This window comes from Siniperca chuatsi, linkage group LG18 (assembly GCF_020085105.1).
Source record: "Siniperca chuatsi isolate FFG_IHB_CAS linkage group LG18, ASM2008510v1, whole genome shotgun sequence".
Taxonomy (NCBI): Eukaryota; Metazoa; Chordata; class Actinopteri; order Centrarchiformes; family Sinipercidae; genus Siniperca; species Siniperca chuatsi.
In genome coordinates this window covers 16404272-16521652 of record NC_058059.1, presented here as the reverse complement: position 1 = coordinate 16521652, position 117381 = coordinate 16404272, and the positions used below count along the sequence as shown (strand labels likewise).

Sequence of the window (117381 nt, the reverse complement as noted above, 5' to 3'; positions counted from 1 at the left end):
CAAAACGTGACAAAAATTTACATTTGTATATAAAATACTACAGAGATATTTAGCAGTACGGTTTTCATGTGTTTCAGGCAGTCTTGACATTTTTCACTATAGCTACTGCTTTCCAGGAATCCCTGTAAAAGAGACAATTGAAACAAAACGTTTCAAAAAATGTCTGAAGTTTGTGGAATTTGTCCCACAAAATGAATCAAATGAATCTTCTTTTATAATAGGAGGAGGGAATATTAATAATCGTTTAATTGGTGACCTCACAATTTATTTTTATTAAACTCACCACTAGGCGGAGAGAAGGACTATCATCATCATCATCATCATCATCATCATCATCATAATCATCATTATCATCATGATTATCATCATCGTCATCATCATGGGCTGTGGAGGGGGAGCTTTCAACACCAGGTGATAATCAACGTTATTTTTTGTATGTAGGAGTGTCAACTTTGCATAATTATTGTACAGTTTGTCTTGTTGTGTGTGTGTGTGTGTGGGGGGGTGCACGGAAAGGCAGAGGAGCAGAAGAAGTCTGCTGTGGAAGAGACATGCAGGCCCACATGGAGAATGGTGACCATCTGAAGAACCAGAATGATGGTCTCACTATAATCTGTTAAAAACATGCCAGATGCAATCAAGGAAAAACTCACAAGAGGCAGACTTAACCTTCAGTAGAGTTTTTATTTATTTATTTGTGTACTAGGCCAGGATGGAAATAGTTTATTGTATGTATAATTTCTATTGCTTCCATAAGTGTAAAATATTAAGACATCTGTCGTTACAGTACTTTGTTCCTTTTTACTTGTCCCTTTGTATTGACCGTAGACACATTGACCTACTTTGGATTTCTTTCCCATTTGACCCAGTAGCATCAACTTTTCCTCATTTAGGATGTCAGCAGTAATGTCAGTTGGTTTTGAACTGAATCATAACCAAATTATTACTAGTTTCATGCCTGCAACATCACTGTTTATGTTACAGTAATACGAACAACTCAGATCACCTGCTTAGCTGTCCTTCAATCCAATTATCAATGCAGAACACTCCATTAACTGTATGGGTCTCTCAAGAATTAAACATGCGCAATTTAATGAGAGGCTAAATCTAAGGTATATTTTTTGCTATTTGTGTGGATGAGCTGATGCATTTCTGACAAATACAGATGACTTAATTATCATATATTGTCCTTGAGAGGAAAATCTTTCCACAAGCAGGTGCAGATGGTAAATGTGCCCATAATTTGACACTACAACAATAGCAAAAAGAATGTGATACGAATTCATAACACAAACTTCACAAAAAAATACCCACATTCATTATATTATAGTACCAGAGGAGGGCAGTAGAGGACTGTAAAAAAGTGCATGTTAATGGTACTGTCATCACGTTGTTCACCGTTTTTAAGCACTTGCATGAAAATATCATGGAAACAAAAAAGTTCAAAAAGTAATTATCTTACGTCATTATGCCATTTTGTCATTTCATTTATTTCAGTCTGACAATATTCACTCTCTTGAAATATCTTGTCATCCGTGTCATGAAACAAAGTATATCTGGAAACATTGTCTGAAGAACCCCCATCTTTTAAGAAGTTGACTTGTAGTGGAAATCACATTGTCAAATATCAATTATTCAAAGGAAGACGACCTTTTGGCACACAGTGGAACGGCCAGTAAGATCACCTTGAAACATCCCACTCTCAGCCCACTCTCACTGGCAATCTGATATCAACGCGTATTGTATCTTAGCTGGTATCAAGTGAGATGGCTGCCAGTTATTATATAATGCTGGTGCAGTATTGTCCAACAACACTGGTGCATGCTATCATGAATGAAGTGGTTTTCCTAAGCCAAGAATAAGGCTACATTCACAGTGCTGTGCAGGTCTGCACAATGATAACAGGCTGCAGTTAGCCTGATGCTGTGATGTGTTCATGTACGTAAAAAAAAAAAAAGTTAAGTCAATTTTTACCCTGCTACTCTTCAGTGTCACCATGTCAGAAAGTTTGGCTATACGGGACAGTTGATGTATTTTGCTGTAAGCGGCCAACCAGCCACCATCACAGGTGTCCACTCTGCAGGGGTTTGCTCAGGGTTTTGAATATTTTAGCTGCTCTGTGGTTCCCTCAGAATGATTGATTGGTTCTCCCTCTGCTGGTGACAGTTGATGCAAAGGCCTTCAGGTGTTCAACCTGGTTAGAGAAGAGACTCCACAGCCAGCACTGTCTCAATATACTTGCACACTGCATACGGACTTAATGTAATTTGTCTGTTAAATTACAGTTTAAATGGAATATTATAACACACAATATATAGCACATTATCTGCAACTTCTGTATCAGACTGACATTCACGCATACTAACACACATACACACACACACACACACACACACACACTGTATATGTCATGTTTACCCATACTAATGATCACTCAAGGACAACTGTGCATGTGGAAAAGCACATACGCTTACTTACACATTTAGTTTAGCTTAGAAATGCCCAACCAACATTCTTTGACTCCTTGTTCTACCTATATTTCTTAATCTTTAATGTATCATATTTGGCTCTATATCAGTATATTCCGTATCTGGAATAAGGGTCCATTTTTGTGTGTGTGTGTGTGTGTGTGTGTGTGTGTGCATGCTTTGTGCGGGACGTTTTACATTACGGGGACTTACCTTCCTTCTGGGGACAAAACATGGTCCCCACAAGGTGAGGTCAACCATTTAGGTTAAGATTTGTTTTTTCAATTACATTTAGAATGGGATATGGTTAGGGTTTCAATGAGGCAAGGGTTTGGTACAGTAAGGATAAGCCCCCATGCAAAGAATGACAGTCAATACAATTCCTGACAATTGAGAGAAACAAGTGTGTGTGTGTGAATGTGTGTGTGTGTGTGTGTGCATTTTCACAATGACTACTTCATCTTGTTGTTTCATGCAGCATTCATTTTAAGCCAGCTGAGCAAACTTTCTCAAATATCTCCTAAATTGATCTCTGGCGCAAGTAATGTTTTTGATGTAGCTGAATGCTGTCATATTAGAACGAATGTCAGTTTTCTTTTTCTTTTGCAGGCAAAATACAAAATTTCACAAATAGTTAATGCACAAACACTTGTTTTTTTTCTTCTTGTTTCTTTATGCTTATTTCTCCTCGTTGTAAACCACTTTGAACTACGTGCTGTACCTTGTGCATTATAAATCATGTTTATTATAAAGAACTGTACCACCTTGACCGAGGGCTAGAGGGCAGCCACCTCCTCCAAGCCCACTCGTCACTTAACATCAAGTGTTGTGGCATTGTGCTCTGCTCATCTCGTCAGCCTGACATCAAGCCTTAGGCAACCCACTAGGTTTTTCACCTAGTGGGTTGCACAACTGAATAATCAACTTTTTCGTGTAGATGGAAAGCTACGAATCTTGCCATGAAGGTCACTGCTTTTTCAAACCCATCTCTGCACTGAAATGAACTTTAGGACTTGATCAGCATAATAGCTTTGTCTGCATGCTGCATTGCTATGCTCAAGTGTGTGATCCCCGCCAGTAGGTCATGCCAGATAATTAAACTGTGAAGCTGAGGGAAATTCAATACACTCGATTACAACTGAGGGAGGCTTAGACTCAGGGGACACTGGTATTCATAGACTGGATATAAAGCCTTTCTAAAGCATCAAGTAGCTCTAACTCCCGTTGGAAACACAAGTTGCTAGGTGGTGTCACATTACAGATCAGTAAAATATTGCAGTAGCTGTGTGAAGGAACACCCCGATAAATGCTTTCAGAACTGCTGATCATTATCCGCAACCTTAACCTTCTGTATCCTCAATGACTGTGAAGCTAGCAGGTGACTCCTTTCATTTGTATTTGTCTTCATTTTTAACCAGCTACTTACGTCATGCTCAACAGTATATAGGTGTTAGGAGCTCTGTTAAATATTCTCAATAACACAATAGAAAATTCATTTTAAGGGCTCTAAGTGCTTGCTTGCCTGTCACATTTACTGATTCATGATGGACAGTTTAAAAAAAAGGATCAAAAGCGATGTAGCAGAACCAGATATATCTTTTTTATTCCACATATTCTTCTTCCTTGTCTAAACCTGCCGCCTACGTTACCCGCAACGCAACTCGACTGGTCTGAGATTTTGGTGCTAGTAGCGGCTCATGTAGCATCAAGCAGAGATGAGGAGCGGGCTACACAGTAGCCTCACTTCTTTCTAACTTCACAGTCTGATTTTTTTCATTATCAAACTTTTACTCTTCAGCCCCTACCGATGCTGCCCCAAATTTATCAGATTTTGTGCAGCTCCCTCTGGAGCCACAAAAGCTTTATACAACTTTTTACACATATAGTATTCTCCAAGACCTGTAAACAGACTTTGATGTGTAAAATCAGTGAAGTTCCCCTTAAGAGCTTCAGATATAACAAATTGAAATGGCTGCCAATTATTATAATCTCAAATTGTAGCAATTGGTATCTACATGCTTGCACACCTTGTTTGTTTTGAGTGCATTAATGAGTCACGTTCAACTTGTTACATGTTGGATAATAAATGAGAACAGTAAGCTTTAGAAAGTCACGTGTTGCTATTTTATCTCGACTGGATTAAGGGCCTCAGGGGTATTTTCGCAGTCATCACCTGATAAAATGTGTCAGTTTGTTCACCAGAGAAAGGACAGACTGAAAGTCCAGTGAGCTCAGGAGTGTCTCTGCCCTCATCAACTGCCTTGTATTTCACTTTTTTTTAGAATTCTGCTCACTTTACCTCTGTGTCATAATAACATCAACCTGAATGTCATCTCTGCTCTCCTCTATAGTGTGACTGTGGCAGAATAATGATGAAATTACTGACATTTGGTGTAAGCCAACAAAATTTTGAAAAACATGAAAATGGAAAAAAATCACAATATACTGTATAATCTGACAGTCTTGCTTCTATACTTACTTACATTTTTTATTTGTGCTTTGAGTACCCACATGACATTGTGGCTTCATACGTTGCTTGTACCCTGTGTCTATTTTTGCAACACTAGTCCACACATGTTCCATCAAGGTGAACCTTCCCGTGTCCAGCACTGTCACTTTGTCACACCAGGCGTCAAGAGTGGAGGCGATGCTGCTGCTCAAACTTTGGACTAGAGTAGAAAAGAACGGATGTACCCTTCCTTTCCTGCCGAATCCCCCTGCTTGTGTGGGCAAGAGCCGAATTCCATGTGACCTTTTGAGGAATGTGAAGGCAGAGGGCTGCCAGAGCCCAGTCTGACAAGTCTGCCAAATGAGTCTCTCACTATGCAAGCTTGAACCAGCTCCTTCTGCAGAGCCTCCCCTCAACCTCACTGTCATGCATCAACTCGGAGCCGGGCTCTTGACAGCATCACTTCTCCACAGTGCAGTGACTGTGGGAACAGTCGTACTTTGGTGTGTGCACACGTGCAATTACATATACATTTAACAAAGGACTCCACGGGTCAATTCAGGCTATTGGCATTGCATTCCAACTTCACTGAGATACTCAGACGTCAGACGAAAGTTGCTGTTGAGTGTTTATTGTTGTAAAAACTTTCCCTTTTTCTATTTTCTAATTTCTCCAGATGTTAGCCATAACAGTCCAAATGTGTTTGCATCCGTCTGTCTGTGTGCCCATTTGTCTTTCATTTCTTTGTCTGTTTTTTCATTTTTCTGTATGCCCCCCCCGCTAAAACCCAAACCTCATCATCAGCGCTGCATCAGTGGTTTCACTGAGCGTTCCATCCAGATGTTTATTACATAACATGATGATTATGATTCCTTTTTTAAGAAGTTCTTATGAAATGTACCAGGATAAAAGTAAAACATATCACGGCTAATATATTATTTGTATATTTTGTGTGTGTCTTTGTAATGTCATCAGCTCTGATTATGCTGTCACGAAACAGTCACAGTTCAGGCCGTCAGGAGACAGAGAAGTCTTAATTTTAATGATGCAAACCTGCCCGGCTGGAAATATTTCACACAGTTGTTAGACAGCAGTGCCAATCAAGTCCAAGTCAGGTTGTGATGTATTAATTAAATACAGTGAATCTGGAAGTGCTGATAAAAAAAAAAATGCAAGGATATTTTGAAAAAGCAATAACTTAAATTCAACAGTTTCATTAAACAATACAATTTGACATAATATTCAATACACCTCCCTGATCAAGCTGTTAACAAATACCTGCAAACTGTAAAATTTTTAATTTTAACAATTAGTTTTGGTTAAAGTAACAGCTAAAATAGGATAAGTTGGACAGACGGCTGAAAAGTGACCAATCCTGCTGCATTTGCCCGTGGGAGCAGGTGCTGTCCTGAGCCACGGCAGTTAATTAACACCACTCAAGTGTGTCAAGAGGAGGGAAGAAAAATTGCTGCTCTTAGTGGCGTCACACCCCGGCCTGCAAGGCGTGACAAAGGGGAGATGCAGTGGGAATAACAATGGATTCATTATAAACTAACATGATAATAAACAGTGAGAATTCGAAAAAAGTACATTGAAAAGCATAACAGAAGTACAACCTATTATAACAAAACACAATGGCAAGTGTGTTTGTGCATGTAATCTTGGGATGCAGAATGCAAAACAGAATTGTAAACAGAATAATAAACAATCAAGCAGGAGGGTCATTACAGCAGAAATAATGATGCTTTTAAACTTATTTGACCTCAAAACAGAATGAAGTTTGGTTGTGCATATTCTGGTAGAGGTAATCTGTGGCCTCTTAGTTAATTTAATTGCTGTGATTTTGAAGTGAGGTTTAAGTCTGTGACTGACATGGGGTTCTTGTGGTACGCAATGTTCCTAAGCACTTGTCTTAGTTGTTTGCCACCCACAGTTCACTTTGATCTCCAACTAAGCAGTATCTGAGCTGCTGAATATTTTTTGGATCAGGTAACATTACTTCTCTGTGCGAGTATACATACTATATAATTCTCTGCCAGCAAATCTGTTCATAAAGTCACTCAGTGTGATTGACATGATGTGGTTTGCATTCCTGATGAACAGTGGTGACCATTACAAGAGAAAACACACTTTGGAACATCAGAGTGATGGAGAGTGGCTCCCAGTTGGTGTCTGCAAGCTGTCATGTTACCTTCATCTGTGTTCAAGGCCGGGCTCCTTTTCAATGACACTAAATAATTACACGCTCGCACAGCCGCAGCACACTCGATACAAATTCAGGTGACCACAGTTAGCCAATAAAGTCATTCATATATTTTTTTAATTTTTCTACAAAAATATTTTACATTAGAAAACACACCTTGAAATATACACAGTCCACGTGGTTTTGCAGTAACCAAGGAACATCTCAGCTCAAATATATCTGTGTCTGTATTTAAATTGTAAGTAAATATATCAGCGAGAATAAATCCGGTTGCTATCTTGTGAAGTCTGCTAACGACGTCTTTTGATGATGAAGGAAATTGTCCGCCAGTGAGGAAAAAGGCTCTGTGAACTTTAGTCTGATCAAAGCAATCTATCCATATTTGTTACAAAAAAATACAACAAAACCAATACTGCCTCTGATAATGGCAGGGAATGCTTCTGTATCAGGGTTGAAAATGATGAGTTTATGGAAATACATAAGCAGCAGTTCCTCAAAGAGCGTGGGAGTACAGGGAAGGGTTTTAAGCTAGGATAATGGCATTGAGCGACAATCAGAAACTCTCTCAATTAATTTGTCTCACTTCCCACCGCCCAGGGTCCCCTTTTCTTCATGTACTGGATGTTATTCGACTGTCTACCTGTTTACAGTCCTGGATGCCATTCATCTACCTGTCGACATCCCAGCATGCCATTCATTTGTCTTTCTGTCAACATCCCATGGGGCCATTCATCTGTAAACCTAACTATCTATCTACACTTCGTCCCAAGGTACTTTTCACCTGTCTTCCTAGATACATGCCGGGGTGTCAGTCACCTGTCTAACTACTGTATCTATATCCCAGATGTCATTCTTTGCCCTGCTTTAAGTCTTTCAGGCAGCTCTTCCTGTCAGGCTGAGTTAACATACTATCTCTTGTCTCTGGTGGACCCAGACCCCAATCATGGTCATAGCTGTAACAAACCTAAACTTAAACATAACCATTTAGGGGCAGTAAACAGCCTGGCAGGAAGTTCTACTTAACAGGCACTATCTAAAGCAATAGTTCGACAATTTGGGAAATATGCTTTTTTGCAAAGAGTTAGATGAGAGAATTGATACCATTCTCATATCTGTATGATAAATATAAGACTACAGCCAGGACCTGGTTAGCTTAGCTTAGCATTAAGACAGGAAACTGTTAGCCTGGCTCAATCCAAAGGTAACAAAATCCCCCTACCAGCAAATAACTACCTGTAAAACCACAATGTGCCGTTTTTACCCTGGACAGAGCCTGGTTTGCTGTTTCCCTGTTTCCAGTCTTTATGCTAAGCAAAGCTAACCGGCTGCTAGCTGTATCTTCATTTTTAAGGCAGACATGAGAGTAGTATTGAGCCATTTACCCACTGACCTGCCTAAATCCCAGGATGCCAGTAATTATTGCTGTAAACTTGTTGTACTTGAAAAAAGTAATTATTATGGGTATTGTTGAAATACTGTTGTATTTCATGGCAACATATTTCTGAACAGTGCCACTCAATTAGCTTCCTTGCAAAGATGAGACAGTTTAACTATTCAAGAAGAAACTAAGAGACAGAACTTGTGGTTCTGTGTAACTCAATTTGTAAAGCACTAGAGCATTGTCATTGTCTCTGGATTGATGCCTACTAGATATACCCTAGTATGATAATATGATAATGTATGTATGTACCACCCATACTGCAAGGCGCTTTAGATGACCATCAAATGGCATGTGAAATAAATAACAGCAAAGTAATAGCATAAAACATACCCATTGATATTTATATTAACAAAAATGTCCAGTTTGTATTTGGACTGAGTGTCCACTGGCCCGCCACCAAAAGAGTCTCTTTCTTGCACCCTGCTTGAGAGCTTTGTCCCGTGCTTTGGCATCATAGCAGTTCAGAGCGGAGAGCCAGCGAGAGCGTCCAGAGTGGTGGCAGCAGCCACATGGGAGATGGGGAGGGGCGGGCGCCCAAAGGCGAGGCGGTGTCAGAGGTGCAGGAGCACACCTCGTATCCATTCTCTGCGTGGTCTGGGTGATGGTGCGCGTTGCCTCTCGTCTCCGTGCTTTTGGGCTCTATGTCTGGAGAGTCCGACTGCATCTCGGTGCACAGCAGCCAGTCTTTAGCGATGAGGCGGGGGTATCCTGCCTCCGCCTCCATGTCACTGCCAGGCACTCGCCAGTACTCCTTCCCCCTGAAGAAATAGGACGAGCCTTCGGAGCGAGAGAGGGCACAGGGTTATATTAGTGTGTGTTTTGAAATACAGTAAAATACTAGAACAGAACAACATAGAACAGAATAAAATACTAACTTCACTTTGTCTTAGCCCTTAAGGCAGATGAAAGCACAACAAGGATGCAAATTAAGTATTAAAATACAGCAAACATAAATATATTAGCAGGATTACTGAGAAAGACAAATGTATAACTAACAACACGGTTGCTCTTTTGCTGCTTCTTATAACTTATTTTTGCCCCCCCCCAGCATTGTTCTCATCATACCATCTCTCTCCTCCTTTCAGCATATTTCTTATTCAGCTCTAAAACCTCGCGTTTTCTCACTCACTGTTTGCCATGACTTGTCACCACATCTTCTTCATTTTTCTCCCCTCCTCCCTCTGTCTCACTGCTCTCTCTTTATCCTAGGCTTGTGGAAGCAGCCTAAAGGCAGATAAACGCTTTGATGTGGCTCCAGTTCCCTGGCCCAAAGGTGTGCAGATATGTGAATGTGTGTGTTCTTGTATATATACATACAAGCATTTTTAGAATTGGGGATTTTGTTACATTTGCCCCCCCCCCCAAATACACACACACACACACACACATACACACACACACATCAAAGAGCTTGGAGCAGGACCTCTGAAGCTGGCAAAAGCTCAGACACAACACAGACCTCTAAACACCCGACAGGGAAAAGAGCTTCCACACATTCTGCCGGGAGTTGCTGCAGGGGAGAGAGGTGGTTGCTTGCTCCTATTGAGAATGGCCTGAAATAAGGACTGAGCACCTCCTGCTAATTAGTTGTTTTTGTGCCAGTTTTGAACACCTACAAGTGCTTTATCAAAGCCTAATCTGTACAGCCAACTGGTGGAGGCATTCCTTAAAGGGGATTTGCTTGGTAAAGGCTGCAAAATAGTGCAAGTGCAATAAAGCAAACATTATTAATCCCTATGGGAAGATAATGTGTCCTCAGCATTGCTTAGGAACAGCAGGCAACCTTTCTCCAGCACCTGGGGACCAACTCCAGATCTAAGGCCTTGTCTAGCCAAAGGAAATGTCAGTACCAAGCCGAAATAATAATTTTAAAGTGTCATTTTCTTTTCTACAAAATTAGCTCAATATATCTCTGAAACTGTTCAGTCAATAAGTTAATTACCCCTTAAACTAAGATTCATATCACAACATCTTCTTTTCCAGGCCAAAAACTTTAATCTTATGTGCCTTTATGTGCTTATTGCTTTTCCAGGCTATTTGAAAATTAGGAAGTATTTAATGTGGAATATTGCATTGAAGATTTCTGATGGAATTTAAGTTTGCCTTGAAACAATTTGTTACAAAATGCATTTATGAGAATTCTGAAGGTGTCAAACATGATAGGTCATTACAGAACAGTAGCACAGCTAACAAGTGACATCTATGAGGTATATTTTTGGCATAATCGACAGCAACTACGAGCTCATAAAGTCAACGAGTCAACACCTATAATGTGAATAGTTCACTAAAGCATCTAGCCAGTCTAATAACATCTGCAACTATTTAGTGAACTCTTTACATCCTCTTACTTATTAAGGAGAATGGGAAACAACCAAACTGTGATGTGCACATGTTGCTTGGATTGTCATAACAACATGCAAGGAGCGGTTACAACCAAGCATGATGGCTTATTTTGCTCATTAGGACCAGAGCTATGATATGTTGATATGTTGACTGACAGCGAGATCAACACCAACACCAATCGGTTCATGCGCACGTCTCACTTAAACAGTGGACACAATGCTAAACTGTTTTTTAAATAAATGTAAATGTTTTGGCCTGTTTTAAAAGGTCAGTTCACACAAATCAATACCCCATATGATGAAGCTGAATGTTTTTTACATTCTCTAAGGACTGAAAAAAAAAATGTCTTTGGTGTGAAAATGACCTTAGTGTTCATTACTGTTAATATTATTCATGGCTTAGATTGACAGTATGACAGCTGCCTTATTGATTTATTCCATATTCTGTGACTCAAGTCTTATACTATTATTATCCTCCACATCCTCCTACATTGCACACTCATTAAATCAACTTATGAAACAGGCTCTCGGTTTCAATCTATTTAGCCAGTGAGTCTAAATCTCAGTGAGCTTATTAATTAACTTCTAAAAAAAGTTGTGAGAGAAACATTAAAACAAATAAGCTTTAGACAAAAAGTGTACATGGTATGTACACTATCAAAATACATTCTAAAGGGAAAACACGAAGCATCAAACTGTCAAACATTTTGTAATAGAACTATTCAGTAAAAGTCAACAACTTCTACAGTATTTACCTTAACATCCATCAAAACATTCAACCTCTTGTACAAAACTGTGCCCATACAGTTCTGAGTGGTACATTTTTCGGAACACACTATTAATGACTCCTCATAATGGGTAATGTCATGCTAATGCCACACATAATTACACAGGGCCAGCTGTGAGCTCTCACACACACACATTTTCGCTCTCACGTACAGTATATGTGTGGGTTTTATAGAAGGCACTAGACATTTCATAGGAGATAAAAGACCAGAATGTTTTACAGGCACAGATGCACATGGTGTGTAAAGATTACTGACATGGCAGATTCAGGCGTGACATGCTCCAATAATGATCACATTACCCCACCTCCTACTATAAAGCTAACCACATTCGGAGAACGAAGAGGAGTAAAAAAAAAGAGGGAGGTTGGGAGAGGGTTTAAAGGGGAGGTGAAGGAGAGAGATAGGAAGGGAGAGAGGAACATGCCTGCATCATCACACACACTGATTGAATAATATAAACTATATATGCCTTTGAACTAATGCATTTTATTGGTAGTTGTTAATTCAAATTGTTGTGTGTGAATATCACCTTGGGCTTTCTTTAATGATTGGTCCAATTTATATTGACAAAACTATTTTACTGAGTTGTACACTCTAGTAAATGGCTGCTAGCATTCTTAAATATAAAGTAAATATTTTTTTTTAAGAGCGTATGTTCAGAACTCTGCTCCTGTGAATGTTCATCTTGATCATTATATCGACATTTAGGAATATTCTATGAGTGTTTCTTGTACTAGATTAAACTGCTTCCTTCCAACCACCTCGGCTTGTTCATTAGAAACATTCAATGAAGGCAGGTAGAACATGTATCATAGCTCTGAGACCTGATATTAATATCTGCTCTGTGTGTCATACACAGCATAGGAAATCTGTCTAGATCTTTAACAGCATTGCAAATGTATTGCTTATGTCACAGTGTCTAACAAACCCCAAATAATGTGAACATGTTTTCCTTTGTCATGGAAGGTTTGTGCTTCCTCTGCATATAGAACTCTCACCTCTGACTCTTACTCTTACATTTTCAAGTAACTGTCAATTCAAGTCAGCGGTTGACCATATGTCATAAAAACTATGAGCCATTTTTTGGCACGTGGCAGAGAACAATATTTGTGTCGTCCATCTGGCACAGACATGTTTTCCCTGATATATTTCAGACATTTCACAGACATGTTTAATTATCTATGTACAGAAGGCAGTGCCCATGCTGCCACAATGAAACATTTCTCGTGCGCGACCACTCTCTTGACAACAGATGAGTTGTGCACTCAAAAAGAAAGACGTCTTGGCTGTGGTCACTGAGAGGCACAATCAGCTCAAATACTGCAGGCTGCAGTCTGCATGAGGATGGTACTCACACATCGAAGTTTAACAAAACAGTTCAGGCTGAAAAATGGAGATGAGCAGAGACAACTTGGGAGCCTGATAAAATACCTGTTATTCCCAGCGTGGCTGCTGCTGCTGCTGCTGCGGCGTGAATGCCTAAGTTGAGGGCAGCATAGTGAGGAGAAAAGTGTTCAACTAAAACAGTGATTTTAAATACTGTCAAAGGTTAATGCTCCTGTGAGAAATATCTACATCTTTAGCAGCAAAATGCTCCATTATGTTCACCAGCTAGTCGCTAACTTTGTCTATCTGCCATCTGGTGCTGGGCAGGTAGTGTTGAGGATTTGTAGAGTTTTAGTAGTCATTTCATCCATTGTCGATATAAAAATATTGATTCGTGCAGCTATAAATCTGGCAAATACAAATATATATTTGCTCAGTCATGGGATAGTTACACAATTCAAGACTGGCATGAGAAGTGCGAGTCAAATGCGAGTAATTCAGGAGAGAAGTACAACTAAACTAACTAAACACAAACATAAAAGAATGCAGATATGTTACTAGTCAATAGCTCAAATTAGGCCCCATTTGCAAATTTGAAAGGTTCAGTTTACGGTGTGCGTACTGGTGTGTGTGTGTGTGTGTGTGTGTTTGTGTGTGCGTGTGTAAGAGCCACTGTGATGATGGGATGATCTGATAGGAGAGCTGGCTGATGGCTGCAGGGAAGTAACTGATGCTGATGCAGATAGTGTGAGGACTGATACACTGAAGCTGTACGCCAGAGGGCAGTCTGTAAAATGCATGGCTGCCCAAAAGGGGCAAAATCAGCAGTTTCTTTCATTGGCTTTTTTCTTGCTCTGGTGCCATTTGGGTCTTTTACGGAAGATAACTGCAAGCTGACTGACTGCTCAACTGTTCAAATGACAAACTTCAGTTTTATCTCAGAGCAGTCATTTCAGAAGATGGATCTATAGAGGTTAACGCAGGAGGAACATAATCTGTTAGACCTTCTTGATTAGATTAGCGATCTTGTCATTCCATTTTAGTGTTTTTCAAATACTGTGCCCCCCATGAATCTGACCGCCTCTGCTGAGCTCACAGTGGCAGCATGGATTAATAAGGGGAGACCGGCTTGTGGATTCATAACACTCAACAGGCACTCCATTGTGTTTGCAGTGTAAAGGTCAAGGCTGTTGTTGGCAAGCCGAGATTCCAGTCTTACAACCTCTTTCTGATAGACTGACTCAGCGATTGTAATCTAAAAGGTTTGTTGTCTGGAAACCTGAGCAGCTTACATCCAAAAGGTCCCTAAAGGCAAACATACAGCTGTACAGTTCATTTTCCATAACCACAGTTCACTTTTTATGGGTCACTGATTATTTGTTATTGCGTATGCACACATCATACTTGCCAAAAGCCTATATATTTATATGAGTTTCCTGTGGACATTGTGTGTGTGTGCAGTTAGTGTATAGTGTTCACTTGCATGATAAAATACTTCACTCATGCTGTTATTTGTTGAGAATGATGAAAAAAATGATCATTAGCTTAAAAAAAGCTTCCAAGCTGCAGGTATTAATACTGAGTGCTCACATAGGCTAAGTTAATTGTTTGTAGCCTTGCAGAGCTGCCAGTTACTGCTGCAGGCAGGCCTAAATAATGTCCCCTTCTGCCAAATTCCACAGTAACAGTTTGAGCGTATTTTTCACATAAAATTTGTTGTTTCCAACTCCAAGTTAAGATTACCTAGGCAATTTACCCTGACTTTTCACAGCTCCCTTTAGAGCCACATAAGGCTTTATAAAGCTGTCTTCACATTTTGGGTAGTTTTCCACTCCAGTGTCTGTGATTGTGTTTAAGTGTTGGCTTTTTTTTAAAACTTATGTAACAATATAGGTATAGAGCATAAAGATGAAAATGTTGTTTTTGTTAACTCTCTGTGGCATTCAGTGCCATTCTTCTACTGAATCTTCTCATGAATTTTACACCCAGCACACGACCAACCAAGTCATTTAAGCTTAAGTAAAATGACAAGTATTGAACAAGTGTTGATTTTTATTGCCACTCACCATCAGACCACCTCATGGCGTCGTCCAGGTTTGGTGGCAGCCCCTTCCAAAGCGTGCTGTCTTTAGGGTAGCCCAGGTCCATGCGCCTCAGGTGGTCATCGTAGCGCCAGTAGTGGTTGTCCTTGAAGAAGTAGGTTTTGTCGTTGTGTAGCCAAACGAAGGCTGCATCCACGCCCTCCAAGGGTAGGCCAAAGTCACTGATTGGGCGAGGGTAACCCTCTTCCACGTTATTGTCTTTAAATACCCAGTACTTTAGACCTGAAGAGGGTGGGCACAGAGGACACAATTAAAGGGAGAAATAACACCTTCATAGTTTGGAATGTATACACCCAATTACTACAAAAACATTTAAGAGATATATTTACCTTTAAAAAAAACAATTTTATGGTCCCCAGGCCTCTCATACACAGCATCCACGCTGTCCAGATTGGGTGGAAGGCCCCTCCAGAAGCGATGGATCTGGGCCGGACGAAGAGACACCAAGTGCTTCTCTCGAGTTAGTCGCCAAAAGTACTTCCCTATAACAGAGAGGAAGTGGTTAGAGCTTAGAGCCCTGGGAGCCACACATGACTTGGCTTTCTGTTGATCACCACTCTGTCCTGTGCCCAGCCCCTGTACCTTACTCTTTCACTTCATCTCCTCTCCATTCATCTCTTTTTCTCTCTTCCCTCTCACTGTCACTGTCTATCTCTCTGTCTGTCCGTCTGTCTCTCTTGCTCGCTTACCTTTGAAAAAGAAGGCCTCCCCTCGTATTTGGGCCACGGCATCAAAGTGACTGGTGCATCTGTCTGGGGCGTCTCGCGCCAGCCTGAGAGAGGAAAGTTGGAGGAATCAGGAAAGAAAAGTTGAAGAGAATAGAATATAGAAAGGAAGAAAAGTTTTATTTGTTTGAAAAAACAAGGAAGACACTACACTGAAATTCTCAATAGTTTGAGGCTATATACATAACTAATTTTATATAAAACATAAAACAACCTCACTTATTGCAAGGTATGCAGTTCATGAAAAAAGACCCAAACCAGTTAAACCCATTTGCATACAAAAAACCCCAACTATGTGATATTTGTAGCCACATACTGAACGTGTCTGAGAGAACTGTGTGCATGCATGTGCATGTGTTTCCTTCAATTAAATAGGCTAAACATTAGGTGAAATGCTATCACGCTGACATGGTGAGGTCCCCCAGTGCATTTATCCCAGAGGCTAATAAGTGATTTAAAGCACTGACGTGGTCGGCCTGCCAATGATGAAGCCATTAGCATTACAGGGCTGCCACTGTGAGTGAGAGGCCGCCCTAGTATTATCAACAAAGATCTCCATTCAGAGCTCTATTAACACGACACCTCAGCCTAGTGGTCAGCATTTGTGACCTCTGTCAAGCATAATCCATCTTTTCCACACATCATGACCAGATGGAGGTGGTGAAAAACAAGTAATGAGGACAGTGAAAGGCTGATACTAGTGAGGAAAAGACTTTTACTTAAAAGGCTTTTATTTGGCTGTTCAGTTTAGAACTGCTGCATACTCTTTGTATGTCAGTGTGAGGTCAGCACGCACTGGGTTTTGTTGTCAGTGTAGTTTGAAACACAGTTTGATCACTTCCTGAGCAAGCCGCCCCTCTTGATCCTATTAATTCAAGAGACAATCAGAGTACAGTTGACTCACTTGCAAAGCAACCAGGCTCTGTTTATGTTTGATAATAATTAACATATCAAAAAGGTTAGTACTATGGCAAGCTGACAAAAATACAAAGGTGTTGTTATTCAGTGCATAAATGTTCAATCTGCTGTGCTGAATAGGGATAAATAAGACATATACGAGCTGCAGTCCCAGCAATATAAAGATAATACTAATAAGACATTTCCTTGTGGGGAGGAGAGGTACTGTAGCACGACAGCCTGGCTACTGAGGAATCAAGTGAAAAAGCAGACTTAAGACTCCTGAATCCAGGTCATCACTCAAAATTCACTTATGGTTCATGTGCTGTGTAGTCTGACTGACACGCTGCACTGCTGCGCCTGTAGGGTGGTTCTGTTAGTCTCTCCAAGTCTTTGGTCCAGAGTAAGACAGCTACTGAACAGATTGTAATGAAATATTCATGGTCTTCAAATGATGATTCCTAATGATTTTTATGTCCTCATCACCTTTCCTGTACCACCCTTATGTGGTTTGGACCATTTTTTAAGAGGATGAACCATGTGGTGAGCTTCCCTTAATACCACTACCACTCTTCGACCAAAATATCCACCTGCACATATCCACTAATCATATGTTCCATCAACTATTTCTGAAAATTTTGACTATTACATTACCTCTCTCTTTAAAACCCCCCTAAGGCCAAATGATCAGTAAATGCCCAGACGGTCATGAAATTTGTGGTAACGGTGGCCGGAGGATGAAACCTACTTATTGTGGTGATCCATCAGCCTTTAGCACCAGCACATTGCCATGACACTGAGCACACTCATGCTCCTGAGATGAAGAGCCAGTGACCTGTGTGTCTGGAACATTTAAGCCAATCTTTATATGTTTTTAGTTCTCCTGGAGCTGCGATTCCCTACCGGGAGTACTTGTACCCCAGGGGGGTACTTCTGCAGATGCCAGGTTGAAAGATTGTAGAGTTGCTCAATTAATTTGATAAAATAGAAATTGTGTTTTAATTAAAAAAAAGAGTAATGACTAAATGCTTTAAATACATTGCTAAAAGTAATGGATAAATGGTTAAAATAGTAATAAACTGTTGAAATAGATAGCTAGTAGTAATGGATGTATAGTTTAAATTGTTAGCTTCAAAGTGATGGATAAACAGTTGAACTAGCTAGCTAAAAGTAATGACTAAATGGTTGAAACGTCCAGCTTCTGCCACTCCAAGTGTGAAAGCAAACTTAACCAACTGACCTAAACATTGTTTCATACAATTCTTTTCTATTGTATAAAAAAATGATTGCAACATCCACAATTAGATCCACTTATATATCATTAATAGTTAAAAACTATGGAGTTTAAAATCAATTCAAATGAACATATTTGGAACAGGACAGGTTGTGTCGACTGGCAGGGCTGTGGGGGTACGTCTAACAAAAAAGGTTGGGAACCTTATCCTAGAGGGTCTGCACTGCAGTTTATAGGGCTGTTAATGGGTCTTTTTACTTTCAACTGCCTTTCTGTGTTCATCTACAAGGGGACATTTATTACAGCCTCTGCTCCACCATCTTCACCAAGGCAATGGGCAGAGAGAAGAGGGGCCTGGGGGAGCTCGGAAAGGAATGAGCCACAAGTGTGTGTGTTTAAGAGAGCCAGGAAAGGAGGGAAATAAAAAAAGGAGTGGATGAAGCATTATCACTGAAGAGGCTGAAGTGGATATTATTTCATGTGTTTGAGAAGCAGAATAGTTGAGTTCTTTGTACTGCACTAAAAGAACACCAGATCGTCTACTTACAGGAGAGTAGATCTGTTTTCAGGAAGGTCCAGCAAGACAGGCGGTTCAGCTGTCTGGGAGGGGTTGCCTGGTCGGTTTGTGTGGGACACAGAGTCTCTGACACCTAGGGAGGATATGTCATTAAAGATCAAATGAACACACAAAAGACAAGGCAATTTGCTGCTTTTGTTTGTTTTATATCATTGTCAATTTGATTCCATTGTACTGTTTATCAGACAAAACAAGAAAAAGGCATAAACTTGGGCTCTGTGAACTTGTGTGGGATATTTTTTTATATTTTTTGTCATTCCAATTAATCTAATAATCAAAAAACTAAGACAGACATTCTGCTGATTTAAAATTTGTTAGCTCAGTTTGCATTATTTGCACTTATTTTATTGTTCCACAATGTAACATGAAATATACAACATGAAATGCTTTTGTCTTAGTGTTTGTGCTCTTTTTTAATTCTTTTCACCTCTCTCCTTCACAGTCCTGTCCTTTACTGTTCTTTCCTGCACTCATCTTCATAATCATTAGTCTCTCCCCCGCATACTGCTACTCTCTATATCAGTGAATGGTGTGATAAGGTCATATGCCATAAAGAGGTCCAATTAACTTAATCCATGTTTTCGTAATCAATAACCTTGCTCTACAGAGCTCATCAACTTCTCTCTCTCTGTCCCACTCACGCACACACACACACACACAAACAGTGGATGATGTTCCCTCGTACCGTAGAGTTGCCAGACGCGGACCTTGTCTTCATAGGGTAGGTCGTATTTCAGAGGGTCTCCTACAGGACCCTGGTAGTACGGTCTCATGATGGACTCCATGGCTGAGGTGTGGACCAGGCCGATGGCATGACCAAACTCATGGACTGCAACCGCAAACAGATCCATCCCATGAGAGTCTGAAGGAGACGGAGAGAGAGAACGAGAGCGAGAGAGTGAGATGGAAACCATCATCATGCTTTTTTACCATATTTTTATTTAAATCTTCTTCTATCGATATGTGGAACTCATTAACAACACAAAATGGATCATGAATGGGGCCATTTTAAACTCAAGTTAAAACTGTTTTGACATTGACAGGATTTGACATAGTCATGGGTGATCGGGTACCTTTCATTAGGGGGTTTATGGTGTCTTTATTTTATTATTGTTTGTGTTGTTTCGTATGTGTTTTCCTGTTCAGCTATATGTAAACGTAATGGTATGTGGCATTAGTTGATATATTATAAAAAGCATCAGACATCAACTAACATCAAATAAATGTTATGCACTTGCATTTGTAACAATGCACATTTGAACTTGGAACTGGAACAGAACAGGAAGACACACGCCTTCCAATTTTGAAAATTGCAAATTTGCTCCCCTAATTTAGATGTGCAGTCAATTCAATCAAAGAAGCAGTGACAGAATGATGCACACAGCATATTGTTCTTCCCTACAATCGTTGCTGTCCAGCATAGTAGCAAATTACTTGACAAGAAAATCGCACACTGAAAATCTTAGACACAGTTTCTCTTTCCTCGATCTCAACATTTTAAAATTAATCTGCAACCTTTTGGGGCTGTAAGAGGAAACAACAGACACAGAAACAAGCAATTGTTGTTGTTAAAGGAGTCATAATGAGACATGATAACAAAGGTTTTCACTATGAAATCAGTACCTTTTATAAAACATGAATTACTTTTAGTTTAACCGCTACTATCTTAGCTTCAGCTTTGACGGAGATCACCGGGCTGCTTAAAGTTTGTGACTTTTGTAGAACCAACACAACCCATTTCTGCATGTTTATCCCTTTTATGAGTGAACTCTATAGGTTGCAAGTTAAGAGGCGTGACAGACAGCTCTGGTGGCTGTGAGTGCTGTTAGGCATGTGGTGTAGTGAGATAACTAATACTGCCTGAGCCCCTGGGCTGCCAATCAAAACCTGAGTGCGGAAAGACACCTAAAGAGGCTGCAGGCTATTAAAGCACATTTCCCTCGATGTTCAACTAAAAAAGAAAAGGCAAAGCCTCCAAAAACTTCTTGTCTGGCTCTGCTAAGCAAGACAAAACCTGGGGTTTAGAGATTTAGATTTGCAAAAATGTGAGTGCTAGCGTGTCGAGCTAAGCTAGCTTAGAGTTCCTTGGTGGCTAGGCTGAAGTCTGCATTCTGTTAACCTTATGTTGGCCTTGACATGGGAACATCTCAGTGCTGCGCTCTGTCAAAAGACAAAGGACAGCTGGAGACATGCACTTGTGCTTACAACACCTGGGATGTTCAGAAGCCAAATGCCAACTCTAATCTACAGGAGCACATGGTGCAGAGAGGAAAGATGGATAAAAGGAGGGATCGAAGGGGAGAGAACAGGGATTCAGAACAAAGTAGGTACCATGTCATCGTATTTACAGTCCATCAGAGGTTGACAGAAAAAAATCCTAATGCCTGCGGACAAAGTCAGAGCTGAGAGATTTGGGTGGATGAACGAGACTCATTGAGTCAGACACTCCAGCAGAAAGACAGAGAGAGAAAGACTTAGAGATTTAGAGTAAACAAACAGAAGCAAAATGATATTACTGCATGCTAGAGGTAGAGATTAGTAACAAACTAACTGAACTGTTTTCAGGGTATCATAAGACCCTGTATTAAAAAATGATGCACAGTAAATACAATCTATTAAGGGGTACTTCTACCTTGGATATAGCATGATGTATCCAGAATGCTACAGACATAGCCTGCAGCATTTTGCTAAAGGTTTAATAAGGATGGCGCACCGTACGGTAGATGCAGTGGTGGCATAAAGGTTAGAGAAGAGAACTTGTGCGGTTGTTGATTCAATCCCAGACCGGCAGGATAAATCTAGGTGGGGAAAGTGAAAAAGCAGCGCCTGCACTCATTACCACCACTGAGGTGCCCTTGAGCAAGGCCCTTAACCCCACCTGCTCCAGTGGAGCTGCTTAGTGGCCAGCAGATCAGACTGTAGTTGTACTGGACAGCTTCCAGGTGTGAATGCGTGTAACTGTGCGAATGTGATCGGGACGTTCCTGCAAAAGAGAGCTTTGCTCTCAGTGAAACTTCCCTGTATACATTTTTGTAAAGAAGCAGAAGCACAACTAGCTGGAGGCTATCCTTTTCATTTGATGTGAATCCTTGTAGTATTGTGACCCTGCATTACCTTGTGCCATAATGACTCTAGAATCAATATTTTTTATCAGGATATTTGAGGTAAATAATTGTTTTTACAATGTTTAGAGCAGGTAAAACCATTTTAAAGTGCTGGGATGAAACAGCACATTCACTTCATTTATTCATAAGCATGTAGGTGAAATTAACAGAGGATGATGATACAGCAATTCCAGCAGCCACCCCCTGCAGTTTACATCACAGGTCTGGAAATATGTTGGACTTCATAATTTAACAGATGAAACAAAGCTTAATATGAGTAAAGTTGCTTGCAGACACAGTCACGGCACAGTCAAGTGCTGTGCGCTCCTCATTTCGCAGTGACACGAAATGAGAGATGGCAGCTTTAACTGACAATACTTTAGTATTCATTAAACCTAAGACAAACATTGATTCTGAGAGTTTAACATAGTGCAAATGGCCAAGAATAAACATTAAGGGTCTGTTTTTATGGAAGAATTGTTCAAGCAGAAGAACTGATGTATTGGTTGATCTGAAATAATTTCATGAGCTCTGTAAAAATCCATTCTGGTGATATCTGCAGCCACAGTTGACCCACATATTTTGTTCCTGCATTTTTACCCTTAGAGTGAGGATGCCATTACCCATATTTACTAGATTATTGGAAAGTACAGTGAAGGCTTAATTTTATTCCATGCTCTAGTACAACTCATACCCTAACCCTTTTCCACAAAAACTCAAATGGAAAGCTGATCATGAATATTAATATTCCTGAGGAGGAATGGACTTGAATCCTTGGAAAATATGAAAAAGGTATCCAGAGAAATGAAAATTAGACCTCTGCACTTTGAAATATTTATCAAAGTTTACTGAACACCATCTAAGCTCCAAAGAGTGAAACTAAAACTGAAGTCAGATTCTTGAACTCTCATTCATATGTTATGGAGTTACGGTACCTTAAATTTGGAAATCCGAGAATGTTGATCAAAACTGTACTGAGTGGGACATTTTATAGCTGAAAAATACACTTGTCAGTGCTCTCTGGTGCACAAACTATGTAATGGCAACACTGTTTCCAAATTACCTTTATCATAACTTCGGCATCACTGTACTGCAATTTCTTGTTACTTAACTGCCATGATGTAGGCAGATAATCGGCCAGTGTATTGGTTAGGCTCTGGTATTGTTATTAAATAAGTAACTTTCCCTTTTCAGCTAGTCTGTGTTTGGAGACACTGATTTTGGCCTGCGCAAGGAAGTGGATTCTAGGAGCTATTATGGCTATAATGTAATGTCAAAAATTAATTGAGAGGAATGGAAGTCTGCATCCTTTTGTGAATATTTATTGTGTTAAATTAGGCAAGTTGGCAGCTCTAGAAAAATTATCCTTTAAGCTACTCAACAGACTGGATGGCTGCTATACAAAACAGGAGATGTGGGACTGTCACATCAATGGTCCAAATTTAATTAATACATTTTCACTTTGCAACAATGAACATATAAGCACATCTGGCTTTAAACCATCAATGGGTAAACGCTGAGGAAGAAGAAAGGCTGCAACCTGTTGCTTTTCCTGGCCAACAGATCCTGGAAACATGCCTGTAAGGTACAGCATGGTCTGATTAAGAGAAAAGCTAAAGCCAACACATAAAATGACGACAAAATAATGCTTCAATAGTCAAAAAACACTTTTAGGGGTGTTTAGAATTGAATATTAATCAACTGTTCTTCATGGTCCAGTATTATAAAAGTAACCATAATTCACCAAAACTATTTCAATATGAAATTACAATTGTAATGTGTTAAATCATCTCTTTAAAGCTGCTATAATCAATATTTTGATATTAAAGGTGCCCTGTGTTGTTTTCTTGTTAACAAACAAAGGTTATGTTTACATTGGGTATTTCTCACCAAAACGAGTGTATCCTTGAGGTCTAACAAAAGTGTTGAAAGCATTTCCTTCCTCATAAAACATCTGTAAAGCCGATTTTATGAAAAATTTAAACCCTGTATTGTTTACATTCATGTTACTAGCTAGCAGTCTTCTTCTTTCCTGGCTTTGTTGGGGCATTGCTGCCACCTGTAGATCAGTGGAGTGGTGTAACTCCATTGGTAGGAATTTCTATCACATCACCCGTGTGCACGCCCAATCCATAGCACTACTATAGGTCAAAAACTCCACAGGGACTCTAACAATGGATCATACGTCTACTTGTAATCCACAAATCTACAGAGAATTATCACACAACTCTGCAGTTCCACTCCAGCGTTTCAGTGCCTGTTAGCATTGTTTTAGTTTTACGGGCCGCAACTTTACTGTTTTGGTTCATTCTCGCTGCTCTCACCAGTATTGTATTGCAGCCAACTGTTTTCAGTGTAAAAGCTCTAAAAATTCCCTGTACACTACCTGCCCAGCCCTGAAAGCAAACTGACAAAGTTAGCGACAATCATAATGGAGAAGTCAGCAGCTAAGACCCACATATTTCCCTCAGGAGTTGTTGGAGACCAAAAATAAAGCTAAAAGGGACTATTGGACTTACAGTCATCAGATGGCCAGAAACTTGAATTCCAGAGAATGCTAACATTGTTCTGTGTTTGCTGGATGTGTAAATAGGCAACTGTTTCCTAACATGTTCGCCATATCAACTTTCATAATGTCAATGTTGTGTTTACAGCTTATTTCTGCGCTGCCACCAAGTGGCCAAAAAAATCAGTTAATGTACGTTTAAGAAACACAAAAATGCTAAATAGAAGTATACTGTGACAGAATCATAGGCTACACTCAAATGAAGTAGAACTACAACTCAGTTAGAATCGTAAGTGCTGCATGCAGTAGGTAATTTATTACTAAAAGGGCATTGTTAGTGCTGTGAAATGACCCAAATGTCAGGCTGAAACATTTGAATACCACATTGCTTTAGAGTTACACAGTTAATTGGGTAGCTATTATCTTTTCCAGTGCATTATAAAGAAAGAGAAGATTTAAAATTCTATAATTACCAAGGACCTTGGCCTAGAGGTAAGTCCCAAATTGCTCAAGGCATTTGAGTAGACAGTCTAGAAGTAAGAGTGTGAGAAAGCATGCAAGGGCAATATCTTGTTTTTAAAGCATACAAATAATGTTGTCTCTGGTATACTATCTATGTCTAAAATCACTTAAACCCTAATTCTGTTCCAAAAGAATGTCACAAAATCAAAGGCAGCAGTATATAGTACAGAGTTGTTTTTATTGGCATGAATTGGCCATAAGAAACATAGGGCTTTAGCGCCTTTGCAGGGTACACCCGAAGAGCAAGAGGCAGGTGCCTGATTTACAAATGAAAAAGTATGATGTGTTTTATTTGTGTACATTTCCTTCATTGTTGCAAGTGAAAGAAGTAACCTTGAATGCAGGAACATCTATCAAAGTAAGATGATTCACAACCAGCGTCTTTTCACTCTCGCTCACAGTAAAGGCTGTGTTTTAAATACTGTTTGTCTTCCATCAGGCCACCACTGTTCAGTAATTTATGGCTGGAAAAATAATTCTTTGCACAGATCATTTTCTTAGTTTTATTTCTCTGTTCAAATCATTGTTTGTCATTATGTTTAAAATTTTGATTTTGAAGAGAGAAATAGACCCCCATCTATGCGGATGATTCTAAAAACTATCACAGCATCATGCCATCATGTCCTGCCACTGCTGCGGCCTGCTGGGAGGTCTAATTGGAGCAGACTGAGCTACTATAACATATGGCTCACAGCTTTAACAGGGAAAGAGCAAAGAATGGAAATGAACACAGGTCCTGGCTGCATCATTGACTCACCAGCTGGTACAGTCAGTGTCATCTAAGCTTTAAGTTCCATCCCTAGGCAGTAGGACAGCATAGTGGGCCTGTGACTCTTGGTACATGGGGTGCGGGCTCTACCAGGTGAGCTACTGGAGCACCCCCGCATCATTTTTCTTGACATGCAAACTGTAGAAATAAGTGCTTGATCTGCATGGGCTATTACTAAGTGATACCTCACCAGTGGTGGAAGAAGTATTCATGTCCTTTATATAAAGGAAAAGTTTGACATTTTGGGAAATAAGCTCATTAGCTTTCTTGCTAAGAGTTAGATTGAAACCACTGTGCTACAGCCAGCAGCCAGCTAAATTAGCTTAGCATAAAGACTGGAAACAGGTGTAAACAGTAAGCCTAGCTCCATCCCATGGTCACAAAATAACATGTTGTATCTCGTTTATTTAATCCATAGAAAAAGGGGGATTTTGTTTGTAACAAAACCAGGCTAGCTGTTTCCCCCCTGTTTCCAGTCTTTTATGCTAAACTAAGTTAGCCAGCTGCTGGTGGTATTTTCTGTAAAAGCATGAGAGTGGTATCAATCTTCTCATCTACCTCTCGGCAAGAAAGAGAACTTAGAAGTTAATAAGTAAAAGTAGCAATACTACAGTGTAAAATTACTCCATTACAAGTTGAAGTCTTGTATGTTAAAAATGCCTTTAATAAAGTAAGTACAGAAGTATTAGTAATATTTCTCTCTGAAATGTAGGAGTATAAAGTACAATATAATACTCAAGATGAGTACAAGTACTTCAAATGTGTACTTGAGCACAGTACCAGATGAACTTTCAAGCACTGTTCCTCACGATAAAGACAGACTTATATTTCTGGACCAGTCCACAACCCTGGAAATCTCATCACTGTGTCATTGCGTCCAAATCACACTTTTATTGATTGTCGTTGGAGCAGCTGTTAGCTGACATCACAGATTATAGTGTTGCTTCAGGGTCTGGTAGAGACATATTCCTTTCAGCTTTTTACTGCCATAAATCAAAGGAAACATTTTTGTGTCAGGTAAAAATGCTTTTATCACTCTAAATATGGTGCTTGGGTCTCTTTTTGTACTGCCCAATCATCTGTTAAGTAATTTAAAACACTCAATTCTTGTGAAAACCCTATAGCATAATTTAACAATCAAGTGGGATCAATATATGTCAAGAGTAAACAACACTTTTGCTGATTGCTAAAAGAATTCATGGGTATTAGTGGCTTATAAGAGTAGATTTTTTATGGCAGTTGGAGGAAATAAAAGAATGCCTTTTATGCCTCCTAATAAGCTTATGATAACAATCACCACAGCTTTAGTCACTACTCCGAGTCCTGTATCTGAAGCCATTGTATGTTATATTTATAGTTCTAACATATTAAATATTAATTATATAATCTGGAACATGAACAAAGGGTAGAAGCACAGCTTGGCTCCAAAATACAGTCAGTGATCTAGTTTTGGATATAGAAGTCTTGGCGAGCATGGAAGTTCAAAACAGTTTTCCGGCTCTTTTTCTTTAAGTTTCCTAGACACTGACTGTTATAATCTCCTCATTTTATAGCGCTCTGGGAGTCTCTAAAACAGGTTTTGGTGAGATGTTTCCCACAATATCACTCCATATCCATTCTCCCTCATCATCCCTCCATCTTCCACCCTTCTTTTGATTCAGACACACACGGTCTTTCACTAATTCATGTAATATATGCATATTCAAGCACATGTGTACAACACTTGGAACTTAAAAGCAACGTTCATCACCTGGAGATCTGAAGGTCCAGGCCTCGTCATCATCAAAGTGTGTATCCCCAGCTGTGAACCTCTCTCCGGGGAAAAATGCGTGCGCCACGGTGCCCCCTGGTCCGTCAAAGGGATATCCATCATTGTGGTCGGCCTTAGTGAAGTCGATTTGAATGTCTGCATCACTTCCTGCCACCTCGTGGAAGTTCAGTGGTGCAATGTCACTCCAGACCTTTAATGCGTAGTACATCAGGGCTCGAACAGTGTCCCTGCCCAGCAAGGCCGAATCCTTTGGGAAGGTCCTCACTCTGAGAGAGGAAAGGAAGAAGACAGATATGTTACATAAGAGATGAAAGAAAGAAAAGAAGTAGGGATTATTAGGTGCCAGATTTCACTCTCAGGTGTGTGATGTTTACCTCCTCAAAAAGCCCTGTAGCAGTTTTCAGCAAATTCACCTTTCGGAACAGACACCATTTTACACATATCCTGAGCAAAATTCACAAAACTGTCCTCTAGTAATAAAGTAATATACCTATCCTAACCCCCTTTAAGTTACATTGTCCAACATTTGCTAGAAATATAATAATGTAATAAATGACTAAAAACATCCTGAATCCTCACACTCGATCTTTAAACTGCCATTTTTAGCCAAGCTACCAAAAAAATGGTCTCCTTTCAGATAATGTCTTATGATTTATAGCAACATTTTTTTGGTTATATTGTTGAGACTTTGGTGCCCTTTGTAGTACTGCATTAATAAGTCACAGAATTAAAACAAATAGTCTGTTTTTGCTGCCAATAAAGGTGTCTCTGGTGATTTTTAGTGCAGCTAAAAGTTGATTACAACAATTTGCCTGGAAAACTGACTCAGGCTCACTCACGCAGCTCTTAACCAGAATAAATTGTTCCTTCTAAGACGAACTTTTTCTTTTGTGTTTGAAAAGTCTAACACAGTCTGTTAGAGAAATGTGAGTGTTAAATGAGACACACAATTTATCAGATTTCAGTATGCATTTAAAAAAATTAAATTTACTTTGAAAATGACATTGATAGTTATTTTGCTTTCTGCTTTACCACCTAAGGGGGATACACATTTAATTTACTTTTACTTTATTCATTTATTTAACATAAATATGAAATGGTGTCAGAGATTTACCCCCAAAGCTTATTGTCGTCTGCAGTCCATGGGTAGGTTGATGTTATACATCCAGGTTAAGGTTATACATGTCCAGAGATGTTTTGTTTTTACAATGAATGGACAGTGTTTGGATTATATTGTTAATGTTCTGTTTAGTTTTCACCTCAAAAATTGTGATCTGGATTCGAAGTTTAGACAGTTTAGAACATTAGCTCCTGGACCAAATATCAACTCATCATCTGTGTTAGAGCCAAAGCAGAAACTCAAAGACCTCTCTGGACTTTCCATTGCCTCAATATAAACATTAATTTGTTGCCAAAGGGATGTAGACTCTTGTACACAGTTGCACATAGGCATTTTAACACGGCTCTGATGTATCTAACTTTTTTCCCCTTGGGGTTAAATTACCCTACTGCTGCTGCCGATCATTCCAGATTTTCATAGTTATGCAGATGACACCACAGGCATCAACCAGTAATGAAACTAGGAGACGCTAGCATTCTCAGTAGCTTTACAGATTGCTCTTTATGTAGAAAGTGTTACATGTCCAAAACACAGGGATCATTCCATTCTAACATATCATAGTTAACGGCTGCCAACCTGACTTAACCACTTTTGTCAACACGCCCTTTTAAGTGGACAAGCCTACCTACTCCCGGGGAAACATCTACTGCATGTTCCAGGTCAGAAGTTACCTGCAGCTTGACTGGGTTTGCTCACCCATCTTAAAGCCTTTATCCTGATGACCTGCTGATGTTTTTTTTACAGCCAAGGATACCGGCTACATTTCAGAACTTTCACCCCCCACCTGAGCCAGAGCAACAGCTGTTTCAGTGACTCAGTTTGTAGCTGAGCTTGACCGGACCTTTACTGTCAAAGTCAAACTTCTGAACACCTGCCAGAGGAGCTCACACCAGCGAGATCTCTTTAATCTTTTAAATCACTTCTCAAGGCACACTTGTACAAGTAAGCAAGTTCTGTCTTATTTTATCTCTTGTTCTCAGTTTTGTTCTCATTCATCACTGCTTACTTTTTATCCACTCTTCAATGTTTGGTAATTTATCTTGTTATACATTTACACACACAAATATACATACAGCCAAGCAGAAAGACAGACAGTTATTTTTCTCTCCATCACCCTTCTCCATTTTTCTCTCTAGAATTTTGGTGTCTCCTTTTTCATGTTTAGTTAATCCTTTCTTTATTTCCCAATTTCACCTTGTGAGGCCATATGATGTGTGTGTGCAGCATATGATTGATTTTCTTTTAGGGGTCCACTATAAGTGTTTTGGAACGTTTTTTGGTCTTGTAAGCCTTCTTGTCCTCCTCCCTTTTCTGTTAAAACAAACTCTACTTCAGAGACGATGGGTCCTAAAACAAACAAATATGCCGTTTTCTTGAATTTTATGCAAAATGTACTTGTTTTTTCTTTCATCCAAGCTCAACAAATCTTTACCCTCAGTATATATGAGCATCCTTAGACTGTGGCTGATAACCAGAGTTCAAAATCCAAAATACTATTCTGCAAATTTGGAGATAGAGAAGGTATAATTTAGTGGGTACTTAAAGCAGCTATAATCAATATTTTCATATTAACAATGGATCACATGACTACTTGTATGTGAAAGGAGTCATTGATGAACCCACAGAGAATTCTCATCCAACTCAGCAGTTCCCCTCGGGTTTTCCAGCCTGCAACTTAACTGTTTTGGTTCACTCTCATCAACCTCATTTTCAGCCGCAGCAGGCAGCTGTTTTCAGCATAAAGGCTCTAAAAACCCACTCTACACTACCTGCCCAGCACCAAACAACAGACTCAGAGTTAGCGACTAGCTGGTGAACAAAGTGGAGCATTTAGCTGCTAAAGAGCCAGATATTTCCCTCAGGAGTTGGTAGCGAACAAAATAGAGCTAAAAGAAGAGAGAATATAGGACTTACATTTGCCAGGTGGACACAAACACGACTCCAAATGAATTTCTGCTGGATGTATATATAGGCAACTGTTTGCTAAAAGGTGATCTCAGTGTTGTGTTTATAGCTATTGCAGGTTTAAGTAAGACTATACTCAGTCGCACTCCATAGTACCACCATCGGGCTCTCATTCTTATAGTCATGACTACCGCTATACATAGCAGTAGTTCTACGAACACTCTTTCGTGATTCAGTATATAAATATATAGATATATTAATAATAATAATCAGCCCTTTATTATAAAAAGAAAATGTCACGTTTTACATCACGTCTTTCCAATTAAATCCTTTCAAGGTCATCTTGGTAGCTTGCTAACATCCTACATTAGCTGATATTTTCTCCTGCTGCTCACTGCAGTGAACACTTTAGCTTCCTGTTGTTCTGCTGTTACCAAAATGTCTTTAACACACCCAGTGATGCGAAAGAGCTCATTAGTGCAGCTAATTAATGTGTTAATTAGCAAATATGTCTATGTCAACATGTTGTCACAAAGCACATGGGCAACGTTACCTTAAAGCAATAAGGAAGTAGTAGTTTGAAAATGAGTTTTACCTCATTAAGATGCAAATGTATGCAGCTAGTCACTTCAAAATCTAATCACCTATTTTGTGGGGAGACCTGCGGTGTACAGTAAGTATGATGTTTTTTCTTGCGTTGATTTGCTCACAAAAATGTGCCTACACAGTCCCCTTATTCATACTGCCAGAGCGTCTGACCCTGACAGCAAACCACAGTTAGCCAAGGTCACTGCAAATGGCTCAACCTCCACAGACAATTCACTTGCTTATTAGTTCTAATTCAGACGGACGAGAGTGATTGTGTGCCTCTGTGTGTGTGTGTGTGTGTGTGTGTTTGGGAGAATGTTGATGAGAGAAAAAGATGGGAGATGCAGAGTGCATGGCTTTGTCAGTGTGTAAGTATGTATGTGCATCAAAATGTGTGTGTCAGCTTGTTAGTGTGTGTATATAATTGTAGGTATGTCAGCCAAGGTCAGAACATTCCTGCCCTGCATCTCAGATGAACTGAGCAGTCCTAGGAAACTGCTTGTGTTTACATAAGGAGCCTCTAGGTGCATACAAAATGAACCAGGTGTCAAAGAAGAACCCTGTGGTGCCTCTTTTAAATTTGGTTAACGTTACAGAGCATGGTAGGGATCTTGTCAGTTTGTCAATCTTACACCTTGATTTTAACAACCTCATTGATTATTGTTTTAATCAAGCAACCAACTGCGGTCGGATCTGATGTTTATTAAACAGCATGTCCTCATTTAGTCCACACTGGTATAGTTGTTTTATGTTCTAGTCTTCCTCCTAATTAATGACTATTTTTTTTCTCCATATATATAAATATAAATATATATATATACATATATATACACACACACACACACACACACATATATATACACACACACACACACACACACACACACACATATATATATATATATATATATATATATATATATATATATATATATATATATATATATATATACATATACATATACATATATATTTCTGATATAACCACTGTTGAAACAATTATTACAATTATTATTTGTTAGGAGAAATTTAGAACATGCTGAGCACTGGTTGACTATTTCATCCAATCAAAAACTTCAGTTGACCACTTCAGTTGTTTTTATTGTTTTGATCTTTTTTCATTATTTCTGCTTAACTCATTAAATAATTCAGTGTTTTTGAGCCAAAACATTTTCTATTTTATATTACACAATGGTACAATACAATGTCTGAAAATGTAAATACAAAAGTCATTACAAAAGTATTGGCAGTTCTTTGTATGCCACAGGTGAACTGACCCTATATCAATCTTAATGTATTATTTTACTTGACATAAATGATTAGCTATTTTTGCCAGTGAGTAACTGGCACTGAACTGAATTAATATGTCATGACTAAAATATGACAACACTTTTCCTGAAGGATATTCGTGACCAAGACAAGTCAAGACTAAGACTTTGATGAAATAAAAATGACCCCACAAATTAACACTATGAAATGATCCTTTAAATAATGACATATCTTTTACAGTCATATACTGTATGACCCATGTCAAAATTCTTCTCAGCTGCAGACATGAAGTACTAGAAATATACTGACTGCCAAAATGATTTGTTCCAATGAAAATTATCTCACCTACCTATTCTCACCTGTATTCCTAAATACAATGTGATTAATTCTCATGTCAATAAATGCATTTCAATTTTACATATGCAGTTGAACTTTTCAGTGTCTAATGAAGCGAAACCTGCGAGCTAGTTCAGGTAATCAACTCGAGTCCGCTGCTACACTCACTTACTCCTCTCACTGCAACATCTATCCAATGCACCCTTTCGATCATGACGGTGTACTTAATGGAATAGTTCGACATGTTGGGAAATACGCTTATTTGTTTTTTGACTTCCTGGAATCTACACTAGTTGTCTGGCAACCTCACTGTAATGCCTCCAGGAAGTCACTGCACACCTCAGTTTTTGTACAGTTTAAACAAACGAGATATAATTTGTGAATTAGTGAGCTTCAGAGATACTGGTAGACAGAGTTTCTTGACAGTCAGGCTCCCCTCCAGTCTTTATGCTAAGCTAAGCTAATCACATGCTTCATATTTAGCTTACAGACATAAGAGAGGTATTGATCCTCTCATCTAACTCTCGGCAAAAAACTCAATAAACATTTATCCCAACATGTCAAGCTATTCATTTAAGCCGCTAGTGGTCTGCTTACTTTTTTGCTGCATGCCTGCTGCCACACCCCTCACCTGACAGCTATGCTAACTCTTAACACACCACCGCTCATAAAGCATCTCCTCCACCCTAGCATCCACCTGTAATGAGTCTATGCTTCCCTAGGCTGGAATTATTATGATCACTCCCCACTCCCTGCTGTGCTGAGCTTAGTCTTACCATGTGGGGAGTGACAGGGTTAAAGCCTACACACCAAACATCAACACTGCACATATTCTGTATTCATAACAATCCATTCCATGTGAGTTGGCTGACTGAACTATATGAATATATTCTGTTTTTACATGAGTAACTTTTGTGGAACTTTTATTCATGGTACTGTTGTCACCTCAGTGGGAAACAAGTAAGAATGAAAAACGTGTTGATGATAGTCAAAAGTTGTGGTCAAGTTTTTGTGGGCAACATCATTGAATGTTTTTCTCAGCTCAGCTCTAAAAGAATAAACTTGCAGCTGATCAAGCTGATGGCTGTGTGATCATGTTTATTTTCTTGAAATTTCATGGCCGTGACTGATGAGCATTTAGAAAGCGATGAGCACATGAGCCAGCAGAGTTTGGAGAAAAAAAGTGCAGATGTAAGAGTTTTTGGCTGCAGCATAAAGCAGGAATCATCAGTGGCTCAGTGGCTGAGGGCTGTTTAGCAGCAACAGACCTCCTGAGCGTGCATCATTGACTCACAAATAAATATCTGAGAACAGAGTGTACTGTCAGACATTTCCACATCAATCAGATATAATACCTCTATAAAGAACTGCTTACATCAAAGAACACCCTGACACTACTGAGCAGGCAGTCCTGGGCAGACTGTTAATCCTTCGCTATGGTGCTTAACTGACAGAGGATGGAAGAGGCGGAAATAGCATGAGGAAGAAAGAGAGGAAAGAGAAAGGGGCATTGTTAGAGGCTGATGGGAATGAAGGAGGGATGAGAGAGTAAGCAAGCAAAGAGATGAAATATGCCACATATGTCACAGTATTATAGACGATTCTACACTCATCCATGCATTTAATAAAATAATAAAATAAATAATAATAATAACACAAAGTAGCAACATTGATATGGGTTTTATCTCACATAAATAATAGACCTGATACACATAAAAAAGGACCTATTTTTGACTGAAACCGAAATCAGCATTTCTGCAGATACCATGGCAACAGCGGTAATCAGAATGTGGATAATAACTAGTTTTTAATTAGATCAACTACTAACAAACTACTTGACTTGTTTTAAAGCAGGGTATGCTTGTCTTGGAGAACTTGGATTTGTGAAGGTGTTAGTCTCTCTTAATGTCCCTTGTTTAAAAAGGAAAGCTTCAATTTACCAAGTTGTAAGAAAAGAAAAGCTATTAACTGGATAGAAACACAGGTTTTGGTGACTGCTCAGATCTTTTTACCTTTAAATCAATAAGAGGAGGGCAACGTTTTGCAATGCATTTTAAGTGTAATGCATTATTTGGGCAAATTAACACCTGTCCACCATAACACAACCTATTCTTATTCCCCCTACAAAAAATCATGATGCTGAAGCAACAGTTCATGTAGGGGCAAATAAAGCCTTACATACACACATACAATAATACACAATACAATATATCCTTCCTATAGGCTGCTTTTCTACTGCACTGGAACAAAGTAAAATGAATTTCCCAACTGTCAAGATAATGGATGTACTGACAGGAAATGAGAAAGTATAACAAAATTATTGCAAGTTAACGTAATAAACCTTCTAGTTATCGTGTAAATGAAATGGCTGTGGGGAGTTGGGATCTTTTTCACAGTTGTAGAGTGACTGTGCTTATGTATAGGAGGTTTTACATCATATCTGACAGATGTAAAACGTCCTTTACCGAAAATGTCTATGAAGCCATCCTTGCAAGGTCTTTAGCCAAACTATGTTATAAATACGTAATAAGGAGGAAAAATAGCTTTTCCATTACAGACTCTATTACGCAATATTGTCTCAGAGTAATCCTGGTTGGTAAAAATGTGAGGGAAAACAACACTCCAATTACAATATGTTGCTTTTTTATATTGGGATACTGCTTCGACACACCTCTAGAAAATGTAACTGACATAAAAGTAGTTGAGAACAATTCAGTCCCTCTGTATTTCATCTATTGCAGACGGATATAAATGTTCTATGTGTGGTGTCGACAAAACAGGGACCTTGGGCCTGAATAAAGGCACAGGAAACCATAGCAGGCAAAAGATGTAAGATTACAGTGGATGTTTTTGAGTGTGTAAGTTTTGATTTTCCACCTCTGATTTTGAAGTTAAGCACAATAATATTACAGTAAATAAAGAAGTAAAGAAGTAAGCAAGCTGGTCCATAAAGAAGCAAGCAAGGAACCATACATTTTCCACGTTAAACAAAATATCTGGATACAAAAAATGCTTTAATTAAATTACACCTAAACACTACTGAAGCAGCAGTTCTGTATAGAATATCAATGCTTTACTATTTTGCTTTATTGATAAACCACACCATATGGAAACCTCTCAAAATGTGTCAGAATCTGAAATAAAAAAAGAATCCACAAGTGTTTATAATAAAAACACAGTAAATTTGCCATCTGTTTCTTGGCAGGAGCTCCAGGATGAAAAAAAAAATCTACAGAAGACACAAGGTCTATATATCTCAGTTTCCAGTAAAACGTGGTTGAGAGATGCGAGTAGAAAGGTGGCTTCACTGGACAGAAAAGACAGGCTGCCTTATTTCACAAAGCCGAGTGGGGCCGAGCTGAAGGCATCATAAGGCGTATGATTGGCAGTAGTAGGTTGGCAGTAGTAGGATGGAGGGAAGGAGAGAGAAAGAGAGAGCGAGTGATGAGAAAAAGCAAAATGTTCCAGTCGTAAAACAGCAGGTCTTCACAGCAAGTGTGCATGCTGGTCCCCTGAAGCAGATGTTGACTCTGTATAACAGTTTCGGTGCAGTGTGATGTTGGATTGCTGCCACCTGGTTTTCCAGGTCAGCTGAGAGCTCCCATGCAATCATGTCCTGACCCCAAAAACATTTCTGTATCTCTGACTGAAAGCCTCCGGTGGGTGGATGTGGGGGATTATTTCAACAAGGCAATGCCACAGGGACAAAGTCACCAGGTAATTTGTTATCAATAAGCCATAACCATCCTGCACCCAGTGGCAAGTGATTCATCCCTCTGAACTCATCCCTCTAGCAGTCTGATCTGTTACTTTTACTGCTGCAAACCAGTGTGGAGCAGGAAACTCAAAGCCTGATGTTGAAGAAGCTTATTCTCCCCAGCTGATTCTGGGTGGATGAACCAGCCCATCCCTGGGAAAATACGTTTATATTGGACGATCCTGCGCCTCACAATTTACGTCCATTGCCAATGTTCAGTGCCAATGGAGGGAGTAATGTTACCTTTATGTAGCGAGGAAGAAAGTTAGGATGTGGAAAAAGGGTGATTTTCATGCTCCTGAGCTGTCACAATCAATGTAAAGTAATACCTTTTTTTACCATAACCATGATCTTTCCTAAACCATAACTGAGTATTCTAGTTGCCTAGCCTTAATCCTGCGACGAACCGCTCATCATTACAAATGAATAACAATAGTAAAAAATAAATAAATAAAATAACAATTAGAGAGATTTCTTTGAGTGTTTTTCTTCTCACAGAATGTAAAGAATGTTAATCTGTGAACCAGACTGATTTTTAGAACTTTCTCTGGATCAGTAAAATAGCAGACAGATACTAGACATGTTTTCTCTTTATTTCTCTTAGAAAGGAGCTCAACTCAACATTATACAACGCTGCTTCATCCTGCTGCCTCATCATCTTCACCATTTTCTCTCAGTCCGAGCTAACTTCATTTCCTGTTCTGCTTTTACAGTAACTACCGCAGCCCCCTCACTCCCTTGTGCTCCCAGAGCCTTTCCATCATTCCTGCTTATCGACCTGTTTCTTCTATCCTCCAGTGCCCTGATGTCCTGTTTTCCATCTGCATCTCGCTTCATTCTGGTCTTCTTCTTTCTTACCTTAGATCTATTTGCCTCCTCAATTCATCATTCCACTGCAGGTTGCTTTGACCTATCCGGCCTGTGTGCTCACTTTCCTTAACTTGGGCTGGCCTGGCCGAAATAAAGACTTTCCTCAGGTACATAAATACTGGTTTAGCCAGTACTTTTCCACCAAACAGATGCTACCTTTTATTTGTGCTAAGAAAATCAGCTTGTCATGTTGTTAGTTTACAGTACCAGCATAATTTTCATCCCAACTGAAGCACTGTGAATACACTTGCAAACCAAACCTACTTTCTTGATAAACACTATTTCAGCATCACATATTCTGAAAGCATAGCCAAGATTTTCACAGCCTGCCTGTCTGTTTCAGTGTGTTCCTGCTGTCAGGTACACACTGCAGCTTTTGGCAAAGCAACACCACGCTAAACTGAGGTGCCCGTGCTGACCTGTCAGCTGTAAACACCCTGCTCCTCATCTACACAAAATCAATTTAACCACTTGCACTCGTGAAAAATGGCTCAACACTACAGTGTACAATGAGAGAAAAAGAAGAAAACTCTGTCTTGCAGAGCAGCATCGAATGTTGCTGTGGTTACTACATATAGTACTACACATGTTACACAAATTGACTTTACTGTTGGTTTCTTGTTTTTTCATGTTATTTTTGTGTGTGTGCCAAAATGTCTCATTAGCATGCCTAATTCTGCAGCTGTTAGCTCTCCTAAAGTGTAATCATAATATTTAGCAGTTTATTCCCTATGCGTAATTATAAACTTTGCAACTCCAAAACTTACATCCTATAATGTAACACTGACGTTCAGTACAAGCTAAAAGACCTGCGCTTGGTGTTGGAATAAACTAGGAGAGGGCAACTGATCAACTGTCACTTGATTTTCAACTAGACTAAGAGTCTAGCGTTTGCTAATTAGCATTAAACACAATGTACAGCTGAGGCTGATGTGAATGTCATTAGTTTTGCAGGTATTTGGTCATTAATCAAAGTATTTGATAAATTGAAATTTTGACCTGATGATGGCGCTAGATGGAAAGTGAAGGGATCACCAAAGTTATTACAGTTCATCTTGAGGGGGACATGAATGTGCGTACCAAATTTCATGGGAATCAATCGTAGAGGTATTTCACTCAAAACCACAAATGAGAACCTCATGGTGGCGCTACAGGAAAAGTCAGGGGATCACTGTCGTCAGTAGGCTACATTGTCTGGGAAGCATAAATGTCTGCACAAAATGTTGTGCCAATCCATCTGTTCGATGTTTAGATATTTCATTGTATAAGTTAAACCTTTGACCTGCTGAATGAAACATCAGGGGATCACTAAGGTCAGTAGGAGTTATCCTCTGGGGACCATGAATGTCTGCACAAATTTCATGGCAATTAATTTAATAGTTGTTGGGATATTTCCGTCTGGACCAAAGTGGTGAACCAACAAACTGACAGAAAATACACTGTTTTGTTTAAGGTTGGGCTGTGATTGGCTAGTTATGTCACCACAATGCAACACATGATTTTAAAAAAACAAAACAGGAAATGGTCCTATTTTTGAGCCGCAAAGAGCAATGCAACTCAAAGTGTCTGCAGTAAGGCACATACTAGCAGTGACTATACAATACATCATTTCAATTGGTAATAGGATAAGAATTGGTCAGACACGCCACTAAACAAGTTAGTTCAAGTCTGACTTCTCTCATCAGCAACAACACTGTTGGCTGAAATCTGGGAGAGGTCACTGCACATGAATGGGCAAAGAGAGCAGTGGGGAGATTTTATCAAAAGTTGGGGTAAGACGGTCATGCCTTGTGTCTGATGGCTGGCTGACTGAGAAGCACTGACCCTTTACAAACACCTCTCACCAGCAGGGAGAGGCAGAACATAGAGAGAAATCCAACCTCATGTGGGAGGGGACAGTGTGAGTGTATTTGTATCGCATTGTGTGCGTTCCTCTGCATGTGTGCATATGTACTATTCGTGTCTTGTTTGTACATGCTTGTGTGTGTGTGTGTGTGTGTGTTGTATCTACTGTATCAATGTGTAGTTTGTTGTCTTTTGCCACATGGGTACACAACACACATATCACACAAATTGGCCGACACACCAGCTTAGATCATGTTCTTGTTGAATCACCCTCGATAGCGTGTGTGAATCAGCACAGGCCAACCATATGTTTCACTGCTTCTTCCTCTGCTGTCTAACACTAAGCTGTATCCTTGACAGATGGTCCAGCTGCACTTAACAGCACCGTATTATTTTATCATGTACAGTATAAACTGCAGAATGACTCTGTGACGAAGCCTTTTATCTTTAGGATTCATAAATGACTTTGGTGTCTGAGTGGAACTGCATAGACCTGGAGATCAAATTATTGTGTGCAAAAACCATTCAGTGCAGTGCTCTTTCACAAGTATTTTAAATCCCTGCATATTTTATACACAACAGGAATTTGTTTCTTTGTATGTCATCTGAGAGGAGGGCAAGCCACTTTATCTTCCTCTGAGCCACGATTGATCCAGAAACCTAAAGATTTTCACCTTGAGGAAGAGTCACCTTATCTAATCTACCAAAGGATGCACAGATGGACAAAAATAGTGAAAATGAGATGGTTTATGACTCCTAGCTCCCTGTATTGCACTAATGTGATGTACTGAGTTGGACTGAACAGAATTGTGTTAGTCTTAGATAACTGGGTCTCATTTGACACAGACTGAACTATACTGAACACTGAAAGATTGTAGTATGTATTTGTACAATATCTTACTTATAAAATTGTAAGTAGTTAATTGTATCCTTAATTTTAGTGTGTTATTCCCCCCAGCCTAGTAGGATTCATTGGGCACATTTTCAGCAGTAGTTGGTGACTTCCTCTACTTGTTTCCAATGGGTTTAAACAGTTTTGCACACTGCTTATACACTCTGGGGGGCAGAAAACATAAATAAATAAAGAATATAACATTTTTGGAGGAGTGCTCTGAACACTTCAAGTTGAAAAATGTTCAAATCTGAGCTCAAAAACCCTGTAAAGCTTTCAAGAAAAGTTAGAAATTAGTTAGAAAACAACCTCTTTGATCTTACAGACAGATGTTATTACCATGGCTCAATTTTTATATTTCAGATTTGTTTGTTACTACAGTGCTTATGGTCTGGTTTATTGTTATGGCTAACATAGAGCACATAGTGACTAATGGCTTATTATGTGGTAGCCAAGCAACAGCAAGATGCCTCTCATTGCCAAAAACACACCATTGCGATGAGAACTCCTCATCCATTGATCCAAGTCCATTGTTTCAATGGTCTCACCTATGTGAAGTACCCTTCATCATTCAGCATTACTACAGATGTAGATGGTGAATCTTGACATTGATTTATGGATTTCTTTTTAGGTGTCCAGTAGATTGTGTATTTCATTTATCCCTACCTCCAGGATAGATGCCTCTTATTCCATTTGTTCTGAGGAATCAGGCTTCGTTTCCTGCGGCCCATTGTCACCTCTGCCTCAGAAACATCTGGCAGAGAACATCTGGGTGTTTTCATTAGACCCAGTGTCGCTTGGTCTAAAGAGGAGTGGAGAGGAGAGGTAATTGTGATACAGACTAATGGAGGTACATAAAAAAAACTAATATTAGTGTGACTCCATAAATATAACTTTATTACTTTAGTTTTATGACAGCTGGAAAACAAAGGTACTTAACACATGAATGCAGATTATATTTAACACAAACACACTGTATAAAGAATGTATAAAGTGGAAGACATTCTCCACTACGGTTCAACATCTGTTTGCAAATGAGTGTACTACTTGCAAATGTTTCAGTAACTCAAAATATATGTGCTCATATGCATACATATGTGCATGTACAGGAGATTATGAGTGGCAGAGTACGCCATAAATCAAAAAAGCTCTATTTGATGCCCTCTTACATGCACAGTCACACTACTATTCGGGCCATAAATAATACTTGCTCACACAACCACCCACCACTGTACTCTCTTAAAACCATTCACACAGACTATCATGCTTTCTACCCTCTGCAGTCGTGTATGTGAGATGGAGTAGTGGTGTGTACAAGAAAGAATGTTATTGTTTGTAGAAGAGAATTGTCGGGTGTGTGTGTGTGTGTGTGTGTGTGTGTGTGTGTGTGTGAGAGAGAGGCTGAAAACATGTAATATTATGTGAGAGAGAATAGTAGAGTGTATACCAGTCAATATACTATTATCCCTGTTGTACACACACCACTATTATAAATCACATAACATACTGTCATACTACTGTGTGTGTGTGTGTGTGTGTGTGTGTGTGACAGCAAGTATGATTTATGTTTACAAGATGTCTCAAGGTGTGTAGACATCTGCACAATCGGCATTATATTGCATTATATTGTACGGTATACCTTATATTTTCCTCCCCAGGTGCACTTTACATTAGAACACAGCTCACTCTCTCACTCTCATAAACTGTAGTCACAAAGTAAACACACAGAAACTCACACACCAAAGTACCAACATAATCCTCCCCTTTCAACACAATCACACACAGCCACATACCAAAGACTCCAGTCTCCTTCAGCCCTCCAAACTTCTGCATGGCTTTGATGGCTTTGGTCAGGGCCTCCTTGGTCTGAAGCTGACCAGTAACGGGGTCAGGGGGCGGGAGGTAGCCAAACTTGCTCAGCCAGTCCTGGAAGGGAAACAGTAGACACAGGGTTCAAGAGTCATCCCAGGCATTTCAAGGACTCCAAGTATCCCAAAGCAGCCGAGAACGTCTGACACCTGTTCATGTTTACTGTCTGTGGATACTGTGCGTCTATTGCTCATGTGCACAGTCAGGTTACGTGAGAGCTTTATGTCTGAATGCAACAGTTTGTACACACATTTCCTAAAATGGCACTCTGTTACTGTGAGCACAATCTAAAACCCCATAACTTCTTAACACAAAACGAACCATTAAAAAAGATCTTTTTCACAGCAGATATTTGAATATGTCACAGAAGGAAAAGGCAAAGCACATGTGCAACTGAATTCCATTTAGGTGTTCTAGTTCCAGGACCCTGGTATTGTGCATGTAGGCTCACTGCTCATGGCTTACTGGGACACTTACACTTAAATAGAACACAGCCATAATTAACATTATAACTAACACCTGTTCTTTTCCTGTAATGACAAGGCAAAAAGTCTGCTGTGAAGCCCTATAATGTTATCTAATATTGTATATAAATTAAACTATGCTTTCCAATGACACACATTTAACACATATACAGAAATAAAAGTTGGGGGAAAATGGAGGAAGAAACTCATATGTCTTTTTCACAGCAGACATGTTGACTTGTCATAGCAGGGGTGGACAGGTGTTACTAATAACATTAATGATGACCCAGTAAGACAATTTATTTTATTATTTATGTCTGTGCTTTTCCTTCTATAACATGACAAAATTACTTCTGTAAGAAAGGCCCTATTCATCTGCTTCCTCCCCATATTCTAATTACTGTTGGATTGGTTTTGCTTGTTTTTGCAACTTGCAAACTTTGTCTTGGACTGTTGAACACACATGTATGAACACATATTAAGTTTTGCTATAAAAAAAACAACTTGTGTGATTAGTGCATGAAGAGTCTTTCCTTTGGTTGCTATTGCGGTTGGGGATAGTGTATTCATGTTCAAGTTGTGTCAATTTGATAGTGAAAAGTATTCATTTCCTGAAAGATTCATTTTGATTTACAGTCAATCATGTCCTAAAATCTGCCATCTTTCTTGTTCTAACCGAATCTAGCCATTTCTCTTTGTATCAATCTCTCTCTTGCTGCCTCTTGTTCTCTCTGTCCTCCATCTATCTCAGCTCCACCCCTCCATGATCTGATAGCCAGTAAAGTCTGTTTTTTAATGGGTTTTTGATCAGCACTCATCAGAAATGAGTGACACAGATCGATAGCACGGTAACTGTTCTCTATTGAAAACACTGGGAAAATTCCATTAACTAAATAATTGACTTTAGTTCTTTCACAGCTGTCTGTTGACTGATATTTGCCCCCTCATCCTTGGCTTTGCTTAGCAGAAAGTTTACAGAATACAGATGACTCCAAGTATCATCTGGGATGATGAGAAAGAAAAAGAAGTTTGACAATTTATAGGAAGCAGAGGGCAAAAAAAGTGTGTCTGAATAACAAGTTAGACAGTAAGAAAGGTGAATTATTTTGGTTTTTATTTTTCATAAGAGACAATACAAAAATGTTTCTGGATTTATCTGATAAATAAGGAAATCAACAAAAATCTTCCTATTTTTTCTTCTTTGCTTTCTGTTACCAGAAGCCCTGCAAACTGTGGTGAACAGCATCTTCTTTGGGTGCCCTGGTAGCCTAATAGTTAAGGTACTGTACATATCACATAACCGCAAAAGCCACGGTTTGAATCCCGGCCAGTGGACCTTTATTGCATGTCGTACCCTTCTCTCCCCCCATGTTTCCTGTCTCTCTCTACTGACTGTGTGTGTATAAGAGTTAAGTTCTTGTTTACTGTAAGAACAATGCATGGAGACAGGCTTTTCATTTATAATAATAAAACTTAAGTAACTGTCTATGTGATGATGTGCTTTTAGTATCTGCGCTCTTGCCAGGTGGTTGAAACCTGGCTTAGATATAAAAGGCGGATGAGGGCAGGTGTATGATTGAGACATTCTGTAAGTATATTATCACATATCCAGCAGTTAAAAGGTTAGAAACATAAGGAAAAAAGAAAGAAAATTAAGAAAATGAATGATGAAATAAAATGTGGTAGTTGTAGGAAAACTGGAAAGATAAAAAGAAGTAGCTGATTCAGAAGTCTCAGCCTGATGCAGTTGACATGTAGTATACAGTATGTGTGGTCTTGGTCAAATGCATTGGGATTCTGGTGGAGGATATGCTGAGCAGGAGGTTCCAGCTAAGCACTTTAAGGTTCAAAAGCCACCCAGCCCGTTTTTCAGTGACTGAATGATATGTCAGCATGCTGAACATTTTGGCAGGATGTAGCGCCAGAAAATTAAATACAGTAAGGCTATACTGATCCCTGTTGTAAAATTTCCATGTCAGTTTCTTCCTGTCCACAGGGCACAGCTCAGGGTCAGCTACAGAATAACTGTGAGCTGTAGGTGAAACTCACTCACTCACAGGATGATTAGCTAGGCGTGCTCATTATGTTGTTTGCAGTCACGTGATTCCGATAACGCTCGAATTCAGAATGAGGCAGGAAGTGAAAGGCAGAATGGATGAGATGGACGGAAGCCCGTACTGTGCTAGTTATTGTTTACTCATTGTGTCGTCCCAGTCAACATGTGTGTGAATTCGGGAATCGCCCAATTCATTCTTAAATTATGGCTAAAAACCTATTTAGAGGTCACAATTAACTTTGACCTTTGAGTCAAAAGTGTCACCTATTCAGTGTCCAAACAACTGTGAAATATGGTCACAGTCTCCCCTTCTGGTCCTGGTTTTCCAGGACATTGTGATGTCACAATGAAGTTGACCTTTGACCCTTTGGGTAAAAAATGTCATCATTTCATCGTTGTATGCCATTAAACATCTATGTGAAATTTTGTCATAACTACCGCATCAATTCTTGAGTTATGGCTAAAAACGTGTTTGTCAAGGTCATTTTGAGCTCACAGTGACCTTTGACTTTTGAGTCAAAAGTGTCATTAATTCATTGTCCGACAAGCTGTGAAATATGGTCATCAATTCTTGAGTTATGGCCAAAAATGTGTTTTGTGAGGTCACAGTGACCATCACCTTTGACCAAATTCTAATCAGTTCATCCTTGAATCCAAGTGGACGTTTGTGCCAAATTTGAAGAAATTCCCTCAAGGATTTCCTGAGATTTCACGTTCACGAGAATGAGACAGACGGACAACCCGAAAACATAATTCCCCTGGTCATGGCTATTGCCGCTGCGGAGGCATAAAAACTGACTCTGTGCTTAACACAAATGCAAACGAAATACTATATATATACAACCACACTAGGCTTGTATGCCTCAGTGGAACAACTGAGCATTTTTTGCATACCAGTTGGTGTGAAAACCACAAAGAGATCATCAATCAAAAGTGCTGTCTGTTTTAAAGCAGCATAAGGTAAGGCAATATGTGTTGCACCTTTCAAATGCTGAGGCAATTCAAAGTGCATTACATAAAGCACAGAAATGCATTAGCACATCTGAAATGAAGTAAAACACAAAAAATAATGGGCAGTACAGTTTCAGTGCAGTAGCTGCATATAAACTAAAGAACATTGCTATTTTCTCATAAAAAGACAATACAGTCTAGACAGACAAAACAGGTGAAATTCAGCTGATCTGCTACTGAGTATAATTAAACTGGGTGTAATCCATGTGAAAAACTACTGAAAGGCAGTTTTTATTAGATATGTATTAGTACTGTATATAGTGGTAGCCTATATCTAAAACAATAGAGAGACATGCAATATACAGTATATAACAAGCCACATTGTAATATTCAGCAGCATGTGTAAACCACTGTGAGTGTGATCACAGAAGTGTTAGACACTGCTGATGCTCAGATGCCTTGGAGCAAATGTTCAGTAGTAAAATGCATGACACTAAAGGCCACGTTTGATTACACAGAGGCCAAACATCTCGCCCTCATGCAGAGGGAGAAAACGCTGTATGTGATGAAAGAACTGAAGCCGCCCATACAAGTTTATTCTCTCTAAATCTGTGATTAACTGTAGCACGACGTGTGCTTTTTTAATCATGCATTATTAAGACATGCAGACACAGAAAATGGTGCACAAATTGATGTCTAACACTCCAGTATTCCTATATTCTTGTGCCTCAAATGAGAGGAATGTATTCAGAAAACATACTCTGCCAAGCCCGCTGCCACTTCAGTGAGCTCTATTTCTGAACAATCAAAACCTCTCTTTGTAGTAAGCTGTCATGTTTCAGTTGCTGTGCTGTGGTCGGCATAAAAGTTTACATTCTTTATATTTCTTATCCAAGTTGTAGAGCCGAACATAAAAACAACTGATTCGACAAACAAGTAAACAACTGGCTCACGAAGTTAGAGCTGCTTGTCTCTTGATGTAAACGGAGGAATAATTGTTCTTGACACATTATCACTTGGTACATGAAATGTATAAAAACTACCCATTCTTACATATAACTACTTCTTGTATTTATTTATTTTTTTTGCTACATTAAGCAGAAAAAGGCTAATTCAGGAAAACACATTATTTCGAGACAGTAACACTATTTTTTGATTAGTTTGATACTGTTGGATATAGTTATCTCATTGTCTTATTGTCCTCCATGCTGTGTTGCAGACTAGCAGGTGCACATTTTCACTACGTTTACGTGAAATTGTCTCTGTATATATACAACGTGTGCATCATTGTGGGTCCCAAGTTGTTAATTATTAAATGTACCAATGCCTTGCTGGCTTTTTCCAGAAGGTAAAAGGTTGAACTCTTTATCGGAGGAGCTTTCTTGTTGAATTAGAGTTAGACAACAAGACTAAGAATCTACAGCCATGCTAGCGGCTCTGTGAGGCTGTACGAAATGCTAACATCAGCATGCTAATGTGCACATGAATACAATGCTAACATGTTGATGTTTAGCAGGTAATTTTTACTGTTTACCCTCTTAGTTTAGCATGTTAGCATGCTAACATTTGCTAATTAGCACTAAACACAAAGTACAGTTGAGACTGATGCAATGTCATTAGTTTTGCAGGTATCTGGTCATAAACCAAAGAAATTAACAAAGTGAAAACCTTGAACCTGATGGTGGCACTAAGTGAAAAGTTATTACACTTTGTCATGACTATGACTAAATGTCAACCTTATGGTGGTGCTAGAGGAAAGGTCAGGTTTCACCAAATATGATACAGGATTCATCCTCTGGGTGCCATGAATGTCTGCACCAAATTTCATGGCAATCCATTCATCGGTTGTTGAGATATTTCAGTCTGGACCAAAGCGGTGGACTGACAGACCAACATTGCCATCCCTAGAGCCATGGTACTAGCATAGCTAAAGATAAAGTAAGCTATGCTTGAGTAGGATATATGTCAGCCAAATGGATTTTTTAAGAACCTGGTAACCCAAATGTTGCCCTCCTTATTACTGATCTACAAAGCATTAATGAATACTTCACAAATAGTTAATTATTAATAAAGACATAGTTACAACTCATATACCTTTTGTATAGAATATTTTATCAGCAGTCCAGTACCCCTAGAAATGATCTTGATATTTAACATTTCTGCAGTGCAAAATTTACGCCCAATGCTAACGTTCAGTGCCAATGCAGAAACCAGTGTGACCTTTATTTAACAAGGCGGAAAATCAAGAGTGTGGTGGTTGAGACAAAAAAAGCTGGCCCTGAATGTTAAAAACTTTGTCATTGAACATAATCTGGAGTTTTGCAGAATCATCCAAAATGAACATTCTGTCTGGTGATAGGGTTGTTTATTAGAAAGTGGTATGTCATTGTGCTGTGTGTGGACCCAGTGCAAGGTTGTTGTTCTACACTGTCAAGAATCCCAAACTCTGTCATCTATCTAACTGTCAGGACTGCCTACTGTTCAGAAAGGTGACTGTACAGTGACTGTGACTGATTGTGTATGTGTGAGTTAGAGTGTGTGAAAGCAAAATGAAGTCAGAACTTAACCCCACAAAACACCTCACTCAGAATAGACACTCAGCAGGGAAAAACAGGTGAGAGAAGATGTGGGAGAAAATAGAAAAAGGGGAAGACAGAGAAAGATGCTGAGGAAGATGGGGGGAGACCTCGGATGAGAGGGGCTTCTTGAGTCTTAAGATCTATTCATCCTCAAGGGAGCCTTCTGTTGTACAGCCTTGTAAACATCAAACCAAACCACTGACTATGATTTCACACACCACAAGAGAGAGAGAGAGGGAGTGCGTAAATGTGAGTCATGCATGAGCTGCATGAATAACATCGACCAAAAAAAAAAAAAAACACACAGATGCAACACACATATAAAGTTCTTCCCATGATTCCTATTGGCCTTATTCCATCTGACCTTCCTAAAAATGGATATATGGTCTTTCAGAACAAGACTGGACAGTTGCATCACCTGGTGTGTGTTTTAATACCAACTTATATGGAGACTTTAATCAATAAAAGGGGAATATTGTAGGTAGAGTCTGTTTTATAGTTTTATAAGCTCCTGTGAAGACTTTACTACTTTATTTCCAGTGTAAAAACAAGTTTCCTATTCAACTGACACGAATTCAAGCTGACCACAACTTCTGTTTTCTATAAAGGACAAAACACCCAACTTTTTAACAGCCACTTTTCAAGCCAACAAAGGGGAGAGTATAAGTACTAAATAAACAGATTTAAGGTTTCATACTAAAAAAGATTCACCATATCTTAAATATAAATAGACCATTGTGGAATGCATTAAGGAGAAATAATTGAAAACTGAAGAAGTGTTTGAAGTTCATTCTGGATTGTGTCTATGTTAGAGAGTTTAATGATGGAAGTGCGGGCAGTATAATGGGTATTGATCAATAATGCCATACCATTTATTGCGCATGCACCAATAAAGACTGGCTTCTTTACACGGAATGAAAAGAGTCTTGGTAACGTGCAGGGAGCAATCATCTTAATAGGATATTTTAATCAAGTGATGGATGGATTCCTTGACATACGCAGATATAAGGGGTCATCTTGCAAAAGGATAGTGTGACAGCCCAGCTGAGGCTGACATACAGTAAGTGTGAGTGATATATTGAGAACAGCAAATGAGGAAAAATGTGCTTTTGTACACAGGATGAATTGTATAATGAAATAACTTGATCTCTGCCCCCCACCCCCACCCCCCTCACTGACTAAGTGCTGCTCCTGCTCATCCTGACATGAGGCCAGTAAGTGAACATGATTGGAATCAGTCTCTTACAAAACAGAGGCACGAAAGGGTGACAGAAAAGAAACAGAGTGGAAAAAGGGGTCGATTGAAGAGAAAAGAGCAGCAAGTTAGCGAGAGCAGTTGAGAGGCGGGCGGAAGCATAAAGCCGATCTTGTCAGCTGGTCCTCCTTATCGCTCGCAGGTCAAGGACTCAAATGGACAAAAGGGAGAGTAGAGCTCAAGACAAGAACAGAGACAGTGAGTGTCAGACAATCTGACACGGTAGGGATGGATGTGATGTGACAATGATGTAAAGATAGCAGACACAGAGACATACATCTTGTACTGGATAGAAGCAAGTAATGGAAGGTGGTTGAATTTACATCATAATTAGGATAACAGTAATAGACCTGTGTTAATAATAACTAGAATTATGCTTTCCAAACAATGCTTGTAAGCTACACAAATTTCTTTTCTTTTAAAATGTTGTTTATTTACATTATATATTACAAGAATTTGGTTGAAACTTACTCTGCATTCATTGTGCAATGTGTGTTGAAAGTGCTGTTGTCACTTGATCTCCCACAGTTGTTTTAATTTAGAAATGAAGCAGTCCGGAGGAACTTATGCGAAATACATAAATACACACTGAATCACTGTACTGAACAGAAATGTTTTAAAAATGTACATGTTCAAAAAGAAAGATATTTTAATATTGGTTTTTAATATAGAATGGTGTCACCGTTTCTATTCCTTTATGTCTCTCCATACATTCACTAATTTATCTTGTCCAGTAGTTCTTTCCAAATTTCCCATTTGCATTAATCATTACATTTGGTAATGTATGTGCCAACACATCAAACCACTTATTTCTCAGATTAGTAAGACAATAATTATGCAATGATACACAGAATTCACAAGGATTAGTAAAAGCAGTCAATGTAAACAGCTAGAATGAAAAAAATACAGCAAAGCGTTCACTGCACACTGTTCACTGCTTCACTAAGATAGTACACTTTTAATTATACACTGCTTTTCACAGGGTGGCTGTAAAACACCCTGCTACAATATTGCAGGGTGCTACACAGCTAACTGAGCACACAGCCACAAACTGTACAAATTCAAAAGCCCTAACATGTTAGGTCACAGCCATATAGCAGGCAACTGCTTATTAATCGTGCCTGCATTTTCAGTCTTTCAGGTCTATAAAAACAGCATGTACACTCACGACGGGCCGGGTTATGGTAGAAAAGAACTAGTTCGTACAATGTTTTCCAACCACATCAGAAGGCAAAAGTGTTTATAGTTGTTCCGAACGGCCACACTGGCACCGAACACAGCCCCCCGCCCAATCCGACATCAGAAAGGCGTGTGGGGAGGGGATTTCCGAAGCTATTTGGCCATCCGACAAGCAGTTCTGATGGAGTATACTGGCAGTAACTCCTGTAAACACTTACAGAGTGTACTGACCAAGGACACGTCTAACAGAAACAAGCTAAGACCTGTATGATCTGTCAAAACTAGAACTTTGCAGAAAATGTATGAAGAGTTAAAACATAGAAAAGGGTTGTAGAGTAAGTATCTTTCATTTAGACATGATGCCATTGCTTACAGAGTAAAAGCTACATGTAGAATGCTATATTTATTGTGTACAAATACACACTTTCATGAATTTAAATAATGGTTCACAACCCGAGCGTCAAGACCCCCAAGGGCTCGCAAGATACCCTGTAACTAATTTGTGTCAAGTCATGCCATTTAAGCGTCTGTCTTTGGAATTTACTTTGACACCCTGATGAAGACCTTTAGCCAAAATGTGTAGGTGCCAGGCTTTTTATTATACTCAGGACTCAGTACCTTGGAATCTTATTTTTGGGTTGCAAGATAAAAATGATGGGTCACAAGATTATTATCAAGATACAGTAAGAAATAAGAAAAAAACACTTTTTTGTTCGCTTTTATTTTGGAATACTGGATAGTTTCTCAAAAAAGCTATTCAAATGAGACAATCTGAGTAGGGAACATCACTAGACATTGTGATGAAGGGCTGTGAGTAGACATTGTTTTGCTTAAAAGTGGAAAGTCAAAAAGGTTAGGAACCACTGCATTAGAGGATATTGCCACTTAAGTTATCTACTTAGAAACATTACTGGAACTAATGTAGTTGTCAGTCTGGGTCTCATCCACTTAAACATCCCAGAAATGACGAAGCAACAAGTCACCAGAGTGTATAACACAATTCTGAAGTCTTTGATACAGCGCCAAAGCACTTAGTTCCAGTAAGCAACAAATCCAGTTTGTATTTTATCCACACTTCTTTATAATAGGAGTGGAAAATCAATCCATACAATATTCTCAGTTTTGTTCTGCTATAATTTAATAGTTCTCACACACACACACATGCTCTATGCTTCTCAGCCTCTCATACAAATTGACAATGGGTATTAAAGTAGGTATTAAATCATCTGCAGTTTTGTTTATTGTTCTATTTCGTGCTACATTATCTGTGAAATAAAATTTGTTTGCTCTGAAATGCTGAGCACTGGTCAGTATCATCCTATTACAGTAAGGAGTACAGCAGGTAAACGGCTACAGTAGCTATTTCTTGTTCTGTTTCATCTCTCCGTCTCTTCCTACGCTTCCCCTTTTCTTTGTCTACCACCGTTTTCTCATTTTTGCTTAGGTTTGTCTCCATGGACTCACGGCCTTGCTCCCTGCCTGTTTGGGCAATGCTTCATGTATTTACAAGCATGTTGTGATGAAAAACAAGAGTGATACTCACCATAAAGATGAGAGAATAGAAAGAGAGTGTAGACACTGAGACAGGAAGACACAGAAACCAGAGAGGTAGACAAAAACTGCCTATAAACAGCCTTTAAACAGAGCATTCTGTATTTAACTCAACTACATTCCCTCATCCTCCTGTTACAGATTGAAGTCATTCCAACATCATAGAACACATCCTGCCAGATGGGACGAACTCTCTTCCCGATTCACAAAAAGGTCAAAGTTCACCCTGCCATCCCTTCAGCCTCTACATAAAGCTCAATCTGTTTCATCCTGCTCCACTGTCTGACAAAACCTCACTCTGTTTCTCCCAATGAACAGCTGACCTCAGGCTTATTGACAAGAAATGAGTCACTGGGAGACGCTTAACCCCACGACCTCACTGTCTCTCAAAGTCCAATGAAGTAGCAGTGGCAACTTTAGCGTTTACATTGTTGTTTAAATGCCTCGGGAACAAGGGCAGACCTTTACTTTACCGTCCGTTAAAAGGTTATGAAGCTTTAAAGTGCTTCTACAAAGCAGACAGAAAAGGGTTCATATTGAGTAGAACTTTACAGAAAAGACTTGAAGTTGTGCTGGATGACTGCAGTCTTCATTCAGCAACAGTTTCCATGGCTCTTTTATACTAACATACAGAAGCTAATTTGAGAAATTCTCTAAAGATCCAACTAAGGAGTAACAAAGTTTTTGGAAATCTATCAAACGACACAGCAAAGGGTAGGAGTAACCTTTAAGAGTAGCTCGCAAGTAATCACATGTATGCTCAGAAAGGAAGGATTTGACTTCTGCTGCCATTTTTCCTTCTTTTAAAAACTTCATACATTTTTTCAGTGATTATTCTGCTAAAGCATTTAGGATTTTGAGTTTTTCATTTAATTTGTTTGAAATTTCTAATATCTTGGGGAGCAATTAAAGGTGCCCTGTGAAGATTTTTTGTAAACAAACTAAAGTTATGTTTACATTCAGTGTTTCTTAACAAAACCCATTGTGTGTACCCTTGAGGTCTTACAAATGTGTGTTTCCTTTGCAGAGCCGATTTTTTAAAGTATTTTAAATAAAAATGGTTTGTTTACATCAATCTTTGCTCGCTAGCAGTCTTCTTCCCCGATGCCTTTATTGGTGCATTGCTACATATATTCAACTGTCAATCAGTGGAATAGCAAGAAACCATCGGCAGGATGGTTAGGGATGAGACAGGGATTAAATGATAGAAAACTGACCAAAGGGGAATCTACTGTACTGTATCTAAATACTGTATGTAATGTGGTACAGTCTCACACATACAAGAGGGACTATTCAAAAAACATCTCCTAATCCACCAAAAAGTCTATTAAAAAATTCCTGCCCCATTCTGCGTCACATCAATCAACACAAAATCTCTCCTCTCAGCCAAGAAGATTTCTCCAAACCGTTTCTCTCCATAACACCCAGGGAGTGTATGAAATAACTGCAGCGATGCTATCATTCTCCAAAGCAGTTGGAGCAGCTTTCCGTTTTATATCACCGGCTTATTCTGAGAAATCGTTTACTTAAAGCATTACACTGGGATGATATAACAGGCAGGCAATGACAGCTTGTGTGTTTGACTAAGGAGCTCATAAAAACTGAAACCAGTGGCAGACTTTTAAAGCAAACACCATTTCCTGAAGAAATGAAGGATTTAGTCTCACCTGTGCAAACAGAGACGGTGAAAAAAACAGGATATAAGAAATAGCGGGAGAGAGAAATTGCAGGTGATATTCAGTACAGCCTTAGAAACATGTTTGATCACACCAAAACATTGCTGCAGGATTGACAGGCAGTAAAAAGTGACAACTGAGCCTATATATAATCTGTTTTCTGTGATACATTTCCCTCACCTGTTGTCTTGCTTCTCACAAACAGGACCTCTCTAGTCAAAGAAAGATGAACTAGACTTTCCGCCAACCAGAGAGCCAGACCCCATCTGTGATTTAACACCCTCCAGATGACTGGTCTGATCTACAACAAGGATGCTTACAGGCTGAAGTGAAGGACTTACAGTATCTCAGTGGTGTAAAGATAATCTCTTTCTCAGTGCTGACAAAACTAAAGAGATCATCACTGACTGTAAATAGAGTCACCCATATTCCAGTAAATCGCAATGTGCAGTGGAAATTACCACTTCCAAATTTGCCTTTCTGCTGATGAGTGCAATATACAGTATATCTCCTGTAATGAAACACAGGGCACAGTGGTTGTTTTAAGGTGGAATAAGCAGCATGAGAGTATAGGGGAAATCTCCATAGTCAAGCAAAAACATGATGGTCAATGGTTTTTCTATTTGTGCTTTTGTTCTGTTGGATGGATTACCATGAATTTGCTACACACATTATCCCGCTGTATCTTTAAATATCCTGAAGACTCTTAACAAAAATGATTTTTCTGGCTTTCAGAAAAATGTATAGCTTTCACACACACATATGCAGTATTTTTCTGCTGCAACAAGAGGGTGTGGGGCAACATAAAAAAAACATTCACATAGGCCATTATTTATTTACATTATCACTATTTGTAATCATAGTTTACACTCATTTTAGCTTTTCATTTGTCCACAGGCAGACTTAATAATAGCAAGCCAACAGGGTCACAGATATGAGTCACCACTAGTCAACTCTAAATAGACTATGGTGTTATTTTGATCTACTATATGCTGTGTATTTTTAACCACTACTTAGTATCTTTGAAATTAGCTTGCAAATGGATTGGGATGAGGTAGACTAGATATGGTGACTGTATTTTCTGTAGTCAATACGTCGTTGTGCATAGTTTTTATACTGTGCAAAACATCTTGTATTTTGCCCATGAGAGTAGTCAAGGCACAAGCTTTTCACTGGGTTGAAATGTGCTGCTATAATTGTAATGCAGTTGATAATAAATTGCCTAAACTTGAACTTAAACTCCCTCCACTCCATTTTTCTCTTACTCCCATTCCTCTGCTCAGAATTGAGGTCATTTTACTTTATGGTCTGGAAAAGTAAAGGTCAACAACTCACAGAGGCCCTTATGTCTTTAAGTGTACAGCAGAGGTACAGACTGTGTTTTTTTTATTAATTAACATACTTCACTTTATCCTCCATAATGATCTTTATAGTGATTTATTCCCTCTATAGTACCAACATTCTTTATTGTATGTTATCATATTCTAAATGTACAGTAAGAATATCTTCAATCTCAATAAAACAAATAAATGCCTAGAATGTAAATTAAATGTATTAGACCCAGAAGGCTCATGGATGCTTTGTGTGTAGCTGGTAAGAGTGTGTGATACAACGTGTTGAGTGAGAAGCTCAAACAGTAGTGCTGTGTGTGCATTACACTAACAGAATATGTTGACCCCCAGGTCATGCTTAATCTGAGATGTTCCTACAGTTCCTCTGTGTGTGTGTGTGTGTGTGCGTGTGTGTGTGTGTGTTTGTGACAGTCACACTTGTAAGCATGATGTCAGAGAGGGTAAGAAGGACAAGTTGAATGGAAACTTGGAGAGAGGAGCATCATTTCACTCTTCATGTACTGGTATGTGTACTTTAGAGGATAGAGATGCTGCACAAAGAGAATAACTGACGATGGTTGGAGGGACTGTACTGCACAGGCTGTTCACATCTTTGAACTACTGGATGAATATCATTGGGGTCTCTTGCATTGATTTAAATTTTTCTGCTATTATTCACCAGTAAGAACCAAAACGTAAAGCTTGAATTGTCAATATTTATATATTAACATGGGATTAAATGACTATGTGTAATGTGTTTTAGCCTCTTTCAGCTTACAAAAACAGATAAACCTACTGCATGCTATGTACGAGCCAGCAGCACATTAACAATGTTAGCAATTAGCTGGTAATCATAGTGAGCTGAAGCACCGAGCGAGCTAAAGTGCCATACTGTATATGTTTTCTAAGGAGTTGGTGGAGACCAAAGCAGAGGAGTAATATTTAGCAGGAGTGAACATTTGATTTATTATCATCATGTTGCTAGAAACATGACCCCAAATGAATGCTAATGTTTCCCTGTCTCCGCTGGATGTGTAAATAGGCTATATAATATAACTTTATAAAGTGATGATATTGCGGCTGTGTGTTCAACTTACTGCTGTTTACATTCAGCATATACCCTTTATTTTCCATTTCACTTATTTTGCTATCTTTCCAACCATCTTCTTCCACTGGTGAGGTGATTGTCCTGACACTGTGGCCCTCCCCGTGTCTAAAGATTCAAATTGAGTAAACACAGAGATAAAGAGGAAAGCCGTGAAGGTGAGAGGGAGCGGCAGAAGATTTAAACCCCACCTTCCATCCATTGTCTTGGGGAATATACATAAGGTCAACCAAGATGGCTAGCAAGATGGATGAGCTCCCCTTGGTCAGGGCCTAATGGGAATATTGGGAATGCAGATTTATCTGCTTCAGAGAAAAGGCTCCTGGGGAACGTCTATTGCGTGGATTGCCATGACATTTTCTACACATATTTAAGGTCCCTAGAGGATTAATTCTAACGACTTTGGTGAACCTCTGACTTTTCCTCTAGCACCACCAGCAGGTTAAAGTTTTCACTTGTGCAGTGATGTATCTCAACATCTACTTGATTGATTGGCATAATATTTTGTGCAGACATTCATGGTCCCCAGATGATGTATTTTAATGACTTTAGTAATCCCCCGATTTTTCCACTGGCGTCACCATGATGCTGCCAGTTGTGCTTACTTTTTCAAATATCTCGACAATTATTGGATGGGTTGCTGCAGAATTTGGTGCACATTCATGGTCCCCAGAGGATGAATTGTAATAACTTTGATTCCCTGACCTTTCATCTAGCGCCATCATCTGGTCAAAATTTGATTTCATAATTGGGTTTATGACCAAATACCTGCAAAACTCATGACATTCCCATCAGCCTCAGCTGTACTTTCTGTTTAGTGCTAAGCAGCAAATTTTAGCATGCTTACACGCTAAACTAACACAGTGAACATGGTAAACATTATGCCTATCAACATGCTATCATTATGAGCATGTTAGCATGCTGATATGAGCATTTATCTCAAGTACAGCCTCACAGAGCTACTAGCATGGCTGTAGACTCTTAGATTTGTTTATCTAACGAGGTGCTGCAGGTCACAGATTCCATTGCCTTCACAGTAATCTTAGGTCACTCAACCATGCTAAGCCTTCTTCATTCTGGCCAATCAACAGTGTCTGAAAAAATGATGACATGCAGCTGCTTCAGCACTTTAACCTCTATCTGACAGAGAGACAAAATGTCAGATTTAATTGCAGTAGTTCAAATGAAATATTGATTTATTTCATTTCTTTGCATAGTTGTAAAGAGTTTGTGGGAACAGTGCTTAAACAATTTATATATTGAATAGAACTCGATATTCCAATCCTGCAGATATAATGTCGACTGTTGTCAGGTATTAAAGGAGCAGAAGATGAGTATGGCTGTATACAATGAAAAACAAGTCATGCATCTGTCACACATTGCATTACTGTAGTGACTGCATATGAGCAGCACACAGTTCCAAATCAAAACAAAGGTATTTTGGACACAAACTGAGGAGAGTTCACGAAAGACACGAATGGGCATAATTTAATGTTTAAAAATGGGTTTGAAACATATATCTGTGTAAATATATTTAGTCAGATATGAGCTGAAGAATTAGAAGTTGATGAGTTGGTATCCACCTTCCCAGTCTGAAGAAAATAGCCTGGTCAGCTTGGTACATATACGGTATCCTATTACACAAAGTGTCATTTGTCAAATAGCTATAGGTAGTGTTCATAAAGGACATTTTGCATTTGTCACATTCAGAGAAACGAATGTTGTTGTGGGCAAAACTTTAAACCTTTTGTCTGTACAGATTTCATTGACACATGGATTCTATCAGCAAATACGTTTTACCTGAATTCTGTCAAAAGTTTCTGAATTTTAATCTTTTTTGAAAGAGTCGGTCACATTATTTTTGTGCACTGCACTCTGTCAATCCATGCCACCCATCAACATGTAGCTCTTATTGAAATACACGGAAAATTGTCTGTTTCTGACATCTGAAATAGCGATGTGAGTGCTGCCTTGGAGACACATTAAACTCGACATAAAACTGAAGCAGGCAACAAAAAGTGTTAATGCCTGTCTAGACATTATCTGTCTTTTGTGCCTTTCCATCATTCCTCTGCTCAAAAATAGTTAGTCTCTCTCTTGATGTCTCACAGGCCCATTTAAGGAAGGTGTATGACTGATAGCAGATTAAAATAGAATAAGAAACACTTTTGAAAGCATACTGTGTTTGTTGATGACAATGGAATGGTTCACCTTCCATCCATCCATCCATCCCAAGTTATTAGTGTCACATGGGCTACAGTGGGCTATAGTACAGTGCCGAGTCATCCAGTCTCAATAGTTTTGAAAAACTTATTTCCAAAGGGCAACATTAGGAACAGACAGATGTGCAAAAGCCCTTTTGTTTAAAGAACACTGAATGAACACTTGAGACATTTGCATTTGACATGATCACCCACTGATTCTCATTGACCAAACCTTTTATTAAATTCTACTTACGTTTGTTTTTGAGGAAAGTGTCACCAAAAACCCCACATGGGACTTTTTGTGGAACTGCATGGGCATTCAGGGAATAATTATGCTAAAGTACATGCAGCTCTTGACAAGGTATGCTGACTTCCACAGATTGTAGTTTAAATAGCTGTAAGTTACTTTTTCATAAGTGTTCCAGAAATAAAACACAGTGTGGTGACAAATTTGATATGCAGGAATGTGGTATCGCCAAAGGTCTGTAAAGGAGTTAAATAAAATAAAGTTTTATATGAAATAGCAAGGGGGATACAAAGAAGTGACACAGCCTGTGGGCCACAGATTGAGAGCAAGGCACTTCTGGCTCTGAAAGGGACAAACACAATGGAGGAATTATGGGTAATGGACTGCAATGTCAGGCATTCATTCAGGAAAGGATTTGAAATCTGGCCTGATTTCAACATCATCTTCATTTCACATAAATATTAAATCCGTTTATAACGTGCTTGATAATAATCACACTTAGAGACTAGACACTTTCAAGTTTTAATACAGACTGGACTTTTTTTACTTTTTCTTCCAAAATATAATTCAGCTGAGATCCAGTGAGATTCATGCTTCACGCAGGAGGCATTTAGCGTCCACGCAGAGCATGGCAATATTCAAATGAAGATTTCCCAAGACTGAGATATTGGATTCAATCAACATCAACATTATCTTTTTTTCCATTTGTTAGTAGGTAAAAACAGAATTTTAAAAATCTTCAGGACTACACCTATTTCAGCAAATATAAATCACATTCCACTCTCTGCCGTGGTATATGTAAGCAATGTTTTTTTAAAAGCTATACATTATGAAAGAACAAGACATTTGACTTGTTTCCTTCAATCTCTATTTTAAACAACACTCAAATCCTTTCAGTATGATATAAAATTAATAAACTAATTTCAAAAAGGCCATGTAAAGTGCAAAACAAGTGGGCAAGCCAACTTCATAGTTTAGATTGCATCTTGCAATCATTTTAAGTTTCTCATAACTTTTTCAGCATTATGTAGTCTGTGTAATGCGATAACTTCAATCCTGGGGGTAACTGGAGTTCACACACCATCAATGCAACCTCTCCAAATGTGCATCATTCATTTCTCATCTATTTCTACTGTGTTGACCTTCTCCTGTCCTCTCTTGGCTGCAAGACATACATAAAATATTAAATCAAACCATTTCTTTATTCATCAGTTCATTTCTTTGTGTAGTTTCCAGCTGATGCAGCATTAACAGCATGAGGATTTCTTTCCATGGTTTATGCTTATCTGGAGCTTTAATGCCGCTGCTTAAACGTTTTCTCTGGATCCAAACTTTAGATGATATGATCACTATCTCTGATGAAGCAAAGTTTTGTGGTTTTTTTTACTTAGGAGGCATCCTGTTGCAGGGACAGCGGTCTAGTTTTTGTCTCTTTTTGCCAAATAGAGAGGCCAGGTTTGTTGCATTCTACATGCTACAAACATCAGTTGCATCCTGTCTGCTATTGTGATGCTGTTCTTATCAGTAAAATATGCATAAAGTTCAAACTTCATAAAAATATATAAAGAAAAATAAAACATTACCTCCCATGTAGGCAGACTGCAACAATATCTATTTCATTACTATATTTCTGAATTTACATAGAGAAACCCTGATAATGTGTTTGCTGGAACACAAAAAAATAGAGTAGGTTGGAAGAATACTTTCATTAAGTGCACTTACCCACATGAAGTAAACTATACACTGGGCTGAATGTGCAGAGAAAGCTGATTGTAAGCAGAACACACATACACATACATACGCTTATATGCTTCCAGTAGCCACAGTGCCACAGTGCTCACATTCCGAATCTGATATATTGCAGTCATTATCTAATAAAATGTAGGCATCAGAGATGATACATATAAGCTCTTATGTCCCTTTACAAGTGGGCACCAGAGAGCAAATAATCACTAACACTACAGCGGGAATCTGCACTGTCTGTGCCTTCCAGTAAGTACAATGGAAAATGGAGGAGGGATGTAAATCTGTGTGTGGGAAGCTGGCCACATTATGACCAGACTAGCTACTACCCCACTGACAAAAGCCTTTGCTTAACCTGGGTCATACTGTATATTAATTATTGATATAGCGATATAAGACTAAATATCATCTACAATTTTGGTTTAAACCGCTTAAAACATTACTTTTGTGTGCTCCATTCTACTGTAAGAGCTGCAATTAATAGAATATAATCTTAACACAACAGTATTTCAGTTGATATGACTTAATTTAATCTTAGCTGGCCTGCTGAGCTAAGAGACCACATTGGATAAGGAGCTGTTGATGTGGTAGATATTTCATAACAGTATCATATTCCTGAGGGGGGACTTCAGAGACAGATGGTTTCCTTTGTGGGAAGGGTCAGCTGAGCACTTTCTTGCTTATTTCTTGGCTCTGCCCTCGTGCAGTTTCTCTGTTGAGAGCAGGTGGTGGCCGGTTAGCCTCTTTGTCTTGTGTACAACAGTACATGCTGCAGATTGTCTATGGTGCAAGTGCAGGTACTGAGACGCCACACAGTGATGGTACACACAGGAACGTTCACAGAGGTGGAGCAGCCACAGAGCGGCATTTCTGACGATGGTGGCTTGGTTTCCTGTCATGATAGAGAGCTGGAAATGTTGGTTTCTAGGAATAAGGAGTCCACCACATTCACAGCTGTGCTGTTGATTTATAGGAAAAGATGAGGTGAGAGGTTTTAACACAGTCAACCCTCAGCTCAAGTGCTTTAAGTGTGTTGAGCATTAAGTTTTTTTCAGAGCACCACATCGCCAGTTGGGCGATGTAAGGCATCTGTAAGGCCGGTAGGGTTGTGTCAACTTCACCAGACTTGACATACAGTATGAGCAAAAGAGTACAGGAAGACGCAAGAGTAAACAGCCCTGTGGTGCAGCAGTGCTGGCTGCTGCTTTATGTGTCATCCGAACAAGATGCCACATAGACCACATGAAATCTGTATTTCCTCCAGCAGTCAAGAGGGCCGCCATTCTTTCTTCTCCTTTTCTAACTTATATTCCTCCTCACCAAATGCTGGGTTTAGTCATATAATATCCTTGGGACATCAAGAGCAAGCTGGCACATTCACAAGCTCATACTAAATTGAGTAAAAAGCACATGGCGCAGAGTTAAAACAAACACAGAAAGAAATGATGAATAAGCAGGAACACCAAAACACAGGGAGCCAAGGTTGGCACCAGAATCACTGTGAGTCAGTGGTTGAATGTTTATCTTCCTCTTCATCAAGAAAATATTTAGTCAGAAGACCATGAAGATGTTATGTCTATATAATTTTACCCATTTTCTTCACACAACTCACAATTATCCCAGAACCCATGGTGATATCTTCAAACTGCTTGTTTTGTCAGACAAACGGTCAAAAACTCAGAGATATAAAATTTACAGTGATGTAAAACAGAGGAAAGCAGTGTATCCTTGTGTTGAAAAGCTGGAACCAACAAACATTGGGTATTTTTCCTTGATAAATGACCTAAATGATCAATCAATTATCAAAATTGTTCCAGCATGACACTTCTGTACATGCAGTGGACTAAAGCAGTAAAGACAGCCAGCGAGTGACATATAATAATAATAGTCATCTGTTGGATTCAAAGTCACTATTGCTACAAGCAGATGGCACACACCCCAGCCTGTTGAAGCACTCAATCACCTCATTAGACAAGTACTTCCTTCTAATGTGCTTATAATGGAACACATGGCTGACTTGTTGTAAGGATACGTTCTGCTGGATGTGCTTGCTTTAACACCCAGTTTCCACTCACAGTCGAATGTCAATGTTTAATTACACATATCTAACTCTCAGATATAATTCAAATATAATTCAATTTAGTGGACCCACGTAAAGCAACTAAGTGCGTGTGTGTGTGTGTGTGTGTGCATCTGAGAGCGAAAGTGTGACAGCGAGGATTAAAATGCGGCTGGTAAGTGAATCATTTAATCCCTGGCTTAGAGACAGCTGGTTCTACAGAGAGCTGAGACACAACTCCTGTCTGTTGACTGAGGGAGAGGAGGACAGAAAAAGAGAGAGACGTATATTGAAAGAGGAGGGAGAGATTTAAAATTGGTACCTCTCTAACCTAGAGCTTCAGCAGTAAGTGACCTAGACATGCCTGGTTAATGGATGCTGCCATTTGTTCAATCCTGTTAAACATGGAGCAGTGAAAGAGGGAAGGGTGGAGGGATTGATGGAGAGTTGGTAATAGAGGGAAGCTGGCAGTATCTGACAGAAAACAATGTAACATAATGCATGTAATGACTCCCAAGCTGTGCACATTGGCCAGAGTGACCTACAGAGACACACAACATTTTCATGTGTCCATTAGTTCTGTTGAACATTTTACCAGTTTCAAACTTGGAGGAGTGGCATGTCACTATACTATCAATACCACTGTAAATGGTAAATAGGCTGCACCATGCACGCGCGTAGTCACACACTGATGGTGGCGGAGCCTGCCATGCAAGGTGCTGGCCTACTCTTAGGGAACAATTTAGGGTTCAGCATCTTGTTCAAGGACACTTCGACCTACCACCTGAGCAACAGCCGCCCACAACCAGTATGGTTTGCAGTGATGTTTTTTGATGTCAATGGAAGGCGGGAGAACTACAAGAAAAACGCTGCTGGTTTTGTGGTTTCTTCATCTGAGGTTGCCATTGCAGCTCCACTTGTTCAGGGCAAGTGTGCAAAGGTGTGCAGGATGTTAGCATGAGCCATTCCAGGTTGTGACAAAAATCAGGAAAAAAAATGATGAGCCAGAATCCACAGAAGATGTAACAGAAAAGCGCAGCCAGGCTCTACATTGTGGCAAAACTATCAACATTACCAATCCAGCTCATGGAACACCATGCAGTACCAAATGTGTACTGTAAATACACATATACACAAGTCCTTCCCAATGCAGGCCAAGAGTCATAGCATGTTTATATGAAGCAGTGGTTTATACTTATACCCACTTGGTACTTAATTTATCTGACCTGTATTATAGTGTATTATATTTTTTTGCTTAGTACTTCTATTCCTGTGTGCACTGACGTGATAGTGAGCTGCTGTAGCAAAAGAGTTTCCCCTCAGGGATCAATAAAGTATTTCTGATTCTGATTTAAGTTTAGTGTGTTTTTATCGGAGACCTGAGGTCTGGACTTTTTCCTCCTTTACAATGTACATTTAATTAAACAAACCTTTTGCCATACACGTGCTAAAACAACATTTCCACGAAATGCAATCTGCTGCGGGATGTTGCTGCATGTCCCTCTTTGACATAATTACATCTTGTGTTTGTTTTGAATACCAAAAAGGAAACAGCCCTTTTTAGCAGTAGATATGAATTTATGTGTGGTTTTTTAAAAGTAAAATGTGCAGTTAACATAAAGAAAAGAATAAATTTTATGTTACTTGCTAAAATAAAAACTGTGTGTACTGCATTGCAATGCAACATTAGGTAGAAATTTAAGTAAAAGTAGAATTCATAGTTTTATGTGTCTGAGCTGCTATGTGTGGGTTTATGAATTGTTCTTGTGGTCCCATCAAAGTGTAGAGCACAGCACTAACACTACAAAGGTGTCAGTCTTTCCACAGCTGTCAGAGTGTTGTGGACTTCTGAGCAACATTGGACAGAATTATCCACCAAATGGTATATTTTATGTTAGCTCCAGAGGGGCTTCACACAGAGTGCACGCAGTAAAAATAAGTCAGCCTAGGTTTAAAGATAAACAAACTGATGGCTTTTGGAGCCAATTAGGACATGTCCCCGTAACTGGAGTTTATTTTAACAGGCAGAAGATTCAGTGGCTCCACTCAGGGAAAAAGCCCCCAGACCTTCTTTGAAGTTCCTCTCTCTGTGGGCGGTAATGTGGCATGGCACCCAGCCAAAGCCCACAAACACAAGGATTGAATAACGCCTGCCCAGTGTCCCCACTGTGGCATTCATCCCATATGCCACAATAAAGAAGAAATATGCAAAGTCACACATATACAGATATGCATCCAAACACAAGTAGACACACGCATGCAGATCTGCTGAACTCTCACATATAAATCCTCTGCCAGGAATAATCTTAACTTTTAAGTGTTTGTCTGAGAGGGTGAATTTGTGAGTGGGTTTCAGTCTGCACAATGTTTTATGTGTGGCAGTCAAAATAAATTCACTGAATTAAGACAGATGTGTTTCTTTTCCATTTAGTTTTATTTATAGGTTTATTGGCTGGTATTGCGTATACCATCTCTCATACTGTATATGAGAGATGGTATCTCTGTCGGCTCCAAGTTCAAACAAGCTGTAGGAATATATATGAGTGTATTTATGGATCTTTTATGTAATTTATAGGCCTGAGGGTTTAGCTATGGGGCCAGTGCATTACAACACACACTGAGAACCGGTGGCAACTGGTGTTGAACACACACAGACACACACACTATCCAGATCTCTTCCCATGTTGGGTAGGAATTTATATTCAGACAAAATAAAAATGGCTCTGTTGGTGTGGGCATGCTGTTCTGGATACCTTTGAGAAGTTAAAGTCCAAACCAGGAAATCCACTTTGGGTTTATCAGCTGCCAAGACACAACATAGTGGTTTACGCTGGTTCCACACCAAATGCTCAGGATATAGTCTCTGCGAGTTAGAGCGTGTAATGATGACTATTACTTAAAGCATTACCATTCTGCACAACAACTAGGATCATTTTCTAACCTGGTGTCTCTATCCGTCTTTCTGAAGTCCCACCAGGATCAAAGAGTAGAGTGACATAACTCCAGGAATTCAGAGGAATTCACAAAACTTGGCAATTTTTCTCTACAGTTAAATTCATGCCATAACGTCTTGACATCACAACATCTGCCTTCTGTCAATGGCATGTCATGGAGGTCAGAATACTTGGGATCAAAGTTTAAATCAGTACTTCTTCAGTCCCATCAAATTTTGTTGAACTTTGTTGAGTTCAACTTTGGCCACAAAGTCAGACAGAAAATCAAAGCAGTGCATTGCACTAAATTCGTGCAGCTACTCAGGAGGGCATAGCCTCACTCTCCTTTGAAATAACTGACCTTGTTCTGCGTAATGTCGTACTTGCGCCTTTGGTGTGAAAGGGTTATGCAAGATTTTACAATTCTAGATTGTTACAATGGCAGCAATTCGCTGATCCGTCTAAATGCTTTCCTGGTAAACAGTAGAACTAGCACAATGATACATGGTATAAGCCCCAAAGTAATCTACCTGGAATGTGCACTAGCATGTATTTGATTTGCCCAGTGAATTGAACTGGCAAAAGCTTAGCAGATTGGAATTTTTAGCTGGTCAGAGTTTTTTTTTTTGTCCTGAACTCTCTTTCAGGCTGCACTCTGGGATATTGTCACTCTGGATTCAGGCAAACATTTTGTAAGTGTGTATGTTGTCTATGTGATACCTCATGCGTGCTAGTGTGTCTGACAACACAAGCAAAACACCTCCTTACCTGTCAAACAAACTCATTTCTACAAGGCTTCAAACTTTAGTTGGTTCATTTTCACACACAAGCTGTTTCACCCTCCAGCATGCAAAAACTTCATCACCTGCTATATTAACAAAGAACAACAAAGAAGTCAGCGTTTTATTTAGAAACCCCTGCAGCTCCCAGCTGTGAAAAAGTACAACACACACCACTTGGTGACAAGCAGTTATTGTGACACCACCAAAGCATTATCTGAGAAAAGAGGAGTAGTACCAGAAGGGAAGAAGAGGTAGGATGTTGGTGTGTGTGTGTGTGTGTGTGTATGTGTGTATGCTGCACCTGCAGAACGACATGAGCTGGCTGGATATGTGCTGTTTCATTAGGAAGAGAAACTAAGATAAGTTGTACTGGACCTACTGCAATAAAACCGCTGCAAAGAAGCGGCAGGCCTGCTGTGGATCAGCTGATTCCTCCACAGCCAGACACTCAAGCCTGCAGTAGTGAGTTCAGAACACAACAAAGTCAAACTTCAAGGCTGAAGAATGGAGAGTTAAATTGGACAAAATGAGGTGCAGAGGGAGTGTGTTTGCTTTGCTATTTGACACGGCTGTAGGCTAGAAATGAAGTCAAAGTTCAAACTCTGGCAATACTTCTGGCCCGGGAGTGAAATGGGGTGACACAGCCACACCTCCAGACTGATACAGGCAGCTTGCCCATGTGTGTTTGCACAGGCATGTGTATGAACCAATTTATTTCATGGTCTATCAGTTACACGTCTATGTCTTCATTGTTAATGCATCTCTTTCTCCATGATGGATGTCAATGGGACGGTGGTGTGTGTGTGTGTGTGTGTGTGTTTTTTTTTTTCAACTCACCTCCTGTGGATAAAGTTGTGATGCTATATGGTAAAAAGAAGCTTGATTAACAGAGCACAGTCCAGCTGCATAGCTAAGTGTGAAAGTGTATACCAGGAGAATTTTAGTCAGTAGTAGAAGAGAAATCCAAATGGAGCTCATGTTACACTCATGACAGTCTGGTGGTCGGGGAAAAATAGTTCGAGTTTAATAACTTTTACGATGTCCGCAGAGGGTAAAACAGCACTAAAAATGCACAGCTGAAATAACACATTTACACACTTACAAGTACAGTATGTGCACATAGGACGGAAAAAGAAATCAAACATGGAGGGTACGATACACCAACAGAGATTTAACTTTATGCAGCACCTGTCCAGATTAAATCATAGTTCAAATTTAGAGTTTAAAAACAAACCAAAAAACAGTCATAGAAATACTATTTCAGTAGCAAAAAACCCACGCACAAAAGTACTTTTGGTATTGAAAATCACTGGCAGTATTAATCCACTGTTCCGCATAGTCCAATAGTAAAAACATAACCAGAAATCACACAAAAGAATCATGCAATATGATAAAAGTATATTACTTACAAAAATCCTAATACATATTGTATTAGCACTTTTACAACAAATTATCTTGTAAGAACATCCCTGCTGATTCCTGTCACTTGTGAGGAAACCACAAATACCTGTAAAAGCTTGCCAAACTATAACAAAAATACCAAATCGACCTAAGCAAAAAAACAGCCACAACAAAACCAACTAAACAGCCAACCCACCAATCAACAACCACAATGCATGCATAAGCAAGTACATACACATATACTGTATGTATAGCAAAATACATACACCTTCCTATTGTCACCGTAGGCACAAATTCCTTATCTAGCCAAATCTGCTTGACAATTGCACAGAGGATAAAAAAAGTGAAGATTTAGACAAAGTCCGTGTTCATGGGACAAAGATAGGGGAAGCTAGATAAAGGAGAGAGAATGCCCTACAGTCCTGGAATATAATGAATATGTTTTTATCATGCTGACAAAATCTGATAAGACCACTAGATAGGAGTGTGGAGAAACATAGAAGTCTAAGAAGTATAACTGAGTTTGTGGAGCTACAGGGTTTTAGTTTACCTCAGCAGTACCTTAAACAATAGAGCAGCTTTAAGCAAGCACAGTTATAAAGAGTATCTGGTTGGAGATGTAAAAATGCACCTTCATTCAAATTTTACATGCATTAAAAATGCATTAGAAATTGCAATGCACTCCAACAACCACCCTTTGATATAGACAACAGCCTCTAGCATACACAGGAATACCAGGTGCATAAAGTTGTCTTTGAAATGACTGGTCGATTAAGCAATTAGTTGAGGGAAAACCAACTTTTTAAAAAAATCAATAATTTATTTTAAGTAGTTTATCATTTAAAATCCCCAACATTTATCCGTTCCAACCTCTCCAATGAAAGCATTTGCAGCCTCTCTTTATATTAGATCATTAAAAACCGAATCCCAGAGTTTTTTAACCTTGTTCAGACAAAATAAGTAAAACAACACCATAGGCTCTGACCATTAGTCCTAGTTGTTAGTTTTTTTTGACATATAGAATGAATAATTAATCATTTACTTGGATGAAAAATACATTTTAATTTAATTTTGATTTAATTAATGATAAAACAATCATAAGTATGCAGTGCTAGTTGTCTTAAAATTTTATTTGGTCTGTTAGTTTGATCAAATAGCTACTGTATACAGTAGCTCCCTGATCCTGCATTCGCAGATCAGGGAAAAGGCAAACCATAAAAATCAACACACATATTTTTGGGCTAATGAATATTAAAAAATGTAAAATCAAAACCAAAAACTGTTTATGTCAGATTTCACTCAGGGAGCATGTGCAAAGTTGGGCCTTGGTGATTGCCCTCTGAAGATATAGAGCTCCTACATATGCTAACATATGCTGGTCTTGTCACTTTTACTGCCTCGCAGCAGACACTCAGGCTGAACACAGAGCCGCACAGGCAACTGTGTACTGTTTACTCACTGAATGTAGCTTCAATTCTGTGCCCATCATAATGAGTGTCAAAGCAACCATGGACAGGATGTCAAATCTGAGGATTTGTTTTGCACCTACAACTTTAATAAATATCAGCATCTAAAATAAAATCAATACACAGTCACAGCCTGAGTTCAGATTTGTTGTGAAAAGACAGTGAATTCAAGTAAAAAGACAGCAAACTATAGTACAGTTTATTTCTGCCTGTGACGTGAATCTCTAAGTAGCTTAAGATTTTATTACAACTGACGGTGCTGCAATTAAAAACACAGCAAAAGCCAACTTGTTGTGGTTATGGTTGCATGTGTGGGAAAGTCAGCATTTTCTCCAACAGTGTGAATATTCAACTAGAAAACAAAAAAAAGTGCGCTGCTTTGACACTTGCTCGAGGGTTATCTGCTTGCTGCTTGGCATCAACAAGTCATCCAGCTCCAGGTGGAAAAATGTAATGTGAATGTTAGTTGTATTGCTGAAATATTTGATCTTTCCATGACCCAGTTTGCATACTGTATGGCTCTCCTCCAACTCCTTTTCTCCATTCAATTCATAAAATCCGAAATGTGTCCATTTGGATTGCTGGAAAATCCAAAATTACAGCTCAGACTCAGCCAAAAAGAAACGGTTGTAGACTCTGTTCCGACCATATAAAATGACAACAAAATAAGTAACAATGAAGTGTTCATTTATCTAGATTATGAGCTGAATCAGACCATATTCACAATGCCTATGCACAGAGTGATGTTTTTGTCAGTAAGGATAATAAAGAATAAAGTCTTTGGAAGAGCCATAGAACACTTATCAGGATCAGTTAATTAAACTTGGTGAAACTAAACAAGATAAAGGAGTAGAATGACTGTCCCTGATTAACAGTACATTCATCACGACCAGTTAAACGTGATTTCATCATGGTGTGTTAAAAGAATCGGACAGACTGAGGTGCACGAATCGAGGAAAACAGAATCACCACAGAAAATATATTATTTTTCCCACTACTAAAAATACGCAACTGAGAGTAGTATAACTCCCTTCCTAGTATCTGAAATCAGTCCAAATTATATTTCATCTAAACAGGTCGGGTAGGGTGTCTTTGTATTTTGACGTGAGATGGAGTGTTAACAAAACATGGCATGTTTTGTTTTTATTTTTAACTGCGGTGTCTCATTAATTAGTTGTAGCATCACGTTGCTACCGGTGTTGGTTTTCTCTCTCTATCTGGGTCTGTTCAGGTGGACCACAATGGATTGGGTGTCATTATCCTATTCGGATCAAGTCTGACTGTTCTCGGGTCCCTTTCAGATCGTATGTTTTTTTCTTTTGAAAATGAATTTTTGTACTTCATGTTCAGGTACTGTAGGTCCAAGATTTTGGACCCATGCAGGCACATGCTTCCAGCCTCCCATAAGCGGTCTGTGTACTAAAACAAAGTTCAGCTAACCCCATTTGCATTCTGCGAGCATATACAGCACCCTGAGATCACTTCCAGTGTTGCTGTTTTATTCCAGTGTAATAATCAATTTTTTGATAACCGATCAAGGCCAAACAGGAATCTATTTTGCTTATGCAATGAGTGTATGCTGTAACCTGCTATAAGTAACTTCTGTTCGTCAGTCATGATCCTGAACTTTGATGTCATTTCTAATTTGGTAGTTTACAGTATTTGGAAAAAAACAGTCTGATCACTAAACTACTTGTTCTTTTGTGGAGAATATGTAATTAGTTTAATTGTCACTTAGGGAGAGGCATACTGAGAAATAACTCTTTTTGTTTGTCTCCCATGGGCTGGAGAGAGAAAAAACACTGCAAATACCCAATTAGCCAATGAATAATTGCTGAGCTAATGGGCACCTCAAGATACAATCTTGAATGTAACAGTCACTCTCCAAATTAATGGGGCTGTGTATTGTGCGGTGGGACAAAGTGATTCTGCTCTCAGTAGCAAAGTCGGATTTTTATGCCTTAATGCTTATTGCATCCAAGCTTTTATGATAATTCTAATAAACTCACAGACATTGGCTGAACACCCAACGTCTCCTAGTTGTGCAATTTGTCTCTCTGTCTGTCTCCCGTTTTCTTCATTTCACATACAGACAAATGTCCCTTCATTTTAGAGAGCATACAGTACTGAAATTTAATTCCAAAGCACACATGAAACGCTCCCCACATAAACAGTTTTTCTTTTCCTTTTCTTCCCATTTTTTTATTATTTTTTGCACAAACTGTCCTTCAGCTTGATATGAAATAAACTAAAAGCCAGCAGTACCCATCACTCCTGTGCCAATGTCAGCGATGAAAATCAGTATGCATTTTGCTCTGGAGAAGCAACAGCCTTTTTCTTTATCCTTGAATGCATACAAACACACATACATGCTGTATTTATTACAATTCTGACAGAATGCATACAAACACACATACATGATGTATACATGATGTATTTATTACAATTAATAAAACTTAATAAAAACTTTACAATTCTGCCAGTTTTGAACTTCAGAGGAGTTCGGTTGCTTTGGGGTTTCCTCCAGTTCAGTTAGTGAGCCTCTGGATTATTTTAACTTTAACATGCAAGCAGCACAACTCCAGAAACCACCATAAGTACAAGATCTGGTCAGTCCTTTGAATAGCTTTGGCAACCAAAACCTTGATCTGCTTTATGACTAGAAGTGGGCGGGATGCCTCAGTTTAAATAGGATGGCCACATGGAGTTGATTTGGGGTTTTCTACATGGGGAGCCTGAGAGTGAGCCCGTTTGCTTCTAACACACAGTTACAGTAAGCCATGAAACCAGCCATTTGGTTGTGCCAAAACAATATGAAGACAGGATTAAAACTCTTGTGTACAAAAAAAACAGAAATATGCAAACACATTATTTTTGTCAGCTTCATAAAGCCGTGCATATACATGGTTCTGTTTTAAAAATCTCACTCATTGTGAAACTGGGTGTACGTGCACAAGCCTGATTTCCACTCTCACAGTTAGCCGGCATAGATGGACGTACACGCCCTCAATCGACTGTTTGCAGATAAAACGCCTCTATCTGCTCTTCCAGTCTCTTGATGAAACATAGTTTCACAGAATTGCATTGGCCAAGTCCTCAATCAGCACCAGAGCAGCAATCCCTATGTATAACTGTGGCCAGTTATCACACCCATAGGGCCCTATTTTCATGGTGGCGCTGGTCCTGACCTTGAAATTTGATTTTCCCGTCTACGTGGTATTTTGGGGCCGAGAGCAGAGCGCATGGTGCACAGGTGGGAGGAGAGGCACAAACAGGTGGGTGGTTCATTCAAACGAGGCAGCACAAAATCAGGCATTTTGGTGGAATTTGGGTCTTAGACGTTGCACTGAGATTATACGCCTCAGAACCACATCTGGTTCTGGTGCAGAGTCAAACTGCTGCCAGTTTGGTGATTTTGTCAACAAGAGGAAACTATACTTTCAGCAAATGCACAGAAATACCAGAATAATGCTTAAAATGTAAATTAACTATTTTAAATAAACAATGCTCAACAAAATTAATGTGGTTAAAGCACAAATGTTGGTAAATCAGTATGCATGAGTGGTTAGTACAGTATCTGTTATCTAAAGCTGCTTCATACTGTTAGAAAACCTTCTCCTTCAGTTCATTAAATCCCTGCAGCCATCTGAAGGCAGCAGGACAGATATATGTGATAAATCTGCAGCCTGCAATTTGAGAAGTGCCGCGCCACAGCGCAGTGCCATTATGCACAACCGTTTAATTAAATCACATGCAAACGACACCAGGCTGCTCCAAAATAACCACACACGCATCTCTTACAACTCTGCATTCTGCCTGTTTATGAAGCAGACGCTGTATTACCGGGGCTCATCAACTCTGCATCGCAATTTTTAGCCCCAACCCCCAAATATGGCGTTTTACTGTAAATTTTATTCTTTAAATAACTACTGTACAACATCAAGTACGATATGATGTGACCCTTTAGAGATACAGTATCATTATGACTGAAAATGCGTTGGATTGATACGATCATATAATTGTCATCACCAAACTATTTTTTTTATTAATTTCTATATGTGGAAAAGGGCACTCAGTGCGTGTGCCCAAGACCTACCCCTGGTTCCTACACCTTCTTAAACACAAAGAAGACTTTAAGGACTTTCCAGACCCAATTCTCTCAAATTCAAGGACCCAACATGGCATAATTTGTGACATGGATCAAGGTTAATTACTCTTACAATGCTGAAATTTTTTATAATGAGAGCTAGCAGGCTTCTCAGGAGCTCACAGACAACAATTAAAAAGGAGAGGCTTGACTGTGTGAACAGTTCCAACTGTGCTGCTGTATTATAGTGATGTTACTTTAAGTAAAGAAAAAAATCAAAAGAACTAAACTCTATTCTTGAATAAAATATATAAATTCAAGCACTTTCAATCACCCATGTCTACTTATGTCTATTTTCAAAAACTTTCAAGGCCCTTGATTTTTTCCCCCTCAAATTCACAAATTTTCATGGATTTCAAGGACCCGTGGGAACCCTGCCTACCACTTTTCGCTGATTGTTGTGCTTGCATGATTAAAATATAGCCCATAGTGTCCATCACACATGCACCTGTAAACTATCATTGGCAGCAAATGTCGGAAAGGTAATGATTGAGTTTCTAGCAGTCATATCAAAGTAGAGTCCAGTGCTTCACAACAAAGAAACAAGAAGCACATACACACAGGGAACTGATGAAACAAGGGAAAACACCAAAAGCATAAAACAATCTAAAGAAATTGAATACACAGCTCTGAGAATAAACTTTATAATGTGCCTTTAACTACCATACCATCACACATTCAGTGAAATTGACAGCCTAAAAGAATAATGTTGCATATTAGTTGCATATATTCAGTCGCATGGTCTTAAATGTGAGATGTGCACACTCTCAGCGCACATTCTGCTTTTTTAAAATACCAGTTTATGTGTGGGATGTGGTGTATGCATGTTTTTTTGTGTGTACGGATCTTTATACATGTGGCTTCTGTTGTTTACCAAAAAACATTACCTTTGCCCCATGTCTGCTGATTTTCTTCGGGCCTCAAACTGCTTTACTTCAATTTGAAGTTGGGAGTGTGTGGCCAAAAGTCTTGTAAGACTTCTTTGACAATGCTATTTATTCTTCTCATGAGTCAACACAGGGATCGCCTAGAGTAAATCAAGTTATGAAGTCATGCTGTCAAACTTCATCTGGAAATCGATGTGTTGTCATTGTCAGAAAGCGTCATGCAGAAGTCTCGCAGCTGCCACACATCAGTCCCAAACCGCCATGCTACGGTGGCAGCCAATGAGGTGTCAGGGCTCTTGAGACCATGAGAATTGGTTTCTGAGGAAATCATAAACGCCTCAGTAATGCTGACAGTCTCAGAAACTTGTATGTCTCTGGAGAACTTTAACGCTTAACATGGCTGAGGTGACAGATTGGATAGGAGCGAATTTAAGGACTGGTTTCCCTCTTCCTGAGAAGCTGAGAATGAGCTATATATTACATGCTGAAAATTCGCTCTCTGTCAATCTTTATGGAGAAATATACTCTTCCCAACATTCAAGTCCTCTCCCACATGACATTGTTCCTTAAATAATCTTCTCGCCCTGAATATGAGTCCCACGATGCATTTCTACAGACAGAAGGTCACGCTGCTTGATGGAAGTGGGACAGCGGTGCTAAAAGTATCCTAATAATCCAGGCTGAGAGTGTAATAACAGATTTACATGGAAACTAGCATCCAGAGGGTTTTTCTGATGCGGTTCAACATTCCTGCATACTTCGTCACCCACTTAGCTATTGCTAACAATCAACCAATGAAGCAATATCATACAGATATAATTTTGACAGATGTGAATCTCCTTGTTCTTCTCACATCTTCTTCCTGGTCATTTAGAGCATGCTTTCGCTTCTTTGCCACTATTTATTTCAGCGCAGGAATCCTCCCATCGTACTTTCCCTTGACTGTCATTGCGTCCCATTATGTTTTTGAGTCTCCTCTATCCCTGGGCCTCTGGGTGTAATCAGAAGAACCATGATGTGCTGGTGGAAAGAAAGCCTCCTACTTGAATTGCAGGATTAAAATGGAAGGGAAGAAACTGAGAGAGTGAGGGGACTGAATATAATGTAGGAGAAATGCACACAAATTACAGGCAAACACGATATTAATGTTGGCAGCCAGACTGGCTGTATAAGAAACAGAGCTTGAAAAGGAAATCATTTCCATATTATACCCATCAGAACAAAAACTGAATTATTAAAATGTACATTTTCCATCTTGTGTTTCTAAAAGTTCCTGAACCATTGTTGGGTGGAGGTTGGAGGATTAATGGCATTATTCTCGATTAATGGAGAGTGAGTGGATATTCTTCCATGAGCATGTTTGAAGCTAGGATTTTATTTTTGGTGCTGAATGCTCTTTGAGTCACTGTTATGGTTCTCTTAAGAACACCAGCTACACTTAAATGATTGACCTAATTACTGAACATATGAGCATTAGTGAGCCCTATTTACATTTTCTTTCCAGCAACCTTGCAGTTTTTAACCATGCCAAATAACCCAAAAGGATTGTAAATTGCATAATACTAAAAGAATCACAAAAAGGATCCTGGTGGGATCATTATTATCAAAATAACAGTTTTATTCCAGAATACCCGACTTCACTTTTTAACCCTTTCAGTCCCAGGCCAAAAACATTTTTTTCTTCCAGTTATATCCCTCTCGAAGTCTGTTATTGGCTTCAAATATGGATGAATTGCACATTTTCTTTTTCAGAATACCCAGGACTATTTGAAAATGAAGATTTATTTGAAGTGAATACTTGCAGTCAATATTTAGAATGGATTATATATGCATATATAATTTAGGTAAGAAAAAATGCATTTTATTAGAACTGTGAAGGTGTCAAATATGATACTTCATTACAGAACAGTAACACAGCTAACCAGTGTAATCTGTGAGGTTTTTGGTGACACAACAGCGTCATAACTAACAAATAGCACAGGACAAAACTGATAAAGGGCAACAACAAAGATTTACTCAGTAACTGTTACTCAGGTTTTACTCAAATAAAACAATGCCACTAACCTTTCTGACCTCACAGGGGTCAGGGTTAGTTCACTAAAGCATCATAACCAATGAATAATACAGGCAACTATTTACAAGCCTCATTTAAACAGTGACTGAGCTGCCGGACTAATTGGGTTAAACCCCATCTTCCCATATTCCTGAAAATAATTAGTTTGTTTTTGGTTTTTGCCGTTGCTCCTTGATATAATTTCAATACCTGATAAGAACTCATCATTTTCATTTCCACCAGGGAGGGAGAGTGAGTGGCAGAGGTATGGTAGCAGAAGAGGGGCGCCTACCGCTCCAGAGGAATTGATGCCAGATGGTGGTGTCATTGAAGAAATTAAACAGGAAAATGAGAGTGAGAAATGGACTGGCGGGGTGTGGTTGTCCTTCCAGACGCGCGTGCCCACGCACACACACACAATCTGCAAGGTTTTAGGATCATTGGTCATGTTTCTTTAATGAATAAAAATTACACAGGTGGCTGAATCTAAAGTAATTTAGGTAATTTATCAGCTGCTAATCTGGTCAGATCACTCTCGCTTCTCAAAAGGGAAGCCCTGAATGTTCAGGTGGTTCTGTTTCGGTGGAGAAAATACTCCTCATGAGGAACATAATACGATGAGCAAAAACCAGAGAGCGTATTACATTTTAGTTGTTATGACTCAGTTCCCTCAAGTGCTGAAATTGCAAATCGGCACTCTGCAGTCATATATCAAACCAGATATCAGCAAAGCTATAAAATGAATACCTCTGATCTGTGATTGAGTGTGCGGTTCAGTTACTTAAGGACTCAAGTGTGAGATTGTTATGAAGACACAAAACATACATAAGATTCACAATCTCAGCTACATGCCAAGTGATGGAGCACCATGGCAAGGAAGTGTAAAGGGACTGGATAGGAGCAATGACAGAGATCGGAGGGTTGTTTTGTGGTTAGATGGTTGTTTGGGTGTCCTGAGTGAATAGCAGTTATGATCAGACACACATGAACAAACGCCCACCATGCACACACACACACACACACACACACACACACACACACACACACGCATATATCCACACTGGAGAAAGATGTGTACAATCATCTGATCATATCTGTACTTTACAGCCCTTCCAGTGGCACAGAATGATGCTCGCTGTGTGTCCTCTGGCTCCCAGCAGCACCCCAGTGACACGAGATCATTCATTGGCCAACTAATCATCATTGGAGCTGTCTACACTGATACTTTCTGTCTGTCTTTCATGATAAACTAGGAGCTGTAGTTAGATTACATTGTCTAAATAAATTGTCTTAGCTATCGGTGATCTAACATGAGAATCTCTGTTTTTGCAATGAATAAAGCAGGAAAACTCTTTATCTCTCAGGTAATGGAGAACACTGTATGTCTAAATTATATTTTCCCCCTTAATCAGTTGTATCTTCTTCCAAGAAGGTGCTGCAGTGAGCTCTACTTCACTCATGCTTTCCCCTCTAACAGGGTTTTTCAGCATATGGTCACTTATTTTAGTGGAATAGGTATGACTATGAACTTAACTTTTGCTCTCTACTACCCGTTATCTCCAGAGTGAGGGAGTCACATGTGGCCTCCGAACAACAGGCAGGAGGACACACTTTCCCTGGAGCTTTAGGAGCTTCTACAAAGACATCCTATTCCTATGCCAGAAGAAAGAGTCTGTATTCCAGCTATTTCTTGGCACCCAAAAAATATATGAGACCTGCAGGCACAGTATAGAGATCATTGCACCTGCTTACTCATAAGAACTGGTCAAGCTGGGTGACTGGTTCAAAACGATAAACTTGAAAGGCACTTTCATGTCTTTGTGGTTTGTAGGCACAGGAAGTTCCTACATTTTGCCTTCCAGGGTGGACCTTAAGAGTAAAGCAAGTAACTTTTCAGATGCTCCCATTTTTCAAAGTGAGAAATATGCTGTGGTGCTAGGGAATGAATGTCTTCTTCTGCCTGGACAACCTCACCATCAATGCCCAGTACATTATGGCTATTGGTCTATCATCCTCCATAGTGTAACATGCTACAAGAGTGGTTTTAGAAAAATATAGTACCAAAGGAAAGGGCTGTCTGACAGCAAGGTAAAGCGTAGACTTAAACTGATATAGAATGTTTTAGATGTTTTAGATAAGATTCTCAAACCCTACACATAGGGACTTTTAGCAGATGATATAGATATTTCTTATTAAAAAAATCGAAGTAATGTTCAACTTTACTTGTCAGTTTGATGTGTGAATGGATTTCCTTAGCAAAAAATAAGCTGGCAAAAGAAGCTTAACATCAGGCTTTTATTGCATGAACTGAGTGACCTCCAACAAGAGGCATATTTAGTGCAAGTCCATAGAATAAATGTGGATATTTTCAGGTCTGTATCCATCACCGGACTGGCAGTGTTACTTTGAATTTACTGGCACATGAAGTGGGGCAAGGCATCAAAGACATCACAACAAGAGTTATGGCCCTCAGACACAGGCTGCACGGAGGCTGCAGCGCCACTTTGGACTGCATGATAAAGCTCTATCTAGAAATGCAGGAAAGCTTCCACCCTGAGTATTATTTTGTCTGCCATGGTAAATGGAGGAAAATCGCTGCTGTTACCACAGCTTTTCATCTGGTGATACTGCTGTGTTTGTAGTGTCGGAGTTCACCCAAGAATGTGCAAGAGTTAGTACAAAACTTACAACAGTAAAACCTATTATTTTTACCCAGGATGACGTGTCAGCTGAAGTGCTTTCATGTACTTTCATAACTGTGCTAATAATCATTGACTGATCAGGGTCCAACCGACTACAGACAGACAAATTTGTTTTTTTTTTTTTTTTTTTTATTTCTATAATCCTGAACCTTCCTCCTCTGTTTTGCTACTGTACTAATCATCTCAGAGAGAAAGAGAATTAAGTATTTTAATTGAGTGACAAGTTGATTCCTGCAATATTTCTTTGTTTATATATTCCCAAATGGTCAGATGAAGCTGGAAAATATGGCTGGTGCTCAGAGTGAGCAGCATGGTTTTATGTTGCAACTGGAAAATAAAACAAGACAAGAAGTTAAAGTCAAAGTCAACAGCCTGTTTCAAGGCTTTGGTTGGTGTGGCCAAAGCTACATTACAGGGAAGAAGTGTGTACAGGTGGGGATGAAAACCCTGTCAGATGTGGCCAAAATGGCCTCTTTGAAAACCAGAAAAAATTAATTCAGAGCTAATGTCCTGATGTCGTGGGTTGTTGGCATCCGCCTCAGCAATGAGTCTGGGTATTTCACACTGATAGAAAACGTGGATAATGGAAGCTTACTGAAAGTAATGTGTGTGCTGTTTTCTGTTAAGAACAAATTCTTAGATTATGTAACTTCTGTACAGATTTTGGTAGCATAAACATTATTTGTTTAAGCTGAAGTCTCTTTGTTTCGCCCACACACAGTCTGAACTAGATTAAAAATCATGGCCCATACAATCTCACAATTAAAGCATCTGCTGTGTTAGATGTGTAAAAAAGTAGTGAGTCAAAGAAGGAAAGGCACGCTGCCTCAAGGTGGAAGAAACACGTGACGCAAAATATAAGTAAAGACATAGAAACTGATCTATTTTGGTGCTCTTGTTCTAGTCTTTGTTGAGAAAAACTTAATCCCCAAGCGCAGGTTTCAGAAAGAAGAGTTTGAGGGCTGAAAGAAAGCCAGACAGAAGTTGGGCTGATGCTGCCCTGAGGAATGAAATTGTAGAAAAATGCAGCTTCAATGGGGATGAAATTATGAAGATGATAATCAGCTTTTACAAGTCAAGAACTAAAACTTTTTCTAAGGGAATTTTGAATAATCTCATATTTCACATACAGCACAGTGTATTATTATCCATCTATGTGGATACATGGCAAGAATACACACACATTGGCCTACAGTATATTTACAACTCTTGGTTTTTTATGCCACTGTGGGTCTGTTATGATGATGATGTGTAGCCATTGACCACTTCACAGTCTGTGTGGCTTCCTTCATTAGGCTACTCATGCAAAACATATACATGAAAATATAAGATAATATATTAAATTCACTGTTAATTAGATTTTTTGCGGTGATCTGTTATAGGTGAATAGTATCAATGTGGGCTTAGATTTCAGTTTAAATCGATTTGTTTATATCCTTCATCAATGGTGCTGCCTGTTTTATGGGATTTGTTTAGCTCACTCTACTTACTGCTCCACCAGACTAGAATACAGTGTGGGATCCTCTATTTTTAAAACAGCAATTGTCTGAACTTGGCATGGGGTATTTCATAGGCATGACTGAGAAAAGCCCTAATAAAATAACCTATGATGTCTCATGGGTTTAGTCTGTCCCAGTGAACTCCAGTCATCTTATTAGCACAGGATATGTCAGCATACTGTGAAAGAGCTCGATATAACGCCAAGGCAAATCCCTTCACATAGGCTACATTTAGTCTTTACGACCTACAGGCAACTTGGCGAACACATAGATTTTTTTATTTGTTTTTAATTTATTTCTCTTTTTTGGAAAGGGATGTTTCCTGACCAAGTGAATAAAGTTCCTATACACATTTTTATGTTTCATCATGCGGTGTGTACCGCCACTCTGCCTCGTGCACTGGACTGCAGAGCGGTGTTTTAAAATTCATAGCAAGTACTCGGAGAAGACACTTGCTCTTTCCTGGACGGTCAAGAGTAGCCCAAGAAAGCAGAGAAAAACCTGTCACCCCACGGTTCCACGGTGTGGTAGGGTTTTATAGAAAGACACACCATCCCGCGTTCGCTGGAGCTAGCAGGTAGAAAAACTTGTGAGCCCCCCTTCTCCTTAAGTAGGTAGAAAAGAAAACTTACCACCCCCGTGTCCAGCTGCTCGGTAGTCAGAGAAGGAGCCGCTCCAGTCAGAGGTAAAAACCACAATATCGGCACCAGCAGCAACATCTCGGGAGAAATATTCCTCATCCACTTGTGAAGAACCAGAGAAACCATGATGCCCTATGACAGGCTGATCCTGCAGGGCTCAGACACCGACCCCGACAGCCGCATCCACGGGATAAACCACACGCCGACACTCCTGTAAAATTAGCCCGAATAAGTCTACCTCACTGTTGAGCGCAAACACATAAAACACATTAAAGCCGGTGCTGGTACAAACACTTGTGACCATTAGAGCAGTTTATGTCCCGCAAAACTGCACTTGTAACTAACACCTAAGTGGCCATAATCAGAGATAAACTGCGTATTCTTGTCCTACATCAAGTCCATCAGAGGTGATATCCCTGGAGCAAGAAGCGCGAGCTCCCCTCCCCGTCGTTGCGTCTCGAGCGCTGGGAAATAAAAGCAGCTGCGTGCGGTTGTGTCGCGAGCAGCGGAGACCAAGCTCAAGCCCGCCACAATAACCTATTAAACTTCCGGGCAGAATTCCCAAAATAAAATCCTCGCTGCTGGACTTTTAAAAATTGCAAATAAATGACACAATCGGATCTCGGATACAGCTTCCAAGTGTGATTAATGAGGTGGGTTGGCCAGATAATAAAAAATGGGACCAATGTGATAGTTAGGCCTATTTAAATTAATTTATGCTAAAATGATTGATGAATTTGATAAGTATTTATACCAAGCATTTGTTGATTAGTCTACATTAGTAAGAATACGAGTATTTGCTGCTGTTCACTGATTCATATCATTGTAAATTAAATAGGCCTACATAGTGTTGTTGGTTCTTAATGTAGACAATTATAAAACATCACTCTGGGCTCTAATAACTTGTGATAATCATTAAACTTTCGACTTTTCAGACTCGGATAGACTGCTGTTTTAGATATGGCCAACCCATATTTAGAATATACAGACTAGCTTACATTCTTGATCATGCCCACAAACATAGTGATGTAAAAGAACACATTTGAACCATTCAGTAGCCTTTATGTTTATTTATTTGTTTGCTTACTTTTGTTTCCCCCTATACTGTAAAATAACCACATTTCCATGTGCAGACAACCCCCCACCCCCACCCCCCACCCCCCACTACGATCCACCTGCACATTTTAGCTCTTGCTTTTATTTTGAAGTTCAATTTTCAAACTTCCAGTAGGCTACTTTTGAGTTTTTTTCTGACTTTATTTAAACAGCTGTGAGAGAATTTGAATTCAGCTTGAGGTGCCTTTTATTTCAACTCTTTGGCCTTTAATCATGATTCATCAAAAAGTTAAAATAGTTAATGTCCTAAAGAAGGTAGGATGGCCATGTTTTTACAGTAGTGATGATATGATGCTGGAAAATAGATGACACATCAGTTATTGATAACTGCTGCTACTGCTGTCTAATAATATTGGTCATGATAATAGTATTAGTAGTATTTCTATTTCCCCCAGAGCCAAACCATTTTGCTCAATAGTGGAGTTTTGTTTCTTGGATATGACTCACTGACAAGGATGATTGCCTTGCCCAAGGTTAACATCATAAAATCCTCATTTAAAATAAATGAAGTCAAAGGAAGCCTGATGTCAATTAAAAGTCTAAAGTTGGAAGTACTTCAATAACAAGCAATTACATTTTATTTTCTCAGTTTGAAACGTAGGACATCATGGTAGCTTAATGACAAGCAAGATCCTTAAACTGGAGAAACGGAGTTCAAGCCCCCAATATGGCAATTATCCACCCTCATGAAATGTCCTCAAGCCAGACTGAATCCTTATTACTTCTAGCAGTGCTGACCTGCAGACGACCCTGCACCACTGCACCCAGACCTCCCCGAGGAAGGTGCACGTAAAAAGAAGAATTTTAAACTGTACAACATTATTGTTAGCACTGTTGAGAATCCCTTATCCATTTAAATCTTGAATCATAATGCACACACACACCTCGGTGGCCACCCACATGCAGGCACCCACACGCAAGTATCTTAACTCTTCTGTGTCTACTTTGATAGACGGTCTCCTTAACCTTGTTGCACTGTCACTAATGATTCACAGCTCTCCTTTATTGTACCACAGCCTCATGACTCGACTGCAAAGAAATGCATAATGAGTGCATTGGCATGAGCACCCACATACACAAATTAAGCTTATCCAGTTGATCTGCTGCTGGAACTATTGCATTTCCATTTCAAATAGATTTCTATGTAACATTTAACAGTTATATAATTATTTTCCACCAGAAGACCTAGACAACTGGGGCTACATGATGTGACTGTTTGTGCCATTACAGTCCAGGAGCTCCAGAATGTGCTGGGAAACACTTAGGAATGAATTGACACCCAATTAAATACACATATCAGCAGAAGCTCGCCCCTTGAAGTGAAGAAAGTGCACATGTCTCTGAAATGCAAAGATTTTGTACCCCTCATTACACTTCTATTTTCACCATATTTTATAAAACATGACAGAAAAGCACAAAAGTTTCTGAACTGCAGAGATGATCTGCATGAAACCATTACAATTAGCAAATCACTGGCAGTTAATGCATAACACAACTCCGTCAGCCCACTCTTTGCTTCCTCTGAGGAGAGATTCATTAATTCATCTATATATTTTATGTTAATAATTATCAACATTCACTGGCTAATCCAGGAACATTTTATGATCAATCAGTTAATCCACAAAAGGCCATACACACTAGTTCCTTGGCTGGTTCCATTTCTTATTCAGATCCATTACAGCAGTCGTTCATCACTGGTCCTGAGGTGAAAGACATGGAAAATATGTTTCTTGCTCGGCAGCATTTAGTTCTGTTGTCTTAGTGCTGAAGGCTTAAAACTTCTCAACTTTACTGCTTCCACTTCCAGCCAGACTTGTCGTATAGCCACAACATTATGATAATTGTAGCATCTGAATATTGTCTCACAGCATGTCTGCTGGCAAAAAGAAGCCCCAGTCATTGAGTTTTATATTAACAGAAGGTTAAAACATCCATTTACTCATCTCAGTCTGCTGTGCACATTTTACCTGAAGTGTTTCACCATCTTCACACTATTTCCCAGAGAAATTTAGCTCATTTTCTTTGGTCAGATCGTATAATTATAGGAAAACCCATTGCCAATGCGGACGTAGACTGAATTGAGTTTGTTGGCTTCCATTGTAACACATTCATTTTAATATTTGTTGTAGCATTTTGTGCCAAGTTGGCTGCAGACCTCTTGCATTGGTGAGGTTAATATCCTGAGGATAAATGAATATTGTCAAATATCTTTCTATACCATCGAATCATGTCGTAGAGTATCACAGAGGAGTGATGTGAATGTTTTTGTGTGGCTCAGTGGAGTGTTGTTTGATTATGGAGACAGTGTTTGTAATTGTCAATAACATAATTCATACCTAATGTATTTTGTATTCACACTGTCAGCTCTGTTTAATGGGCTTTCCCATTAGTCAAGTTAACAGTGTGCTGTTAAAAAGCATCATTCATTAATCTCTTTGTCTTATCTTCTTTGTGTGTGTCTTTAAGTTGTGATATAGTCTTAAATTAAAACATGTTTTTTTTGTTATACACACTGCGTAATATTAGAAACTTTTAGCATTATCAAAGTTGACATCCATAATTTTTCTCATGTTCTTGGTGAGGGTTAAGTGAAATAATCTACAACAAAGATGGCAGAGTGTTCAGTATCATGATTATGATGATGTCTTACGAGTTTGCGTCTCTGTATCGATGATGTCTCACCTGTAAGGAGCTTTAACTGAATGAAAATTTCCTCAAATAGTTTCTAATAATAATCATCATACTTATTTTTATCATGATAAAACAAAAGAAGTCATACAATAAAAGAACATCAAAAGCGGATTCAGTAAACAAACAGTACAAAGATTATAAACAATAACAGAAATTAAAATGGATCAAGTGGCATGTTTTAAGCTCATGCAGCACCATGACCAATTACTGCGAGGAGTCACTGCAGCTGCAGGGATTTCAACCAGCACCGGCTTCCCACCCACGAGTACGGCCGCTTCGTTGGAATGCACGACCAGGCTGAATGTACCAGGAATTGTACCCTGGGCCTCCATGTACCACCTGTGCACCCAAAGGAAGGTATTTAAAGGGGATTTAAAAGTAAAAAGTGCTTTGGATTTAAGATCTCAGATTTGGCTTTAAGATATGCAGACTGTTCCAAAGATTAGAGGCTCTAACTGTAAATGCGCTATCACCCTTTTGAGAAATGAGAAGAAACATTGTTGGCAGATCCTACATGTTAGGAGGATACTGAATGTAGCAGTATTAATTGCTTTTAATAAGAAAAACTTGTGAAAAACACTACTAATAAGGTTTTAGTTGGTTGAAGGCTCTTTATTGCAACTATTTTCAGTTTACCAAAAGCACAGCTAGCGTCAGTGTTTTTGAAGTTACAGTAAGTCATAACCCATACTTGTGATCTCTTGTGAATGCACTATGACTCCATCTTATAGCTGTCTTGAGCTCTGAAGCATCTCTTTATGGGAGATTGTGCAGCAGTTCATACAGAGGCACTGATGAGTTAGGCTTTTAGCTCAACTTTGTATAAAAATATATTTTTTTATGAATGTGCAGTTTCTTTAAGACCATATTTATTTCACAAAAAATAGTATTTAAAATGTTATTATTTAAGAAATGATTTGTCAGATAAACCTGACTTAAAATGTTCTTGTCACACCATTTGTCTTTTTGGTCTCACCTAAGTAAACATTATGTGTACTCAGAATACAGTACAATACAATATAACGCACATGCAGACACACTGGTAGGCGTTCTTCGAGTATGTTGTGAAAAATCTCTCCCTTCAGCCATTTCATTCACCAAGTTTTCATAACGCTCCACAATCGACCAGAAACTCACCTCAAGATCTCCTGGCATAAAATACCATGTCAGTCATACATGAGTGCCACGAGGTTCAAAGCAAAGTTTATTTTTATTTTTTTATTTATGCGGATGGGAGACAGGATTTATTAGAAGGCTTCTCCCACACTGATCCTCAGAGACTTAGTAATATTGTCTAAACTCTTTTTCTACTATTTCTTTTCAAGACTTTTGTCACATTTGCAGCAGCACAGAAAAAATACACATTATTCTTATACAAAAAAGAGTCTTCTTGAGTTGTTTAAAAATGTTCTCCTGTCCTCTACAGATGGAGCATTAGAGAATTTTTTAAATAATTTTTTATTTAAAAAAAAAAAATCTGTTCATCCCAGCATGCATTGGGCAGAATGCAGAAGAAAAACCCTGGGGAGGTCAGTGGTCTATTGTGGGTCGAGACACATTTTATATTGATAAATGCAAATCCAACATCAATCCAACTGTCACCCTGGGGAAGTTTGAAAGTGGAAAACTTTACTCCACCTTCCATTCTGCACATGTATTTCTGGAAAACATTCAGTTTAAAGTGTTTCTGAATCAATGATAGCAATAGATAAACTGATAAATGATGGTAAAAGACCAGACAGTAAATCAGTATCTATTGCCCACAGACTATTGTTCCATGTATTAGCATCTGTTATGTATTACAACTTAGTAATTGTTTTTCACAGACAGAAAAACTGCTCTATTCAGACAGAAAAGCTAGAATTATGCAGGGCTAGAGAAGTGCCACTTCAGTATGTGGAGTACTGTACTCCTCTCACCATAAGGGCCTCATTTTGAAATCCCCTCTAAAGCTGCGTTCCACCATGAGATTGTTTTACATATGTTATAATGATGAGAGTGTGTGATAATGTGTGTGCTCCAACAATAAGAGCTACATTGAACTGATGTAGCTGCTGTGCATCCATAACCATAATGATAGAGCATCATCCTCGTTCTTAACAACATCATAAAAGCTATCAGTTTGTAAATTTATTTCTCCAACGACCAAGAGGACAGTAAGGAGATGGTCAGAGGAGGCCTATGAGACACTTCAGGGATGTTTTGAGGTGACAAACTGGGATGCACTCTGTGAGCCTCATGGAGAGGACATTGACGGGCTTACTGAGTACATCACTGGCTACATTAACTTCTAAGCAGGTTGAGGGTAGCGGACGCTAACAGGCTCAACAAACTGATCCGTAAGGTCAGTGACATTGTGGGGGTGGAGCTGGACTCTCTGTTGGTGGTGTCAGAGAGGAGGATGCTGGCCAAACTGCATGCCATTTTGGACAGTGTCTCCCACCCACTCCATGACATGCTGGTCAAACAAAGGAGTACCTTCAGCAGAAGACTCATCCCACCAAAATGCACCACAGAGCGCCACAGGAAGTCATTCCTGCCTGTGGCCATCAAACTCTTTAACTCCTCCCTCTAAGTGTCAGTCTATATGACCCTCAGTCACTAAACTGGACATTGATCATTAACATCACTGCAATACTTATTATAAATATTAAATTAAATATTGTGCAATTATTCTCTGTTTAATACTCCTGTGCAATATACTATATAATATATATAAAATTTATAGTAAAATTTATAGTATTTATATATAATATATTTAAATTCCATATTTATTGATATTTATTCATACTTCTATTACTGCTGTGCAATATCCACCATCTCATAATCATCTTAATAAGCTACACTTAATTTGACAGTACTCATTATTGCACTATTACTTTTGTATTATACTGTACATACTTATCAACCTACTAAATCCACTTTGGTACATACACTTATTTTTGCTTTTATACTTATATCCACTTTGTACTTAATTTATCTTACCTGTATTATAGCATATTACATTTTGATTTGCTTAGTACTTCTATTCCTTCTATTCTCAAGTGTGCATTGACGTGATAGTGAGCAGCTGTAACGAAAGAGTTTCCCCCCCGGGATCAATAAATATTTCTGATTCTGATTCTAATTCTGATATATCCTTGTCCCCCTGCAAATACCAGGGTATCCATTTAAGTTCTACATGAGAGTCAATTTTAAAATCTCCCCCTGTGGGATCAATAAAGTTTATGTTAGATTTTATAAGGGGCAAACCTGTCAGATTTTCTCATCACCCTAAAACAAAGACACATTCATTAATAACTCCTCCTGTTCCAAAGATAAAGGACAGACCAAATCAAAACCAGAATCACAGTTTGAAGCACTTTTTCTGGTAAAATACAGATTTTAGTTTTTTTAGTTTATTTTTTTATTTTTTGTTGTGAAATAACTTTATTAAGTGGAATGTTTGGAGCTTAAAGGTGGGGTATGCAATTCTAATCCAATACACGTTTTTTTTTTTTTGTCAAATTCAGCAAATATCTTTTCACGGTCCGCTAGCTGTCCGTTCTGTGTATGCACTGAAAAAAACTCTGGTGTTTGTACACAGCCCTGCCTCTGTAAATGGGAAACAAACCAAGTAGCTCGAACTGATCCACACAACACTATTCCAGCCATGATTTGTGTGTCAAGTAATGTTAAAATGACTTGTCCACGGACATTCACTCTGCCCACAAATTAACAAATTATATCTTGTTTGTGTAATACTTTATTACATTAAAAAAAAAGTTTCTGTGACAACAAGACTTGGTGGAGTCTTGTCATCAAGGTGAGGAGAATCCAGGAAGTCACTGCTTACAGCCAAGAAACAACAAGAAACAGAACACAAACCTGCGTTAAACTGCAGCTCGTTATTGCACTTTGAACACTTTGGGGTTTTTTTTTGCACAGATAAAACAAATGAAATATGCAGTATGTGAGATTACAAAAGCAGTAAGACAAATAATCATTCATCATGTAAGCACTAGAAAGGAGGAAATGTGTGAGGTGTGTTTCTAAGAGAAACAACGCTTGTATCCACAGAACACGTTTCCCTCCTTGTACTCTAAACATGGTGTCTGTTACTGTCAGTGTTACAGCAGTCAGAGCAGCGAAAAGAGCCCCACACCTGCTCACTTCTTGTTACAGTGACTGCTTTAATAGAAAACGTGCTCTGTGTTAAGAACTTGTTCATCTCATCGGTAGGACCTCAGCGTGAGCCATCGGTGAGAGCCATCAATGATTTAGATCAACAGCACTCTCCTCGCTCCTTAACAGGATCCGCAGGTGTACTGGCACTATCATTCATCACTGAAACATTATCAATTCTCCTCCAGTTTCCTACAGTGGCACCACAAGCAAAGGTCCTTCACTCTCTCTCTCCGTCCCCAACAATGTGTAACATCTTTTTATCAATCATCCTCACTGCCTGGTAAACCATTGTGCTGGGAGAAGTGTAATTAATGAGCTGTAATTAAAAGGATTTATCTTTCGATAATAAGCCTTTTGGTTAGATTCTTGTCAGACTCCACACAATACTGGGCACATATGGGCAATCTGCTTCTATTTTGCTACTATATAGAGTCAGGAAACAGAGAGAAAGAGCTAAATTACATCTGACAAAGGTGAGACTTGAAGGTTACACATTAATCTTTCAATTGACTTTGTATGCAATCGTGCTGCCTCTCAAATTGTATTCTATCTGAACACAGTTTTCTTCATATTCTTTTTTAAATTTAATATCTTGTCATGATAATATCATGATATTTTTTAGATGGGACCTCACCACATGGGAAACAAAAGAAGGGCCTACATGTAAAAACCAAAGCCTTAACAACGAGGCCTACACGCAGAGAACAAAGCCTGAACAAGGAAACAGCGCCAAATCCCCCCACGTCCGGTAAATCGCACCTGAGTGTGAGATTCCTACTGGACGGACTGCCGCGTCCTGTTTACTGCTGTGTGCTTCCGTGCTTAGCACGTTCATTGTTTGTATCGGTACCACCCCGCTCGTCCTTTACTTGTGTTAGTTTTCTACCACTGCGTGTGGACCCTATAACTGCACTTTATCAGACAAAAGTTCATTAACATGGCTGTCAAATACAAGTGCACTGCTGGGTTCCTGTATGATAAAGGGACAATTCTTTTGTCTTGCCACGGCAATTTAGGATCTTATGTAATTTGCTTTGTATGCCTTTTTCTCTCGCTCTTCCTTTACTGAACCACACATGCACCTACATGCCTTACACACACATACACATCTCAAACCCACAAATAGTGTGGCAGCTTAACTCGGTGGTGCTTTATGCCATCTTGGTGAAGACGAGTAGAGGGCGTCCTCCATTTTGTTTTTCTCCCCGTTGTTTAAGTTTCATGGGCCTGCCTGCCATTTTGGAACATTGCGTGATGAGCCACCCACGTGGTCACATCTGCTCTCTTCCTCGCTCCACCCCCTTGTCTCTCTCTCTCTCTCTCTCTCACACACACACACACACACACACACCTACATACCTGCATCACATGCGCTGCATGCTTGTCGATTGTTGTATGCTTTTATTGTGCTTAGAGTAAGTAATAGTGGTTTATTGGCTGAAGTTAACTCCCAGGGTGGTGTCCCACAATTATTAATCCTTATTAATAATTCTAGTAATATGAATAATTTTATTAATATGAATAAATATCTTTGATTTTTGCAAATAACCAAACCTGCCCTACCAGATTCCCAACAGATGGATGTTACATTTCTGGTTGAATTGCAGGAAAAGAGATAGCTTAATACAAATGAATTCTCATTTTGTTTAACTTCTTTCATTCAGCCTGAGATTGTGTTCATGATTTGTTGTTGTAAGGTGGAGGTACTTAGTTTTGCCTTAACCAATCAGTAGCAAATGACAATGTCATTTTTACTTGACACAGACCTGCGCTAGCAGTTGGTAGGACGATAATATGTCGATTTAACAGTTATTTCTACATACATTTTTTGTGAGCTGCTGAAATTTGCTTTCCTATTTCCATTTCAAAATAATACAAGGAGGTAAGGTACACAGACCACCAGCTCTGAGTCAGCTAGATAGTCCACCAGCTCCTGCATGGCAGCAAGGATAAGTGGGATGTGGCTGTTCAGTGACAATCAGGGTTGTGTTTGGAATTAGAGATTGTTGTCCTCTCATCCTTTCCTGAGAAGCTGCTAGGGTCCACAGTGGTGACCTGTGCCAGTGTGACCAGTTAAATATTAGGATTTAGTTTAGCTGCAGAGGACAAAGTTATCAGTTTTAGCCTTCTAAGCCTAAAGAGCTCCATTAGAGGGCTCTGACTTTTTGAAATGGAACATTAGTTATGCAGTGCAACTCTAGTTCTCTGAACACAGGTGGACCCCTCTAACCAGCTTGTGGGCTAATGCTCTTCGGCTGAGCATGTGCATACAAATTTTCATTATGCAGAGATGAAGAGATGAGTGGCCAAGCCTTAAGAGGCCTGTAAGAGGGTGGTCCCAGAAGTAATGTTGCAGTGTGCGCCTATATTATTTTGCTTTCACAACATGCATATAGATCACAGAATGCATTTCCATTTGTTGTTGGTAGCAATAGTATGATTACACGCTTGATTAAATCTGTGGCTAAAGCCCAGTTGCAGCACACCATAATGAAATCTGACACCCTGACTGCATGCAGACACTGCCACTGTAAAAAAGATGAATGCCTGAAGTTTAACATCTACCATGTCCTTCCTCTCTGTCTCTTTTGAGTCTGAATGAACACCAGAGAGGTCAAGAGGGTGTAGATCTACAAGCTGTAGATATGCATCTCTCATCTGTCCATGCTAATCAGACTCTAGTGTGGTTCCCATGGGTACTTGTGCCCAGATGATCTGTGATAGTGATTTCAGCCCCTACACAAGCAAAAGTGGACATAGCATACTGTGAGTAATTCTAGTATCTAGTATCTAGCGAGCTAATGGGTTCAGGAGATTGCCCTTTGGTTTTCCACATCAGGAACTTATAATGACCTATAGCCCAAGCCTTTCCTTGAACTTTTAAAAACTTGTTCTCCTTTGTATTTTAAATGTATTTTACAAACTGGGACATTTCGCAGACATGAGCTGGACGGTGGTCCAATGAAGTGCATCAAATCACATGCTGCTGTTTTATATTATGTCACGTTTTCTCAGTGTCACCCTTTCCCTTTTCCCCCAATTCTCCTAAATGCAATATTCTTTGGTTCACCTTTTATATTCTTCACAGCTGATTTCAGCTCCCTCTTTCCCCCAAATGCTTATTAGTATCACTCTCAAAATCGCATGGAGACTAAAAGAAGCTAAGGCCGTGGTTCAGACAGTTAACAATTAACAGACAAATTCATGAATATAGTTCACAAGTCGGCCTTGCTGGACTGTATTTCATTGTCTCACTGTTACCTGAAGCAACACGCTCCCACCAACACAGCCCCTTGCGCCCTTTTACACAAGGCTGTTTTCGGTCTGAATGCCTGGTAACGCAGAACTCGTGATAATGGCTACACGTTATGTTACGTTATGTTAGGTTAAAGGCATGTGGTTGCACAGACTGTATATGACCTCATACTGTAAAGCAGTTAATATTCCCTTTGTATATGTTTACGTGTTGGTAGGTCTATTTAGCTTCCATTCTTCAATGTTAATAAGTGTCGGCACAGGGAGGGCTAGTTACATTGTTTGCTTTACCTCAGTTCGACGATGCTGGGAATCTGACAGATAACAAACAGCTGCACCATAGGGGATGCAGCAAAGCAATGCATCATGGAAGCAATGGTCTAGTCACCCTGCCCTCCTTCTTCTCTGTATTCCCCTTTCATCTGCGCTTCACAAATCCTGCTATTCCATCGGCCATGTCATTCCCATAATTTGTATTTGTCAGTGTACGCTGCTTGCCTTTGAAGGCCTGCTGTGTCTCGCCTGTAACACAATAAAAAACATTGGCAGCTAATGTTTAGCAAGAAGCGCAGTTCTAAGAAAAGATCACTCTCATTTGCATAGTCTCTGTACAAGGTTACACGCTATTCTACAACAAGGAGTTCTGCTGCCCTGAAAAGTGCAAGTACTCAGATGAACAAGAATAACTGTTGTGCATTTCACCAGGTGACATTGGTACAGAAGAATTTTTAAGGTACAGGAAAAAATATATGGAAAGGAAAACAAAAACTGTGTTTTAATGAGTCTATTATTATTATTGGTACACAACTTCCCCTAAAAGGCTTGCATATAATTTATCATGGTAGCTTGGTACACGGCTCCCTACACCAAAAGTGCTTTCTCACTTTCTATGGAACAGGCATAATTAGGCCATGGAACACCCTAAGGAGTCAAATTAAAGGCTCTAATATTAGCAAGTAACAGTAAAAACAGTGGGGTTAATAGCTATTTAGTTATCCAGCTTAATTACCAGCCTGCAGCTTCCTGCAAGTCCTACAGAGCCCAAGTTTGCTAAGTGGTGTGTTGAAAGACCTGCGATTCGATCAAATGCATTGTCATATCCTGGCATAGTGTGCAGGAGGTGCAGATTTGGTCAAATAAAACAAGTTTTTAAACCTCCAAATAGTTTAATTATTAAAAAATGAGTTGCCTTTTTTTGAGAGTAGAAGGGAGACAATGTGACACAATGAGAGAAGAGAGTGAAATACTAAATGGAGGGCGGGAAGGAAAGAGAATGAGAAAGAGATACTTTAGAGATTGTTTTTAAGAGTGCCCATAAGGCATTGCCCATTACTTATTTGGAGGAGTTTAAGATGCCAAACACTTCGGCTTTGACAGTTTTGCAGGCCGTGTTAAAGGCTTGACATGTCCTCTGGCAGTTTAGCAAATGCTGATAAAGGAAAAGACAGCAGGAAGTTCTGACTGCACTACATTGGATGCCAGCGCCTTGCTACTCTGCATCCTCGTCCAAATCTATGAGAGATGGAGGCATGACATCTTTAAAGGATAATAGTATTGTACTTAAATGTAATAAAATGCTTCAAGAAATGGTGCTGAAAAGGCTCTTTTCTGTGTTTCAGTCATTGCCCCTTGATGTCATGGAAGTCTTACTATGGGCAGCTTATTTTAGGCATATAAACACACACAAATAAAGGGCAAGGAACACAAAGCACAAGGAACACAAGTATATAAATACACAGGTGACACCTTGTTTTAATTAATTAATTAATTAATTAATTACAGGCAGTACCCTGCCAGTTAGTTTATATATGCTGCCTTTTGCTTTCTGATGTGTGAGACACACTAATGTTAAATTATTTTACTGAATGAAGATTAAAGGCATTCAGTGGAAATACAAATGTGTTTATCTCTTCTAAGTTTTTTGGAAACGAGAACATTGTACAGTGAAATCTTGAACAAAGTTCATGAATATTTAACCTGCTGTAATCTGCTCCCACCTGAATATCAGCTTATTACTAACTAATGCACAATGTGTCAATCACAAGTTAAAATTTGCATGGCAAGACCTCCTGGCTCGTGGCTTCGAGAAAGTATCAGAGAACAACTCAAGACATTCTACAAAGTCTAGAAACTGGCATACTGTACATGCACCACAGTTGGACTGAGATGAAATCTACATTAGGTCCAAATGTCATCCACGATTGATACAATGAAATTTGACATTTATTAGGCTTTAACAGTTACAAACCACCTGCACTGGGTAGGACAACATTGCCTTTAGAAAAGCCTACATTTTTAAGGCGCAGATTCAAAGAGGTGCGGTAGTTTACTTGAAGTTTGGTCTATACTGCCTTAATAGAATCATGCACTTTCTGTGTATTTTTCAGCTTTGCATTTAGGCTACAAATGTCAAGTTCCACCTAAATCTGAAGGTGCTGTGTTGGTTGAGACCTGGAGTCTTTTCAGGCCACTTCAGCGCATTTAAATGGTGAAAACTTTGCGACATGGTGCATCATTCTGCTAGAAGCAGCCAAAAGTAACACTGTGACCATGAAGAGACAAACCTAGTCTACAATGCTGAGGTACACTGTTGCATTTAAATGATCCTCACCAGGTGTTAAGGAGCCCAGTATGCCAAAAAACACTCCCACACCATCACAAGGCAAAATAGATTCATGTTATTTATGCCACATTCTTTGTCATTTTTAGGCAAATGTGGCACACAAAAAATCCAAGGGCGGCAGCTATTTCTGAAATGCTGCAACCATCACATCTGGAAAGTTGCTTGGATCACACATCTTGCCCCGTGCAATGTTTGGTCAAATTAAAAGGCAGTATTTTGTCACATTGTGATAGTTAGTTCTAGTTAGCTATCTTAAACCTTACATTTTGAAAATGAGACATTATTAATTTTGTAATTAAGGGCTGCTGTCATTTGAGTCCGTTTCAATTCCTTGTTTGCTGACAGATGTACTCAAAGTTGCTTCCTTTATTATTTAAACATTATATTACTGCTTACTTGTTAATCTAAAATCAGTTGAAAATTATTCCACACAATTATATTGCTTAAAGAGGTTCAGAGAGGTTGTCAGAATTGGTACAAAATCATTATTCATTCTGTCAGTCTGGTGTTCTAGAGCCATTCCATGAATAAATTAAAATCATGTTTTAACCTTGTCCCTAATTACTTATTGATAAGAAAAAGTTACAGATATTTATACAAAGGCATGCATGGGATACAAGGCACTCTCCTAACAACAGTGGGTCTTTCTGATATGATTGTCAGTTCAGAAATCTGTCAGGCTGGTCTTAGACATTCATCCCATGCACACAAGAATAACCTGTCTTAACCTTTTCCCTGATTATTCATTCATATGAACACTTTTCAGATAAATGTGCCCTGCTCTGGGCTTTATAAAATATTCCATTTCCTTTTTTTGATTCCACTCTTAAATTAACATTAATGGAATCATCAGAGTGCAAGTAAACAGAGTGCAGCGTTTCTGTGCTGCTTGAGTACACACAGCACTGTTCCCAGTCTTTCTGCTGTTTATCCATCATCTTAGCATTTTTAAGCTTTAAACAACTAACTTTATTTGATGACACTTTATGATTATTTTTTTTAAACAGGGAGCACTGACCAGCCATCAACTCAGCTCCTCATTTTTAAATTCCATTTGGCTTGATAAATATATAATGTTGTTCTCCACCCCATCCTCATCTCCCCCAAGTCCAGCTTATAAATGCTGCTTGTTTATGTGTGTGTGTTCATTGGATGTGAGTGTTTGTTTCAGGCTGCTGATGGGAATAAATGACGAGCAAAGTAATATTTTTGGCTGTTTCAGTCAATAGAAGGAAGAGAGAAATCATCCTGTAGCATAGAAAGACTGCTTTGTGGATTCAGAGGTTCAGTAGAATAAACCACATCCACAGCAGCTTTTGAAAATATTCAGATCCTTTCACCTTTCTCTGCATGCTGTCGTGTTCACACAGTTCCTCTTTGCCTTTGTCAGCGTGGCTATGGAGGTTTATAAGTCCAGGCTTTAACAGCCCCACTCAAGGACATTCAGAGACTTGTCGCTAAGCTACTACTAGCATTGAAGTTGTTGTGCTAAAAGGCACTCCACTAAGCGATTTCAGAGTTGGTCCTCCTTTCTGTTTAAGGGTTTGAGGGACTCAGGGTCCGCCATACTTCCACCATAGCAATTGTAGAATTCAGGGATGCACGGTCCCTGACTTTCCCCAGATGTAGAGCTAGGCACTTAAGCCAGAAATAATTCCCCTCATGCTCCAAGTCGTAAAGTGCCTTAAAAATCCCAGTTGTGCTGTCATGTGCCATTGAATGTTCAAAATCTTGCCACTCTACCACAATTTCTTGATTGTCCAGTGTTTCAGAGGAGCCCAGATGCCCCGTTAGAGTGCCAATTGGGGTCTTGGTTTCTTCAATGACCAACACTCTTCTTGTCTTGTCTGAGCCAGAGAGCCAGCTCTGGCAAGAGTTCTGATTGTTCCACACTTTTTCCACAATTATGATCATTACAACAATGAAGTCCACTTTGCTCCTGACAGCCTTTTATGCTTTAGCAGTTTCTTTTTTCCCTTTGCTTGTGGTAATCTCTGCCTCAAGTTAGAAGTCTCCAAAAGAATTCCTTACATGTTTTAGCTTAGAAATGCATTGTGCACTGTGACTTTATTTAGTTACATCATGCCTTTCTAAATGATATCCAGTTGACTAAACATTATGGAGTATATTAAAATAATAATGTAAACTTGAATTTGAAAATTTTATTCCACAATACCATTATAATTGTCCACATACATGTGTGTTATTTGAGTAAAAATAAAAATGAAAATCTAAAAATCCAATTTTAATTTTCACATACTTGTATGGGTGTTCTGACCATATTAAAATGAAAAAGGAAAAGCTGTTGAAAAACAGCACCCCCAGTCTATTGCATTTACATTTACATGTCACCACGCTCTTTTGGTGTCAAAATGATGATGAAAATGAAATCTGTCAGTCCTCTCATCAAGGCTGGTCTTCAGTTAGGACATCACTTCCTACAGACTCACGCAATGACCGCGAACGTCAGGTTCTGGTGGGTAGTCTATGGTGTCCCGCCTACAGAGAATGACTGATGATGATTAAATATTGCTTTTATAAATGGAAAATCAGGTTACATTGTTTATATTGCATTTAAATTTTCTAATTTGAATTAACATTTGAATATTGTCCATTGTACAGTGGGGTACGAGTTTGAAAATTAACTGTCCAACAGCTTTTCAATTTTCATTTTAATATGTCCATAGAATGCCCGTACAAGTTTTACTCAGATAACACATACATATGTGGAAAATGATAATTGATAATGTAGTTGCTATTGTGGAATTACATTCCACAATAGCAATTAGCAAATGCATTACGTTACATTTTCATTTTCAAGTTTACATTATCATATTAATATAGTCCCCTATAGGCTTCCATATAATGTAGCTTTTTTTGTGAAGGATATTAAGTGCAAATTGGTGGCAAATAATACATTTTTGAGTCTGAATCATGTCTGAGGTCACCATATATAAATAATCAGTCACTCAAATTGAATGGCCAATTCTTTGTTGAAAACACTTTAAAAGACTTTAAAAATCTGCTTTTTCAAGAGCCTTCCACTTGAGATAGAAAGCACAGTGGCCCCACAATAGCACGTGATGCTTTTTGGAAAGATAAATGTACCCTTCAGAAGGGTCAGACCTTCAAAATGTCAGTTCTTAGATTTAGTAAAGCATAACCCACTGGCAATCTTTAAGGAGCTCCTCTAAGAAGTTGTTGTCCCTCATAAATCTAGAAAATGTCCTCTGTGCTTTCTTTGAGCCACAGAGTGAGATAGTATTTAGTAAGGCAAACAGTTCTGTTGAGATACAGCTCATCACCTTCAGCTACTTCGTAGCAACACCTCTGAAGGGGAGCTGCCTTAATGTTGCCTAGATCATTAAGAGGATGATTCAGCCCATTTGCAGGGAGAATTCATACAGATTTTATTACAACATGTTCATCAACTTTTTTTGTGAAACACATAATGTTGTCCATATGTCTCAAGGCCAGTGTCACCAAGAAAAATGGTCTGCACATTTAATCCATCTAGTACATTAATTCTTGAATTTGCATTCACATTGAATTTAAATCTAATTTTCGCCTCAATTTATTGACGTAAATTTGAACGCTGGAGTGTTTTTGCAGTTCATATTTATACGCCACAAACAGCCTTTAGGCTGGGATTTATGGGTCAACAAAACATCTGACTTTATCTGTTTATAACCACAAGTGAACGTAGTTTTTGTGATGCATGACCACCATTGTTACCGGAGATTAACCACGTGTTTATTATTGTAATCATGACGACAAGGGTCCACTAACCTTAATGAACCTTAGGGTTGAGTGAAGGTATGTGGCTTGTTATGGTTGACTAGGCTAATGTTTGTGTTTGTAAAAAAAAATAATAATAATAATTCTAAGTGCAATCCAAACTTGCAAATACAAATCAAGGATCATGTTTCAAATGGTGCGTGAGACATTTTATCACAAAAACAACCGCAACAAAAAATTAAGCGTGGGAAACAAAAAATGAAATTCCAGCAGTTGTTGTGTACTTTATAATATAATAATATTAGCACACAAGCACCTGTGTTTATCAGATTAAGCTCTTAGCATGATCTGACGTCATTTAACAAAAATGAGATTCTTGTAACTACACATAAAATGGTTCCTACACTAGCAATAGTGGGAATACTGCTTACATGCAACTTTTACTTTGGCTGCTTTTACATTTACCCTATCCTATCCCCAACAAAGACTCATTTTTGTTTACTGTATTCTGAAGACATGAAAAAAAAAATTGGGGATGCTGGTTTTGCCCCCAATTACACTTTCCTCAGTCAACTGGTTGAGAGTCCAAAATTGGTCCTTAAATGTGACACAAAACAGTCACACACACAGAAAACACATTGGGTGGAACCTCAGTAGGTCTCCTGTCTATCCCGGTGACACTCCCTTTAACTGTTCCATTAAACACTAGAGGGCCTGCAAAATGTAATGATTATTTATGGCCAAGCATCACTGAAGCACATTTATAACCCTGTTATACAAATACAGGTCTATTTTGTTGAATGTATGCTTGAAATAAATGTTCATTTGTACATCACAGGGCAGCGAGTAGCATTTCAGCAGGGCAGCACTGAGGGGAGTATTATCCTCAGTCAATCCTAATCATATAAACTATCTGGCTGCATGAATGTAAGAAAGGATTAATTACAGGATGAACGAGGATCCATAGACATTCCCATTTTTCAATTTAACTGGATTATCATCATCTTCTTTAGCTCCATGAAATTGCCTAAGCTGCAGAGACTCTGATACATATTTGCCCACAGACACTTATGTGCCCTTCAGTGAGCAATAGAGGAGAGGGGAGCCATTATCCTCCACAAGAAGATCCCATATCCTTATCCCCTTCCTTCCTTCTGTCTCACTTTTTAATCTTCCTCTGCCGCCTACCTGTTTTCTCTCTCTTTCTGTCTATTTCTCCCATGAGCCTGTCTTCCCCTCTTGCTAATTCTCTTCATCTCTCTTTATTTTTCTTTTTCTCTGTTTCTCTCTTCCTCTCGGGTCTCTTTACTGTCCCACACAGCTGTCTATCATTCTCTTTGTATGTCTCTTCCTCCCTCTCCCTCTTTGCTGTCATGGTTTCTGTCCCCTCTCCCTTCATCTGTCCTTCCACGTTCATCCAATCTCTCAAACAAATCTGATTAATGGGCCCAGCCTTTGTGCAACCGAGCAGAGCAAGTGCCACAAAAAATATGTGTGTACCAACCTGCAAACAAAAACACGCACAAACGTGCACCTTTGCACTAACACATGAATGCATACATGCACAGGCACACGCATGTCTGTACACTGTGAACAGCTTTGCAAATAGAAATGTCCCCAGAACCCAAGCCCACTCCCAGGAACATTCAAACACATGTCAGTAACCAAGTACACTAATTCAACATTATTTATCTCTTATTACATTATTTCGCTCTAATGATACTGCCAGCATCTCATAGGAAAAAGAGAAAGTCTTTGATTTATGTGTCCAATGATTTGATTGGGTAACCCTTTCATAGCACTTCATTAATTAGCAGAAGGATACAAGTAAATGGCAGGGCGGAGTGTACCAGAAAGGAGTAGTGGGGGGTTGGGGCTTTTCCCTTAATTACCCCACTCTCTGGCGTCTGAAGAAACAGGAGGGGCATCAAAGAGCATGTGTAATAAAGTCTATAACCCACACAAGCCAAGCAGCAAGCAGAGAATTTCTCCATCATTTGTATCTTTTCTGCAGCTACCTTATCTCTCAGTGTTGCAGAAGATCCTGTACCTTAACTCAGTGTACATGTGTGTCCTAGAAATCGGTAGACAAATCATCAGGGGGAAAATTATAGTAAATTACTTTTCGTCTTTACTTTTATATGTGATCAAACCTTTTTGAATAATTACTATTGTTTCATTTTGCTTTTTCCTGTTTTGCATTTCCATGAATCACTACACACTTGCAATGATCTATTTGGGGTCATTTAGGGAAAAACCAAAGCCTTACAGGACTGCTGAGAGCTTGACTGAATGAGAAAAAAAGGTGAGGGAAAGACTTCCCATCCATCCATCCATCCATCCATCCATCCATCCATCCATCCATCCATCCATCCATCCATCCATCCATCCATCCATCCATCCATTTTCCGCCGCTTATTGGGAGCCAGGTGGCAGCAGGCTAGGTAAGTTAGCCCAGATGTCCCTCTTCTCCAGCAATGTCTTCCTGCTCCTCCTGGGGAATCCCAAGATGTTGCCAAAAAACAGGCATCTTTATCAGATGCCCGAACCACCTCAACTGGTGCTCCCTTCGGATGTCTGAGATCCTTAACCTATCTCTAAGCGTAGAAGTAAGGGTAAATTGAGAGCTTCGCCTTCAGGCTCATTTCCCCCCATTACTGCTGATGCCGCAGTGATCTGCCTGTCGACCTCACACTCCATTTTACCTTCACACGTGAACAAGACCCCAAGATACATGAACTTCTTCACTTGAAGCATTAACTCAGTCCCAGCCATTTTCCAGCAGAGAGCCATGGCCTCAGACTTGGAGGTGCTCCCAGCCGCTTCATACTCAGCTGCAAACTACCACAATGCGTGCTGGAGGTCATGGTTTGATGAAGCCAACAGAACCACAGCATCTGCAAGGAGCAGAGAAGCTATTCTAAGGTCCCCAATCGGACACTCTCCTCACCCCAGCAGTGCCTTGACACACTGTCCTTGAAGATCACAAAAATAATTGATGATTAGAGACAACTCTGGCTGAGCTGAAAATGTGCCTGACTGCTGAGGGGACACGGTTGTAAGCCTAAGTCCACAAAACACATGATAAAAAACCTTACCTCTCTGTCTGTGTTATATGGTGGTGTTGATGGTGGCATCCATACTGCCTGACTGAAAACACAAGTCAGATCCCAACTAAAATTGTATCCTCAGTCTTTGTATGATCTCTGTCTAATTAGCCTGGAAATAGCTGCTAACACATGTTTTTTTGAATAATAGATGTGATGGGCCAGTGGCTCCATCTCTAGTCTAGCATTACTGGCCATGGGTAGAATGGATCTGAGATACAATAGCAGCTACACTGTGCATCTGCTGACAACTAAAGCAGGGAAGTAGAGCCATCGCTGTTCCACAGATGCTCAAAGAATCCGCACTTATTCTGTGGTGGTAAGATATTAAGGTGATGTTAGGTCTGAGGAGTGTGATGCTGCCACATACACATACCATAAGGAAACATATAGAGAACAGGCTATCTTGCATTTACACACTCACAACCTTTGATCCCTTAAGCCTTTAATCCCGAGATGAGTTGTAGTTTGGTTCACTGGACAAGCTCCTTGATTTGTACCAAGTGTCATTTCGTGTTTGAGTGCACGTGCACCCTATTACTGTGACTTTATCTGAAATAAGCAAGCTCATGATTGCATCTGTGCTTTCCTCTCAGAAGAATCAGTTTCCCACAGGCTGTAAGAGGAATACATCACCCTTTATCCCATTCCCTGTTGCTGGCACACAGAGTCACTCCATATTCTGCTGATCGAGTCCCTGTGGTTAAGTGTGTTTTTGTACACTGGGTACAGGAGTTCTTTTTCCAGCTGATGGCAACAATGAAAATCCCTTACCGGTGACAAGTTGTTAAATGAAGCTATGTTAATTACATACCTGTAGAACAAAATATATTTCTTTGTAATAACTGACTCATGTTGCTGGAATTTGGTGTTCCTGTGCTGCACATATTCATGTTCAATTGGCAGAACAGAAGAGCGCTCAAACGGTTGGTTTTCATTTTTATTTATTTTCCAGGCAACTGGTGTCATGATTAGCAGTATAAGTAGTGAGGGGTATAAGCATGGATGCCATCCCCCTTGTTAGCAAAATTATCAAACCTGCCCCCCCCCCTCATAGCAGAGAGAGTGCAAGGGCAGAGGGGTTGTTTAGTTGAATATATTAGTCTGGTCTGCCTGACTCATTGATCCTTTATCTGACTGAGGTTTGTGCAAGTTAGAATCTATGACCCTGACCATGGTGCTGTAAGTAGCAGACAAATTTGTAATTGGGACTTTTTCTCTGAGTCACACCCTTTTGTCAGTTTCATCTTCATCTTTCATCTATAATATTCTCTAAATTATATAGCTTAGGGGGGGAGTTGTCCATGAGTTGGTTTGCTAGTCACAGGTGAACGTCTGTAATTTTTGTTAAAAATTAACAAATCACCTACTGAGTATGTGTGTGAGGCTAATTAAATCACAGAAAATGCGTTTTTTCTGATCTCCCACCACTAGGGTTTAAGGACTAGGGTTTAAGTTTAATTTTAATTCCACCCCCCCCCCAGCTGTTTGTGACTCCAAATGAATGCTGATGTTGCTCTGTAGCTGCTGGATGTGTAAACAACTGCTTGTAACAACTAACAATGTTGTGCTACTTCCGCTTTCTGAATGAATTAGAAGCCTTCATATTGTCTTCTCTCCTCTACTCAGCATGGAAAAGCAGTTCTCAGGTATCAATCCATCATGAATCTAAACCCACAAGCATCAGTGAACCCCAAACAGCAACAAAACTCTTCAAGCTCTACACACTTTGCTGCTCTTTGTAATAACCTAACCAAATCACCATGAATGTCAACATGCAGTGCCTAAAAATGAACAAATAGCAGCACAAACTCCCACAGCCCCACATGAAACAGCCATGCCTTTATACCGACTTGTTATTAGAGAACTCATTCATCTGTAACTCAATGCTAGCATCAGTAGGGATCCAGCTAAACAGAGTATGTATTTCACTACAATAGCAATAAACATACAACACTCATTCACCTATTTCATTTTCTAAAATGTATCGATCCCTTGATCCCCATGAGCCCATGTGAGCAATCCATCAGAAGTCGTTGAGGTTATTCAGCCCAAATTACAATTGATCTTTTAAAAGTTGACTGCAGGACACCAGGGAGTAAAGGACATCTTTCCCAGCTCAAGGAGAGCTGCTTAAGTGAGTAATATAGGAGGGACTTATGCTATGTCAAGTGAGCACCTCCTCAATTAGAGTTAAGCTTAGACATCAATGGGATCAGAGGAGAGGATTTGACTGCTCTTCTCCCTTCTCCTCCGTTCTTGTGGGATGGTCTTGTGGCAGCCAACTTCTGCATGCAGCCCTGTTTCACAGAGGAGATAAAAGCTATTGTAGTAGAGGCTATTCATTGGTCTTATGCATCTGCAAGGACATTCCAAGGGCTGTCCGTGTGAAGATGCACTTATCTGTCTGCATTCAAACCAAGGTATTCATCTCCACCCTAGGCTTTGCACTTAACATTCCGAAACAACTATTTAATTAATTTTATTTATAAGAGACACCAAATGCTTTAATTAAGGCACGGTTCTTAGAGTAAACTGTTTCCTGTTCTCATAAAACCAGCTTATAAGTCAAGTTGAATTGCGAAAATAACACCATTTTTATTCTCAGCGCACTGTTAAACCAGTGCACCATGAACACAGGATTGAAATGCAGATTGATTTATACAGAGACTTGTGATACTTTCATTATCTTTTGATTACATTTCCATTTAGAATTTAAAATGATTATACCCGCTTGCCTGCCAGCAACCACAACATCTCTGGGGTAGTTCCAGGCAACATAATGCAGCATTCCATGGATACTGATCTCTGGTAAAAACAGGCACTTTTGTTTTTTGTATTAAAAATTTAGTTTTTGTGTTGGGATGAGGATATCAAGAGAGAGATACAGTACATGTTTATTTACGATTTAATAGCGATCAGTCCACCATTTCAGTCCAGACTGAAATATCTCTATCAACTATTGAATGGATTGCCAAGACATTTTGTACAGACATTTCCTGGTCATCACCTGACTTTTCCTCTAATGTCACTATGAGGTTGACATTGAGGAGGAGAAAATTTAGGATGGAGACATAATAAAATGCCCAATATGTAAAGAAAAAAAATTAAGAATTTCAGAAATCTGTGACAACTTTTTAACCATCAGTTGTGAAATGATAATCTCCTTCATCCTGTCAGATTATGACAAAAATCCAATGACTTTATAAGGAAAACGACTTGGATGAATTATGTATTCATTTCTACATTTCTAATAAATCAACTTACCTTCCAATCTTGCTGTTACAGTCACACCATATTAAGGAGGCAGCTCATGGTCTCTGGTGCTCAGAGAAGATAAAGGAAGCTTTCCTTTATCCTTTTCACACATTCAGTTAGGTAAAGTGAGCAGAAATGCAGTTATTGATATAACATTTTAAATCAGACATCTTACATTCTACCATGAATCTTATTCTAAAATGAACAATTGACTAGTTGACTTGATAAGGAATATTATTTTTTACAACACACATCCTGCATGCTGCACACTCCTTACTACCAAACAGACCATAAATAAAGAATAATATTTTATGTGGCACTATTTTCATTCCAAGAATAGCTTAAAAAATGTGAATCATGACATCTCCAAATTTCCATTCCCTGGTCTTATCTCAACCTGAACTTTACAGCTGAATAAACCTGTCATTATGACTCATAACTTTATCTATGGTTACTATGCCGATAACACCATATTCTCCTTTTCATTTCCGTTCAAAGACTCTGACACTGCACATCTTGAATTGTTACATTAAAGGATAAGGCTGTCGATATTTTATATTTTTCTGTTTTAGGACATTACTTCTTTTAAAAATGAAACTGTATATCAGTGACCAGTTTAAAGAACAAATGGGCCACAGACAAGATAGGGAAATCAGAAAGTTTTGAGAGATGGATTATCGACAGCTTTGTCCTTTTAAATCTCCAGTTGTCTGTCTACCCTATATTCAATCTCAATTTCTACATTTCTACAATTTATGGAAGATCTCCAAACATCTTCTCAATACGATTCTATGAACTGTAGGTCAGCCCCAGATTTCAGCTACAATCTGATCTGTTTCTGTGCATTTGCACTCTATGGCACAGATTAAATGCAATCCTTACTCACCAAGGACGCTGCCCAGATCTTTCTTCAGTTCTAATCATTGAGTTATCTCCCATTTGTACTGGAACTCCCTTATAGCTGACTTCCTGAACTCCATTCGGCCCCTTCCGTTCCTCAAGAACACTACAGCATGTCAGCCTCGTATACCCTCCCATGTTACTACAAAACCTTTTCAGCACTGGCTGCTTGTTTCAAATTTAGACCTCTGGTGCTGGCACGCATTCCCAAACCTCCCGGCTGTGGTGCAGTCTTGAACACCAGCATTCTGCTACTATCAGCCACTTGTCTCTCTTCTCTGTGATGAATTGATTAGTCAGCCCTGGCTGTTCTTCCTCTTGTCTCCCCAATAGAGAAGTGACCTTTTCTCTCTATTCACAGCAGCACAGTCACTCTTCATCTGCCCTTGTAAGCTGAAAACAAGTTCCACACATTCCTCTTTTTCTTCTACTGAATCAAACAAACTTTTTTCAAAGTCCAATTGCAGTAAAAATATCCTACGTCTCTCTGTAGCCTATTTAATTTTATCCCAATCTGTAGGTCTTACATCATCTTTCTATGATTGTAATCATTGAACTCTAAGCAAATTAAAATGTTGGTATTATATCAGTTAAATCTTATTCCGCTGTTTCACTCATTTAAAATTGCTTTAGCCAAGAGAATCAGCTGGATGCTAAAGAGAGATGTGTATAAAAATTAATAGGTTATGAGTCTGCAGTGTGTAGTCTGCTGCACAGCTGCACATCAATTACAGTTCTGAAATGTCTGCCTGTACGTCAAGGATCCAAAATAATTAAAACAACTAAAAGAAATCCATCAAACCTTTTTGGAGGGTATTTGTGCTAAATCCTATGAGGAATGTCATTCAAGTCATTAGTCAGCCAGGAATTGAATAATTAAGGTTTTTTTTAGGCAGACCAAATGTCCCCTGTGAGTATAACACAAATCAGGAACATCAGGTTTGAGGGCGGGATAATGTTCAAAATATCCATGGCACAGACAGATGGACGAATGGACGGATGGATGGAGGATCTGACATACTGTAGGTATTTTCAAAGCCTTTCTTCGTTTAGCAATTAACTATGAATTAAACAACATCCGTACCAACTGGAACACGTCCTTTCAAACTGTGGTTTTGGAGGAGAACCAAGATGACAATTCATCCCAGATTAAAGTTTTATGATTCTTTGTCTGGGTTTGTCTGGTGGATCCAACTGACTGCACAGGCTCGATCAGGCTGGCAAAATAAAACACCCCAGGGATGGTAGAAAGGGATCAGCCAAGAGTAACAGGACAGTGGGTCATTACACACAACAATTGTCTTGTGGGCCGTGGAGCTACAGTGGAGGAGTGCTATCAGAGAGGTAAATGTGTGTGTGTGTGTGTGTGTGTGTGTGTGTGTAGCATGGTCACTCTTTAGCAAAAAACATGTGCAGATAGTAGCCTGTTAGCACGTGTTACTTAATGAACTCTCCATGAACTGTACTCTTAAATTAAACTGTGCTGCCAACTAAATACAATGGTAAAATATTAACTTTTTCATAATGTATACATAAATTTGCCACTTTAATCACAAAATTTAAAATTTTTCATATCTGTCTGATCTTCTTAAACCTTATATTCCATCCTGTGCCATCCGCTCTGAGAATACAGGGCTCCTGTCCGTCCCCAGAGTTAAAAAGAAGTCAGCGGGCTGTAGGGCCTTTTCCTATCCTAACCTTCCTCTGGAATAACCTCCCTGCTGATATCTAACTGTCTCTGCTGGGGCCTTTAAATCCAAACTTAAAATTCATCTTTTCGCATCTTGCTTGCCCATATCTCCGGAGGGCAAGCACCCACGGTTGCAAGCCCCTGCCACTAAACCGTCTGCCCATGATGCAGGCCGTGTTTTCGCTGCTGCCGCCGTTGCTTATCACGTGAATCCTGGTCACTGCTGGTCCCATTCCTACACGGAGGAAATCCTGTGAGAATTTTAGCTGCATTTTTAGCAGGCTTCAGTGGCTTCTCAATTTCTGTGTTGCTACTGGTTTTGGTTTTATCAACCACTTCGACTATTTCTGGACTAGGAAGGATCTCTACAAGTGGGAAAATCTCCATCTTAACCGCAAAGGAACAAGAATGTCAAGCACCCTGACCAGTACGGTTGGATTTTCTGGAACTCTGACTTAGTTTCAAGTTTATCACATTTCCTAGGAGACAGAACTCTGGATCTAATGGGATTGGTGTATCAATAGATTCGAGATTGTGGGTTTGCATCAGTGTAATTTCTGAGAGGTGAGGTAAAGCTGATGAAGAAAATTGTGGTTCTTAAAAAGCATTTGAGCTGTAGCCTCATCTATGTGGAGAAACCTCCTAGCTTTGTGAATTTACCCCAATTTCCCTGAATAATCTGCTTGATATTGTGTCACACATGTCCTTCTGTGGCCTTGACGCTCTACCCCTAAGATTTTTCAAAGAGGTATTAAAAGTCACAGCCCCTGTCTTCTCTATTGTAAATAAGTCTCTGTCCTCCTCCTCCTTTTTTTAAACAAGCCTGTATTCAGCCACTTTTAAAGAAACCTGGCCTTGATCCAACACTCTCTCATAATTAAAGACCAATCTCTAAATGACCCTTTATCTGAAAAATCATTGAAAAGGCTGTTGCTAAACAACTACTGGAAATAGTAGAAGCTAATAACATTCTCAACCCATTTCAATCTGGTTTTCACCAACTGCATAATGCTGAAAGTCACTAATGATATTCTCACAAATGCAGATTCTGGCCGTCCCACCATTTCAGTATTGTTAGATTTGTCTGCCGCCTTTGACACCGTCGATCATAACATCTTGCTGGATAGACTGAAGCACTGGGTCGGCACAGGTGGAACTGCCATTAGATGGTTTTCCTCAAATCAGAGAGATCTTTCAGGGTGACTATTGATGATTTTGTCTCATCGTCGGCTCATATGTCCTGATCACATTTAAAGCCCTCCATGGCATGGCACCCTCTTATATTTCTGAACTTATAACACAATACTCTGCAAGATTACTAAGATCTGCGGACCATTTGCTCTTAAATGTCCCATGTCCAGGCTCAAAACAAAGGGGGACCATGCTTTTACCCTTTTACCTCCCCCTCACTGTCAGGTCAGCTGAGTCTGTACCACTTTTTTAAAAACCCACTTGTATAGGCTGACAAAAAGTTCGCCACTTGCAATTCCTATTGGTTTTATTTGTCTTTTAATTTTGTTTTGTTTGTTGTATTGCTTTTATCATTGAGTATCTGTTTCAGTTTTATAAATTGTATTTTACTTGCTGTAGTACTATTAAGTGCTTTTTATTAATTGTGAAGCACTTTGAAACTGCTGTTTTGAAAAGTGCTATATAAATAATGCTTACTGACCTGCTTAATTAACTTTCAGTTAGCTGCTTATTTCTTGTACGTGTTACCATTATCCTTCTGGCGGGTCGGTCTCAGTCTCAATGAATCTATTAAGCCTATACTTATAGTCCATGTTTGTCCTGCCGAAGAGAATACTGTGAACTTTCTGAAAACCACCACATCTCTCCAGCCCTCTGTTTGTTTGTGTCCCACAAGCACAGCTGTGTGCCTATCTCTCTCTCTCTCTCTCTCTCTCTCTTTCCCTCGTTTCTCCTCCTTGTTCTCTCTTTTCACTCAGGCTTCTCTGTGCTGGACCCTCAGCCGTCCTGTCCTGGACCCCTCTCTTTCCCCTGGCTGTCAGCGCCTCTTTCCAGATGTTTCAGATCTCTTTGTCCTCCAGGAGATTTAGCCTCTCCTCATGTCTCTCTCTCTCCCTTGTGTGTGTCTGTTTCTTTCTGCTACCTGTGTGAATAGTGTGCTTGAGTTTTGCCTCTTGTGTGTTTGTGTAGACTCCACCATGGATCCAGGAAGAGGACATTTAACACCTGAAGTTGTTCAACATCCTCCTGGATCCATTCTTCATATATTTACAATATATTTTCCATCCTGTAATTTTACAATGTTGGTCTACTCTGTAAACACGACATCTATTGCATGTCTGTCCGTCCTGGGAGAGGGATCCCTCCTCTGTTGCTCTCCCTGAGGTTTCTTTCAGTTTTCTCTGTTAAAAGGGCTTTTGTTGGAGAGTTTTTCCTCATCCGAATCGAGGGTCTAATAATAGAGGGTGTTGTGTTCTGTACAGCTTGTAAAGCCCCCTGAGGCAAATTTGTGATTTGTGATATTGGGCTATATAAATAAAATTGACCTGACTTGACTTGGATACAAGCGCTTGCCTTTGACACCAACTGTGTAAGTTTGTTAGTTAGCTAATATAGACTTTTGTTGTTGTTGTTATTTATAACCACAATCTAAACTTAATCCACTGGTTTTAAATAAGTAACTAAACCTCAACCATATAACAATACTTACTGTAAGTGCTACATGCAGATATTGCTGGAATGTATAGTTGGCAATTTTGGTAGCGAACATTTGCAGATACACTCAACATAAATAATGCTCGGCTATGTCATGTAAATCTGAAACCACAAGTATACTTTTGTACCTGTGTCTCACGTATATTAATATTTTAATACTTGTGTATTTTGTGTATTTACCTGTACTTGAATTGTATTAGTAGCTAACCTCTGAGCTGTATCAGGGCTCATGCAGTGAGTTATTGAGTTCAGTTGGGGCAGCGCAATCCTCTGATCAATTTATAAAAATATATGACATTTTTAATGTACACGTGGAGCTAGAGCAGCATCAAAATAATGTTTACACTGAGCCACAGTGATTTGTAGCTGCTTTGCATACAGCTAACACTCTGGCTAACACTATGGTAATTTCAGAGGAACACACAGAGGCAAACAATACTTACACCATCTATCCATATGAATGATTAAGGCACAAAAAAGATTATAGTATAGTATAGTATAATTTATAGGTTGCACAAAGTGATGCCTTTATCAGACTAGATTCACTTTATTCAAGAAATACTGATTTAAAAACATTATGTAATGATTTAAAGAGGATATACACAGTTTTCAGCATAGAACTCAAGTGGCCATGATGATATTTGTCTCATGTAATATTGTTGGTTCCCCACTCAATTCATGCAGACATAACCTTAGCCAGTGAATAATAACACATGCTATTAATAGACACTCACTTCATTCGAACTCAGGAAACGCGTACAAGAAACTTCATCATCCCAGTCTGACCCTGTGACCCCCAGACAGTCTGTGCAGTGAGCTTATGGCCTTCAGCATGTTTAACAAGGAACATGAGCTGTTTCCTTTGGTCTTGGCCTCTAATTAAGCACTGACATGGCTGTGAAACTCTCAGTGGTACTGTCTGCGAGACACAACTGGTCGCAGAAAGCCTTCTCTTGCTGAGCGACGCTGATTTTAGCTCACCTGACTGACGCTGCAGTGCTGAGGATTTGTCAAGAGGAGCTACTACAGTCTTTATATTTTAACAGTGGACAACAGAGTGTATTTATACAATAATAATATAAAGGGAGCGCAGCAGGGGAACGGGTCAATACAGCTGTCATCAGATTGAAAAGACAAAACAGAAAATCCTTACGCCCTGTGGAAAACACAGAGGGGCTAAGTGTCACAGCTCTGTTATTGCTTTGCTGCTACGTAGGTGGTTAAGGTTATGCTATTATAGACACACACATGGCTGGATGGTCAAAAGCCAGACCAAACGCACGCTACTACTATTAAGAGGAAACCCAGCAGGGCCATCATGCCTGCCAGTCAGAATGAAGCTCAGACAGGTTGCGACCTCACTCTTTGTTGAATGTGGAGAGGCTGGCGAGTAATATCAGAGCAAGCAGGAAACCACTTCTGCTCTGCTGTGAAAGAAAGAAGCTGTAACAGAGAGGATGAAATTCTGTTACAAGGGAGAAAAGAGTTTGATGTTTCGCTTTAATCGTTTGGCAGCCAAGAGAAAGTCTATGGGATGATACAGTATTTAGGATCAGAGGTCAATAGGAGACACATGGCACCCATAGGCTCTTTAGCGTTCCCTCAGGAGTTTTAATGGACCTAATTAAGAGGCATTCCTCACCCACCACTCCAACAAGTCTGAGCTGAATAGCACTCCCTGCTGAGGGAAGCAACCACTCTCCTTTTATTAGAAGATATTAGATGTGACTGGGCTGTTCCGCTGACTGGAAGCTCATTATCAAAAAAAACTGCATTACCTCAGCAAGCTGTCCTCAACCACGTCTATTCACAGAGAGGGGAGAGAAATAGAGAGGGAATATAAAACGTCTTTGATAAAATGCAAAAAATAAGATTTGCATGAGCATTCCAAGAAAGGTAGTTAGGATGCAAAGAGAGACCAGTGAATGAGTATAGCCTTTAGAGTGAATGCAAATCAGGCAAGACCAAAAGTGAGGATGTGCACTGTGGGAACGACCTGCTCTCCCAAAGAAATATTTTCCCAGCAAATCCTCACATGCAAGCAGACATGTACAGACAATGCCAAAATGGTCCCATGATCCAAAAGCCTTAAGAGGAGAAAGACAATGTAAACTCCCGGGCTTCAGGCTTGGTGGTCCATGGTCAGGCATTCAGCTCCACTCATTAGAGGTCTTTTCCAATTACAGTGGAGCTGTCTGCACATCCAGCGTCACAGTTATTCAGGGGCCATTGTTTAGGCAGCTCTGCCCATGTTCCAGAGTTTGGAGCCTGAGAGGTTGGATATGAAGGAGTTTATGTTTTAGGGGAACAATGGCTGCGCTACACTGAGTGGGGTCCAGAGAAGCAGGGCTGTTTGTCTGTGTGAATATGCCAAGAGACTGCAACACACATCAGGAGAGGATAGAAGTGGGCTAAAAACAGGAACAGTACCATTGTTGCTGCTGCTGCTGCTGATGCCCCCACATTCAGGCAGAAACACAAAGGTGTTCCCTCCCTCTGTGTTCTCCCATAGCTTGATTGTCCTTCTTGCATGAGAAGGGAAAGCGGGCATAGAGATAGACAAAAAAAGCACTCCCCAACACTGAAAAAATAACTGGATGCATAGCAAGATGACACCTAGCTGAAACCATTAAGAAAAATGCTCACAGATAAAGAAAACACACGCAGCTATCCACAATCACATTTAGATGGATTGGGCTGCATCTTCCTTTAGAATACAAAGGAGTGAAGACACAAATGGAGCGAGTGATGAGAGAAAACAGGGAAATACAAAGATAGACAAAGTGAGACAAGGAACAGGAAAAAAAGAAGACAATGGTTTGAAAAGGTACTAAACATGATGAGATAGAGAAAAGTTCATTCATAATAAGAGCTGAAAGAACATATGTGAAGGACTAAAACTAATGGCTATCCAAGTTCTACACTTGTGTGTGTGTGTTCAGAGTGCCCAGAGTGGTTTTGAAAGCACTGGGGAAGACATCTTCCTGCTGTGTTCCTCCGCTAAGAGGAGTGAAACAATTGAAGCATGCACTTGAGGGCACTCAGACATTTTCAGCTGGCTGTAAAATAGCTGCTGAAGAGAAAGAAGGGAAAGCGAAAAAAGACGATAAAGCTCAGAACTGTACTCACATGAGAGTATCAGGGTGTGCATGTGTGTCTATGTTAAGTACATTTTATGACTCAGTGGCATGTTTTCAGTGTATTTGCATTTGCCCCATGAGGATTTGATGCACAGTGACCTGCAGACAGTGGCCAAAAGCCCAGCAGTTTAGGTTCAAATGAAATTAGGGTAGGCTAAAATAATAATTCAACATAGGATTACACACTGAAAAATCATATTAAAATACTTTGGGAAAATACAGTCACATTATGCCAAACATTGATTTTAACACTATAGTATATTTACACAGAACTCTAGTAGTTCTGCAGGCAGCTGTGTCAACACCTTTTCAACGTCAATATTTTAGCGGGGATTTCTTAGTAATTTGGCAAAGCGTTGGAGGAGCGGGAATAGAGCCGAGGTATTTCAGATAGGGGGCGGGTAAAGATGCCAAGCCTTGGCAAGGGTGTAAGGAAAGAGCAGGGTAGGTGAGGCAGATGTCCTGGCAGCTTTACACATCTCTTTTGCTTTATACCTGTGGAGAGACAGAGCGAACCTGGATATATACAACAAGTCCTTGCACTTAAACAACAAAATAGGTATTTCCCACCCCCTAAAATAACGTAAATAACTCATCTGAGCATGTTGTGATCTGGTTAAGTTTAGGAAACTAAAACTTCTTGAGTAGAGATAGTAAAAGATCACCTTCATGGTTAAAAGATACCCATGTATTTGATAGAAGACAGGGCAGGACTTCCTGGAGCTGGTTGCCTGGCAACGTCACGGCAACGACAAGACGAAGTAAAAATATGTCCCAAAAAGTTCCCAAAATGTCAAATTATTCCTTTTAAGAGTTTGAAAACACATGCTATGTGTCATGCTATGTGTACATTAAGTTGATTCTGACTAATGAGGTACAGTATAAACCTAATGTAACACCAATGAGCGGTATATTTTCTTTATGTCTGTCTTTCTCCCATATCTGGAAAATTTCTCTCCATGTCTTGTGAGTCTACTACCTCCTTCCCCGGTCACCCTTTCTTCTTACTTTCACTTTTGTTCTCTTTCTGTTTTTTCCCCTCCTGTCTTTACTTGTGACTAAAGAAAGAAAAATCAATGCCAAAACACAATGCTATGCATTCTCAGGTGAAATTAGGTGCCACTCTGCATTGCAATCAGCAGTCCTTTCTGAAATCAGGGTGACGGTGGCTTGCTCATTCTCTTATTCTGCTGAAAATGATTATTGTCTGCACGTATAGTATGTAAGATTGTGCGTATGTGTCTGAATAACAGATTGAGAAGAAAGACGTGATAAAGAGTCGGGGCTTTAATGTAGTGGGATGGATGGTTTATATCAGATATTCCTACTATAGGAATCATGTTTTCTGTGGAGACTTACTGTGGTTACTGAAACTGTGTCTGTTTAGTGGAACTGGAGGTCTGTTTGACTCATTATGTGTCCACATTGTCTGTCTGATTGAATAGTGACATAATCAAATGATTTATGATTCATAAAAGGTACAATTTGTACATGTTTGATGTGAACATATAGTGCTTATATATTTTTATATTTTGCCACACATGGTTGTGGTCACACATGGTTGTGGTCACTTTCATGTGTATATATATATATATGTATAAGCATATTGTTGTATGAAATAAGTACCAATGTGGTCAAATTTAGTAAGACAAAACACATAATGTATAGAGAGTGTATAAATTGTACATATTATAGCACATTTTACAGCATTATTCTTACAGATTTTTGACATGGAACGCAAAAAATAAATAAATATGAAAACTCGAGTCTCAAGTGCACATGTTGCAACAGCATAGCATGTATGTGGAAAATTAACCTTTTGAAAATGCTGTCACACAGACCAAGCAGATACAGTAATCAGCAGTCTGTCAAGAGGGTCTCACTCCATAGCAGGTGGTCTTGGATGGAATTGGCTTGGGGTTTCAATGTGGTCAGCGTACTTTTACAAAACAATCTGAAATTGCTTGTGTGGATGTAAAACCTTTCACAACAGTGCTTTGAACTCTAATCACATGGTCACGGCCCAAATCCGAGCACAGCTCAAAAGAGGGAAGTTAAGAACGGGAGATCATTGGATGGTAATCTTATTGTCAGTAATAGCACCAACCTTCAAAGAAAGCACAGATAAAAAAAAAAAATGATATTTTATAACAAAATCCATATTGTAATTTCAGTAAGTCACAGCAAGAAAATAAGAAACCGGCCAAAGTCAAACCTCCAAACTTATTGTGTTCTCCTGAGCTCCCAAATAGCAGGCTACTATATATTCATTGACAGCTTTCAACAACAGCAATTCTCAGCAGTGAAGAGAAGCATAGAATTCCCTTCATCTTCTCCTTACAAACATCATTACCAACAAATATTCTCCATGGTACACACTAGTATTCTTTTGGACTTCTGTGTCAGTGCCTTTCAGCGGTGAATGGGACTGAAATTCTCTTTGATATCTCTCTACAAGTTTCAATTTTTCAGCGGCAGGTGGGGACTGAGTCGGTCAGCAGAGAGAAAGTGTCTGCCTTGTATCTTTGAATTGTCTCACATATGGGAGCCTGGATGTTGAACCAGGAGAGTGCGTCTGAAAAGGACACTTCTTCACAGACTTAAATTAAACCACAAAAGGTCAAATGCCGGCTGAACAAATTTAATCCTGTGCCTGGGTTCTTGCTTGCTGTCAATAAAATGTGGGCAAAGACCAGAAGAAGCGAATCTTTAGTGTTCCTGCTCATCGACTCTGAACACGGTCTCACCTCTCTGAAACTAGGACCTTTGCCAAACCCATTGAAATGTAAATAGAGCCCAGAAAACAAAAAGCTGTTGTCCGGCTCGGCCCTTTCGAAAATTCAGTTCACTGAAAGTCAGATTTTTCATTACTCTCTTTTCTCTTTTAGAGTCACAAAGTGACCCAAAGTAGAAGTGGCTCCATAACTCTGCTATGGACTTTACACAGATCTGACACTGCTCAGCTTTGGTATGACATGGACAACACATGTTTCTATTATAACTACAGGATTATCACATGGTTACTATGGATTAATTATAGGATTACTAAAATCTCTATAGAAGATAGCTGACAAAACAATCTCACTTCAAGGTCAATTTAGTAGCTGTTCTGGAGTCTTCCTCAGCAGATTTACAGTTTGCACTCGATCACACTTCGTTGTCATGGAATTGCAGATGATCCATTTTTCTGAGCACTTTGAAGACATCTCGTCTATGTTGGCTTAAAACTTGAGGTTAAAGCAGTAGTTTTCAAAACTATCTCACAACAACTCAACTTTAAACAACTCAACAATCTCAACGTTTAAGCTAACGTGGCCGTGCTCAGGAAAATGGAGCTCCATCTGCGGATAAAGATCCTGTGATTCAAGAACAACTACTAAATAGACCTTAGGGTGAAACTGTGTTGTCAAGTACTGTATCAAAGGTCATGAACTTTCAATCTTAATCTATAGAAGACATTGATGGTGAATTCTAGCCCTCTAAAACATAAATTCTGCTTTACTCAACGGCATAATTTCCACTGGGACTGGGGGGGGGGGGGACATGCCTCCTTCACTTTTCAAAATCCTATATGTCCCCCTCACTTTTATTATAAAGTGGATTTTCTTACTTCTGAAGATAAAACTTAGTCTCGCTATATATTGTTTTCTTACTGTCCATTCACCATAGTCCAGATGACAGAAGACCTGAGGTGTTAAAAATGTTGATACAGTTGATACAGAGTTGCCTAGCTTGCCTAACAGTTCTTATTGTATGCTCACAGCAATGAGCTTAATGAGCAGCAGCAAGTGGTGCAGAGAGTGCTTAATGAACTTTTTTTTTTTTTGCCCTGGGTTTCACTGGGTTTGAAGGTGGTTGGGAATGTAAGCAACCTGAAGGGAATACCAGCAGACATTACTCAGGGCTGAAAAAGGCACTGCCAACTTCTTTTTTCAGGTAAAGCCCTGTACTCTTCGTAGTAAAGATGCAAATATAACATCAGTATCAGAAAGTACCTGGTATCTATAAGGAAGCTAAAAATTATTTTAAGCAGGGCTAGTGCATCATTATATACATACTATATATATATATATATCTTTTTGCTAAACTACCACATCACTAAGAAAATAATAAAAAAATTAAAAATTGTTTTGTGTAATGAACTATGTTGAACTTTTGTAGAAAGAATTTTATGCGTGATATCCATTACATCAGGCAAATAAATAAAACAAAAAGGAAAATAAACATGTAGGACTTGTAGCCGTGGACAGCTCCAGTTTGCATCCGGCCCGCTGAGAAGACAGACAAGAGAGTTGTGATGATAACAGTTGTCACTGCCGACAATAGCTGCTAACTGTACGGCACCAATGGAGCCAAGATTAGATCACAGGATAGGGTATGATCCAAGTTATAGTAATTACGCTGTACAATCAAGTATGTCAGTGA

General features: G+C 39.3%; 1 protein-coding gene and 1 long non-coding RNA gene across 2 annotated transcripts; both read right to left on the bottom strand.

Moving 5' to 3' along the window:
• Positions 1-5932: 5932 nt before the first annotated feature.
• On the bottom strand, positions 5933-81087 carry mmp17a (matrix metallopeptidase 17a). The gene is made up of 11 exons (XM_044174666.1): positions 80978-81087; positions 80578-80797; positions 41600-41732; positions 40473-40608; positions 27204-27490; positions 19238-19414; positions 18523-18625; positions 15809-15891; positions 15449-15601; positions 15084-15341; positions 5933-9338 (listed from the first exon to the last, which is right to left on the bottom strand). Exons 2-11 carry the CDS (start codon positions 80710-80712, stop codon positions 9013-9015), a joined length of 1791 nt encoding a protein of 596 aa, XP_044030601.1. The 5' UTR covers positions 80713-80797; positions 80978-81087; the 3' UTR covers positions 5933-9012.
• A 21154-nt stretch (positions 81088-102241) lies between these two features.
• On the bottom strand, positions 102242-105558 carry LOC122865661. Its single transcript, XR_006375518.1, has 3 exons — positions 105428-105558; positions 104551-104641; positions 102242-103583 (listed from the first exon to the last, which is right to left on the bottom strand). It is a non-coding gene; the product is annotated as an uncharacterized LOC122865661 (long non-coding RNA).
• Between the last annotated feature and the right edge of the window lie 11823 nt (positions 105559-117381).

What these genes read in the sequence shown, in the direction of transcription:
- mmp17a (XM_044174666.1), bottom strand. Translation starts at nt 80,712, where the DNA reads ATGGTTTCTCTGGTTCTTCACAAGTGGATGAGGAATATTTCTCCCGAG. An exon ending in AAGAGGCATCTATCCTGGAG is followed by an intron (nt 27,491 to 40,472) that starts GTAGGGATAAAT and finishes TTCCTCTCTCAG; the next exon opens with AGTGAGGACCTTCCCAAAGG. An exon ending in TAAAATTGTTTTTTTTAAAG is followed by an intron (nt 15,342 to 15,448) that starts GTAAATATATCT and finishes CACCCTCTTCAG; the next exon opens with GTCTAAAGTACTGGGTATTT.